Raw genomic sequence first — 144,179 nt, 5'->3', positions numbered from 1 at the left:
CCTCAGCTCCATCCACCAAGTCCTGGACCTCCTCACACCCTTATCCTACCTCCATACTCATTTCTCCACCTTTCTCTCTCCATCCACCCTCCAAAATCCCATTTCTGAACATCCTGTAGAAAATACAGAACATCCTGTAGAACCCCTGCAGACTTCCTGTAGAAGCTCACAAACACAGTTTCTTGATAGCCAAACTTTGTGAAACTCTCTGGAAGGGTGCTAGGGACCCCTTAGGCCCTCTTTGAACCTTCCCAACCATCTGCAAGCATTTCCTCTCGCCAATCCACCTCTACACAGTCAAAACAGTCAAAGCACATGCATGATAATTCTGACAACTTATTCAAAATACAAAAAGATGTTTCTTTTCAGATGTTATTGTAGAAGTAGCTTAGACACATGCATTTTACCTTCCTAGAAGTCAATGGCATCTCTTTCAGTAGCTTGCATCCTCTTTCTTGCATCAGTAGGGCTAGCTGGTAAAATTAGGGTTTTCTAGGGTTTGCGTTTCCTTTCAGCTTTCCAGTTTCTTTCTACAAGTAGATTAGGCTTCTTTGAGTTAGCTTTCATCCATCATTTAAAAAGCTTCTTCTAAGAGCTCATAGAAGTTGGCTTAAGCTCCTAGCGGACTTGTGCCAGCTGACCAAGTGACAGTCACGGCAAGAGCTAGTACTTGTGCATACAGCACCGTCGCCTCCAAGTTTGTTACAAACTACTTGGTTGATAAAAGTAAAGAAGGGAGTCCTAGGAGTTGCAGCATTATTGCTGCAATACTAGAGCCCACCATCTTTTTGGCGCCGTTGCCGGGGAAGCGTCAGAGTATTTGTGATTGCTGCTTTTCTTCTATTTTTTCTACTCCAACCTTCTGCTAAGTAGTTTATTTCAGTTCCATTCTGCAATTTCATTTCTACAAAAATAAATTAGACATTTCCTGCTTTCATAAATTAGCCTTTCAATTCCGCAATTTCAATTCTACAAGCGTAGAATAACATTTCAATTCTGCAAGTGTAGTCTAGCATTTCATTCTTGTAATTTGATTTCAGCAAAATAGATTAGTCCTTTCCTGCTTTCATTTCAATCCCACATTTTCATTTCCGCAAGATAGATTTTAGTTAGTTGCAATTCCATCTGTTTCAGTTTTGTAGGTACGAGTAGAAAAAAGCAAAAGCAACCAAAAAACTTTTCATGCCTCATAGGAACAGAGATAATACCGGAAAATTCCTACCCAACACCCCCACTACTTCACTGAGTCACCCTTCTCTATTCTTTGGTGGCAGTGACCCAGAAGAACCTATAGGTGAACCTCCTGAGATATACAAAGATCCTATAACAGAAGAAGAGCAAGAAAACATTCCTTTTGAGACCATGGCTGAAAACAGAAACGATAGAGAAGACGATGAGAGAATAGAAGGTACCTTCCCCATCTGAGAGACCAATGAGGACATGAAAATGAAAAACATAAGTCCCTCAGCCTTACCTCATTTCCATGTATTGACCACTGAAGACCCTGATACCTTCATGTTTGAGTTTGTTGTCCTTTGTCGAACTTATGACTATGCAGAAAACAAGCAAAAGTTGAAACTCTTTCCCTCTACCCTCAAGGATGCATCATTACGCTGGTTCATGGGGTTACCTGGAAACAGTATCACCACTTGGGCTCAGATGCAACAAGCCTTTAACAACAAATAACAGGACTACTGTAGGTCAAAGGAAACAAAGGGAGAAATCTTTCGGATGACCATGGGAAATGATGAGTCTTTAGAAGACTACGAGGAAAGGTTCCAACTCAGCTATAAACGGGCCAGGTGCACACTTGACCCTGAATCTCTGAAGCTGGTTCTGCTCCGAGGAGTTCCTGAAGACCTTCTAGATACCCTTCACATGCTAGCTGGAGGAGACATCTACCAACTACCTTATGAAGACATAAAGACTATGTTTAGAAACCATTCTAGGGCAGCTCGGAAAAGAGGTAGGGGGAATCCACTTTCAGCTAGTACCACCTTCTCCAAGCATGAGTTTGCTAATCAGATGGAAGATCTCAAAAGTGAGATCAGACAGACCATTGCCATGCAACTTGATACTTTTCGGATCCAACAAAAGAAAGAGGAAGCTGAGAGGGCTTTGGCCATTTTTTGTCCTAGATGTACGAGGAAGCACCCTAAGAATGAGTGTCCATTGCACTCAGTAGAGGTATGTTTCGTTTGTCAGGAAAACCACCCCACAAACTAATGCCCAACTTTGCCCGAATTTAAAGCCATGTACCAAGGGACTAAGGCAACCATTGAACCTCTCTACTTCCTCAACCAAAGGAGGCCGCCTGGCCCCGACCTTACCAGCAGGGGATGCAAGGGACATCCCAAGCTTATTATAGCCCCAACCAATCTGCTCACATAACTTCTTGGGGTCCCCCTGCTCATCCTTCCTGGTCCGCACCTCCTCTGTGGTCTTATCCATCTCAATACCATACTCAACCCACTGTTCATTCGTTTCACTCACATCTCCAGCCACAACCTCAGTGGAATGCACCTCAACCAGGGTGGAGGCCCCAATACAACTCTCCTCCTACCATTCTACCTCCACCACCAGCTCAGCCACAACCATTACCTCCTGCTCCTCCAAGACAACCCCAGATGCCTGCTTAACCGAACCCGAACCCCAACAACCGACAGGCCCAGCAGGTATACACTGGAGAGACAACATGCCCTACCTATGCTGTGGAGATCCAGGAGATCAACCTGTGATCTGGGAAGACCCTTCCAGATCACCAACCTCCTCCCCTGGAGGACGAGGAAGAGAAACAGGAAAGTGAACCCAAAGCCATTCCACCCTTTCCTGAGCGACTAACAGTAACCATGCAACCAAACCCAGAGGAGACTGAACTTCTGGGAGAACTTAAACAGTTGTGTGTGAAAATACCACTTCTCCAGGCCATAAAAGATGTACCAATATACAACAATTGATTAAGGAGAAGTGTTTCAGGAACCCAGGCAGGCGAAAGCGAGATGCCCCAACTATCAATGTCGTAGGACAACTGTCTGATCTAATGTTGGGGCAGGTAATTTGTCCAAAGTATTTGGACCCTGGGAATCCTGTAGTTGATGTCCACATCAATGGCACCATTATCCCCCATACCTTGATTGATATATGGGCTGCCATTAATGTGATGACCAGGGATACCATGCTTAAACTCAACCTTCAGAGTTCCTTAAGGAAGACCTCGACAGTCCTGTAGTTAGCAGATCGCTCCACTGTGACTCCCGAAGGGATTGTGGAAGATGTCTTGGTCTCTGTTGACTCTTTGGAGTACCCTGTGGACTTCTTGGTCCTTCAGCCAAAGGCAAAGCTCACCAGATACCCCCTCATTTTGGGAAGGCCTTGGTTAGCCACTGCGGATGCTTACATCAGTTGTCGAGCTGGAAGCATGACCATCAAGAATGGGCCTATGTCCAAGCAACTAGTCCTATACCCTCCTGCCCAACCTCTACTAGAACATGACTTACCACTCTGGTTGGAAGAGGGAGATGAGGATGAGGTCTACTCTACACCATTGTGCACAGTAGAAACCACCATGGGAGGGCCTCAAACCAAGGATGACTTGATTGAGCATTTGATTCGAAATCCACCTCCCAGTGCCTTGTCCTTAGAAGAGTTGGTGAAGGGTACCCAAGCCAGCACTTTAGTGGACGTTTGTGTGACTGATCCGACCTCTCCCAAAGTTAAGAATGTGGAGTTTGGCCCCGAAAGAACTTTAAAGATCAGCTCCTCCCTATCTCCCTCCCAGGAGGAGCTGTGTAGCTTACTGAAAAATCACCTGGATGCTTTCGCTTGGAGCTATAAGGAGATGAAAGGAGTCCACCCGTCGGTCTATACCCATCACATTTACATTAAAGAAGATTGTAAACCAATTAGGCAGCCTCAGAGGAGAATGAACCCAGCCCTTAAAGACATTGTCAAAGAAGAATTGCAAAAATTGTTGGATGCAGGATTCATCTACCCCATCTCCGATAGTGAGTGGGTCTCACCTTTAGTGCTTATGCCCAAGAAGAACGGGAAGTGGAGAATCTGCATAGATTACCGAGAACTTAACAAAGCCACCAAGAAAGACCATTTCCCTTTGCCTTTCATAGATCAAGTGTTGGATGGACTGGCAGGGAAGAAGTTCTTCTCTTTCCTAGATGGGTTCAGCGGGTATAATCAGATCCAAATCAGCCCGGAGGACCAAGATAAGACCACCTTCACTTGTCCATGGGGTACCTTTGCCTACCGAGTCCTTCCCTTTGGGCTATGCAACGCTCTTGCCACTTTCCAGAGAGCAGTATTGAGCATATTTTCTGAGTTGGTCCATGATTCGGTAGAAATCTATATGGATGACTTTACTCCTTATGGGTCCAACTTCCAAGAAGCATTGACTAACCTGGGAAAAGTTCTAACCAAGTGCATTGAGATGAACCTGTCCCTCAGTCCCGAAAAATGTGAATTCCTGATGACTGAAGGGACCATGCTAGGTCATACCATTTCTCGGCAAGGATTACAGGTGGATCCTAACAAGATTGCTATCATCCAAAAGGTCCCACCTCCTCAAAAGGTGAGAGATGTTCGAAGTTTCCTAGGCTTAGCAAGATATTATAGACGATTCATTAAAGATTTCAGTAAGCTAGCCTCGCCATTGTTTGGCCTCTTAGGGAAAGATGTTGAGTTTAAATGGACTGACGACTGTCAAGGGGCTTTGGATGAGTTGAAAGATAAGCTGGTGTCCGCCCCAATCTTAAGAGGTCCAAACTGGGCCCTACCTTTCCACATCCACACTGATGCCTCGAACAGAGCCATAGGGGCAGCTTTAGGACAAGTTGAGGAGAAATTACCATATGCCATATACTTTGTCAGCAAAAACTTGTCCAAGGCAGAAATGAACTATACTGTAACTGAGAAAGAATTCCTGGCTGTAGTCCATTCTCTAAACAAGTTCAGACACTACATCACTGGTTATCAAACATTTGTACACACTGATCATGCTGCGATTAGATATTTAATGAATAATCCTGATGTAAATGCTCATATCATTAGATGGTTACTTTTGTTGCAGCAATTTGATTTGACGATTGTCGACAAGCCAGGTAAAGAAAATGTTGTTGCTGACTTCTTGTCTAGATTGGATTTGCCTGCAGGTGAAGAAGGGACAATGGATGACCAGATGCCAGATGAACACCTGTTTGCTATCTCAGTACTCTCTCCATGGTTTGCTGATATAGCAAATTAATTGGTCTTAGCACAATTCCCTCCGCATCTATCCTCAAAGGAGAAGAGCAAAATTGTAAGGAAGAGTGCCCCATTCACTTGGATCGGGGGCAACCTGTTTAAACTTGGCCCAAATCAAATCTTGAGGCGTTGTGTTAGGGAGGAGGAAGTCTTTGACATCCTCCTAACCTGTCATGACGGACCTTGTGGAGGCCACTTTGTAGCAAAAAGGACTGCTTTCAAAATTCTACAGGCAGGCTACTATTGGCCTACTCTTCACCAAGATGTCAAAAGATACATCAGCCAGTGTGACCGATGTCAGAGGATGGGGAAACCGACTCCAAGGGATGAAATGCCTCTCCAACCTCAAGTGACCTTCGAGCCATTTGAGAAGTGGGGCATGGATTTTGTGGGTCCTATCAACCCTCCTTCAAAGCAAAGGTCTTACATCATTGTGTGCACTGACTATCTGACAAAGTGGGCAGAAACAAAGGCAATCAAAGCAGCGACAGAAGAAAAGGTGGCTGAGTTTTTAAGGGAAAATATCTTCTACAAGTTTGGCTACCCAAGAGAGTTAGTCACCGATCAAGGAAGCCAGTTCACCTCTAACCTAATTGAAGACTTGCTCGCTCATCACAAGATCAAGCACAAGACTTCCACCCCATATCATCCACAAGCAAATGGGCAGGTGGAAGTCACTAATAGAGCATTGGAAGGGATTTTGACTAAGGTGGTGAGCAGCAGCAGAAAGGATTGGGCAGATCGCCTGGTTGAGGCCACCTGGGCCTACAACACCACTTGGAAGACTACAACAGGTTTCACACCTTATGAGCTGGTCTACGGGAAGAAAGCCTTGTTGTCCATAGAGTTCGAGTACAATACATTGAGGGTGGCAGCTCAGCTGGACTTAGATCTCAGCCATGCTCAACGTGAAAGATTACTGCAGCTGAATGGATTAGATGAACAGCGAATGCAAGCCCTCCTCCACTTAGAAGTAGTTCAGCTTCAGAGGAAGATATGGCATGACCGGCACCTTAACGAAAAGAAATTCCAGCCGGGAGATTGGGCGTTGTTGTATGACTCAAGATACAAGGATTTCAAAGGGAAGCTGAGGACAAGATGGTTAGGACCATATATAGTGGAGAAATGCAATGACAATGGTTTAGTCCTCATCAGGACCATTGATGAAGAAGCCATCCCCATGCTTGTCAATGGGCATCGATTGAAAATCTACAAGAAACCCCTTTCGAGGCAGGAGTTCATTGAAACTTTGAAAAAATCAGTGCTGGTAGCGGAGCAGGGCTCTGCCTCTATTCCGCCCACACCTTGATCATAAAAAAAAAAAGGAATAAAAAGATCCCTGGGTGAAAACCTCTCTGAGGCGCCCAGGGCAGATAGTGGGGGTGAAAACCTCATGGAGGCGCCCCTGCTATCCCTTAGAAAATAAAGAAATGGAATAAAAAAGATCCATGGGTGAAAACCTCTCTGAGGCGCCCAGGGTAGATAGTGGGGGTGAAAACATCATGGAGGCGCCCCTGCTGTCTCTCTCAAAAAAAAAAAAAGCAGGTCTAATCTCTGTAAAATTATTGCAGGTTGCAGGGAATACATTGTGGATAAAGAAGGTCACACAAAACAAGGATAGGGGTCCATACCACGCTACAGGACATCCTTACAGACACTCCCTCCATAGCCACTCACTTTTCCCAGGATTTGAACACATTCGGGTCGAGATTCCACCTCCTATAGGAAGTTCTGGGCTTTCTACAAGAAGTTTTGTATTTCTATAGGAAACATCCTGTAGATCCTTCGGGCAGGCCAAACTCGATTTTGGAAGGGGATTCGAAGCTTGGAGTTTGTTGATTAGGCTTGCAGCCACCCCTCTCTTCCATCCATCACCTATTTCATCTCTTTCCACCACCATTGCAACCATCTGGTTATGTCTTCCTGCACGGTCATATAAAGAGCCATGTTTTCCGCATATTGAAATTTTTTCCAAGTGAAAAATCAAGCACACAAAGGCTCGCACACTCTACCTGTCAAAGCTCCATCAAGACTCTTCATCAGCGAATAAAACCCTGCTCATTTAAGCCTGCATCCCAGGAGGAGAAGCAGCTACAGGATATCCTACAGGAATCTTGTAGCAGCTGATCCGTCTGGAGCACATACTCTGGAGTCAGTAGCAGCTGAAATCGACACAGGGGACATGTAAAAAGCTCCGCTTGGACGTGAACACATCCTCGACAGCTGAAACAAGACAGAACCTGTGCATGCAGCATTTACAACCAAAGGATCAGGTCCCAAAGCCGTGCATACAACATCAACCAATGAAAGAAGGAGTTCCAGCACCTGTGCATGAAGCAGCAGCGAGCGAAGCCGTCGTTCCAAGTCCCAAAGCCTGCAGAACACATCCACGGCCACACAGGTAAGTGTCTAACCTTATTCGTCAAATTGCATAGACTATATTCCGAAAACTGCATGTCTGTGAAATGGTTAGGATTGAACGAATTCGGTGGCCAGTCAACTGGCCACCCACAGTCAGTCGAATGGCTTCGTGGGATCTGAACGAGCTCGGTTACATTTGAATTCGCCAAAGAGATGTGCAGCCGACATGTGGGAAGTGTCCAGTCGGGGAGAATCGGCGGGATTGGCAGTGGTGGCGGCGGTTAATGGCAGAGGAAAGGTAATGGCAGTCAGAGACACGCAGAGGAATGATGGCCGTGACGTTGGCTAACAGATCGGCCTGGCCACCTCACCCCCTCGCCATGAATTGCACCATAATTCAAAAATGCTCGGCCGAAGAACTCACGTTAACCACTGTCATTTACACTTGCAACCGTTCTCAGCGAAGTACGCGTCCTCCTCCTCCGCAGTCTGTTAGCCCGAGCTTCTCGGCCTGTTTCAAAATTCTCCCACGTCCCAGGCTCATTCAGAAGCGCCGTAACATCCTCCAGAAGCTGGCAAAGTGTTCTATAGGAAGGAGCTCTACAGGAAACATGGCATAGCCTCCCGGAGCAGAGAAACCTAGACTTTCTGCATCGAAATTGGAGTTTTGAAGAGAGGTAGGCTCGAAAACACCCTTCCAATGCATGGTATATGTCGAAAACATGGTGAATTGAGTTGTCTTGAATTGGAGGGTTAGAGACAAGTCTGCCTGTGAGTCAAAATAGCAGCTTACTTGTGGTTGCATGAAATTTCTTCGTTGGTTTTGCGTCCAAGTTTTTCTCCACGGTTCCTGAAAAAAATTCCTCCTGTAGAAAAGTTAAAGCACTGTCAGGGCTAACCTGTGTAAGAAAAATGTGAATTTTACATGGTTATATGTATGTTGGGGGGTGGAAATTGAGCTCTGCACTCTGTCTGGGGAAACCAAAGTCTTCCTTTTGTACACGGACAATCGAGTTTTTTAAAAACCAGGGAACTGGTGCAAGGTTAAAACATAAACACCTGAGGGATACTGTCTTCAAGTTCAAGGGAGGAAACCATAAACAAAATTTCCCTTTCTAATCAGAGCACAAACCAAAACAGAGCACTCTCACCATGCCAGGAGGGTTTATCAGAAAGGAACCCTCGGATTCCAGAAAATTGCGTGAAACTCCCGAGGTGGTGAACCTCTTCACCCGTGCCAATTGGATGACCTTTTGTGACAGAATTCAAGGTCATGACAATGAGGTAACAAAAGAGTTCTTAGTGTCCCTGCAGCCTAAATCAAAGACACTGGCCACTGTAAATTTCAGAGGGTTGACCCTAAAGCTTACCCCACAACTCATTAGTCGGGTTACTGATCTGCCATTAGGGATACCCTGGAGCAAAGAGGAGAGGGCATTGGGCCAAAAAGCCAAGAAAGAATTCTTCCTACCAGAGGAATAGTTTTCAGAAGATAAGAATGGGGTCCGGAGAGCCAGCCTACATCCTTTTTGGAGCGAAGTCAGTTTTCAAATTATGAAATACATTACCTGTGAGGGGCGGTTCAGTATTGTTTACGGCTATCACTTCCGGTTGCTGAGCGAACTCAGACATGGGATAGATTTACCTCCAAAACAAAAGTTAAGCATCCCCTATTTCCTCCTACAATCATTAATTGAGTGTGGCACAAAATTGAAGGAAGGGACACCGAATCAGCTAGCCCATCATGGGCTTATCAAGCTTCTAGTGTAAGATGCCCTCCATACCTACACTGTCCCTCTCTCCTAGGAAATTTTCCGCAACATGTCCAAGGATGATGATATTCGAATTCTGGCCGAGGAACTCACTTCATCCAGCAGTGAAGAAAGGGAACACATTGAGGCAGAAGAGAAATCCAGGGGTAAGGAAACACAGGACAGACCACCACAGAAAGAACAAGAAGAGAAACGAGGGAAAGGCCAAGCTGCTGAGCCCAAAACTGTGGGTGGAACAAAGGCACAAACACCAAGGGAGAAACGATTGTAGAGCAGGGCAGAGAGGACTGAAAAAGTCCAAGCAAGTGAGGACACAACCAAGGCAACCACACCAAAATTAAAAGGGAAGGCACCCCCAGCCAAGCAGACCAAAACAGTGAAAACAATTTCTACAGGAAGCCAGAAAACAGTTTCTACAGGAAGCCAGAAAATAGTCGACACAGGACTTTCTACAGGAAGTCTGGAAACAGGGCAACAAAAGGAAAAATCGCCTGAGATTTTAGCCAGGGAGGCAGCAGCTGTGCTGGCTACCCTGAGCACATCTCCAAAGCAAAAAGGGAAGCGAAAGAGGGAGCCTTCCATGTATTTTAAGGCAAGAAGGAGCATGCGGATAAAAACTGGCAGACCCCAGCCACCGTCAAAAGAGCCAATCACGATTTTAGACACCCCAGCTACACAAAAGGAGAGGTCTCCCTCAAAGGCATCCATCACCTATGAACAAGGGAGCCCGAAGACATCCACCTGGATAGAAAGAATGAAAATGTTGGACACAAAGGCCTCTCTATAGGATGCTAAGACTGTTCTACAGGAAACACTGGCTAGGCTAAAGGAGACCGAAGAAATGGAAGGAGAGGCATCTAAATCACCACAGGCGGAAGAAGAGGTGGAGAATATTGTGGAACCTAGCCCCCAGCCCAGCTTGGGCTCCTACTATAACTTCTTAGAGGCCGGGAAGATCACTCCCCAAAAATTAACAGTGCCACTTTTCCTTGCACTAGAAGAAGAGAGAGTGAGGACCCACACTTGGATGAAGATCGCTAAGTCCAAGGGTGTGGCAGATATAAGTCCCATGGAGGAACAACTCAAAGAGGCAAGAAAGGAATTGGATATGGTACGGCATGTGGAGAGTAGCTAGCGGGCCAAGCTACAGGAAGAAAACGATCTGCTTAAACAGCAGCTAAAGCTACAGGGATAGAGGAAGGAAGATAGGCCTCACATCCTGGGAGAACAACAGCAACAGGAAGAGCCCACAACAGAAAAAGAAACCCCTGATGAACAGCAGAGAAGAGAAAGGTTGCAGGCTGAAATTGAGACACTAAATAGACAGCTACAGGAGAAGGAATTGCAAGCAGGCCAGGAGATACAGTCTTTGAAACAACAGGTACAAGAAAAGGAGGCCCAATTGGCCTGCATGGCCAGCTGGGTGATGGAAGCTCTATAGTGTAGGCATCCTGCCAAATCATATGCCCTATACCTTAAGGATCAGTGGTTACAGTTTCAGATTAACACCTTGGCCCAAAGTGGCATCACTCCATTTCAAAATTATCATCAATTTGTAGCTTTATGTGGCAATAGTTCATCAGAGGACAGGGCCAAATTATCAGAGTTTTATTTGCACAACTTATCCCTTCCAAACATGAATGCATGGGATCCCAACAAAGTGATAGGAGATGTCCAACTTATGGCCATGGCCTCTTGGATGAATCATGAGGAAAAAAGAGCAGCAGAGGTCCGCAGTATCAGAGATAGAGAACTCAGTGAGCCTCTAATGATCAGAGCAGAGCTGGATCACCCCTCAGCAGTGATAACCGCCCACCAGCACTTGGCCAACAGCCCTCAGGATTTACCAGAATACATTGAGCAACAGGCTCAAGCTATTGCCCACTTTGAGGACATGGAGAGACTGTTGGGGGATAACTACCTTCATGCCTGCACAAGGCGGTGGAACACACTACCTCACAGCTTGAAGATAAGGGAATACCACTCTCCCACCAGGATGAGGGAGGCCTTGGCAAGGGTACCTCTCTACAAACAGTTGATGCAAAATCTGCAGGCCAATTGGATCGGCCTGAAGTTCAGTCCTCCCTTGCTTTTGGGATTGCTAGAAGGAGTTAAGGAAGAGGAGGAAAATAGACAGTGGGAGGAAGTGGAAAGGAAAGCAGGATTTCACGACCGGGAAGAAGATATCACCGCGGAGGCCTGGGATGTGAGAGAGGCGATCAAGGCAATCAAGGATGAGGAGCTGGACTAGTTGCTCAGAGGATGAGCAACCCATTTAGCAGGGGGGTGATGATGAGCCCCGAATTGGGTAACTTATTGGGCTCATTTTGCCTAATTGTTCTTGATCAATCCACCATTTTTCATAGATTATGCATGTTTTTTTAGTATGTTTATGTTATTTGAACGAATAAGGGTGGTCACTTTACCAAGGAGGCTAACACGTGGTTATTTCAAGTTTTTTGGACAAATTTTGGAGCAAAGCCAAGCAATTATGAGCCAGGTGACAGCCAAGCATGAGGGAGCAAAGGGTGAGGATTCGTAGGAAGGTTGTCTCTTGCATTAAATGGCCCTTCCTCAAAATCTCCACCCTCAACTCGGAGCTCAACAGGCCACCAAAATGAATCCTAAAGGCAGCCGAGCAGCTTTGTGAAGAGTGACTGTTTACTGGCAGTTTGAACAGCCGAGTGCCTTGAGTTAAGGAGGGCTACTAGGACCCTCGTAGTGCATAAATAGGAAGGCCTCAGCCTTCGTAGTTTAGTTTTGGAACTGTTGGGTTTTGCACTATAGTGCTATCTTTGTTTCAGCTCATTTTTGTAGCTACTGCTGTATAACTTTCTTGTGACATGATTATTTTTTAGGAATGAAGAGCAGTTTTACTTGGCACCAGTTCTGAGTTTTCTTTAGGAGCCTATAGCTCTTGGGGTTGGGCCCAACCCAAGTGCCAAGGCTTCCTTTATGTATTGTTATTTGCCTTTTATGTCTTTGCAAAATAATTTCTGTTAAGTAGATTAAAATCTTGCTGGTTATCTAGGTCATTGTTAATGTTTAGAAAGGCTTTTTATGTTTAGATTGAGTTGATAAGTTATTAATAGGGAAGATATCCAGAAAAAGACCATCAAGGACCTCTGATCTCACCTCTCCCTCAGTGGGATCATGAGCTGGGACAAAGGTGACCTTGCTGCCAACAAAAGCATTGTCTTTGCTTTGCCATGCAATCATTAGTGAATTTGGTTACATGTTCAGATTCTTGATTGCTTCGTTGCATAGTTAGTATACATGGTCTCATTGCAAATAAACTTCTGTTCATTCTCTTTACTGTTAGCTAGATCAGATTAGGTTAACGTAACGAGGTCTCTGATTGTCCAATTCTTCGTTGGTTCAGTTGAAGAAATAACTTGCAGAGCACCTGTACCACTTCTCTATCTGCCCATACTCCATCAATCCCATCTGCTCCATCCCCTAACGCGGATTCTTGCCTCACGTTTGCCATTTGCTCACATAACCCTAATTTTTGTGCAACATTGCTTCACTTCTCCTTGAACAAATCTAGCCATCTTCATCTCTCCTCAGCTCCATCCACCAAGTCCTGGACCTCCTCACACCCTTATCCTACCTCCATACTCACTTCTCCACCTTTCTCTCTCCATCCACCCTCCAAAATCCCATTTCTGAACATCCTGTAGAAAATACAGAACATCCTGTAGAACCCCTGCAGACTTCCTGTAGAAGCTCACGAACGCGGTTTCTTGATAGCCAAACTTTGTGAAACTCTCTGGAAGGGTGCTAGGGACCCCTTAGGCCCTCTTTGAACCTTCCCAACCGTCTGCAAGAATTTCCTCTCGCCAATCCACCTCTGCATAGTCAAAACAGTCAAAGCACATGCATGATAATTCTGACAACTTATTCAAAAATACAAAAAGATGTTTCTTTTCAGATGTTACTGTAGAAGTAGCTTAGACACATGCATTTTACCTTCCTAGAAGTCAATGGCATCTCTTTCAGTAGCTTGCATCCTCTTTCTTGCATCAGTAGGGCTAGCTGGTAAAATTAGGGTTTGCTAGGGTTTGCGTTTCCTTTCAGCTTTCCAGTTTCTTTCTGCAAGTAGATTAGCCTTCTTTGAGTTAGCTTTCATCCATCAGTTAAAAAGCTTCTTCTAAGAGCTCATAGAATTTGGCTTAAGCTCCTAGCAGACTTGTGCCAACTGACCAAGTGACAGCCGCGGCAAGAGCTAGTACTTGTGCATATAGCACCGTCGCTTCCAAGTTTGTTACGAACTACCGGGTTGATAAAAGTAAAGAAGGGAGTCCCAGGAGTTGCAGCATTATTGTTGCAATACTGGAGCCCACCAGTTGAACACCACGCAAAACCTTCCGGTCGAAGGCCATTGATGTCAACCTGTCGCCGGAAGAGAGAAACTTGCCATTGATGTAAACAAGCTTCAAAGCACTGGAAGGGTGTTTCTAAGTCAACTTCTTGGATAATGAGCTGATGTCGACAAGAAGTGACTCGTCGTAGGAGGGCCTTGATGTATCCCACATCTACGACATGAAACGAAGCAAATGATTTGTGGAGGTGAAAACGAACTGGCGACATGAGGTTCAGGAATGTTGGCCATGAAAAATGCAGGTTAAAAGTATTGCAGTGTATGAGCCTTTTGACTGGATGACTTCTCTTGAACATATCAGCGACACTGAGATGAATTGGTAGCGTTATCCCAAAAATATGGATGGTATGATAGACCAATGGTATGATGACCGATGAACGGAATAACCCAACCCAACTCAATCATGGAGATGAAGTGAAAGTGTCATGTTCAAGAGCGACTTGGTACCATAAATTCTTCAAGATTTTTTTTCCTTTTTCCCCAGTGATTGTTGACCAGTACCTCTTTATTTTTGTCAAGCTTGAGGAGGATAACATATGCTTGTTCTATAATTTGCCCTTCGGGCAAACCCGTCGCTATTTGATGTTTTAACGAGTCTAGCGACAGTGAAACTCGATCTCGTCTAGATAGACAAATTTGTCGCTATTATTTTAACGAGTTTAACGACAAGGATAACTCGGTCCTTTTCATGTTTAGAGAATTTGAAAAGAAACGAAAAGAAAACTCCATAAGTTCTTTTTCGTAAAGTAATTCGTCAGGTCCGAAAAAGGATAAAATAATACAGGAGGGATGTCTTTTCTAGTACTTTAACGAGCTGGAATGGACAAGCGCTCGACTATATTTTCATGTTTAGAGAGTCTAAAAAGAGTTTAAAGACGACTCCATTTTGAGGAACGAGTGGTGTCTAGGGTAGAAACTGGTTCCGGTGATGTTGGAACTTCTCAAAACATGTTGATTTATGTGAAGAGGTTGGCTAATAAGACCACTCATTGCAACTGTTCCTCAAAAAGGGTAAAACAACCAAGTGAAAGCGTATGATTGGCCAAAGGGATGGTGGTGATGGGATGAACACAACCAAGGCTCAAAAGGCTGATAGAATGACAATCACAAGGGTTAAAAATTGAAAATGGGTTCATTTTTAGACAAGCTTGAACCATAGGGAACTATGCTTGGATTCAGTTTCATGTTTACACAAGCTTGAAACGAAAAATTATGCTTGAGTTGGTTTGCATGCCCTCAACTTGATGAAAGGGAGAGTCTCCTGTAACCAGATGGAAGTCACTGCAATGAAGCAGGACGGTTATCCAATACCTCTTTGGCTTCGTCCAGATAGAGAAAGGTGAATGGTGTGATAGACCAATCACATAACCTACAGGGAAACTTATATTTACCATTAGGTGCATGCCCCCCAAGCTTCATTACATTCACCTAAGTAGACTACTCATGGCTATCAGGTGGATGGAATGAAGGTTCTTTTACGAGATCAAGTGAAAGACTCGACTTGGAACTTTGCTCCAGGGGACCTTGTTTCATTTTTAAATGAGCTTGACACAAGACAAGGAACTCTACTCAGATTCCTTGTTTCATTTTTTAACGAGCTTGACACAAGACAAGGAACTATGCTCATTGGCCTGTTTCATTTTTAAACGAGGTTGACACAGTAAAAGAACTGTCCTCAAGGACCTGTTTCATTTTTTAACGAGGTTGACCCAGTAAAAGAACTATCCTCAGACCTTTGTTTCATTTTTTAACGAGGTTGACACAAGACAAAGAACTATCCTCATAACTCCTTGGTTTCATTTTTTTAACGAGTTTAACACAAGACAAGGAACTATCCTCGAAGACTCTTGTTTAATTTTTTTAAATGAGGTTGACACAAGACAACGAACCATCCTCGAAGACTCTTGTTTCATTTTTTAACGAGGTTGACTGAAGACAACAAACCATCCTCGGAGACTCTTGTTTCATTTTTTAACGAGGTTGACACAAGACAATGAACTATCCTCGGAGACCCTTGGTTTCATTTTTTAACGAGGTTGACACAAGACAACGAACTATCCTCAGACTTCTTTGTTTCATTTTTTAACAAGGTTGACACAAGACAACTAACTATCCTCGGACTCCTTGTTTCTTTTTTAAACGAGGTTGACACAAGACAATGAACTATCCTCGAAGACCCTTGGTTTCATTTTTTAACGAGGTTGACACAAGACAACGAACTATCCTCGGAGACCCTTGGTTTCATTTTTTAACGAGGTTGACAAAAGACAACGAACCATCGTCGAAGACTCTTGTTTCATTTTTTAACGAGGTTGTCACAAGACAACGAACCATCCTTGGAGACTCTTGTTACATTTTTTAACGAGGTTGACACAGGAAAATGAACTATCCTCGGAGACCCTTGGTTTCATTTTTTAACGAGGTTGACACAAGACAACGAACTATCCTCGGACTCCTTGTTCAGAACTCATAAGTGGTCATGAAGGAGAGATCTGGTTCCAATTCCCCCAGTACATAATGTACAACATCATTGAATTGATCGTCAGTCGATGTAGGTATGGAACAGGTTGCCACATAATTAACCCGTGGCGGGGATGATACCATTGGTATAAAAGGACCATTTAGGGAAGATGGTTGACTAGGAGCCATATTTGGACCGGGAAATGAAAGCTGGTCAACAGTGACAATCCTGCCTTCATGCGGGAAACAAATCACTCGAAAGAGTGTTGAAACAATAGCTCCCATGTGATAAACATAGTCATGCCCAAGAAGTAAATTGTAATCTAAAGGTCCTGGGACTACCATAACGTTCAGATAAACAATTTTTCCTCCCAAAGTGATAGGTAACTGAGGAAGGATTCCTAACGGTCGACTGGTTCCTTTATTAAAGCCCAACAGATTCTGTGTAACAGGCACAAGTGGCGGTGAACCGAGCGCTTGCCAAGCAGTTGAGGAAAGGATACTCACTGATGCACCTTCATCTATAATAGTGCCAGATACAATCATTTTACAAACTTGTACTATGATCTGGAAAGGCACATAAGAAGGAAGGCGGGATCCTGCCAGTCAATTCCAATCAAAGGAAGTGACTAGACTACTTGGAGGGGGTACCGTAGAAACAGGAGAATTAACCCCTTGAGTTACGAGAACTGGAGGATTTTCCTCCTATCTTGATGGAACAGGCAGATTGCCCCCAAGCTCATTAGAATCCGAAGTAACAAAAAGAACTTGAGCGGTATCATTTTCACTCTCTTCAGAAAAGGTACGATTTGCTGAAGGTGAAATCAGGTCAACTTTTGCCTCAACCTGTTGATTTGGGTCAGGTATAGACTCATTGGATTCACTTTCAGAGAGAGTGGTTTTGACCAATGGTTGATTTTGGTTAGTCGGTTTATCAACTAGTGAAGGATTTAGGGAGAGTTTCCTGTAACCAGATGGAAGTCGCTGCGGTGAAGCAGGACGGTTATCCAACACTTTCTTGGCTTCATCCAGATAGGGGCAAAGGTGAATGGGGTGATTCCCTTCACATGGCCTACATGGAAACTTGACCTTTCCTTTCTTTCCATGAACTTTACTATCACTAGTTGATGGTGTGTCACCAACATGATCTCCATAGGTTGATGACACGGAATGATGTGAATGTGAAGACCATTCTTCTAAGATCTGAGGAATATCAGGACAATTTCGAAGAAGATGGTCTCCTGCACAAAGTTTGCATGGATATTTGACTTTGTGAGGCTTAACGGACAGATTTTCATCAGATGTTGCATTCAAAGCAATGGTTGCTTGGTTGCCCCCTTGCTGAATTGGCTTCTTCTTCTTCTTCTTCCCTTTCTTCTTCTTCTTAGCCACCTGGTTACTAGTACCAATACTTTCACCAAGTGAAGAGGAAGAGGGGGAGGGAGAAACAAACAAGGAAGAAGGAAAAGGGTCAACTTTAGGATCAACTGGAGGTTGATTTTGTCCAGTTGGAGGTGTACTCGATTGCGGAGAAATCATGACATTTTGAACCAAGGAGGTTGAAAACAACCATAATGGCAAGCCAATGGTAAATCCCGGAAGGGACAATGTAGCCATATAAGGAGCACCAATATTTTCGAAAGAAGGAAAAAGACTAGGATTCCCATCAAAAGGGATTCCTTGATCGGTGAACTCCGAATTTGTCACCATATGTTTCAACCTAAGATCAACTAAGGAATAGGGATGTTATTTGCGATCAATTAATTTTAACAACACTTTAGACGCAACTTTTCTTTTTCAGTTTTAAAGAGTCGAGAAAAAGCTAAAGATGACTCTAGTTGCCTTCGATTTTTAATGAGCTTGAAAGGACAAGTGCTCAGATGGACCTTTTCTTTTAAGGAGTCGAAAAGGAATGAAAGTGACTACTCTAGAGAATCTAGACAAAGGGTTTACCAAACCAATCGCAAAACTGCAATATACACCTTGGTGGTAAATTAAAGAGAAATTACCAAGGAATTATGTACAACAATCAATCTTCCCGAATGCTGTGTTCAGTGCATTGCGATCAATAAGGTGGTAGACTCGGTTTCCTATGGATAAAGGGTTCAAGCCTATTGTGGTCTCCCAATATATATGTGACGGTACAGGGAGCACAAGTCATGCTAGCACTTATCGTATCAAGGAGGAGGAATCACCCAACCTTCAATGAAAACGACAGCCACTAGTTTTAACGACGTTGGAACACGTCACTAGCCTAGACCTCTAGATATGTTGCGTTAAGTTCCAAAGCGTTATTAGGTTCATTGAAATTCATTTTAAAGTTGATCTTGTTTAGAGTTTGCCTTTCAATGGTTCACCGCATGATGATGATCTGAAATTCATAAGATGCAATCTACAATGATAAACAATCTTTGTTTATTTGAGCAATGAAAATCCTAGCTACTAGGGAAAGAAGATAACAATGCTTTTAAGCAAAGAGCAAAGAGCACACACTAGTGCATTTCCCTAAATCATCTTTTCGCACACAAATCATAAAATGCTAAATGCAAATGCATGTATTTGTTTTCATTTTCCGTAATGTGAAAGATGCAAAAAAGAAAACTAAATGCGGCAAAGATCTGAAATATTTCACTCAAAATGACATTTTCGATAATTTCTTCTTCAAAAGGGAAAGGAAGACTGAAAACGACACTTTCAATTTTGAATAAAAATGCGTTCGACACTTTCAATATAAACAAATCAAATCAAATACATGAAGAAAAGTTTAATTGATTATCAAGGGAAGGAAGAATTTACGACACTTCTCTTTTCGACACAAAACGACAATTACGACACTTTTTGTATCAAAGCGACAAATCGATTAAAACAACTTTTCGACAAAGGATTGTAAATGAGGAACAAATACACAAAAACATTCACTAATCCTAATGTAATTGAGGCTAATCTAAGTGATGCAAGTAAGCTTTAGTAAAGAGGCATTGTTCATATGTAGCAAAACAACCAAACAAAATTGAAAACAGGTCAAAAACCCTCAATTTCTAGATGGAAAAGAGTTCAGTCAATCATCGCACCTAGGCTTCACAGAAATTGAGATGCATCACACTTACTACACTCGGGAGGTGCTATGCATACTGAGTCACAGTGGAAGACAGTGTGATGGTCCAGGGAACGCAACTGAAATGGGTTTTGGCTCAAATGTGGAGCTGTTTTCAATGAATTAAGTTGGGTTTTGATGAACAATGATAAGCAAAGTATGATGGAAAGTCTTGATAGGTTACTGAGCTACCAAAAGGGCATCTAGATGTGCTTGCAAGTCAAATGTTTAATTCATAACTAAACCAGATATTGACTGAAGCAGCATTCATCTACTACGTAATTGTAAAGCAAGAGCAGTTCGAAAGCTACTTGGCTGGCTTCAGACTTTATCTATAGTTTATCAAATTGAACATAAAACAAACAATAACAACAAACAAACATCTGTTCATTCCCCAGTGGAGTCGCCAATTTGTTTCTGGGAAAATTAGTGTCTTGTCGAACGACTAACCCTCTAGGTTTGGCAGCTACCCTAGAAACAATAGTTTAAAGCAATTCAATGATTTTTCCTATGTATAACAGATAAGAGAAAGATAGTGGAACCAACCTGGAACTTCTGCTTAATCCCTTACTTGATCTCTCTCTCCTTTGGCAAATCCTGCAACTCCTCCCCATGCTTAACACGCTTGGAGAGTACCTGCACAAGTACAACAACAAAGAATCGTAAAGTATCATGATCTATTACAACATAAACATTACAGAATCAGATATATAATGAACAAAATGATAACATTCACAATTGCACAATCATATGGGAGAAAACTTGAAGAGATTTATTAATAGAAAGGAGAATTACAACCCAGTTGTCTGATCCAGCGCCATCCTCCCAGCTTCAATCCTTCTTCACCTCATGAAATAGCAAGATCACACCAACAAGAATACAATGCTCTCTCCTCAATTACAAACTATCAACACTTACTTGCAATTCACAAAATTCCATCCTCCTGATCTCTTGGATTGGAGATCCATTTATAGATATTTGCAAGGGTGTGAGTCATCCATGGGGTTTGATTAGTGTCATTCCACTTGTTACAGTTGGTTCCACAAGAGAGGGGAATTGAAGATGGTTTCCTAATTCCTTTGGTCATCCTTGGGCGAATTCAGAGAGGCAATTGGCACAAGAGAAGTTTCTAGAAGATTTCATGAGCAACCAACTAACAAACTGTCCCGAAAATTGGTCCATCCTTTCCCATCGCACCCTATAGAAGGCCTAAACAGTATGCATCACACCCTGACAGGGTACCAGTCAGTATGTATCACACTTTGCCAGTGGAGTAGTCAATGTGGTTCATTTTAGATAGTTTCTAGATGATTTCTGAGATGGAACTTTTGGGGAATGATGCACTCAGATGACTAAGTTCCTTTAGGTTATGAAACAACTCTTTTAGGGGTTGATGAGCCCTAATACATCGACATATAAGTTTGGGGTTGATGTGCCCAAATATGTCTATAACAATCAGTTGACCCAAACGTCAATTCTGGCCTCCACTTTCTTAACTATCCATGTCTAGACAACAGGCTTATATGCATTTGGTTTCTTATAGAATCCTAAATATTTCAAACCATCTTGCAAATCATTTTGTTGAAAAAGATGGTTTATTGTCAGTTTATTTTTCATTGTCATACTAATATTCCAATATGATACTATGGATTTCTCCTCATTGATTTGCATACAAGTCACGATCTTGAATATTTCTAATATGCAACCAACAGAGGAAATTTTCCCTACTATTCCTGAAAGGGAATGTCATCAACAAACAAGAGATGGGATATAAGAATATGCTTGAAAATATTAACACCATATAACCCGCCCTTCGATATTGTATCTTTCACCAACTTTCTTATGACATCCGAGATGATAAAAGATTAAAGGTGATAGTGGGCATCCTTGTCAAAGGCCTCTGGATGATTTAAAGAGAGGCCATGGCAAACCATTGCTAAAGATAGTGAAATTTGTGTTTGATATACACACTAAAATTTTAATTTAATAATTAAATTTATAGTTAACTTTACAATTTTCTAGGGTAGTGTCGACTCTTCATCTCTGGCATCTATTTATTGAAATATGTGGTAGACTAGTCTTTCATATATCTTTCTCATCCTGATGATGAACCATTGTTGTTGGTTCGAAACGTCGATTACAACAACAACAAAATGTGATATGAATCCAAAAATTGATTTACACAACCATAATCTAACTTATGAAACTAAGAGGGAATCCCATTTTGATCAGACATAGGCGAACGAAGATCCACCTAACTTGAACATAGGCCTTAAAATAGGTATATTTTTATGGCTATGACATGAATGTTTTTTTTTGTCTCACTCGAATGTACAATCTCTTGGGCCAACACAACAACGTTGTGTATATGCATGTCTTGCAAAAATCCAAATTATTTATCTAATATATATGAGTTGGGAACAAGTTTTGTTCTCGTAGCAATAACCTTTGATCACTTTATAGATTACATTACAACAAGAAATCAGATGGAAATCACTAAAATAATGTGGGTCTTGTTTCTTAGGGTTTAAACATTTTAAATTGGAGTTTAACACACCATGGACGCAATCACATATCTATGATTCTTTGATGACCTTAACAATGTCTTGTTTCATAAGGTCATAAAAACCTATAAAGAAATCAATAGTGAAGCCATTCGACCTCGGGCACTTGCCTTTCTGCATAGTAAATAAAGCGCATATGACTTCTACTTCCATATCTAATCATAACTAGTTTGAAATCATATTTTGAAAAAGGGTTAATACTTCCAAGGCTTTCATAATCAGATAGCCGAGGGGTTCACTAAATAAATCCTTAAAGAAACCTATGTCATCTTGAGCTGTATCTTGAAAATATGACACCATGTTCCCCTTTAGATTTTCAATCTCCCATGTAGCATTCTAATTCTTCCTCATATTTGCAAATTGATGAGAAATTTTCATATTCTCGTCGCCTTCCTTTATCCAAATGTCCCTACTCTTCATCCTCCAAAGCTCCTCTTGTCGAGCAAGTAACACCCTTTTATTATCTTCAAGAGTCTTTAGTGTGTAAAGAACCTCTTGGAAGAAAATGTCTGAGTCATTCAAACTAAAAATGTTAGCGATTTGAGATTAAACGTCTTTAAGAGAAGCTTCTTTTTATTCAATAAAAACTTTGCTCCATTCTTTAATTTTTTATTTAAGATGTTTTAGATTATTTGAGAATTGGTGCATTGAGGGTAATTCAGGATATTCTTGATGTGCTTTCAGTTTGTTTCCACTAATTTGACAAACTTTTTTTCTTTATCTATGAGGCATTAAAGTGAAAGGGAGCGATAGGCTTTTCTTTATCGACCTCATTCCTCAGGATAATCGGGCAATGATCAAATATGCCTTTGGGCTCTACTGAGGACACAAGCTCATATTTTGATTCATGATGGATTCAAATACCATGAAACGATCTAGATGCTTCAACACCACTTCATAAGAAGCTTTGAGATTGCACTAGGTAGGGGATATTTTATTAAGACATATGTCAATCATCTTGTGAAAATCCTAAAAAGGGGAAAATAAACCTTCTAGAGGGCCTGCTTAAGGACATGAAAACCAGACTTCCCAAATAGATGAAATTAAATTCATATCTCCACCTACAATTATTTTTGGGAAATCAATCCAATCTAAATTTCCAATTGCCAAAAAAGGCTTCCTATCGAAATAAGGTCCATAAATATTAATCATCGCCAAACCGATCCAAACTCTTCAAGATTGATTGACATTGAATTTCTTAAAGATGAAGTGGATAACACAGAGAAGAACAAGCTCCAAGATTTTAATAAACCGCCTAAAAGTCCTTTAACATCCAAAGTATTGAAGAACCAGTCCTTCAACCATGGTTCAATGACATGGTTGGCCTTATCGCCTGAAACTGTCATCTTCTACAATAAAATGATATCTAGATTCTATCATTTTGGGACATTTTTGAGGAATTTTTTTGGGGCGACCCTAAAACCCCAAACATTCAAGGATAGGATTTTCATTTTGAAGCCCCAAACAAGGCTTTTCTAGCTCCAAGGACCCTAATTATTGTCGATTGTTTTTCTTTTGAGATATCTTCCTTATCATGAGACCGTGCCTTAGATAAATGTGATTTTTGTCCAACCTAACCCTTAATAGGGGGGCCCTCATCTAGCCTACCCAAGGATGCCACACATAGTGATACCCTATTTCTAAACTTGAGTGCATAGTCCCTACAACTAGTCCCTTTACTACCTTTTCTAGTTGTGGGATAGGTATCCTTACTATCTTCCAAGGAGTAGGAAGATACCAAAGTATATGAAGATGTCATCGAGTATTAAAAAAATCCATAAATAGCTTGAATGGGAATAGTATTGGGAGGGATTGACCCAGGGGGATGAGGAGCATCATCAAGGACAGGTGTAGGAGAAAGAGCACTAGTCGATGACTATGGATTTTCTAAACAACAAGAAGAAGGATTAAACACAATGGAAGGAACAATGGGGAGGTCATCAATGGTTGTACCAATTGATATGCACTCCTGACATTTGGTCTTCTAGAAAAGCACTGCATCTAGTCCTTGGTCATGAGCTTCAACCACCTCAGGCTTTGTAGAAGTAGGCTTACGAATCCACACCTTTTCTTATGGCTTGTAGCCCTTAGCCCTTTCACTCATAGAAGTTGGCGATGTGTCCGACTTCTTTGCAGATGAAACACCTAAAAGGGATCCTCCAGTAATCAACTGGTTGTGTCCATAGTTTTCATCCCAAAGACACATAAACTTATGCAACCAAACCTTTCCTAAGATCCACTCCAACCATCAACCATGCACATTTACAGTCTTGTTTCGACAAACAACCCAACTCCATACTGATAAAACGCCCCAATTTATTTCCAGTTGCTTGGATTAGATCTGCGTTCCAGAAAGACATTAGAAGGACCAACAGGATGGCCTAAACCTTTTGGGTGCATATGGGCTTTGTGGATAGGTTAAAGTTGATTCTCCATTTTTGCAGTAACAATTTGGATCTACCCCATATTCAATCTTTAGATATTATCTTATCAATGTCTTCAACTTGGTTCAAAATTGTGCAAAACTAGGCCTATGGAAGAATGTGATAAGTCAAGATTTATGAAATGGTTAGCACCCAATTCTATGTGAACCAGACCTTTAAGAAGAATCATTCAACAACTTGCCTACAAAGTGTCCTACTAATGGTTTTTCCATAAACAACGAGATCTTAGAGAGCTTACTCTTATCCCCAACCATCCTTCCTTAAACAATTCGAGCCTTCAAGGGTTTTCACTTCGGCTTCCTATGTGAAACTTGTTTTAGGGGAGACGAGGCTTGAACCTCCATCGATTATTGGAACGGATGGTTGTCTAAAAAACCATAATCATCTAGAAAGAGAGGGGAATTAACCCCTTTGGAACCTATGCTCGCTCAAGTTTTGGTTGCGTCATTGTCATATGCACCTACCTTACTATGCCTAAATTGTTCATCTGACAAGAAAATGTCAGATGGATATGGGTTGTTAGGATTGTAATCCATGACAACAATTTTCATTATGGCAATATTTGGAAATATGTCAATCCAAGGTAGATTGAGCTTTAAAAATGATATGCGAGGTAAAATCTGGGAAGAGATACATTTGAAATTAGAAAACGAGAAACAAAAAACCCAAGACACCATGGTGAAAAATGTCATAGGGATTGGGACGTCGAGAAACCACTCCTGTACCCTTATGCCTCCCATCTTCCAATCTTAAAAAAAAAAATTACAAAATTTAAATATTTTTTTATAAATAAAAAAATTATCTATTTTAAAACTTCATTTTTATATTGTATTTTTTTAATGTCGAGAGGTACTCTCTGACCCATTATGAAGGAGATATTGTCCCATAACATTACATTTAAAAATAATAAAATGATACTTACATTAACAAATTAAAAAATAGTATTAACAAAAAAAAATCGATGTAAGCCATAAACAAAATACTTCAATTTCCACCTTAATTTTACATCAACTTTGTATAAAAAACAAAGGAATTAAAAGTAGAAAAAAATTGAATTACTTTTAGCAAGAGGGAGATATGTAGTTCCTTCACTACTTAATATTGAGGTGATAGATGACATGTAAAATTACTAATGATGATGATTAACATCCACTAAGACCAATTTGGTCTATTGAACCTTAAGAAAGTAAGTGATTAATTGATATTCTTTAATATTTTGTTTTTGAGATCGAAAATAAGGGAGAGAAGTGTTCCTAGATCACCATAGTTTTGCTTACTTAAATGTTGGGTTGTGTTATATTATTTCCACGACTAACCCACGTAGTGAACCGGGGGGTTAGAGGAGGGGCGGAGCCCTCCCTTCGTTGCGCCGATTGCGCAGTGGGGGGGTCACAGGGGGGGTGGTATCCCCCCTTGTCTGGGGGGATTGAGGGGGGCGGGTAGCCCCCCTCTACGGGGTTTGGGGCAGCGCCCCGGGAATTTTTTTTTTGGACCCTATATTAGGTTGGGCGAACCTACCTATGGTTTTTCAGTCCATGGTTTTGGATGCGATGGTTTTCGGTCCATGGTATTGGATGCTTCGGCATGTATAAATATGTATTGTAACATTGAAAGGAAAATAATGAAAAATCAAGCTGGTAGTCGCGGTTTTGGGATCCAGGAGAAAATCTCTGTGTATATGTGTTTTATGTGTTATGATCTCGCATTGTTTATTTTTCTGTGATTTAGAATTCGTATGTAGGTAATTTCTGTACGGGGTTAAAACCTACATTTGGTATTAGATTTGTTTTGGCTTCAAGGGGATGCCTTTGTTGTTGAGGGCTTTTGCTCGAGCCTGCGGTACCCTGTTCAGTGGGAGATCTGTGAGATCGATTCTGGTGGTGAAAGAAGATGGCGAGCAACAGAAAGATAGAGATCGAGAAGTTCAATGGTCAGAGTTTTGAGTTATGGAAACTCAAGATGGAGGATCTATTGGTGGATAAAGATCAGTGGATCGCGGTAGATCCAGGTACTAAACCAACGGGAGTGACCGATGAAGAATGGAAGAAGTTGGATTGGAAGGCGAAGAACACAATATGATTGTGTGTCTCAGATTCAGTATTGCTAAATGTATCAGGGGAAGCTACAGCGAAGGCATTGTGGGACAAGTTAGGGACTTTGTACCAATCTAAGTCTCTGGTATATAAACTGTTCCTGCGGAAAAAGCTGTATAACCTGAGGATGAAAGATGGAGACTCGGTGACAGAGCATCTGAACGCATTTAATACTGTGGTAAGTCAGTTAGCGTCTGTTGATATTAAAATTTCAGATGAAGATAAGTGCATCAGTTTGTTGTGTTCTCTACCAGATTCGTGGGATAGTCTGGTTATTGCAATAGGTAGCAATGCAACTGCTTTGCAGTTTGATGAAATAGTCTCACCCTTGCTGACAGAGGAGATGAGACGGGAAAATATGGAGAGCCAGAATGGTGATGCCTTGTATGTACGAGGACGGTCCCAGAATAGAAACAAAAATAAGTCATCGAGTGGGAGATCTAAATCTCCAGGAAAACCTGTAAAGGTGGTGTGCTGGAAATGCGGAAAGGAAGGGCACTTCAAAAGGGACTGTAAATCTAAAGCTCCTGATAAAGGAAAGGGATCTGATGATGCTCCTTCTGCAGAGGCGAAAACCACCTCAAATGAAGGTGGGGATGTGTACTTGGCTTCTTCAAGTACACAGGTAGATCATGAGGCATGGTTGATTGACTCAGGTGCATCCTTTCACTTCACTCCCCATAGAGAGTGGTTCTGCGAGTATGAGAAATACGGTGGTGGTGATGTCTTCTTAGGAGATGATAGGAAGGCTAGAATCATTGGTCGCGGAAAATTAAAGTTGAAGTTGCAAGGTGGAAGGGTTAGAACACTTCCGGGTGTTCTGCATATTCCTGCATTGGCTAGAAATTCGATTTCTGTAAGCAAGTTGGATGATGCAGGTGTAAAAACAGTGTTCGAGAAGGATACCTGCAAGATGGTTCGTGGAGCACTGGTATTGATGCGAGGAGTTCGGACTGGAACTCTGTACAAGCTGCAAGGTAGCACTGTTGTTGATGGGTGCAACAGTTCTGTGGTTCTTGAAAGTGGAGCTGAAAATCTAGTGGTCTCTGGAGAGAAGACCATGCTATGGCATCAAAGGCTTGGACATATTGGAGAGAAGGGCCTTCGAATACTTCATGGTAAAGGTATGGTAGAAGGTATGAGTAATAGCTCTCTAGATTTTGATTTCTGTGAAATTGTGTATATGGGAAGCAGAATCGGGTGAGTTTCCCCTCTGGTGCTAAGAGGGCGAAACAGATATTAGAGCTTGTGCACATTGATGTGTTTGGACCTGTGAGAGTTCCATCACTGGGTAAGTCTGTGTACTACGTATCATTTATATATGACTTCTCAAGGAATACATGGATATATTTCCTTAAGAAGAAATCTGAAGTCTTTGATAGGTTTAAAGAATTTAAGGCTCTGGTGGAAAATCAGACAGAGAAGAAGATAAAGGTGCTGAGGACAGATAATGGTGGAGAGTTTTGCAGCAAGGAATTTGAAGAATTCTGTAAGAAGTGTGGTATAGCACGGCAGAAGACTACTCCATATACACCTCAGCAAAATGGAGTCGCAGAAAGAATGAACAAGACGTTGATGGAAAGGGCAAGAAGGATGCTCAGTTGTGCTGGGTTAGGACAGGAATTCTGAGCAGAGGCGGTGGATACTGCATGTTACTTGGTCAACAGGTCACCTTCATCAGCGTTGGAGGATAAGACTCCACAAGAAGTATGGACTGGTAAGAAACCCTCTCTTTCACATCTGAGGGTATTTGGATGTGATGCATATGTACATGTTCCAAAGGAGAAACAAACCAAGTTGGATAGTAAATCTGAAAAGTGCATCTTTATTGGGTATAAGGATGGTTTAAAGGGTTATAAGCTTTGGAACCCAATAACAAGGAAGGTTGTGTACAGTCGAGATGTGGTGTTCAGAGAGGTGAAAGATGTTATTAAACATGAAGTCCAACCAAAGGAACATGAGAAGATAGAGTTTGAGCTAAATGAGGAAGAATCAGACTCTGCAGCAGAGGAGGAATCAAAAGATGAAGAGCCACAAACTCTGGCTGTGAGAAGATCAGTTCGAGAAAGAAGGCAACCAGAAAGGTATAGTCCTTCTGCTTTCTGTTCAAATTTTGCTTTGTCTATTACTGATGATGATCCCAGAACTGTGAAGGAAGCAGTAGATTCAGAGGATGGAAAACTCTGGAAAGAGGCCATGGTTGATGAAATGGCATCTTTGCACAAAAATGAGGCTTGGGATCTAGTGGAGTTTCCGACTGGAAGGAAACCCATTGGCAGCAAATGGGTGTTCAAAAAGAAGACAAATGCAGAAGGGAAGGTGGAGAAATACAAAGCTCGGTTGGTAGCAAAAGGATATTCCCAAGTGCCGGGAATTGATTTTGGTGATATTTTTTCTCCTATTGCCAAGGTAACTTCTATTAGATTACTTTTATATGTTGCTGCTGCTTTTGATTTTGAGGTAGAACAAATGGATGTGAAGACAAAATTTCTTCACGGGGATTTGGAAGAGGAAATCTACATGAAGCAACCTGAAGGCTTTGCGGTGAAGAGTAAGAAATAACTGGTATGCAAGTTAAAGAAGTCTCTGTATGGGTTAAAACAGTCACCAAGGATGTGGTATCAGAAATTTGATACATTTATACGGGGACTTGGCTTCACCAGAAGCAAAGCAGATCACTGTGTGTATTTTAAATTGATTGGTGACCATGTTATTTATCTCGTCTTGTATGTGGATGATATGTTGTTGGTTGGAAATGACAAAGAAATTATCCAGGATTTGAAGACCCAATTGTCCTCCAAATTCGACATGAAAGATCTTGGTGCTGCAAACTATATTTGGGCATGGAAATTAAAAGAGATTGGGCAAAGAGGAAGCTTTGGTTAAACTAGAGGAAGTATGTCGAGACAATACTGCAGAGGTTTAATATGCAGGATAGTAAACCGGTGAAGGTTCCTATTCCTGTAGGTGTGAGGTTATCTGCTGAACAGTGTCCCAAGACACAAGAAGAGGAAGAGGACATGTCCCGTGTTCCATATGCGAGTGCAGTCAGTAGCCTGATGTATGCAATGGTCTGTACTAGACTAGACATTGCACATGCAGTGGAAGTATTGAGCAGGTTTATGTCAAAACCAGGGAAGGAGCACTGGACAGCAGTGAAGAGGGTTTTCAGGTATTTGCGTGGCACTAGTGATTATGGTTTGTGCTACCAAGGAAGACCAAGATTGGACAGAGTGTGGATATTCGTGGCTTTGTTGATGCAGACTGGGCTGGAGATCTGGATCAAAGAAGATCTACAAGTGGGTATGTGTTTAACCTATTTGGAGGTGCAGTCAGTTGGATGATTAAGAAACAATCCGTAGTGGCACTATCAACTACAGAGGCAGAATACATGGCAGCCACTCATGCAAGCAAGGAAGCAATTTTGTTGCAAAGATTGTGTTCAAGTATGGGGTTAGTACAGGGAGCTATAAGAATAGACTGTGACAGCCAAAGTGCAATTTTCTTGGCAAAGAACCCTGCTTATCATTCAAAGACAAAGCACATTGATGTTCAGTATCACTTTGTGAGGGATATGATAGAAGACAAAAAGGTGTTGTTGGTAAAGGTGGACACTTTGAAGAATACTGCAGATGCATTGACAAAATCTGTGAGCTCTGAGAAGTTCTCTTGGTGTAGAGAAACAATGGGCATTTTCAGGGCTGGAAAAATGACTAAGCTCTCCTGTGGAAAGAAAACAACAAGTGGGGGATTGTTGGGTTGTGTTATGTTCTTTCCACGACTAACCCACGTAGTGAATCGGGGGGTTAGAGGGGGGGCGGAGCCCCCCCTTCGTTGCGCCGATTGCGCAGCGGGCCCCTGTCCGGGGGGTTTGAGCGGGGCGGGTAGCCCCCCTCTACGGGGTCCGAGGCAGCGCCCCGGGAATTTTTTTTTTGGACCCTATATTAGGTTGGGCGAACCTACCTATGGTTTTTCGGTCCATGGTTTTGGATGCAATGGTTTTCGGTCCATGGTATTGGATGCTTCGGCATGTATAAATATGTATTGTAACATTGAAAGGAAAATAATGAAAAATCAAGCTGGTAGTCCCGGTTTTGGGATCCAGGAGAAAATCTCTGTGTATATGTGTTTTATGTGTTATGCTCTCGCATTGTTTATTTTTCTGTGATTTAGAATTCGTATGCAGGTAATTTCTGTACGGGGTTAAAACCTACATTAACAAGTCAAGAAGGTTGGTAGTGTGGTAAATATTTTGGAAATGAGAACAGATGTGAGTAATAGCTCAATAATCCCAGAGAGTGTTTTTCATATTCAACCCTCTTAGTATCACAAAGGTGACAGACTATTTCGTCCCAAGGTGTTTTGGGAATTGACCAATGCCCAATTTCACTTTGAAGCTCATGAGAATTAGTTATTATCTTAGGAATGCTAATTTTCTTCTTAGCACTAGTCAAGGCAAAAAGATAATTATGGTTAGCAAGATTGGGGTTGATCTCCTCCTTAAAATACCTTAGTTTCCTTTTTCTTTCTAACACCTCATCATCCCACAACTTATCTTAAATTTGGAAGTAATAATATTTTTAATATTATCCTTATTCTCCAAGATCATCTCCTCCTTTTCCCCCCAATGGTCTAGCCAAGACTGGGCATCCTTATGTTGCCCTCACTTGAGACAAAGGTGGGGGTTTCAACTAGAGTTAGAAGCAATTTTGGGGAACCTCCTGCCTTCCATGTTGTCAAGTTTTTTCTTTACATGAGACACCTAATCATAACCATGATTTCAATGGGGGGAAATGCTAGCTTCAATCAAGACGATAGGGTAAGGAGTATCTCCTTTAATCATGGGGTTGTAGGTTATAAATTGTTTTTGCATAAGCTCAATCTTCCTCTATGATTATCTAGATATACTGCAACTCCAAACCTCACATCCATATAAAAATAACAGGGGTGACGATAATCTCAAAGAGAAACTTTTTTTTTACTCCATACCCAAAGATCTGTCAACTTAGAATTGTTTTCAAGGCCATAATAATCTTTTCAACCTCATATTATCCTTTTCTCAATGCTATAATTCTAGTTGAGCTGATGATGAATATCAATACCCAAATATTTGTATGAAGGTACTTTTGACAAGCAGTGGTTATCGTAAATGAAATTATCATAGTTGATCTTTTTGGATTTAATTATCATGACTTTAGTCTTGTCGATATTAAAAATCATACCCATTTTGAAGCAGCGAGCATGGAAGATTCTAAGCTGCTTGTTGAGATCATCATGGCTTTTGGCTAGAAGAAAGATGTTGTCAGCATAAAGGAGAAGATTAGTGGCAATACCAGTGAACTTGGGGCCATCGCATCCTACAACTTTCAAACACTCTTTTAGCTTATCAATGTACATGCCAAAAATGGTAGGAGATAGGGGACACCCTTGCTTAAATTTGATATTGCATTTAATTTCTTTAGACCAATCCTCAATGGTCCTAAACTTGGAAATAACATTCTTGTATAGCCTAGTCACAACAATGCTCAACTTGAGAGGAGCCATTATCTCTTCAAGTCTCTGCCATAACTTATACCAAGGAACTGTGCCAAAAGCTTTTCTAAAGTCAACAAAACAAAAGAAGGGATCAATTTTAATGTTTGTGACATTCCTTTGCAATGATATTAGAAGTAACAAGATGAACTATAGTTAAGTGATGTCTTCTAAAACCAATTTTCCTTTTAGTTCTTTTACCATGGCTTTCAAGCCAAAGGCTAATCTTCTTTTCCAAAATGAGCCCAAACAATTTTGGCTAAAATGTGGCTAATCATAATGGTCTTGTAGTTAGAGGGGATGCTTTTATTGTTGATTTTTCTACAAGTTGCATAGTAGAAACCAATCTTATGATCTGATAATTACTACCTAATGATCTTCAACCAATTCATCTCACGTTGCTAATATCATTGAGCAATTATACACAAAAATCTCAAAAGTAAATGCAAAAAAATAAATAAAGATCATAAAGAGACAACCATGCACAATAGAGACAAAAAATTTACCCTCAGAAACCCAACCTTGGAAGAAAACCCAACGACCTTTATTCTATAAATATTTATTCTTCAACAAGGTTTACAAATCAATATTTTGTCTAGAACTCTATGCCAATACCCAAGTTAAAATACCAAAATATCTAGTCAAACTCCAACAAGTCAAGGCTGGTCAAACTGCCCAAAATAATAAAAAATTGACGTTGGTCAAACAACCCAAAAGTTGTGGTTAAACCAACTTGGTCAAACTCGGACCCGCAGTCAACTATGTAGTCAAATTCGGCTCTGCAGCTCCTACGATCAACTGCAATCAACTGCGACTCTTGCAGGTCAGTCAACTGCGATCAAATTCGACTCCTGTAGTTTGGTCAAATGTGGTCAACCTTCCCTCCTTCAACTTGGTTAAAGTTAATTCAATTTGGTGTCCTTTTGTCACACATGTTGCTACTCTATAATAGAGACGATGTGATGATGAATGATCAAAATGAAGTGTCACATCTTGTATATATACATGTCGAACGAGTTGAGTTTTGACCAAGGGACACACCCTTTCATAGTGGGCCTGACTTGTCCTTTTCAAGCCTACATGATGCCAAAAAAAAATCAGTTTATTTTAATTTTCACAATTATTCTAGGCTGACTTAGGTGACCTCCTGGCATGCAGAACCGATCCTACACAAAAATCAACACTCCTTCTTAGCGAAGGAGGTATTCTCCTTAGCTGCAACAGATTTCCACCTAGTTTAAATTTCTCCTTCATAAGAAAAGTTTATGAGCTTGTTATGTTGATGCATGTCTATAGATAACTCCATCCTAGAGTAAGAAATGTAAGTATCATGGGCCATTCACCCTTGGGAAAATTAGCATGGCCCAACCGAGTCCTTCTAGCTTCTCAAGTGAATTTCATTTATCTCCTCTGGTCAAATCAACATGACCCAACTAGGTCCTTATGACTTCCCAAGAGAAGATCATCTATCTCCTTTGGTTAAATCATCATGACCCAACCAAGTCCTGGCTTCTTAAGAGAAGATCTACCCTTGGATCATTCACCCCTGGCCAAATGGCCCGACCAAGGTCCTTTATGGCTTTTCAAGTGAATTTCATCCATCTCCTCTGGTCAAATCAACATGGCAGAGCCAAATCCTTTTGGATTTTTAGGAGAAGATTTGTCCAATCTACTATTTCCCTGGGTTATTCACCTTTGGTCAAATCAACATGATCCAACCAAGTCCTTCTGGCTTCTCAAGTGAATGTATCCATCTCCTCTAATCAAATTAGCATGACCTAGTCAAGTCATTTTAGCATCTTAGGAGATGGTATGCCCGATCTTGCAAAGACATCAACACTTCCTCTCAATGAGGGAGACATTCTACATTACGCCAAGCTTGTCTCTTAAGTATACAAATTTCACTTTAGACAAAGGCTTTGTGAAAATGCCCGTAAGTCACTCATCTATGGATATGAACTAGAGCTCCACTACTCCTCTCTATGCCATGTCTTAGATCAAGTGATATTTGATATTAATATGCTTCAACCTGTCATGAAAAAATGGATTCTTAGAAATCTTGCCATAACTTTAATTATCACAAATTATCAAGGTCGATCAAGCTCTTGATCAATTAGCCTTGCAAGTAGCTTTTTAAGCCACACTACTTCCTGACTTGCAATGCTAGTTGTGATATACCTTGCATCTGTTGTATTGAGTGCGACAAAAGTTTGCTTCTTTCTAAATTAGGAAATCATAGTTGATCCCAAGCTGAAGCAACACCCCAAGGTGCTCTTTTTGTCCTTTGCACTCTTTACCCACTGAATTCATATATCCCTGCAACCTCACCTCACCACCTAAGACATATCTCAAACCATATCCAATTGTACCACATAGGTACCTCAACACATGCTTTGCTGCAACCCAATGTATTTGCGTTGACTCGACCATATACTCACTCAGGGTGTTCACTGCAAAGAAAATATTCGACCTAGTGTTAACCAAGTACATCAAGGATATGATCAATGACCTGTACATTATGGGATACACCTAATATGAATCTAAAGCATAATCACTCAACTTCTTTAGATTGGTCTTCATAGGTGTAGTCATGGACTTGCAGTCCATCATTTCAAATCTAACCTGAACAATATACTTCCCTTGTTCATGGAAGATCTCATAAGGTCTTTGCCACACCTCCAATCCTAAGAAAAATAGTACATCAGGCCAATATCCTTCATCTCAAACTCTGAGGCCAACTCTCTGTGACATTGAATTTGGTCTTCCTATGGTAATATGGCCTTATACCTCTATCACAGAAGCAAATCCTCTTGCCATTGCTACTCCCTTTGTCTTGTAAGCAAGTCCTTTTACCACTGCTACTTCCTCCATCACATAGGCAAGTCCTTCTATCATTGTTGCTTCCTCCGTCATAGAAGCATACTTCGTTGTCTAACATGGTCCCTTCATAAAAGCCATACTTCTCCTAGAGACCTCCTGTCTTTAAGTCTCTAGTCTAACAATCTCAATTCATGACATCTTCTTGGAAGGATGCCCCTTCCGCTTTTCTTGACTATCTGCTGGAAACTCTTCGATCATTTGGTGCGGTCCTAGATGTCCTTACAATTTGTTCAATCCCAAGAAACTGACCATCTACCAACTGGAGCAAAAATATTCTTATAGTCCCCTCCCTCTTTCTGGGAGAACCCTCTTGTCACAAACCTTGCTTGGTAATTCTCGATGTTGCCATGTACTACATGAATCATTACATTGGCAGTCCCTAAAATTCTCCCTTTCTACAAAAAACTCCACTCAGGAGGCCATAGAAGAAAAAAAATATAACCAAGCAAAAAATACAAAGAAAAGAGGCTAAACTAAAAAAAACACAATAGTAATAATCAAGGAAAAAATATGAAGTACTTATGTCTTGATTAAGGGAGAATTTGTTGAGGATTGTAGGGAATTGTCAATTCTCTCTTGATCCTAGCAGAAATCAATGAAGTCCATCTTCAATCTCATCAAGCTTGGATTCCTTTGTCTCCTTCCGCGGTGGATACTCATTGTTATCATCATCAACATTGACCATTTGTGCATGATGCTTTCTCTCCCTTTTCTTCTCGGCACACTAGGAGGCATAGTGTCCAAAATCATGACAAATGAAGCACTTGAACTTTGTCATATCCTTCTTCTTCTCCTCCTTGGGAACCAATGGTTAGGTTGGTTGTCCTAATACTTTGTTTAGTCCTCCCTCTCGAACACCAATCGCTCCTACTGAGTCTATGCCCGAGCCTTTAGGCCATACAAGAACCTACCCATCTACAAATGCAAATCTATAGCCTTTATTCTCTAGCTTTGAATTAGAGATTAGATTCTTCTTCAAACCTGGTACAAACAATACATCACTCATATGTATAAAATCTCCGAACTCCAACTAAAGTGGGGCTGTCCCAACTCCTTTCGCAACATACTTGACATTGTCTCCTAGTTCCACTTCCCACGCTGAATCCATCTCTGTCAAATCTAAGAGAGAATTTTGAAAACCAATCATGTGCCTAGAAGCACAATTGTCTACCAACTAGACATTATTTATGTTGGTAATAGTGTTTGAAATAGTGGAAAAAAAAACTTTTCCTCAACTCCCTATGGTTGTATAATAGCTCCCTTCTAAATATTTGTAACATTCTCTTCCATTCCGATACTTGGCACCAATTGGTAAGAGATCTAACAACCCATTCAAGCTATTGAACACATGTCTCCTGGGTTGAATTCAATGGCTTCTCTTTCAATAAGGCTTTGAAACCATGTTGAATTTTCTATAATATGCATAGTAAAAACTAATCTTCTAAAATGATAATTACTATCTAACGATCTTCAACCAATTTATCTCATGTCACTCATATCATTGAGCAATTATACACAGAAAAACCTCAATAGTAAATGCAATGGAAACGATAAACATCATAAAGAGATAACCATCCACAATAGAGGCAACAAATTTACCCTAAGAAACCCTACCTTGGAGAAAACCCAACAACTTTTCTTCTAGCACAAATTATTCTTCAAAAAGGTTTACAAATCAATAATTTGTTTGGAAATTTATGCAAATACCCAAGTAAAAATACTAGACAAATCTGGTCAAACTTTAGCAAGTCAAGGTTGGTCAAACTGCCTAAAATAATCAGAAGTCAACACTAGTCAAACTACCCAAAATCTGTAGTCAAATAAGTGTGGTCAAACTTGGACTTGCAGTCAGCTTTGTGATCAAATTCGACCCTGCAACTCTTGCGGTTAACTTCAATTCTTGCAGCTTGGTCAACTACGATCAAACTCAACTTCTACAGTTTGGTCAACTACAGTCAAACTCGACTATTGTAGTTCAGTCAATTGTGGTCAACCTTCCCTCCTTCAACTCGGTCAAAGTCAAGTCAATTTGTCCTCCTTTTGTCACACATGCTACTGCTCTAGAATAGAGACAATGTGATGATGAATGATCAAAATGAAGAGTCACATTATGTATATATACAAGTTGAATGGGTTGATTTTTGACCAAAGGACACACCCTTTCATGGTGGGGCCAACTTGTCCTTTTTGAGCCTACATGATACCCAAGTAATATAAAAATTTTATTCTAATTTTCACAATTCTTCTAGGTCAACTCGGGTGACCTCTTGGCATGTGGGAATACCTCCCAATGCTAGACTAAAATCAACACTTATCCCCACTTTTAAAGATAGGCACAATAAGGCTTTGCATCCGAGGCTTAGGGAAGTCATATTTCACTACCAAATTGAGGAGTTTGTGTATATGAGGGATGAGGATAAACCATTCCATTTTAAAAATTTTAGCTTGGTAGCCTACAATATCTTAGCTTTTCCATTAGCGTGTTGCTTAATCCCGAACTCCACGTCTTCCAAAGAAAAGATATCCTTTTGTACAAGAGTGTTTAAGATGTTTCTAGTGGTGTCTAGGGAATCATAAGATCCTTAAGATAGATATCCCAATTCTTTAAGGGGATCAAATTATTTTCTTTCGTTTCACAAAAAAGAATTTTCCTCTAAAACTTTCCATGCTCAACTTTATAAATACGAAGAAGATGCTCTTGCCTCCTCTTTATATAGGACCTTTTCTTCCTTTTGATAAGAGCTTTGTACATAATTATTTTTTCAGGCTTTAATGGTTTCGTTAGGAGCATCTCTAATCACTTTCCTAGCAATTTTACACTCATTATCATACCAAGGGTTAGAAGTTATATTTTCTTTTTATAAGATGCCCCAGTTAAGAACTTGTTAGTGGAAAGGGTTGTAGTAAAATTGTGGTAGATGTGATCAATGTTATCATTATACGTCAATAAAATTAAATCCTTTAAGAATAGATCCATTTCACTTATGTCAAAACGAACGTGCCTTTCACTCTCACAATTATTTTGCATGTAGTTGGTGTGCATGTCAAGGTTTAGAGTTAAGGTTAGAGGTTTGTGGTAAGAATCTGACTCGTGGATATTTAGGAGGTCAAAATTTATAATACGGTTGAGAACATGGGTATCAAATATCACATAATCCACAACACTTTTGCCAAGCCCATGAATACAAGTCATCTGGCTAGATGTTGGCCACTTATTAATTCCATTACAAATTATCATGTCTTGGGAACTACAAAGCTTGATTAGCTCGGTACCACATAAGTTCTCGATTATGTCTTTAGAATTTCTTTCGAATCTACTAGCTAGGTTAAATTCCTCATCTAACCAGAGGGGATTAAGGTGAGAGTTATTACTTAGAAGAGTATCTTGGTTGGTAATAGTTCTAGCATTGAAGTCCCTTAACAAAAGGATATTACCTTCATTCCTTGGACTATGAATATCATATTCTAAGGTATTGAAGGGGCAGTTCTTATCGAGGTTATTTTCTTATAGGAGGTAGAGTTCATAAGAGTAAAATAACAAATTGCGAGGTAAATTCTATTGGTGTTAAGAGTGAAAAAATTCGATCCAAATGTACCGATTTAGGGGGTCAATCTTATGGAGCTGAATGTGAGAAGAAATATTATTTTTTATATAACAAGCTATTCCACCAAAACCTTTACGGGAGGATTTCTTGTTCCAAGCTAACCATAGAATGAGTCCATCTATGTGGGGGAACCTAGATTCATTATGCTCCCAAGTTTCAACTAACAAAATAATATCAATATCTTTAGATTTAGTTACCGGAGAATCCATAGTAAAAACCATTTTTCGTCAACATTTCAAATCCCAACCGGGATCCATCATCAGTTCCTTTTGAATGTTGATAGTAGAAGAGCTTAAATAAGGTATTTAAATAGTTATGAGGAGAGAAGGATGAGATGAATGTCGGCCTTTTCAAATAATATTAATTTTGATTAATATTAATGCAATAGTAATAATATTATTAATTATAAATTAGGGTGTGAAATATTTATTATATATTTTTAATATATATTAGTATTTAATGAATACAATATTTAATATTAAATTTTAAATTATATTAGTATAGATTAATAATTAATATATTAGAATTAATTAATAAAAAATCAATATTATAATTAATTAATTAATAATTAATAATTAATATTGATAATTAAAATCAAAACATAATAATCGATATTAATAATTAAAATGGTAATCATAATAATTAGTAATATTGATTAATTATTAATATTAATTAATTAATATTAATATTAATTTCTAATTAGTAATATTGATTATGAATATTGATCAATTATTAATATTAATCAATATTAATTAATTAATTATTAATATTAATCCATATTAATTAATTAATTATTAATATTAATCAATATTAATTAATTAATTATTAATATTAATCAATATTAATTAATTAATTATTAATATAAATGATTAATTATTAATTAATAATTGATAATTAATAATTGATAATTAATAATTAATAATTAATATTGATAATTGATAATTAATATCAAGAACAAATAATTAATATTATAATCATTATTGTAAATGTTGTAATTAAATACCTAATAATTATTATTATTATCATACTTAAATTATTATAGTAATGCTACTAACTCCTAACAATTTTAGATTAGGAGAGGGATATCTACCCCTAGATTGCTATACCTGAGATGTATTGGTGATCTTAATTTCTCTGATTAAGGGAAGCCAGCTTCCACTAATCTCAATACCATTGTCTCTGTTGAGATTATGTGGATGTTTGATAATTTCAAGAGCTTCTCTAATCTTTCGCCTATGATGTTGTTCTTCCCTTGCGACAATTGAGGCGTTTTCCAAGCAGACATGGTGCTTAGTTTTTGAGGAATGTTCTACCAAGGCCGAAGTACGAGACCTTTCATTCCTAATATTAGCGCCATGTTCCTTGAGTCTTGTCTGCAAGGAGCGACCTATTTCACCAATATAACTTTTCCCACAAGAACAATTTATTTTATAGACTCCCTTAAGTTGATTTCTATCAATATTATCTTTGACAGACCTCATACCTTGCCTAATAGTTCCAAGTGCTGAGAATTGCGTGATTATGTTTTTCTTCCTTAGGATTTTAGCAATCTTATTAGTTACTCCTTGAATATAAGGTAGAAATACCCTACCATACTGAGGTTGGTCTAGAGCCTTAGGTTCATGAGATAACACCCTTCTTTCAACTTTCTCTATTGCTATTTTAATTTCTTTTTCTTTGTAGCCTATACTCTTAAAGGTTGAAACTAAATGCTCCTTTTCTTCATTCTGATGCTTAGGGTCAGAATCCAACTTAACATAGGAACTTTACACCATAGAAAACCACAACAATTCCAAAAGAGGATATGGAGTGTTCCTAATTGCCATTTACCACTCTTATTTTGGTCTCTATCTCCAATAATAATTTTCCTATTTCTAATGATTGCCCATTTGCTTTCTTTTCTTGCTTCCTTTACGTTTTAAACATCTTTCCTTAGTTCAGCTTGGTCTTTTGGAATAAGATCCCCATTTATAAAGATTCCTGACCTTTTTAGGCCTGGAGATTTATTAAGTATATACAATTTATGGTCATTATAACTTCCCTTAATGCGGATCAATTTATGTTTATGCTCAAGTATCTCTCCCACCCTTTTCGCTTCTATTAGATAAGTTGTTTGAATTTGTGACTTAGTTTTTAGTTGTTCTTTCACTATTTCTAATGTGTCCTTGTCGTTTTGCTTTTTTATACTAGCAATTATAAGCTTCAAGGCTCTTTTGTGGTGCTTATCATCTAATTCAATTAGTTTATTCATTTCCTCTTTTATGGGTTTGATATCTAGTTTATTCTTTGTGCTACTTAGGGCCGAATTATTATTTAGTTTTTCTTTTAATTCTTTAATCTCGTCTCTCAAGGTGCAATTTTCTTCAACCATTGATTGTTTTTTGTGTTCTATTTCTTGCATCCTATCTTTCATTCCTTGGAGTTCAATCTCGAGTGCTATCATTTTATTTTCTAATGATTTGTAGCTATTGTCAAGCCTTGTGGATATTTCTAGCTTATGTTCCATAAGCCTTGTAGATAATTCGAATGTATGCTCTATAAGCATTGTAGATAATTCTAGTTTATGTTCCCTTTCTCTTTCTTCTCTTCGCTTTTCTAAAGAGTCAATATGATCATAAAGACTCTCTAGGGTGATTTTGCTTAGCCTCCCTTTGCTAGATGGAGGCTTAGAAATATGGGAAGAAGTACTCATAATTTTAACAAATAGAACTTAGTAGAAAAAGAAAGAATAGGTAAAAAGAAATTATGCACTTGGGATATTTGTGGAAAAAAATTCACCCTAGCCCTGAGTATTAGCTGAGGAGCCACATATTAAATTCTCCAAGAAGCCGCAGAGATATAGAGAAGCCACAAAGCATTAAGGAGTATTCACCACTGAGTCGCAGAGACAAGGCTTGATACCATATACGAGGCACAATGATAATATCACTACACCACAAAGCCACATAGTTTATATCACGACACCATAAATAGGGTTCACCATTGACCCATAAAGACAAGGCTTGATGTCATATACAAGCCTAAGAGATTATTAGACCATATATCGACCCTCTCTAAGATCATTGTCTTTGCACCAATATAAAACATTTAAAGTATATGAGCCAAAGAGATGATCAAACCATATACCAACTCTCGCTAAAATTACTAACTCCACAACAATATAAAACATTTAAAGTATACCATCCACAAATCTTTACACAAAGTATACCAAAGCTTTGGAGATACAATTTATGTACAAAAGCTACATAAATATTATACTTTTAATAAAATAATGAAAATTATTTAAAAATTATTAAATAAAAATTAATAGTTAAAATGATATTTTCTTTATAAAATAAAATTGTTTTTAATTAATAAATTATATTTTTGAAGAATTCTTCGGCGAAAATCATATGGAGAAATTTTTGTCGAGTGGATATTCTGCCCTATCTATTTAAAGTGCATAGCCAGATCTACTCATTCAACTTGTTTTGATGATGAACCACACTGGTTGGTTCGAAACGTGTCGACAAAAATTTCTCCATGTGATTTTCGCCAAAGAATTCTTCAAAAATTTGATATAGATCACAAAAGTCTCAATTCAATAATAAATTGTAATTTAATTATTAAATATAACTTATATATTGAGATGATTTTCCCTTTGAATAAAACAAAGCAACTTTACTAATATATTTGTTATAATTTTTTTTTACTAAAATGTATATCTAATGAATGTTTACCAATATTTTTAACATACCAATATTTTTAACATAGTTTGTTTTGCAAAAAATTAAATGTAGACTAACCACAATAAACTGCAACAATCTACCTCTATACCACATCCTTACCAACCATGTAAATAACTTTTCTTAACAAACCTCATAAAACCACACCTAACCATGGATTGTGAGCCCGCACTAATTACTTCGGTTTGCCTGCTCAGGAATTTTAAGAACCACTTACAAATTCTCATGCAACCTCAGGATTTCAAAGTCGGTTATGGCAATGGAGATGAAGAGGCGCTTCTTTTTATAAGGAGCCCACCTGCCTCCTCCAGTGCAGTAAAGAAACGTTATATATACCACATCTCTTTCCACCTGCCAAAAGATATATACCACATCTCTTTCCACCTGCCAAAAGTCTTCTGAATAGCCACAAGCCATGATGGGAGGCCATGTGGAAAGAAACCCAAGTGTTCGTTTTTGCCGTTCAACCTTCGATAAAGAGGAAAAGGAGGAAGAAGAAGCGGCTCGTTCCTGTGCATTGCTCGCAGATTACATTGGGAGCAACTGTTAATCGTTGCTGTTAAAGGTAACGAATTACAATTTCATTAAATTTTGAAACTAGTTAAAAAAGCTTGTAAAAATCTGTTACTAGTTACTGTTGTACGATGGACTACAGTCTTATCATTACACTACTTTGATTATCCGATCCTCTATTGAAGTTGCAGTTGCACTCTCCCTACAAGTTGGATTCCATTTTATAAATCTGTGCGAACTGGTGCCATCTTCCTTTTGTGCTTTGCATTCTTATCTGTCATCTCGACTTCACTTCTTTAACAACTCTAATTCACGATTCACCTCGCTCAGTGGTTGGATCAAGGGCGGTGGGAGCGAGTGGAGTATGCGAAGCGAGCACTAAGGTTGGTTTATAGATCTCCCGGGAAGAGGTGTTCTTGTCCTTAACTATGCTTTGAATATGTATCTGGAACTTGCTATAAGCTATAGGTCTCCCCCCTGCCACAACAAAAGGCTTTTGGCTCTCTCATGTGTATGTCCTCTTATACTTGAAATTTGGATTAGGTTTTGAATTATAAGCAAGTGTTTTAAAACGAAGTAACAACGAGAGCGCAAATTGCTGTAATTGCTTCGGGTGCAAAACATTGGGTTATTGTTTCAGAATCCCAAGGAATGGCATAAAGTTCTAGTTCTAGTATTCGATTAGCTGCACAAGCATGGGTTGACCTTTATAGTACTGTTTGATAGCGTTGTCAAAACTCAGGGTTGAGAGGTAACTTCATGCTTATTAAGCACCCACAGCCATTGTGAGGTTTGGGAGGAATCAACCAGCAACTTGCGAATTTGGATCATTTTGGTCTTTTGATCGGGATACCTCTAACGCACCTGTCCAAAGGGAGCTTACAAAGTTGTTTAAGGGAGTGGTGAATCGTTAAAAGTTAAAACCTATTATTTTGCCTCTTCCTTGAAGAAAAGGCATGCCTACCTATGCAGACATGAGATATGATGATCTGGGAATATGACAATGTAATTGCATCAATCCTCAACTGTGGGTGTATTCATTATTATTACTTTGCTGTATATTCAGTTGTCATCTAATGTCATAACTGTTGTGAAGAGTTCACATTCATTTATTCTTAGAAGCTTCAAAAAACTTCCGATCAAATGGCCCAACTCTCTCTATGTTACTGGTTTCACTTAACACTTTTCATAACTCAGAATTCGATCTTTTCTGCCAGTATAAATCTTCTAATACAAACAATATGGACAATAATACGAGAGGTGCCCGGACTCTATGGATTTCTGAATGTTTATCAATGACCACAAAAAGAGGGATGTTCAGAAATGTTATTTGAGTGGCCAAATACAAAAATTTAAGAACTGTAACTTAGATGAGCTGGACCGAAACAAGGAAGGATAAATCCTCAGGTAAAGTTGTAGCTTGTCCTTGAAATGACCTCCCCAATCTTCAAATATTGCAGGTCCTTTGAGTTTATTATGTTTATGGTTGCAATGCCTGCCTATGGTTGCTGGAGCTTGCCACAGCCGAAATGGAGCCCCTGCATCATTCTTACTATCTACGTAGAGCAAGTTTCTCAACATGTCCTAGATAGATTTCGAAATATAGATCGGATTTTCTCAAATTTTCTAATAGTTTTTGAAGTTCATCTATTGTTTCTTTGGCCAAGATGTGAACATACATCCTGCTCAATATAAAGTCAGGTCTTTCATTGTTTTTAGGATGTTGACTAAGATAAGATTATAATTATTAAGGTAAGAAGCAGCCAAGATTTTATTCTTTAGGTCGTTGCACTGTTGAAGCCATCTATTTTAGAATGATAGATCTGTCTACTTATCATTATTGCCATTAAACAGCAGGCTTTAACCTCATATGACCAAGGCAAATTACTTCCCATAACTATTCAATCACTGTTATTGTTGAAACATGACCATATGGTTGGTTGGTCAATCCAGAAAAACTTTGAATTTGAATTTGTTGAATTTTATATCATCATCAGAGCCCAGCTTAATATAATGTTGTAAAACAGACTCACTGAAATAGACCAACAATAATTCTTTCTTTGTTGAATATAAATCTGCCTAACTAGAAAATAGCATCGCAACATGAAATTAAAGTATGGCAGACCATTCAAGAGGCTTAAGCTCCACTAATTGTCCACTGGGAGGACTGATCTAGGATACACTAGTTTATGCCTATGGAAAATATACTTATTTTATCGATCTGCCTATAAATTTATATAAGAATTTAATCCAGATTTCTAAAAGGGTGCTTAGCTGGTTATATCAGCCCTTTACACTCGTTACAAGGAGCTGCATGCCAAATGAATCATGATCTCAATAACATGCATGCAAGGCTCAACTGCATGCTAAGTTAATTGTCACGTGACACGCATAAATATCTCAATCTCATTTGTGCAAGACTCCTCATGTAACTTAATTTTATTAGTTTACATTTTGCTCAGAAATCTTTCTAAATCACCGTCAGCTATAGCATGTCGAGCAGCTCCATTCAGATACTGTGATTTGTGCAGCAAATTGTTTGGCTTGTTGGAGAATAATTATTATGGTCGTCTTTCTATTTTTGTCAAAGGGAGTTACATGTGGTGTGTGCATTAGTGCAGGCAATTACACCTTGTGGAGTGGGGGCAGTGTGGAAAAAGTCTGGAAAAAATCCCGATTTAATCCTAAAAACGCGATTTTTTGAACTAAACGATTTAATACCCCGACTTTTTCGCGACTTTTTCACAATGGAAAAAATCCCGATTTTTTCCTTATACTCCCGATTTAATCGGGAGTCGACCCAAAAAGTCTGCCTCCCTTCCCAGGCTGCGGATAAAGAGGTCGCAAAGGTGAAAACACTGTAAATTGAAGCTTCCATCCATGCATTTTAAAGTTATTGCATTGTATTGTTTGTCATACTTCTTGCGAGCATAGCAGTCTCATTTGTCATCTGTTAGTTTTGAGGTTAAGATATGTTTTTGTTTTCCAAGGAAAAACAAATCTTTATACTTCATATTTCTAGTTAGAAAGCAAAGTATACATTGGCTAAGCCTCCAGGCTTTCAGTGATCTAGACTCTAACAGCCACTGCCCCTTCAAAAGATTACAAAAGTACCAAAATGACATGCATACAACAGTCTTCCGTAGAAAGAACCCCACACCATCAAAAACATTGTTACAGTTGTTGAATGCTTCCAAAAGAAACAACGAAGAGGAGGTCATGAAGATCAAATAGCAACAACCTGTCCAAAAAAACAAAACCAGTGCCTCAAAAAAGAACCCATTTTTCAGACAGGAGCAAAGTACCTGTGAAATCTTGTGACAACAAAGATCCTTCCTGCAATGAGAGCACGTTTTGAAAGAGAATCTTCTTTAGTGGTGAACTCCCTGAAAATGTGGGCAAAGGTTATGTATCAGAAGTGGATTTTACCTCCAAGAGTTTTTGAATAATAGATGCCAAGGCTAGGTTAGTAATCTGACATCTACTGTTTTCTCAGAAAATAACCAGCTTGGAGTCACCAAGCGTTAATTTTCACATCTACTGTGATACTCACTGTAAATTTTCATTGGACCTACCACCTAACACCTTATTACCCAAGCAGAGTACAATTTACTGAATAAATGCATGACTTATTTCTTAATACAATTAGCGGAAACAAAAATTAAAAGGGGAAGAGGATCTCAGTGACTGATTACTTTATGACTTTTAGATGACTCATGATATACATTTATTATATTTTTTGTTGATATTTTGACTCTTGAGAGTTGAGACTCAGACAGGACCCAAAATTCAGGAGTTGATTCACTATTTTGATATGTGATGTAGCATTAGACTTCATATACATATTATATATTATCTTTCTTTACATGTTTATGTGGAAATGCATTTATTTGATGTTGTGGATACTCTAGATGTTTAAAAAAAAATTAAAAATGAATAATTTTGTGTTTTTTTAATTTTGCCGACTTTTTGCCGACTTTTTCAAAAAACTCCCGACTTTGACGAGTTTTTCAACTTTTGGACCCTTGCCGAATTAATCCCAACTTCGACTTTTTCCACATTGAGTGGGGGTGCATTCATATCCTTGGGAGTTACACATGCTAAAGAGGGAGAACTATTCTAGGAGGGACTCTTTACATGGGTGGCAAGATTAACACTAGGAGTTACACTCCAAGTGTGCCACTCTTCTCTAAGGGGCGCATCATTGATCGGAGTTACACTAGTAAATGGAGAGATTCCTCCTGAGGGCGCATTGAACTGGGGGATCACTTTTCAGTTTGTAACTTCTTTCTTCCCTTAGTGTATAGTAGCAAAAGGAATTTTTTGTTTTGTTTTGGGTTAGAGGGTTGTGTGTGATACCAAGCCACTGTAGCTGATTATTTTCTGAGTAACAGTGAGAAATGTGGTTGCTGTTACACATTTAGAGTATGTTGATTTTTTTGTGTGCAAAAGACATCTTATATACATAGAAAGAATATTTAGAAACAATAGAAGAAAAAGTGGAAGGGTATATACAATGGACATCATAACCTATTTTGTAATGCTACTAAATTTGTAGTGATTTCCGGACTAACACTGTAATGAGCGTGTTCTGTCCATAATACTGAGATAAAACCAGAATAAGCTATGGGATCTAGAGATTGGGGATTTTTGATCAATAGAGTGCCATTGGCCTGGAGCTATACTGTAGCTCATCCTACCACATGGTACAAAATACAGATAGTGAGCTAACCTGATAAAAAACAGAGTTGCACCTGAATCTTTCAAAGAGTGAATAAAGCCAGAACCTGCAAGCACTGCCATATTCTAGAAAAGGTAGTACAAACTAGAGAACAACAATCTCCAAGCAATGTAGCACACCAGTAAACCCTGCCTTTGTTAAAATTGGCAACTAGGGCCAAACTCCATGTGGGTTGTTTTATTTATGGCAGCTGATATTTTTCCTAGATTCCTATTGTAGAGAGATGTAGGATTGATCTAACGATCATCCGATTCCAACAAGTATTTATGGAGATATGAATTTATTTGTATTTATTCGACAAATTGTCAAGGTCGGCCAGCAGCTAAATCTGTGACACACATGCCCAGCACATCATATAAGTACAAGTGAGGTTGAGTCATTATCCACTCATCTCATCTCAACTCATCTTCTCTCTCCTCATCTCATTGGGCCAGCGAAGGAGCAGCTTCTCTCACACGTGCAAGAAGAAGGACACATTTTTTGTTTAGGGCAGCGTTGACTTTTCTAGGGCTGCATTGACCAAGCGAAGGACTATTTTGTGAAGCGTTGACCAAGGGCTGTTTGGGTGCTGCGTTGACCAGCGTTGACCAAAGCGTTGACTGGTTAGGGCTGACTGCAGACTACTGATCTTCTGATCTTTGACTGCTGTTTTGACCATTGACCAAGGGCTGTTTTGGGCTGCCGAAGTTCGCTGTTGAAGACTGAGTTCTTCAAGGTTGACTAGGGGTCAATCTGGGGCTGTTTGACTAAGTTTGACTTTGCTGATTTAGGGTTTGCTGCTGTTGTTATAAAATTACAGATTTCTGAATTGTACTATTTCTCTCTGCTGAACTATTGAAGATTAAAGAAGAATTGATCAAAGGGTTTCCCCGCATTGGGATTTGTCCATGCTGAAGACAAGCTTCATGAGAAGTTTGACTATCACGGATGGAAAATGTCTCTCGATTTGACATTAGAAGAGCAGGAAGTGTTGGACCATGTGAGGGGTAGAATCGTTGACCCTCCATCAAATGCATCAGCTGCTGCTAGGAACAAGTGGACCAAGGGAGAAGTCAAAGCAAAGAAGATCATTCGGGACTCTATCGACAAGTGCCTGGTGGCCTATGTTTTTGAGCTGACCACCTCCAAGGAAATCTACGATAGACTGATACGCTTATTTAAAGTTAATGATGCAAATCAAGTTTTGTTCCTTAGAAATAAGCTGAAGGAAATTAAGAAGGGCAAAGATGAGAGTATGCAAGCATACTTCTTAAGGATCACCGAGATCAAGAATGATCTCCTATCAATTGGGGAAGTCGTTCTTGACAGGGAAATGACTATCACAACTCTCGGAGGGCTCCCATCTGAATGGTATATATTCAAAACCACTTTTTTCAACAGTAATGTAATCCTAGGATTTGAGGAACTGATGGCGAGATGTATTCAAGAAGAAACAAGGATGGAAGAGCAGGAAATGCCTGCACTTAGAGGCAATCCCGTTGCATTCTCCCCTCATGCTAAAAGGAGAAACAATTCCGGGGCTAAATCTAAAGGAAAGGCTAGATCGATGGGTGGAAGAGAAGGAAGATGTTACAATTTTAACAAAATGGGCCACTATGCAAGGGAGTGCCCTAATAAAAAGGACTCATGTCATGACGATGATCAAAATCACTCCCGAGGCAATCAAAGGAATGGCATGTTCAATGGTAAAAGGAATGCTGGAAATCAAGGAAGTGGTCAACCCTCCAAGAAGGCAAGAAACTCCAAATATGAATCTACCGCAGCCTCCTTGCAGCGGCCAGTTGCCCTAGAATTTCGGCCCCTATAGTTGCCCAAAATTTTGCCCCCTGCAACAAAATGCCCAGAAAAATTGTGAACTAGAAGAAAGAGACTGTGTCCACATGTGCGAGTTTATGAGAGAGAGAAAGAGAACCAATTTGTCTTCTTCTTCGTCCTATTTGTCCTTCTTGTCCTTTACTTGCTTGCCTATAAATTGTCTTGTGAGAGAGATGCGAATTGCCTAAGTGGAGGAGGTTGAACTGTCTTTATATAGTGATCTGTCTTGGCCGAATGGATGTGTCTTTTGCCAGGGCCGACTTGACTTGGAGGGAGATTGACTTGACAACTTTTGGAGCCAAAAATTACAATTCAAAAATTTCAATTTTTCTTCTTTTAAAAGTCACAATGGGACTTTGACTCAAAATATTTTTTTCTTTTGACTCTAGCATTTAAAATATGCTTTATAATAATAAATACAAGTACATCAAGTGACCAAATATACATTATGAAGTCCAGTGCTGCTGGGAAGTGCCACCCTCCCTCGAATTTGTTCCAAAGCGCGCTCTGCTTGGGAGTGACCTCAGGAGTGCACTCCCTAAAAAAATTTGCACTCTCTGTTTTTTAGGGAGCAAATGAGGGAGTGGTCGGGAGCGTTTGCTCCCTAACCGCTCCCTTTCACTCTCGGAGCGAAATTTTTAAGGAGGGAGCGGTTGGGGAGCGAACGCTCCTAACCGCTCCCTCCTTAAAAATTTCGGTCTTGTCGGCGAAAAAGGAGCGCGATACACAGACAAGGAAGGGGAGGGAAAAACAAGATAAGAGGCCTTCCTCCCGTCCCATTATTCACCATTTGCACAGTGAGAGAGCAAGAGAGGGCTTTTGGAATTAGAGCTTGAGTTAAGGAGGGGGACTGAGAGAGTTTGAGAGGGTTGATTGGGAGCTTGAGGAGCTTGCAAGGGGAGATTGGAGCTTGGGATTGAAGGCCAAAGAGGTAGGATGTATACTCTAATCTAGCATTTGTGTTTTTTATATGTTCGTTGCTAAATGAAAATGTTCTCTCCTCTCTTTCCCATTCCCATTCCTCCATTTTATTGCAGGCTCAAAACTTCAAACATCATGGCTATATGGCTTGGCATTCTCTTGTTGTTGGTTCCGTTTTTTGTTATTATTGTGTTGGAGAGTAGAAGAAGGAGGGTTGATCATGATGAAGAGGACGAAGAAGTGGGTTTTAGTGGATTTGATGAAAACCTTGGAGAGGAGTACCTTGGTGAGGAGGAAGAGGAGAGTGGAGATGATGAGGGCACAAAAATGAAACCAGACCAAACCCCATTGTGGAAATATGTTTCTAGGCTTGAAGGAGGGAAAGGGGGTGGAACCACTAAATTTACATGCCTCCATTGCAAAAACACTTACACAGGTTCATACACCCGTGCTAGAAGGCACCTCTGTGGGAAAAGGCCATGGGATGGAGATAAACAAATAAGAATCAGAACTTGTTTAAGTGTGTCAGCACCACAAAGAGCCAAATACATAAGGGAAGAGGAGGAAGCCCAATACAGATCTAAAAGATCAAAGGGTGTCTTTGAACATGATAGCCCACAATCACATGCACAAAGAACTCCATCAGCATCCTCCCATGGCAGTGGATATGGAGGCACAAGAACAAACATCCCTTTAAGGCGTAGAACCATATCATATTTCCTTGACAAAGGGTGCAACAATGATGTGGATTCAAAAATTTACTGGTTTCTCTATGCATGTGGAATACCATTCAATGTTCTTTGCTCACCTTATTGGAATGAAATGGTTTCTGCCATTAATGATGCCCTCAAAGGATATAAGAGCCCTGGGTATGACAAGGCTAGAACTGTGGGACTTGATCATGAAAAAGCAAAAATAACACATTCTTTGGGTAAAATGACAAATTCTTGGAGTGAGCATGGGGTATCCATTGTATTTGATAGATGGACAAATGTAAAAGGCAAGCCATTGATAAGTGTTCTTGCTGTGCCTAATAATGGTGCAATCTTCCTTTCAACATATGATTACTTAGAAAAGTTCAAGACTGCCATCAACATTGTAGAACCATTACTTGAAACAATTGAACGTATTGGGCCATACAATGTCATCCTAGTCATCACTGATAATGCTTCTAATTGTAAAGTAGCGGGAGCAATTATTGAGGATAGATACCCCAACCTATTTTGGTCTGGGTGTTTGGTTCACACAATGAACCTTTTGATGCATGATTTTATTTAAAAACGAATAACCTCAATATAGATGGATTGGTGATTTGTACAAGAGAGGCAAGAGTGATAAAATTTATTGCCAATCATAACAATACCCATGGGCTTTTCCGCAAGCCCTCAAGTTTGGAGCTGTTGAAGATTGTGAAGACTAGATTTGCTAGTTATTACCTCACCTCTAGGCGCCTCTTGAAGGCAAGAGAGTCATTGGCTAGCATGGTATCAAGTCAACACTGGCAGGTATTAAGGGAAAGGGCTCCAACTGTAGTTGACAAGCAAGGTTTTGAACAGGTGGAGGACACCGCTCTTGATGGTATGTTTTGGGCACGTGTGAGGGAAGTTTTGCAATTCACCAAGCCCATTTATATCATGATTCATTTTGCAGATACAAATAAAGCAATGATTGGGGAGGTGTATGAGCAGATGGATAACATGTTGGGGAAAATAAAAGATATTGTTTAGGAAAAAGATCCCAACTTGTATACAATGATTCACAATTGTTTGTGTGCACAGTGGAATAAACTTAATGTTCCACTACAGGCCTTGACATATATCCTTATGCCAAAATACTACTCTACATCTTGGTTGGGCCAACCTGCACCTAAAGGATATATGAAAGCATTAGACAAGTTGGTCCCTGATAAGGAGTGTGTTAATCTGCGTCTAGAATTAGGCAAATACTTTAGTTGCTCTGGTTCTTTTGGTTCTTTGCATGCAATGGAAGATAGAGACATATTTGATGCTATCACATGGTGGGAAGCATATGGTGGCCAGGGACTTTTGCCAAAATTGGCAAAAAAAGTGCTTTCACAGGTTGTAAATAGGTGTTGGAGCACCTACAGCTTCATCCATAACGTGAGAAGAAAGTTGAAACATACTCAATAAAAATCGGGCAGAAAGCTTGGTTTATGTGCACTACAACTTGAGGTTGTTGAGTCAATATTATGATCAACTTTTTGAGGATACATCATATAAGACTTGGGACAACAACCCAAAGGACAATAATTTGGAGGATGGCACTATACATCTAGAAGAATTGGAAGCAAACTTTTGAAAGATGACGATGAAGCAACAACAACCATGCTACCCCCACCATCCAGTAACAGTGCTCGAGTTCCAACAATTGTTCCTTTGTTGCCACCACCTCCATCTACATCCTCACGTGGAGGGCACAAGGGCATGTGCCGTTTGGTTCTCGTTGTGCGACTATGCGGGAGGAGACTCCTAGAAGACCACCATGACCTGATCAGAAATTAGACATTTCTCGTGGCAAGAGGCCCAAACATTAGCAATAGATAATATATTTACTTGTCTTTTCTAGTTTCTAGTAGTTTTTATAACTGTTGACTCTTTCATATTTATTATGATATTTATTGTTAACAATATATGACAATTTAAGTTTGAAGTTGGCAATTATAACTCATTGGTAATGAATTATGAATATGATGCTTCGTGAAAGTTGAAACTTTTCATTTCATGTTAGATATTTTTTGTTATACTTTGGTTACTTGGTAGTGGTAATGGTTACAAGTACAACTTTAGTGATCAATGATGATAAATGCTATATATTGAATTTTGAAAGCTTGAAACTTTAAGATTGATGAATCATGAGACTCGATATGTTGTATGTTTTTTTTTTATCGGTAAAAAACTAAACTATTAAATTATGTACAGAGGTTGAAAATACATCATGGTGAAACCAGTGAGAAACAGGCTCTGGGTATGACACCCGAGAGCCGATGATGCACCAAACACAAAAGCAAGAGCACGCCCACGCAGGGGCACCAGACTAAAACCGCAACTGACCACAGGAGCAAGCCCATGCATGGGCACCAGACTAAAAACCGAGACTGAACAAAGGAGCAAGCCCACGCATGGGCATCAGACAAAAAGGAGATTGACCACCAGAGCAAGCCCACGCAGGGGCATCCGCCATTTCATCCCTTGCAGGGGAGACTGTCCTTACCCGATCCATTAACAAAAATTCCAATACAGAGATGACAAAACAGAAAGCAAAAGAGACCATAAGCTTTGAGGTTAAAACTGAACCAAAGACAAACAGCAAATAAGACCAGTAGACCAGGCGAGAAGCCAAAAGAACCTTGTGTGTGGGCATCTTCATTCGTCCATTTGCTCTTCCTCAATCCGGCACCAGCCATAGGCTTCTCTTTTAGCATCGGTGGGAAAAGTCGCTACCTCTTCCCCAGTTTCCGTCCTTTGAACGTTCTGAGTTTGCTTAGCATTTTCCGGGTCTGAAGCCGGTCCCTTTACCTCCTGCTCCTTCTCAGCTTCAGGAGCCTGCGCTGCTTGCCCCGGGTTGACATTCGTCCGCTGCCTTTGTTCATCCAAGGAGTCATCATCGTCTTGGGCATTTTCGATGAACAGGATAGAGACGTGCGCACTGATCCGTGGATTATTTGTGGAGCTGGTGAAATTGAAGATGGCGGAGCCGAAGGCTGGCAAGGTAGCTGAGCTCAAAGCCCCTGCATCCAAGAATTGACTGGAATGGAGGGGGTTAGCTCCAGTAGAGCGAGCAATATTGCAGTGGCAGCAATGGCCAACATTGTCCCCGTCATGCTTGCGAGAGACTCCCCCTCTGGAAGTGCCTCGACGGCTAAGCATACGCTGTCGAGGTCTCACCATTGAGGGAAAAGAATTCCAACAAACCGCGGGATAAACCAGACTCTCTGCTACCAGAGTCGAACGAGTGATGAGCCCGTCAGACAGAGAATATATCCCTACGAAGACAGAGAGGCCAGTTGTCTGCATAACCACCAACATTCCCTGTTCATACCCTGTTTTATCCCTATCGTCCTCACCTACCCTGCTCGGGATCACATCCGCCATAACTGTTGCCATCATCTGGGCCGAATTACCTCTCTAGGCATTTACTGTCCCATGCCTCTTTACCTTAAACCGCCTGCGTCCTTTCCTGGTGTTTATCGCGGGTGCCACGTGATGGCCGAAGGTCGGCATGTGTCCAGCCACCCACGCCTGTCCCATCTCATATATCACCCGCATCCGAGGCGATATGTTGTATGCTACTAACTTGTGGACGTGGTTGATGAAGATTATAACTTCTAGATGATTGATGTTATATGGTTCAATCCCCATGTTTTACACTTTTTATATCTAATTCATCATTCTACATGTTTTTGTTTGTTGAAGGAAATGTAACTAGGTTCGGTCTTCATAAATGTACTTTTGATATTTGTATTTATTCAAGAGAAGAAATATTATTTTTATAATATATGTCGATGAGTTTCTTGCTCATTGAAGTAGGCCTAGCACATGTTAAAGTGCTATAGGTGAGTCAAAGAGTCAAGAATTATGTTGAAGACCTTAAGGGTATGTTACATTATGTATATTTATGTATAAAAGTCAAAGAAGACACCTCCAAGAAAAGTCAAGTCTCCTCCTAGCAAAGACACCATCAAAAGAAGAAATGGCACCATTAAAAGCACCCATCGAAGCAAAGGAAGTCAAGTCGACCTCAAGGCAGCAAGTCGGCCTAAAGGAGGGACAATCCTCTATATATAGAGGCTGTCCACTCCCTCAAACGACAAGCAACTCACTTTGAAATCAGCGAAGATAGAGGACCGAAAAAGAAGCCGAGAAAGGGACAAAGAAGGAGCCTCTAGTGCAACAAAGAAGCAAGAAGGAAGAGCGAAGGTTTTGGGACTGTTTTAGGGCCAATACCAACCACACGTGCAAAGAAAAGGAAGGGCTATCTATGGTTAGGACAGCAGCAAGTCACCTCCCAACATACCTCATCGTTTGGGCTACAAACTAGGCCTCCTATCCAAGTGAAGAAGGAAGGACCTCAAGCGAAGGAAAGAGGAGCCATATAACATCAACAAGACCTCTCACACGTGCGAGAATTAGGGCTGCAGTGCTGTCACACAAAGCCTACAACTATACATCAAGAAGGAACTCTGTTGGTCAAGAGAAGGAAGGAGTATCCTTAGGTGAAGGATCTCACTAAGTACAAAAGATAAGTGTCTCTTCTAGAAGGACTACTAACAATGGAAAGAAGAACGAAGTGTCAGAAGGAGGACGAAGTGCCGGAAGAAGGTGGACAAAGTGCCGGGGAAGCATAGTGTGGAGAAAAAGGAAGGACTTGACTTGTGCTTGGAGGATCTTCTAGTCAAGGGTCTAGGGTTTGGCATTGATCAAGAAAGAAGCTTCAATAAGAGAAAACTTATCGAAGGGTTTTCCTCTCAAGAGAAGAGAGGTTTTGGCCCTGGCAGAGAGCCAATATCTTGTGTTCTTGTTTTATGTTTTTAACAGCAGTTTGATGATGTACACATGCATGCCTTAATAAGAGAAGAAGAAGATTAAGCTAACAAAGACAAATTGTAAAAAGACTTCACAAGTTGTTATCTAGTCCCGAAGAATCACTCTACATCTCATTGCCCTAGATTCTTCAACATGGTATCAGAGCTAAGGTGACACATCAAGGAAAGGGCATCTCAAGAACACTCATTAAGGAAGGACATCTACAAAAGTTGAAGCATCAAGCCAAGAAGTCTCTATCACATCAAGTGAAGAATTTCAACCCCCACTCCGGTTATCAATTTTTCCTTATCAATCCATGCATTTAGTTTTAAATCCAAGCATGATAAAAATTCTAAAATTTGGAGATGATAATATTTTCTAAAAACACAAATTCAAAGATTTCACAACTACGGAAATTGCAGAAATAAAACACAGCAAAATTATGACAGCCACACACAGAAAATAACATAGTAATTTTTGGTCAATGTGACCTTGGAAAAACCCCCTACAACTCCTGGGGAAAACTAGTTTGAGAGCTCTTCTTTATTTCTGAAAATGCTTTTACAGAGAAACTAAAATACACAGTAAGAATTCCAGCAACCACAAATTACAACTTATCTCGATTTCCATGCTTGAACTTCTCCTCGAAAATCATGCCCGGAACCTGATGTACGAATTGTACAGACCATACGGATTTTAGCATTACGATTACCTCGAAATTCGTGCCCTTGCTGTTGTCCCTCTTTCTCGATTTCCGTTCTTTTCTCCCACTGTACGGTTTTGCCTTGGGATGTGTGCCAATAAATGTTGTTGCCCAGATTTGCTGAAATGTCTTCTCGCTGCTCTCCTTCACTTCCTCACTGCTCAGAAATTTTCCCCTTGCTCTCTCTTCTCTTTCTCTCAAATGCTCATGAAAGAATGAATTGATCTTTTTCTTTTCTCTTCTCCTTTTACTCTCTAAATGACCTTTTGGGTTACCCTAAGATCTAATGGCTGAGATTCATTTAGATCTAGGGATGAGAATAAATGTGCATTTAATTCTCACTTTCTATTTTTTTTTTTGTAAGTAAAGGTATTACCATCTTTTTTCTTTTCAATTATATCAAACAGGGCAACCATATACATTGTTCTGGTGGCCTCACCCTGCCCCTAAGGGAAACCAGGTCTGTTGGCCACCTTAGATTGTTATAGGCATTCCAAAAACAAAATTTTGCTAGTCTGTCCATATTGGCTACATACACCAAACAGCTGAAACTACTTATCAAACTACTTATACGCATCTCACTTTCTATTTTTAACTCACCCACTTAGGTTTTTATTTCCATAGTCACTTTTTCACTTTCTAATTCTTCATTGACTTTAATAAAGTCACCTTTAAATTAGAATGTGACTTTACCACTTATAAAGTCACTTTTAAATTAAATTGACTTTATCACTTATAAAGTCACTTTAGGAGAAAAGTACAAATAAATTTGGACACTTTCCCTAGGCCAAAGATCAAACCCTTAGGGAACCACTTGTCTTCTAGTACCCAAATTTAAACATCAAGGACAAGAAGGTCTATCATTTGTCATTCATCAGGGGAGACTACAAAGCTAGAAGAAGAGCCTTATATAAAGGCACCTACAAAGAAGAGCAGATCAAAGAGGGACCTACATCAAGCCACAAATCATCAACCAATCCCACTTGGAGAAAACATCTTGAGGAACATCAAGATTCATGGAAAGCAAGCCATCAAGACTTCAAGGAGAAAAGAAGTTAACTACATTTCAAAATCTATCAAGTATATGTCCCTTTCTGAATATACATCAATGTGTTTTTGCAAGGAAAGCAACAAATTGGTAGGTACCAATAACTTCCTTGCATGGAAGAAGAGGACTGATCTACTTCTCAAGGAGAATGAACTTCTAGAACATATCAAAGGGAATATCATTATCCCTGCTAAGGAACAAACTCAAGCCTTAGCCAAGTATAATAAGGATGAGACAAGAGCTCAAAGGATTCTAATAGAATCTATCAAGGATTCTCTCATTCCTTATGTCTCCAAATTTGAGACATCAAAAGAAATTTATGATAAGCTAGTAGAGCTATTCTCGGTATCCATAGTCAGAGAAGTGATATCTCTAAGAAATGAATTGTATAAGATGAAGATAACAAAGGAAGGAATAGCTCCCTACTTCATGAAAATCTCTGAGATGAGGGATCAACTTCAAGAGCTAGGGGAAGTCATGTTCGACAAAGAAATGACAACCGTAGTACTCAATGCTCTACCTGAGGACTGGGGTAACTTCACATCAAGCATATATGCCAAGAAGGAAGCTACCACACTAAGTGAAATGTGGTCTCTATGCAAGACAGAGGAATCCAGACTCAAAGCTAAGGAAGATGTGGGATCAAAGGAGCAAGCATTTGCTACCATGGCCAAGAGAAAGGGAAAATTTGGCAAATTTGGTCCACGAAGAACAAACAACAAAGACATGTCCAAAATCCAATGTTTTGGATGCCAAGAATATGGACACTACAAAAGGAATTGTCCTAAACTTAAGAAGGACAACAACAACAAGAGAAAAAGGGAAGAAGCTCATATGACTCAAGAAATAAAAGAAGACAAGAAGCAAAAGAAGGAAGATCCTTCGGATCTCTACTATGACTAAGTCTACTTCTTTACTTAAAGTCTTCTTTCAAAGTTTTGAGTAGTATAGGAGCATGTAGGAATAGAATAAAATTGCATGGCTAGAAACATCTTCTAGAATCTAGAAGCATGATGTACATAGAGTTCGAAATACTCATGTAAAAGGAGCATTTATAAATAGAACTAAATGCTAGGTTAGAAATATCTTCTAGAATATAGGAGCATGGTAGATATAGCTCAAGATATTCATGTAGAAGGAGCATAACTAGAATAGGACCTCATCCACAATGAAAGAAAATTGATCATGATTAAGAATCTTAGGAGACCTCCATCATCAAAAGGAAAGAAACATTTGCAGGGTAAGGGTCTTCAAGATCCTATGATGGAATCTTCAAAAGAAGATTCATAAACAAAAGCAGATGTCTCATTGGGAATCCCAATCATGGGATTCAAGAAAAAGATGATATGAAGGCAAGCTAAGATGAAGCAAGAAGGGCCTCACCAAGGACAACGAAATGAATCTAAGATGATTAAAGGAGAATCAAGATGAGGTATGTATGCATCAACGTTTAGTCATGTTATTATATGTATATTATTGAGTCATGGGAATAGTTCTATAACATGATCAAGTAGGGAAGAATCTCTTTCACCAATGACATGCTCAAAGGCATGTACTACAATACAATGAAGGTCAACAAAAGGAAATACTCACATAAGGAGTATAAAATTGTTGACTAAGAAGCATGTGAAGAAGAAATGCTGACCAATCTTAGAAGCAAACAATGAAGAAATGATCCCACGAGGAGTGCAAAGTGGTTGACCAATCTCTCCATGAAGAAGCAAATGAAGAAAGAGATCAAGCATGTGAAGAACACCATGATCACAAAGAATCACTATTTGACAAGATACATTGAAGACATCTCCCGAAAGAAGGCATGACAACTTTGACAAAGGAAGAAAAATATCAAAGGACCCTTGACACCTATGAAGGCCTTGGAGATATGAAAGATGCAGATAACTAATTCTACTCTACGAAGATGTCATGATGAAAAAGCCATCCAACAAAAGCACCATTTAATGTTGAAGCAATATCAGGATGAAGTCATGAAGGGCTACTAGATCAAAGCATGGGAACAAGCAAGTACAAAGAAACATCCATGTGAAGAGTAGTCCGAAGCATAGACAAGATGACAAAGAATGACCAGATGACAAGAGAACCTGATATATGACAAGAAGGCCACTTTCCACGAAGGAAGCAATGACATGAATAACCAGGAAGGAAAGTGATCGATGGATGGTGCCCTACCAAAAAGGAAGTTCGAACAAAGACTTCATGACATCGAAGGAAAGAAGAAAATCGAGTAGCTGAAGGACCCACGAAGAAGAAGTTGCTGATGTATGGACAAGTCCCTAGCTAAGAGGGAGTTCTGACAAGTTCTCAAAGGAACTTGGGTGTTGGAAATAACACTGAGAGGGGGGGGGTGAATCAGTATTATCAGATCAGATAAAACTTTTCAATTTCATACTCAGAAACATATACGCGACTTCAGATAAGTGAACCCGCGTGTACACGCGACTGTGTCTAATGCAACTAGCGTATACCCAGAGATCTTATAATTCAGTTAGCTTAATCTTCGGTAAATGCATCAGAACATTATTAAGCAATTTAACAGTAAACAGGCGCAGTATAACAGAGCAGAACATCACACAAGAGCCATACACATGAACACCATGATATAAGGTGGAAACCCAATGTGGGTGAAAACCACCTGCTGCAATTCGTCTCTTTCTTCTTTAATGAGAAACTTCTTTTACAATGTACTGGTGCAGTCCTTTACCAGTACGCAGGCTACAACCTGCAGAGGGCTACAACCCTCTCTCGTTTTCCAACTACTTCTGGAAGGGAGTTACAACCCCCTCAGCTCTTGTACTAGCTGATCCATTTACTAGTACGTAGGTGCTGACCCTACAACCGTATCACTGAAACCCTGTCATCAAGAACACAGAACCCAAACCAGAATCCAGAACTCTGCAACAACCACCAGAATCAGCAGCAACCTGAAATATTAACCTTTATCATGCATACGCTACTTCACTGTACCAAAACCGCGTGTATACGCGCTTTCTCCAAAGGCAACCCGCGTGCAGATCTAGAAATGATTACTTCTGCCTTTGCTGTCAGATCCGACCCTTACCAAGCGTCCCGAACAGATAACCAGCAATACCAGATCCTCTCACTGCGTCAGACACTCATAATCCATACTCCTTTGCCTAGTGATCTTCTCCTTATATAGCCTTAGGCCTTGTTCAATACCAAGAGCCAAAACCATAGAAACACAATACCATCAACCTCGAAACTAGGGATCAACACGTCCGTCGAGACATTATGGTCCAAAACCATAGGCACAACTTCCAAGGTCTAACTACTACGGACCAAAGGTACTTTTCACATGTACGCGCTTTTACTGAAGCCATCCTGCGTGTACACGCGGATTCTCCTTGCTGAACCTGCGTATATCTCTTTCTTGTCCTGCTGTACTGAGATCTGTCCTCTGATCAAGTTGCCATCACCTGTACCAACCTCTGAGCACCTGTACCAACCTCTGAGTGAGTTGCCATCAAGGACAACACTTGAAACATAATGCCAACATTGGGCAAGTTACCTGTCAAAGGAAACTTGGGCATGTCTTCCTCATTCTGGAGGAAGGAATAGACACAACATTCTTGTCTTCACTTGTGAAGAAAGAATGGGAGGATTGGGTAATCATCTGGCATCCGATACTCTTTGAGGATGTGTAGGGCATCCAAGACAAGAGTAGGCAAGAGGACCGATATTCTTTGAGGGCTGGGAACCCAAGATAAGAATAGTCCTAGAAGGTCATACTCAGTGAACACCCAAGTGGGTATGTACCTTGAGAGACAATGACTATGGTGTCTATATGTCATTGGTCTCGCCAACATTGTGCTCTGATCTATTGAGAGATAGAGCTGTCAGTCAAGGCCTTGTTGTGGATACAATGTTGGTTACTATGATGCTATAACAGATGGATTGCCAATCTGATTTCTCTTATGTGAATTCTTCAAGATTGATAATAGCCAAACACCTTGTAATGTTGTATGAATACCTCCCTAGTTAAGAGGGAGTGTTGAAGGAAATGTAACTAGGTTTGGTCTTCAAAAATGTACTTTTGATATTTATATTTATTCAAGAAAAGAAATACTATTTTTATAATATATGTCAATGAGTTTCTTGCTCATTCAAGTAGGTCTAGCACATGTTAAAGTGCTATAAGTGAGTCAAAGAGTCAAAAGAATTATGTTGAAGACCTTAAGGGTATGTTACATTATATATATTTATGTATAAGAGTCAAAGAAGACACCTCCAAGCAAAGTCAAGTCTCCTCCTAGCAAAGACACTATCAAAAGAAGCAATGGCACCATTAAAATCACCCATCGAAGCAAAGGAAGTCAAGTCGGCCTCAAGGCAGCAAGTCGGCCTACAAGTCAGCCTAAAGGAGGGACAGTCCTCTATATATAGAGGCTGTCCACTCCCTCAAATGACAAGCAACTCACTCTAAAATCAGCGAAGATAGAGGACCGAAAAAGAAGCCGAGAAAGGGACGAAGAAGGAGCCTCTAGTGTAGCGAAGAAGCAAGAAGGAAGAGCGAAGGTTTTGGGACTGTTTTAGGGCCAATACCAACCACACGTGCGAAGAAAAGGAAGGGCTATTTGTAGTTAGGACAACAACAAGTCACCTCCCAACATACCTCATCGTTTGGGCTACAAACTAGGCCTACTAGGCCTCCTATCCAAGCAAAGAAGGAAGGACCTCAAGCGAAGGAAAGAGGAGCCATATAACATCAACAAGACCTCTCATGCATGTGAGAATTAGGGCTGCAGTGCTGTCACACAAAGCCTACAACTATACACTAAGAAGGAACTCTATTGGTCGAGAGAAGGAAGGAGTATCCTTAGGTGAAGGATCTCACTAAGTACAAAAGATAAGTGTCTCTTCTAGAAGGACTACTAACAGTGGAAGGAAGAACGAAGTGTCGGAAGGAGGACGAAGTGCCGGAAGAAGGTGGACAAAGTGTCGGGGAAACATAGTGCAGAGAAAAAGGAAGGACTTGACTTGTGCTTGGAGGATCTTCTAGTCAAGGGTCTAGGGTTTGGCATTGATCAAGAAAGAAGCTTCAATAAGAGAAAACTTATCGAAGGGTTTTCCTCTCAAGAGAAGAGAGGTTTTGGCCCTGGCAGAGAGCCAATATCTTGTGTTCTTGTTTTATGTTTTTGATAGCAGTTTGATGAAGTACACACACATGCATTAATAAGAGAAGAAGAAGATTAAGCTAACAAAGACAAATTGTAAAAAGACTTCACAAATTGTTATCTAGTCCTGAAGAATCACTCTACATCTCATTGCCCTAGATTCTTCAACATTGTTGACATATATGCATCAAAAAATATAAAAATATATATTATATAAAAGTTCACTCCTGAACCGGGAGCTTTTGAAAATGTCGCTCCCTGCTCCCGCTCCCAAGTAACCTTGATGAAGACCGACCATAGTTACAAATTCAACAAACCTTGGAATGTATCCAACATAATTGATGACATTGTCTTCTCCCTCAAGGACCTCAAATGCTACACATTTGAGCCAAGATGTTTCTTAGAGAGTTGATGTACCCTAGAGATGACAAGATGCCCCTAGGTTGGCAGTGCACCTTCCTGATGTTCATTCCATTGTTTTTGGAATGTTTTGATGGTGATGATGACTTGAGACCCCTTTGGAGGGGATTGTAAATTGCTTTGCATGATGGTGTCATGCCCTAGCTCCATGACGTCTCCATGTGGCTTGGAGTGATGACGCGAGCCAATTTTGATGATGATGTCTTTTTGAGGGAGCCTTTGCTTTATGATTGGACACCTCTTGATGAGGAGATATGGGTTTTGTAATGAGGAGCACCTTATTGTGTCATCCATGGCATATTTTGATGAGAGATGCACCTTTTAGAGGATGATGTCATCCCCAAAGGCCTTTCATCTCACACATGTGGTTTAAAAGAGGCTTATTATTTTGTTTAGTCATTGAGTTAGCTATCTTTGGGGGTCGACTTGTGACCTACCTAACTTGTAATAACATTTTATATTATTTTTAGGGCTTTTAGTGTAGTTTTGGATTAAATCGACTTGGTTTCACTCATATATGTAGAGGGAAGTCAATTTAGCTTGGAATCATTGTGACTCTCACACTTGAGAAGATGCACACTAGCTTATCTATTTTCTCTTGGCCACTATGGAGCATTAAATTAACAAATTTGTCCTCGGGAGGATATTGTGATTGGATGGATCTCTTAGGATGATGAATGGTGATTTAATGGTGATTTTGTGCAAATTTATTGTAAGTTTCTTCTTCCATCTTGTATTTGTTGTATAATTAGGGTTTCATTGAAATTTTCACCAAAGAGTTGAATCTTTTATGGCTCTAACATCTCCTTAACAATATTATCATCAAGTTTCTATTAAAGGATATAATTAAAGTCTCCATTTATCTCCAATTTGATTGAAAGTTGCTAGGGTTTGTGGAGGAGAGAAACCTCATTGTAGCTTTCTTTCTCTTTCATAATCACTCCCATCGGTCCTCTTCCATAGAATTTGCCGTAGAATCCATTAGCGCCTTGGTTGTGAAATTCACTGGTCCACTATTGTGTCAATCTCTTTAAATAACAAAAATCAAAACTTCAAATTTTTTTTTTTTTGGTTTTTTTTTTTATGTTTTCTTAAGGTAAATTAGGGATAGTTTATGGCAAAATCTGCGTTTTACAACATTTTTTTGCCTTGGACTTTATAGTCCTAGGGTTAGGCATTGCATGTATTAAATTGGAAAAGTATAAATATAATTTTTATATTTATAGAGCAATAGTTAAAATGATTTCTCTTTCTATGATAACTGCTTGTAATGTCTTTTTACTTTTGCTTACTTTATTAGCTTCTTCACTTATTATTATGTTCGAATATCATCAAACAACTATCAAAACAAGAAGAACAATAGTACATAAGAACACAAAATGTAGGCTGCAAGCCAGGGCCAAAACCTCTCCCCTCGAGAGGAAAACCTACAAAATCTCCTCTTCTTATAGATTCTTCAATTGACGTATTCCAAGACCTCTAGACCAAGACCAATACCCTCCAAGACCAAGTCTAACATTTTTGAATGATGTGCTTCCCTTGTCCAAGTCAAACCCAGTCAAATCTCTTCCCGCAACACAACTTCGACCCCCAGCTTCAGAATTTCGGCCTCTACTGCAGGTCAAAAATTTTCGCCCCCCTGTAATTGCTACTGCATCGACACGTGTGAGCGAAATTGGCCTTCCAAGGCCTCCCAACAATTTTGCTTGCCTTGCTTCCTTATCTAGGGCTAGTAGGTAACCTAGTAGACCCTTCTAGCAAATTTGATCCTCTTCCAGTAGATAGAGAATTTCGTCCTTGAAGCAACAAATCCTAACTTCTCTTCTTTGCATGTGTGAGAGAGAATTATCCCAAGAACATTCTTTCTTCATCCTCTTCCTTCTTCGCTTGCCTTCTTGCTCTTCTCTTTTGCTTGAATGAGTGAATTATGAATGTGTCTCAAGGAGGTCGAGTTCCCTCCTTTATATAGGCTTCTCAAGGTGGACATGGCTGCTCAAAATAGGTCGACTTCCCAACTGCTAGGTTGACTTGGCCTTCAAGGGTATTTTGACACTTTTAATGACAAATGATTTTCTTTACAAGTTACAATGTGCTCAATGGGGCCTTCAACTTATGACAATGACTCTTTTGATTTCTTGACCTAGGACAAACCCTAGAAACACTCAATGGGTGCTTGACCTATAAAATAAAAGACCTTGAGCATGAAACCTATGCTCCAAAAATAATAATAATAATTTTCTTTCATTTACAATATACAAGAATCAAAACTACATTTCATATTTATGAAGACCGAACCTAGTTACACATTTTTTAGCACTCCCTCTTAACTAGGGAGGTATTCATAAATGGTACATGGACATTCTTAACCTAAAGAGATCTCATAAAAGGAGTTAGATTGGTAACCCATCTGTTTAGCATCATATCAACCAACATTGTCATAAGTAAGGCCTTGACTAACAACTCTCTCTCCACAAGATCAGAGCACAATGCTGGCGAGACCGATGATTTATAGACACCATCATCATTGTCTCTCAAGGTACATACCCCACCCGGGTGTTCACAGAGTATGACTTTCCTTGAACTATTCTTATATTGGATAACTAGTCCTCAAAGAATATTGGTCCACAACTATTGTTTTCTTGGATGCCCTACCTCATCCTCAAAGATTATCAGATGCCAGAAAAGCAACACAGGCAAAGGTTGCAGTCCCACCCGTTGGAGAGTCGGCTTCCCCCTCCTTGAGCCTTGAGCCTTGATGCGGCCCCACTACTTTAGGATGCATCTTCGATCCTCTCGCTATCAGATCCCTACACACGAGATTCACTAGATCTTCGGCTAAACTGTCGGCCTAAGCTGGAGTTCGCTCGCTAAATTGCTTGCCTTCGAACCTTTATAACTGGCTGGCTGGTGGTAGGAGGAACTCTAGAAATAGATTCCCCTCCTATTTTTAGTCTGGCTTATCCAATCCTCCATTCTGCCTTCCCAAGTGAAGACAAGAATGATATGCCTATCTCTCCCTCTCAACCAGGGAGGATACATCAACCAAACCAAGCTTGTCTCTCAAATACACAAGTTTTTTATTAGGGAGAGATTTTGTCAATATGTCAGCTACCTTGCTCATTGGTGGAGATGTATTGTAGCTGCAACACATCATCTTGTACTAGCTTCCAAATGTAGTGATACTTATTGATATGCTTTGTCTTTCCATGGAATATTGGGTCTTCAAACAATCGTACACAACAGGTGTTATCACAATGTATCACTGTAGGGTCCATTGATCCTTCAAATAGGTCAGATAGAAACTTCCTTAACCAGACAACTTCTCTGCTTACTTCATACGCTGCAATATACTCAGCCTCAGCACTACTCAAAGCAGCTATTTCTTGCTTTTTGCTCATCCATGAGATCATGGAGGATCCCAAACTAAAGCATTCTCTTGTAGTGCTCCTTCCATCTTGCTCACTGCCTCCCCAGTCGTAATTTGTATATCCAATCAAGTGGACATCATTCCTTCTATCATATTTTAGGTAGTAGTGGATGGTTCCTTGCAGATATCTCAGTATATGTTTTGCTGCTATCCAATGATCATGCCTTGGCTCCACTTGGAATTGACTGAGAACATTTACTGCAAAACATATGTCTGGTCGAGTATTCACCAAGTACATCAGTGAGCCAATCAATTGTCTATACTTGGAAAGATCCACATGGCTCGATTCATAACTCGGTCTTTTTAAGTTTGTGATCATTGGGGTTGTCATTGGTTTGCGATCCATCATGCCAAACCTCTTCAACATCTTGATCACATACTTTCCCTGACGTAGATAGATCTCATTAGGTCCTTGCCAAACTTTCCTTGACCTAGATAAATCTCATGAGGTCCTTGCCAGACTTCCAGTCCCAAATAGTAGTGCATCAGCCCTAGATCCTTCATGTCAAATTCTGCTGCTTGTTGCTTCTTACACTCTTCAACCTATCAAGAGAAGATCATCGACATACAGAAGAATGATTACCAACTCTCCCTTCATAGCCTTAATACAAATGTTTGGATCAACAAAACTTTTTGTGAAGCCTAATCTCTGTAGGTATGCATCCATCCTAGCATACCATGCCCTTGGTGCTTGCTTGAGGCCATATAATGCCTTCAATTTTCAGACACATGCCTTTTTGTCTTTAACTTCAAATCCCAAGGGTTGTTATATAGACTTCCTCATCAATTGTGCCATTTAGGAATGCAGTCTTGACATCCATTTGGTGGATGTTCCATCCCATCGATGCTGCCAAAGAGACCAATGAATGAATAGTTGTATACCTTGCTGTTGGAGCAAATGTCTCTTCATAGTCAATGCCTTCCTGTTGAGAGAAGCCCCTAGCCACAAATCTTGCCTTATATTTATCAATACTTCCATCTGCTGCATGTTTGATCTTGTAGAGCCATTTGGAAGTTACCATAGATTTGTCTTCAGGCCTAGGTATAATCTCCCAAACTCCATTCTTCATTATAGATTGATATTCTTCATTCATGGCATCCTTCCATTCTTGGTGATTGACAACTTCTTCAAAAGTGGATGGCTTTGCTTCTATTAGTTTTGTCATGTAGGCTGCATACCCAGAATATTGTTTGGGCTTCTTGCCACCCAATGCAAGCCATTGCAATGCCATATATATATGATCATAGCGGTATAATGATATAGCTCCTTTCCCTGAATGTACCTTGAGCTGCTCCATGGCCTTCTGCATCTAGAAGTGTAAACTTCAACCAGATAGGTCTTTTTCTAGTTTCGGGGATTATCGTAGGTTATATAGGTTCATAGGGACCTTCATCTTCATGGTTTGCTTCTTCTTCCCTAGTAACTTCTTCTTCAAATACCGGAAGTTCTTCATCATTAGAGTCCATAGGGAGATCCTTTGATTTCTTGAATGCGATACTTTCGTCAAATATCACATATCCTTCCTTTATGCAGATCCTATAGGCCTTAGAAGAGTTACTGTAGCCCATAAACATTCCCTTCATGCCAGACGGATCCAACTTCTTCCTTTTGTCCTTAGGTATATGAATATAGATAGAACAAACAAAAATTAAGAGATGATCTATGGTTGGTTTCTTCCTAGTGAACACTTCTTCGGGAGTCTTGTTATCTAGTGACCTGTGGGAACTTCAATTTTATATGTATACAACTGTCTTGGTAGCTTCACCCCATAGAAATATCGGTAATCTTGATCATGTAACATTGCTTTTACACTTTCTTCAATGGATCAATTCTTTCGTTCTGCAACTCCATTTTGTTCGCGATTATATGGGACTATTAGCTCCCTCTTATTCCTAGAATCCTTACAGAAAGCTATGATTTCCTTAGATGTGTATTCTCCTCCATTATTGGATCTTAATATCTTGATTCTTCTTTCTGTAAGGTTCTCTACTTCAGCTTTGAATTCTTGAAATTTGGTAAATACTTCCTTGGATTTCATTAGGTAAACCCAAGTTTTCCTTGAATGGTCATTTATAAATGTGACATAATATAGATGATGTCCAAGTGATTTAGGAGACATAGGACCACTGACATTGGAATGGATAAGGTCCAAGATTTCTTTTGGCTGTGAAGCACTGCTTCCAAATGGTGTCTTGATGTTCTTACCCAATGCACATCCCTTGCATACTCCTTCGTGGTCTTCTTTCAGTTCAGGGATTCCATCTACTATTGAATTTAGAGATGGAAGGATTTTGAAATGGAGATGACCGAATCTTCTCTGCCAAAGTTCACATGGGATGATTTCAATGTGAACTAAAGCTTGAGCAAGAGGAGATAACAACTTGTAAAGTCTTCCTTCACGAATCCCAATTACTCTAGCATTTTCTATGCTTGAGTTTTTACCCCATACTACAACTTTTCCATCAATGAAACCTACTCTATCACCTTTATCTTCTAGGCTTGAAATGGAGAGTAAGTTCTTATGCAGACCTGGAACAAATAGGATGTTGTTGAGATGAATATTGGCTCCATTCTCCAACTCTATTGAGGTTGATCCAATTCCTCTCACAAGATAGCTCTTATTATCACCAAGATCTACGAAGTAAGAAGACTTTCCTTTTGACAATGTTTTTAGTTGCTTGTTATTACTGGTCATGTGTCTTGATGCTCCACTATCGATCACCCAAATGCTCTCATCTTGAAATGTGCCAGTGAGTGCCTTCATCCTTTGTCTTGGTCAGTTCCTTCTTTGGAGTAAATAGGAGATTCCATACTTCTTTGATGCCTTTCTTGAGATGACTTGCCACCTTTGAACACTTCTTTAGAAACTTCTTTAATGTAGTAGAGATCTTCATAATTCCCTCTGCCAACCTTAGCTCTGATACCATATTGAGAAATCTATAGGGAAATAGTTAAGATGATTTCTCTTTCTATGATAACTTCTTGTGATGTCTTTTTACTTTTTCTTACTTTATTAACTTCTTCACTTATTATTATGTTCGAATATCATCAAACAACTACCAAAACAAGAAGAACAATAGTACACAAGAACACATAATGTAGGCTGCAAGCCAGGGCCAAAACCTCTCCACTTGAGAGGAAAACCTGCAAAATCTCCTCTTCTTATAGATTCTTCAATTGACAAATTCCAATACCTCTAGACCAAGACCAATACCCTCCAAGACCAAGTCCAACCTTTCTGAATGATGTGCTTCCCTTGTCCAAGTCAAACCCAGTCAAATCTCTTCCAACAACACAACTTCGACCCCCAACTTCAAAATTTCGGCCTCTACTGCAGGTCTGAAATTTTCGCCCCCCTGCAATTGCTACTGCATCCATACGTGAGCGAAATTAGCCTTCCAAGGCCTCCCAACAACTTCACTTTCCTTGCTTCCTTGTCTAGGGCTAGTAGATGACCTAGTAGACCCTTCTTCTAGCAGATAGAGAATTTCGACTTTGAAGCAACAAACCCTAGCTTCTCTTGTTCGCACGTGTGAGAGAGAATTAGCTCAAAAACAATCTTTCTTCGTCCTCTTCCTTCTTCGCTTGCCTCCTTGCTCTTCTCCTTTTGCTTGAAGAGTGAGTGATGAATATGTGTCAAGGAGGTCGAGTTCCCTCCTTTATATAGGCTTCTCAAGGTGGACATGGCTTTCTCAAAATATGCCGACTTCCTAACTGCCAGGCCAACTTGGTCTTGAAGGGTATTTTGACACTTTTAAAAATAATTTTCTTTACAAGTTACAATGTACAATGTGCTTGATGGGGTCTTCAACTTATGACAATGACTCTTTTGACTTCTTGACCTAGGACAAACCCTAGAAGCACTCGATGGGTGCTTGACCTATAAAATAAAAGACCTTGAGCATGAAACCCATGCTCCAAAAATAATAATAATTATTTTCTTTCTTTTTACAATATCAATGAATCGAAAGTACATTTCATATTTATGAAGACTGAACCTAGTTACACATTTTTCAACATTTTTCAGCTATAAATCAGGGCTGACATCTAGGGTTTTTCATGCCGTTTTATGTATTTTCAGTTATTGAAAAATTGCTGTAACCTATTTCCTAGTTTATTTATCAAACAACCTTTGTTTCTCATTTGTCTATTTTCAATTTTAGGGTATTTTATTATTGCTGTTATAATATTTGCATGTTGTAACTGTGTTAATTATATGCCCTAGTTTATAACAACAATTTGTAGTTTAAAGATAACATGTGTTTGGGAACCTATTTGAGCCTCTCTAGGACTTGTTAAGCCCTCTAGATTTAGCTGTAAAGGTCCTTTTAACTTGTTGCCTTGGAATTACATCTTATCTCACCTAGAACCCTAATTATTCAACATTCATCTTTGGGTGTAGTCTATAGTAAAACTGTTAGGGGTTATTTAGCTTGGGAACACTCAGTTATCTAATCCCTAAGATCTGTTGGGGGAACCCTCCCTTGTGTGGATAGTATTTGACCATAGAATAGCAGGGGAATAATCGCTAAGGTGATAGTGGTGACTATCCCATTGTTGCTCTTAATGTAGAGTGCTTAGTTAGGCTTTGCACTAAAGTGCTAGATTTTGCAGTAGCTGATCCCATAAAATTGTAGGCATAAGAATAGATTTCAATTGAGGTTGCCTTGTCTCATGAGATTCTTTACATGTGTTTGTGTTTGAAAGTGGATATGAGATTCTTTATGTGTGCTTGTGTTTGAAAGTGGATATGAGATTCTTTATGTGTGCTTGTGTTTGAAAGTGGATATGAGATTCTTTATGTGTGCTTGTGTTTGAAAGTGGATAGTTAGATGAAACAAAAAATGTTGGAGCATGATGACAAGCGTGGAGAGGTGTGGACATTGTTATCAAAGGGGTGAAAACCTTTTAAGTGTAGACTGGTGGTTGTTCAAGAGCTTGTTAAAGGGTTAGGAGGGTTTCTTTGAAGAGTTCGTTACCTAACTGCTGATTTGCTAGAAATTGAGCAATATTTGGAGCCTAAGAGTAGGTGAATCTTGAGCAGAGTTGCAGGGAGCCATCACATTGGGCAAAATGACATCATAAGTTGATCCAAAACCAAAATCGAAGATTTGCACATTATGGTGAAGACTGAAGTACAAAAGACCATGTCACTTATGAATTATTTACAATGATACAGTTGAAAATTTGAATACTGAAGTACAAAAGATAAAACATACAAGTGCAAAATAAAAGTATAATGCATAGTCGAACTATTGCATTTGCAATAAGGTTAGTTTGCCAAGGTGCAAGACTAAATTTAAACGTGACTGAGTTTCATTTTGCATGGCCAGGTCACAATGCGAGATTCCGTGACCAAGCCACAGTGGTGGCCTGTATGACCTAAATTTTATCTCATCCACGACACAACATTGTTTTCTACTCTGAACTGTGCAAAGGGTTGCTCCTTGAATGTTTGACCTGCACTGATCCACACTCATAAAGCATTGACTGATTATGTGCATCCATAGTTAAATAGATACTGGTCAAACTTCTCTTAAGCATGACTCCAATTTCCATAGGCTTAGTTGAAAATGTTTTCCAAGGTATGATTTAGATAGAAAGAGGTAATTCTAGGAGAAAAATGGATGTTCCAACTTATGGCAGAGGACTTTGGGTTACCATCTGTCTCACTGGCCTTCTATTTTGTGGAGGTGGAGATGCAAGACAAATGCTCATGGACACTCCAACCGACTGATTTGGGAGAACTATCAGGCTTTGAGGCTTATTTAGCAGCTCAGTTCAGAGCTGGAATTGATGTGTTAGGAAAGATATAGGCTATCTCGAACTTGGAGCTAAAGCCAATACGCTGGCTCTCGTTGCTTATAATGGGCGAGTAGGCCACTGTAATTTGTCTTCGGTCCTATCATGTTGTACTTAAATATGATTATTATTAGTGTAATAAAAGATGCATTGCTGTGCACCCTGTCCCTGTTACCCCTTCGAAAAACAGAATGAGTGTATCCCATAAATCCAGTCATAAATGTAGCACAGCCTTAAACATGGTCACTTTCCTTGATGATGTCCCAAATCTCAAATAAGAGTGTTCTAAATGCCCTTACATGATGTAGAGAATGTGAAAGATAATTAAAATAAGAAAATGCCGCTGCCTGATAGGATCCACCCTGCCAGATCGATCTTTGAATCTTTGGTTAATTGCAATTTATGGTTTTTGTGATTAACTCAAGTGGGTTGCTTTTTGGTCCTTGTTTTGGCCAATATTTTTTTGGGATGTGATAGAACATAGCAGAGATGCATAATCTACTATATATTACATGAATTGTTTCTTTTTAATATCTGTTAGGCTTTTACTGATAACCATTGATATGTCATGGACTCATGGTGTATTGATCCATCAAGTATAATGGAAAAACCTGTCCAAAAATTGTGTATTTAGAATGCAACAATGTATTTGCAATGCTATGGGTAAACTGAATGTGTCTTTGCTGGCTGTTTAGTTTCTCGATATTATGGGCATACAACTTTGATGTACTTTTCACTGAATACTGGCTCTCTATTTTCTGTACCACAGATATCTTCCAAAATTTTGAATTCAAAATTCTGAGCTTTGTTTTGAACCTTTTTCTTATCAGAAAACTTTTTGCAGAAAGGATTAGTTTACTAGTGGTTGCAGCTGAAGCAGGCAGTTATATTTAAGGTGATAGGGTAAAGTTGGAAAATATATGTGCTTGTTACATAGGCCATACTTAAAAATTGAAAAACAAATACTTGCCCAGGACACGACTTGAAAAATTGAAATGGAGACTGTTGAAGGGTCAGAAATCACACAGATTGGCGCAAATGAGGCATATGGAAATTCCATGGACACTGATAAGTTTTCTGAAGATACTTCAGAGTCAATTTCTGAGGTAATTTTACCGTGTTATTATGAAGTTGATATAGTGTTATCTTTGCAAAATGTGTTTCAATTTGGCTACAGAGTAGAATGACCCCTTTGCAAATATTTGAAATTTGGTGATTGTTTTATAAGCAATGCATTTTGAGAACTAAAAAACAAAACTGGAATTCTCTGAATGAGCTAGGTCTGGCTTACTTATATTCAATTAATTCCATGTCATAGAATTTCTATTATTAAACATGTTTTAAAATCTGGATATGATACTATTTTCACTGTTTCCAATAAATCTTGAAGTTTACTAGATTTTAATGTAGATCTTCATTTTTGATTTCAGGCTAACAAAGAGTGTGGTGAAGCAGAACCCATAGTAAATGGAATTTCAAATTTATCTGATAAGGCTGCTGATTTTGAGAATCTTGATCTTCCTAAACAAATTACTGTGGAGCCAGAAACAGAATCAATGCATGGAAGAGAAAAGGAAGAGAAAAATGCTTTTCCTGAGGAAATGTCGAATACGACTTTGAAGGAAAGAGATGATACTCTTAAGGACCACGAAAGACTCAAGGCCTTTGAATTAGAATGCACGAGATTGACAATGGAGCTCAGTGAGTCTGCACCTGAGGTCTTCCAGTTCAAGGAGGATGCCAACTTACCAGAGAAGCTGGGGGATATAACACAATACACTTTGGCCTTGAGACAAAAGGAAATGACCTTGCAAGAGCAGTTAGCAGATGCTGAGCTCAGGAGAAAAGAAGTGGAAGATAAATTGAACATGCAATCAGAACTACTACAGCAAGAAATTAAAATCAGGTCTCTGAAAGAAGATGAGTTGAATGGTGCACAGTCTATGTTAAGTAAACTTGAAATAAATTTACAAGTATTAAAAGAGAAGGTTCTCGACTTAGAGGGACAGATGAAGTTATCACTTGTCAAATGTGAAGAATATAAAGAACTTGCAAGACAGAATGAGGAAGACTGTGTTGAGTCTTTCAGAAGGGTTGTGGAATTAGATAACTTGTTGGTAATATCTGAGTCAAGGACAAAAGAAATAGAGCAAATTGTAACTTTACTCCAAAATGAAATTTCAGCCTCCCCCCAAAATTTGAAACATGCAGAAATGCCAGATGACTACTTGTTGAGAATCAAGGACCTTGAGACTGAACTACAGGCTTCAAGGCAGAAGGAACAAGAACTGCAAAAGGTCTTGCTTGTTGCACAAGATAAGATATCCAGCCCTGAAGAGATGGAAATGAACTTAACTAATAGAATTTTCGAGGTTGAGAATTTAGCTGAGGTTTTCCGAGGTATTTCAAAAGATGCACAAGAAAAAATAGATACTCTTGAACAAGATCTGAAGGTTGCTTCACAGAGGGAAATTCAGCTAGGAACTAGGTTGAAAGAGCTTGAGGAAAAATTGTCGATGCAGGATAAAACTATACAACTTGCAACAACAAGAGGCAAGGAACTTGAACAATTGCTTGAGTCACAAGCAAATGATGCAGAAATTAACTTGCAAGCAGCAAAAGAGAACTATGCACGCACAGACTCTGAAGCTAAAAGATTAAGTGAGAAGTTGAATTTACTCGTAGCTTGTGTCAAAGAATCTGATTATCAAGCATCACAGGCATCTGTATCATCTCTGGCAGTGGGGGTTGAATTGCAGGTACTGTATGGCAAGTTGTCTGAGATGAAAACTGTACTGCAAGACCTTCAAGGCAAACTTGTGGCTGAAAAAAGCAGAGCTGATATTGCTGAAGCAGGATCAGTGGCTTTAGCTAAGCAGAATTCGAAGTTGAATGATGACCTTGCACGTCTCCAGGTCCACATGGATACAATACAGAAACGTTTAGATGAGGTTGAGACTGAGAAACAGTCAACTGCTGACTTGGTTAGCTCTACAACTAAAAACATAATTTCCTTGACTGAACAGCTGGCAAATGAAAGACAAAGACTTCATAAAAAGGTCTGTTTCCTCACTTTTGAAGTTGCATATTATTTCATTGTAGTTTCTTTAATTAAGTTGCTTATCTTCAGATTTAGCCTTCAATTCTATTTTATGTTATCCAGAAGTAATCAGAGAAATTACACATCTTCTGTGGATGTGCATGTTTAAACTTTAAAGTGATCTACTTTCTTGTTATTTTTAAATACCACCAACCTGAACCTGTGGTGGGTTGGCACTAGGACATTCACTGTTCTAACACGATCTCTGGTTTATTAACCCATTTTAGGGCACTCTTACTGAGAAATAGGTTTTCACTTACCCTTTTATTTTCTTGAAAGCTTTGATCTAAATATTTTATTCCCAATGGGGGATGGAAATTTTCATATATATATATATATAATATCACCCTCAAAAGGGTTGAAAGATTAAAAATACACCTACCTGGAACTCTTTTGTAATGGAGATACTAATCTCTTGTCAGGAAAAATTACCATGTGTTCACTGTTATTAGCTCGGAACATGTAGTGTCCTTATTTTAATCTGGTCACTTCTAGTTCTCAGTATATTAATATTCTTAAAATTGCATGGATGATTTATTTAGTTCCATTTTTGATGAACAGGGTCATCTTAAAAGGACTTCCGGCCTTTTGGGAGGATATCTCATGAGTCTTGTCATTTTCCTTCTCTTGCAGATCTCCAGCTTGGTTAAAGAAAATCACGATTTAACTATAGAGTGCTCGGAGTCAAAAAATAAACTACCGGATCTTTCTTCTAAGCATGGAAGTGACCCAATGAAAGCAAATAAAAGGGAGGAAATTCTGAAAGGAAACTTGGAGGATCTCAAGATCAGATTGGATGAACCTACCAGTGTAGATGTGCATTCAACAGATAAGCTGCATCCGGGTGAAAAGAAGTTGCAGGAGGAGGTCTTGATTTCTCTTTAGATCTAATGTCTTCTTTAGTTTGAAATGCATATTACTATATGTCTGACAACAGGGTAAATCTTTAGAGCTCCCTCACCCAATATAAGTGAGTATGGCTAACATGCTGGCTTTACCCCCAAACTCTAATGTATTAATATCTGAACGAAAAATAGCTGATCTAGATGATACCTTTTTGGCTAAGTTGGCTTCAAACACATGAATTTCTCTGTGATTTAATTTGGGTGCATCACTACAAAAGGTAGCTTTGCCTCTCCATAAACATAGACTTATCAAGTGAATGGTAATCCACAAATCCTTGCCATCATTCCTACTCATCCAACAATCTTCTAGAATTGCAGCCTTCCACCTCAAAGGATCCTCAAAGAGGAATTGTGCCTCAATCCACCTTAAAATGCCCAGGCCACATTATTATTCCAGAATCTACAATTCAAAGTCTCCTCTTTATATCAAATTACATAGAAACCATTTGCAAGCTCTGATATATTAAACCTAACTTTAGTTGCCACAACAATGTTGCTAATCTGATAAAATATAGATGTTACATCACTATGATTAAGATCCCTCAGGGAAGATGAAAGATAAATGAGATCCATTTGATGCAAGATCTAGACATCTTGCATTTTTTCTAGAGTTTCTAGTACTGGCCTTCACTAAGATAGCTAATTGTGACAGGAATGATTTTGACAAGTCACAAGATGGTGACCCATTAAAAACCAATGTACACTTAGCTTTCTAAAGAACAAAAAGGTTTGACTTCCAGATGCATTGTCATATTCTAGAAAAGTGGCTTTTGACTAGAGGTGAAGTCACCCCATAATGCAACTTTCCAATGGATATTGCCTATGCTTATTATCAGCAACCCAACAAGGCACTGGCCAGTTCCAAAAATCTGTGGCTGCTCTACAGCCCCTCTTCTGACAGTGGGGACATTAAGGGATCGGATATTGTGTCTTTATCTGAATTTAGGACGATTTTTCCCCTTGCTAAAATACACCAATGCTTCCATGCTTGATGACTAGGTTCCCAAAGCTCCCTCCGCATGACCACTCTTTTTCCGCTCACTCTCTTGGATAGGTGTCTTGGATCATGAACAATTGTCATGCCCAAAATTTTCTAAGACCAAATTGACCTGTATGAAAGGTCACATCCATGTCTGACCCCTGAAAGGTTTCATTATAACAAAGTAGAGACTTCCTTCCAAGATTCCCATATTCTCTTCAAAACAAGGGACTTCTGAATTACAAAACCTTGTGGTGAATCGATGATATTACAGAAGCTAAAATGGGCTCTTGTGTTACTCAAATATGTGCTGCTATTCATGATACTGCAAATAATCAATTGTTTCTAAGGGCTCTCACGTTGCAGACATCTTATGATCATTTTGCAACCAAAATGTTACCCTTAGTAGCAATATCCGTTGGGGCTAGCTCATCTTCTTCCTTTGGAAGAATGCAAAAATTCCGTGGGAGCATAAGAAGCCTTCTGTTACTCTTAAGCCTAGGCCACAACTACTGCATTAACAGTTTATGTAGCTTCCTGAATGTGTTAATAAGGGAAACCAGCAGGAGCTGTAATAGACATGACTAGCTTGAAGAATCTTAGCTACCACTGTAATATTCCCTGCAAACAACAAGTCTTTTAAATACCACTTCTGAAGCTTCTTATGTGGCCTTTGAAGACATGAATCACACATCTCTGAAGGAGAAATACCATTTCAAAAAGGAATACCCATGTAGAAATTTTGAACTTCATGACTTATATTGCAAATTCAGAAATTTCACCGGACAAGGAAATTTTCCTGGATCTATTCCTTGTGAAATTTGGCCTTACAGCTGATCTTAAATATTAATTTACAGCAGCAAACAGTGGACAATATTTCATCCCACTTCAACCCAACAGACTAACCTGAGAGAAAACATACCAAATATATTCCAACAAGTTTCAGCCCTTAGGGCACATTTTTCCAAGCATAAATCAGATCTGAAATCACTTCAATTACAATAGATTTACAGCACTAGGTTTGCTATATTATTATCAAGATGTATGTTGAATCACTTAACCCTTTCAGCCATATGTTATTGCAAATCAGCGTGAACAACAAGTGCTGGAAATTACCCATCAAGAAGACAATTTGAGCCGAAAATCAACTCTGCAATTTCACAATTTTGGACTGATGAAAACTTCATACATATATAATAGAAATGAATTACATATACATACTCACAGCTTATCAGAAGCTGGTACAATTCGTCAAGCTCTTCAAAACCCTAGCTAGGGAAAACCAAGAAAACCTTTTCTACCACCAAAAATTTCCAACAAGCAAGCATCAACACAAGCAAGTCCTCTTTGGGCTTCAACGCTTGACTCTTACAGGTGTCCAAGATGTCTCCTCTCCTCTTCCTGAATCTCCTTTAGGGTAAACCCTATCTTCTTTACCTCCTTAGGGTGAAACCATAACCATAGAACAACCTTGAAATTCTCCAAGAACCTTGGTGCTCAAGCCAAGGAGAGATGATACAAAGAAGAGAGAGAGAGAGAGATTAGCCGCTACTCTCCTCACATTTCTAACACAAGATGATGATTTATATGAGAGTTTGGGAAGACCAGTAGTATAAAGCGGGCATAAACCCTTACAAGCAACCTATCTCTAACAAGTAGGTCCACACATGTGCATTACACTCCAAAAGGACATGTGTCAACTTGAAGGTAATGACATTGACAAGCAAGGCTCCAAGGCATGGATGTTTCTTCATGCGTTCCTCAAGATCCCAAAAGGGGGATGTAGGGAAACGTTTCCCTAGGCGCTTCTCGTCCTTGGAGTGTGGGAAATTTGGAGGGCGCTTCTCCCACCTCGGGGGATGTGTCCCTATGGAACACTGTATAGTACAAAGCATGATACGGAGAAAAGGCAACAAAAGGGGAATTAAGTCGAAATCCCATTATAGAGTCTAGTCAATCTAAGCATGAGGATTTGGATGATTGTACCTAGTTTTTCATTAGTACTATCACACTATGCTTATTTTTGGACTCTAGAGGTCATTTAGAGCCTCTTTGTTGATGTATTTTGGTTCACAAATGTCTTGCATTCAATGCTATTCTGGTTATATGCACTCTTGCTACTATATAAATGAGTTTGCATTATAAATGGTTTGGATTCATATGGATACATGTGAATGTTTTATGTATATTTTGGTAGATCGGTTTTCTGGTCTTGTTTTTCCTTAGTTCTGATCCTGTTCACATTTTTGTTGTCGACTGTTTCGATTATCGGTCCAGTTCTAATAACGCTTGTGTCCACATGGAATGCACCCTCTAGCAATGTTCATGCGTGCAGTCACTCCACATTTGTGAATTCCATAGTGACCAACTCCAGTGACCAACTCCATGGATGAATGGAGCAAGATGCCTAGTGGATGGAGTGCTCCATAAGAAAGAATGGAGCAATATGCCAAGTGGATGGAGTGCTCCACAAGAAATAGCATGTGGACCATCTCCACAAAGCAAATCCAAGGAGATAAGAGTGAATTAGGGTTTTGACCGTGCTGAAAGTCCATAACATATATCTCCAAGAATAGCAAGAAATGTCTCCACAAGTGTCCTCCAAGAATAACCAAAAATATCAAGAAGAAACCTTCCACATGTGTCCTTTAAGAATAACCTCCAAAAATAGAAAGGAGAAGTACAAGAGCATGCTGTGTCACATTTGTGATCCTCGTTCATATGCCTTGTAATAATAACTTCCATAACCACCCCAAATAAAATAGTATGTACTTGCCAAGTCAAAGAGGGGAGGGCACTTTCCAATGATGGTCCAAAAAACGACAATGTGTAGCTGAAACATCCATGCAATAATGATGATAGAGGTGTGCCCTAGAAATCTATGTCATGTAACTTCCTCAACCACCCAACAAAACATATTATTCTCTAAGTGAAGTGCACCCTAGGGTAATGTGCGAAGGTGGTTATAACTCACTAATAGAATATTTCTTAATATCCCATGTCATAAAAGTATCCAACCAACCTATGAGAGTGCGCCTTAGAGAAGTGTTCCAACCTCTAAGTTACTAATAAAATATTGTGTGCCTTGAAAGATGTGCCCGAGATGCGGGGCACACCAATATAAAGCTTCAACTAATACAATCCTAAATAGCAGCTCCATGCGTGAAAAAGAAGCATATAAAATAGGGTGCCCAAGTTATTAACCTGAATTTGAATAAATTAGATTAATTTAGCCATTAAATAGTTAAATCAACCTCAACATGTGTGCACAAAGGTTAATGCTCAACTATAACCAATCATCCTCCTAATTAGTCATCAACAAATTAAATTACCAAGAACATGTCTTCTATGAAGAGGTGCATTTTAATAAAGTGTTGTACCATGTAAATAAAAACAATGCTACAAGCTATGGGGCCATTGGCCTACTACAAGACTACAAGTCTACATGTACATATCACTAATCAACATGATCATTCCTCATAATGATCAAACTCATCACCACTACTAGACACAAGATCATCAACGGGAGCTACATAAACATCATCTGGATCAGAGTTTGAGGATGCCTCAACCTCATCTGTAACCTCAGTAGTAGCACCATTAACAATAGAACTAGACCTAATGGAAGCACAAGTTGGTCGAGCTGCATGACTAGTGCCTTCCATTGGTTGTTTGCCTTTGCTTGATCCGACTACTAATTATGGTTCCGATGGCGCTACCAGATCTGCATTGGGATCAACCCCCCTAACTCCATGTCAATATCAAAACTAGGATCAAACTCAGCTTCATCCAACACAATGGGATCTAGATCAAGTCTTCTGTTCATCAATTGGTTGCGCCTTAGTCAAAGGTTGTCTTGCACGAAGATAAGATCATTTAATCATTTTTGTTCCAAATGGTTTCTCTTCTTCATGTGTATGCACTCAAAAATAGACTAATTGTGCTCGCAACTTGAAGCACTGCAAGTTTGGCTGAGGACTCTAACTGCAAACTTTTGCAATTGAGGACATTGGTCGCCAAATGAATCCCACCAATGTGTTGCAAAGAAAAATACATTAATTAGTAACTTAGTTCATTTCATTACTTATTTACAAGTATTTACAGATAGTTTGAATTGTAAATTTGTAAACAATTAAACTTTAAAAGAAAAACAAATTGGAATTGCTTACTTGGTTGATCCACATCTCTTGCCATCTTTGCCAAGTTTTTGCCAAAGGTATTTGTTGCCATACTGAAAAGAGTAAGTTGTTTATGTATTTCCAATTGGTTGGAATGGTTAGGGACCATGCGCTCCAAGTAATCATACAATCCATCTCTGACCTCCCCAACCTGCACATCTCCTAGCTGAGCTTTATAATGATACTTTGGGTTCAAAAAATACCCAACTACATGTATAGGATGATGGAGTTGATTGTTCCATCTGTTATCAATGATCTCCCAAATAAGCCTATATTTAGCTAATTTATCCTTGTAAGCTGTCTGTATCTACTCCTTTGCATGATCCATAGCCTCATAGATGTAGCCCACGGCCAATTTTTCCCCATCCACCATCCTTAGCCCTTAATAAAGGGGTTTCATAATTTTCACAATCTCTGCGAACTTTTTCCAAAAATAATTGTCAAAAACTTTCGTTTTGGTGTCTTTGCCATCTTGTCTATGAGCCCACCGAGATGAAGTCCAAAACATTTTTTGCAAGTGTTTTTGTTGAGAATTGAGACATTGCAACATAAGGAAGTGAGTTGAAAATCTCGCAGTTGCAAGCCTAACAAGCTCTTTTCCCCCAATGTTTTCCCTCATTAGGCTCAATACCCACGAGTGGTTCTAGATGTATTTTGTGATGCACTTGGCATGCTCTACAATGTTTTTTACCCACTCCACTTTGCCTATGTCCTCAAGCATGAGGTCTATGCAATGTGTAGTACGTGGAGTCCAAATATGGTTTTATATTTGGACTCTAGCATCCTTCCAGCAAGAACATAGTTTGAGGCATTATCTGTGATGACTTGTGCAACATTCTCTTGCCCCACTCCCTGAATATTCTCATCCAAAAGCTCAAATCAAAGGTTTGCATCCTTCACCTTATCAGATGCATCAAATGATCTCAAAAACATGGTTCCTTGAGGGCAAGAAACAAGGAAATTAATGATAATGCGGTTCTTTCCATCGATCCATCCATCTGACATGATGGAACAACCTATTTTGACCCATGACTCTCTATACTCAGCCAAATACTCATCAATGGAACAAATCTCTTTTTGCAAAAGAGCTCCCCTCAAGTCATGCACACTAGGGCCTTTGAAGCCCTTTCTTGCAACTATAACAGAGTCCCACATAGCTTGGTAATAAGGTGAGCGGGCAACATTAAATGGGATATCTGCATCATACCACCATCTAGCAATGTATTGAAAAGAAGATTCTTTGCATTGCTTTTTCCAATGGTCATCCAAAGTGGGTTGATGTTGAGTTAGACTTGGTTGGGAGGAAGTGGGATTAGCAAAGGCAGTGGTGGCAAAGGTTGAGAAATAACTCTGGATGTTCATCCTCTTTTTTCCTTTAGATTGTTGGCCTTGATGATAAGACCCAAGAGCAGGAGGAACATAGTGAAAGGGGTCATTGGTGGAAGGGATAGAAGAGGAGTCTTGAGTCTCAAGTCATCATACCCACCATCTTTCATACCCACAATGAGCCCATGCAGTGTCCTTGGCTTTTGGAGGCATGATGGTTAGAAATATTTGAAATTTCCAAATGAAAGAAGTCCGCAAATTAAAAAAAAATTGCGGCTAAATAAAATGGAAAAGCTAAGATAGGGAAAAAAATGAGGCATATTTAGCCTACTAAATTTAAGACTTGAAAACTAATAGTTGAACTTGAAGTTTGATAGCATAGAACACAAAAAAATTAAATACATGGACAACAATGAAATATGAATTTTTTCAAATGAAAATCCTTATCTGGAAATGCAAACTAGCTCCCTTAGCCTCCTCTTGAAGATGCCAACTCCACCAACTCCTCCAAACTAGCTCCAAAATAGCTTCTAGTCCAACTCCAAGCCTCTAAGATGACTACTCCAACAAAAACTCAACACTCTCCAAGATCCCAATGAAGCTCACAAAAACTCCAAATGAGATGTGTGAGGCAATTGAGAGGGGAGACCTCCTTTTATTGGCTTTGGAGGGGCTGTTTTTGGAGGGAAACAACCCTTAGTTTTTGTCAAAACCACCTCACAAGGCCAAAAAACGTGTTCGGTGGGTCTGCGGCTGGCTTGGCAGTGAACCAACCAGTTTATGACAGAACCGAACGGTTTATGGGAAAACTGGTCGGTTCCGTCATAAATCAGCCAGTTTATGCCCGGTTTGACCAAACAATTGGCAAGGAGAGCGGTCTAACTGGGTTTTTCTACCAATCCGATGGAGTTTGCTAGTGATTTGGCCAGTTTGACCAGTTTTCGGTTCAAACTGGCCGGTTTTGAATACTATGAGCTTGAGCAGGTACTTCTACATAGACCAATGTGTGTAGGCGTGCAAAAGTTGCCCACAATGACCTTAGTTACTTGCTCTAGTGTGAGCAAGTTGCTAATGTAACTTAGCCTATGTCTTAGGAAAAAACACATATTATTATGTTGGCTTATTGAGTTAAAGAAATTTAGGAAAAGTAAAGTAAATTACTTAAGTGAATATGTTTTAATCTCAACCGTTGATCTCAAGTGAAAGAAGATCTAATCTTGGTTGTTAATCACTTTGGAGATTAGAGTTAGGGATTTAGCTCAATGTAAAGTTATAAAAGCAAGGCTAAGGTGTTAAAATTGGCAACTAGGGCCAAATTTCACTTTGGACGTCTCATTTGATGGAGATGATTATTGCATTGAATTCTTGTTTTCGAGAGGACCAAAATTGACTTAAAGATCATCAAATTTGGACAAGGGGAAATATGTTTTTGAGGTCAAACCCACACATGTGCAAATTGTCAAGGTCGACCACATCATCATGTAGGTTCTTGAAGCCCAACAAACATGTCTTTTGACCCTCAACGACTTGTATAAATAAGAGAGGCCTCCACCCTCATTTGGCACTTCATTAACTCAACATATTCTTCTCTCTCTTCATCTGATTGGTTCGTACGACTCATTGGGAATCTTTTTTCCTCACATGCATGGCAACAAAGAAGGACAAATTTCAGGACCAAATTTCAGGAATCCATTTCATGTTTGACCAACGTTGACCATGGGTTGCATGGACCAAGTTTGACTGCGATTTTTGTGTCAAACTTTCGGTTTTGGAGCGCTGCATCTATTGGCACAGAAACCCAGGTATTTTGGCATGTTGACGTTGACCACAAACTTTAAGTGCATACTTTGACCAAGTTTGGCTGTTGATTTATGGACTGTTTTGCACTGACTTTGACCAACAAAAGAGGTAGAGTTTGATTGTGGTTGACTGAATGGTTTTGGAGAAGTTTGATTGCTGTTGACTTTTTGGTTAGAGTTGATTTGATTGCTGTTGACCAAGGTCAAAATTTCAGAATTTTACAGAGTTGTTTTGACAGTGATTTGACAAATCAACTTTGACTTATTCTTGTACTCTCTCTCTCCCTCTCTGTTGAACATTTGATATAATAATAAGTAAATTGATCAAAGGGTTTTCCCCATCTTGGGGTTTTTCCCTGGCATTCGCCAAATTTGGTGTTCTCTTGTCTTGGCTTGGCTTCTACATTTTATTGTTCATGTTCTATCTACAGTTACTGTCAATGTGATTTATGGTTAATGTGATTGCTATTGGAAACTTATTTGGAAATTGTCATTGGGCTGCTAAAAGGACATTGAAGTAATTATGCTAAGCATATAGAACATACCATTGTTAACTAAATTTAACATGGTATTAGAGCCCAGGTGAAGACAAAGCCCAAGCAAGAGAGAGAAAAGCAATCACAAATTATGCTAAGCATACAGAACATACCATTGTTAACTAAAGTTAACATGGTATTAGAGCCCAGGTGAAGACAAAGCCCAAGCAAGAGAGAGAAAAGCAATCATTAAGAAAGATCTGGTGGACAAGGACAAGTCTCAATGGCTTCTATATCTTACTTCAACACTGAGGATAAGCTCAATGACAAATTTGACTATCATGCATGGAAGATGACTTTGGATCTGACTTTGGAGGAGCATGAAGTATTAGACTATGTGCAGGGAAAAGTGGTGGAGCTTCCTTCAAATGCACCAGCTGCTGCTAAGACGAAGTATAGAAAAGGTGAGGTCAAAGCAAAAAAGAAATTTTTGATTTACTCCATTCAAAAGCATTTGGTTGCCTATATTTCTGATTTGGGAACCTCTAAGGAAATATATGATAAGTTGGTTGGGATGTTCAAAGTGAACAATGCAAATCAAATCCTCTTTCTCAAAAACAAGTTGAAGGATATTGAAATGAATAAAGGGGAGTCTATCCAATCTTACTTCATGAGAATATCTCAAATCAAGATTGACTTGCTATCTATTAGAGAAGTTATTTCTGACAGGGATCTCACTCTCATTGCTCTTGGAGGTCTTCTAAGACCATGGGATGTATTTGTCACCACCATTCTCAACAATGACAGGATACCTGGTTTCAATGAGTTATTGGCTAGATGCACTCAAGAGGAGACTAGGATGACGAAGAGAGATAAGCCCTCCTTCTGCACTCATGCAAAAAGGAAGAATAATGCTGGTCTAAGGAGACAGGGTCAAGGATTCAAGGAAAGAAGAAAGGGAAGGTGCTACAATTGCAACAGGTTCGGCTACAATGCTAGAGAATGTCCTCACAAGAAGAATACTCCAAGGTATGATGAAAGTAATGTTATAGAAAAACAAGATGAGTTTGATCTTATTTCTGCTCTATCTACTGCCTCTCCTCCAGATACGTTGGATCATTGGTGGCTTGATAGTGGATCCTCAAGGCACTTCACTGGATACAAAGAGGCCCTCTCAAATTTGGTTGAAAAAAAGACTAATTTGAAGATCATACTTGGAGATAATGCCACCTACCCCATGAAAGGGATAGGCACTATCACTCTTCACTTGAATAAAGGTCAAACCATTCATTTACAAGAAGTATTGTATGTGCCCGATTTGAAGAAGAACTTGGCGTTTATTTCAGTGATTTAAAGGCGTCAAGGTAGCATTCCTTGATGGAAAGGTACATATTTGGCAAAGAAACCCTAAAGATGCATTTACTTCTGGATTTAGGGTTGATGGTCTCTATCAAGTTGGAGGAAGTCCTTTAGGAGCTTTGACGAGTGATACTTCTCTACAATGTGAATTATGGCATCGATGATTTTACCACTTACATTACAAAGCCTTACCTGGGGTAAGGAAGATGGTCACAGGTATGCCCGATTTTAACTTGAACCATGAAGGTGTTTGTCAGGGTTGTGCAGTTGGGAAACATACAAAGGGACCATTCCCTTCTATTGAGTGCAACACAACCGATATTCTTCAATTGGTCCATTTTGACTTGTTTGGTATGTTACCTGTAACATTATTGGGAGGATACTCATATTATGCAATCTTTGTGGATGACTACTCTCACAAAACATGGACCTATTTCTTGAAGAGGAAGGATGAAGTGTTCAAATGGTTTCGTTTTTTCAAAGCATTGGTGGAAAATAAAACAGGGAGGAAGATCAAGATATTGAGGACCGACAATGGAACCATATATGAATAAAATGAATTCAATGACTTTTGCAACGAGGCTAGCATCAAGAGGGAGATGACTGTCCTATACACACCTAAGAAGAATGGCGTTGCTGAAAGGAAGAATCAAACAATCATGGAAGCCACCCGTGCCATGCTCCATGATTAAGGTCTACCAAAGTTCTTATAGGGAGAAGCTGCCAACACTGCCGTGTATGTTCAAAATCGGAGCCCGCATCAAGCCTTGGATTTCAAGACACCCCCGAGGAAAAGAATAAGTTGGAAGCTTATGGGAAGAAAGGAATATTTGTCAGCTACAGTGAAAATTCAAAGGCATATAGAATCTATGTGCCTGGTTAAAGAGATGTGGAAGTAAGCCGTGATATTACCTTTGATAAAGACACTACCCTTGGGAAAGCCAAAGATCTCCCTACCCCAAGGAAGGACAATGATGATGCTGTCGAAAAACATGATGAACCTATGACAGATGAGCCTATGCCCAATGTTGAAGGCCCAATGGATCCTATTGATCCACCCCCTGGTGATCCCTCTACCTCAAGAAAACGACCTCTATGGCTCAAAGATACTCTCGAAGATGTTGAAAGACATTTCTCCAAGAGGGACATTTTGCGAAAGTAAGAAACCAAACAAGTATCAAGGGTACTTGGTTGCTATGAGTACTATCGTTTAAGCTGAACCATGCACATTCAAAGGAGCTGAAAACACCAAGTCTGGAAGGTTGCGATGAATGAGGAATATGAATCGATCATGAAGAATGATGTCTAGGATGTGTGGTGCCTAGACGCAAGGACAAGTCTATGGTCACTTCTAAATGACTTTACAAAATCAAACATGGAGTTGATGGGAGTGTCTGAAAAATATCAGGCCAGGTTTGTTGCTCGTGGCTTCTCTCAAAAGGAAGGAGTGGACTATGATGAGATATTTGCACCACTAGCCTGATATACCACTATCCAATCTATTATTGCTCTCACTGCCAATCATGGATGGAGCCTACATCAAATGGACGTCAAAATTGCTTTCTTGCATGGCTCGCTTAAGGAGGAAGTCTACTTGGAGCAACCTCGAGGGTTTGAAGTACAAGATTGAAGGGCACATGTATGCAGGTTGAAGAAAGCTCGCTATGGGTTGAAGCAAGCCCCAAGGGCTTGGTATGAGAGGATTGACAATTATCTCGTGAAGCTTGGATTTATGAGGAACTATGTTGATCCTAACCTATATTTCAAGGTTGAAAAGGACATGCCTCTTATTTTGGTCCTTTATGTTGATGATCTCTTTCTAACAGGTGCAAACCCTCTCATTTATTAATGTAAGAGAGAGTTGACTTTCGAGTTCGAGATGAAGGACCTAAGACTAATGCATTTCTTCGCAGGACTCGAGGTCTGGCAAAAGCCAGACGAGATTTTCCTTTCTCAAGGAAAATACATTGTGAAGCTACTAGAGAGATGTGGGACGGTGTATGGCAAGTCTGTGTCTACTTCGATGGAACTCAATTTCAAGAAGCTATGTGGAAGTGCTGCTGGGCTCGAATTGGCAAACCCTTTTGAGTATAGACAACTTGTGGGGGCCCTGCTATTCTTGGTAAACTCCCGTCCGGACATATGATTCGCTGTAAATACTGAGTCAATTTATGGTTGAGCCTCCGCACATTCATTGGATTGCTGCTAAGAATCTCTTGAGATATCTCCATGGCACAATCAACTATGCGCTGAGATACAATGCCGGAAATTTGAGGCTACATGGATATTCTGATGCTGATTGGGCTGGCAAGGTGGTAGATAGAAAGAGTACGTCAAGATGCTATTTCTCATTGGGGTCTGCTTCAATTTCATGGATTGGCATGAAGTAGAAATCGATTGCTTTAAGCACCGCCGAGGCCGAATATATTGTTGTTAGTATGGCCTGTTGTGAAGCTATCTAGTTAAGGAAGCTCTTCAATAAGCTATTTGAGCATGTGCTGGATACCATCGTGATCTATTGCGACAACCAGAGTGGGATTTGTCTTTTAGAGAATCCCATGTTCCACGGCTGCTCCAAGCATATTGATAACATGTACTACTTTATCCAACATATGGTACAACGGGGAGCAATAAGGGTCCAACACATCAAAACTGAGCAGATTGATGACATCCTCATGAAGCCCTTGGGGAAGGTCAAATTCTTAGCTTTTCGAGAGAGACTTGGAGTTGTGGAAGGACCCTCCAATGAGGGTCCTGTTGTCACCCGAATTGTACAGACACCGCGACAACTGCTCAGGGAGGGGATGAGAATGACAACCCTCGCCTTGAGCAGTTGTCGTAGTGCCTGCGACAACAACTCATGGTGGGGGCTGTCAATTTGATCCCCACCCCGAGCTGTTGTCGTAGTGCTCGTACAATCTGGGTGACAAAAGGTCCTGCTTGAGATTGACACTGAGCTCTGGGATCTCCTGGGGGCCTGTGGTACTTCTTGGAGCTATGAGTGACCATAGGCTGAGTAGTTAGCCTTCCCCTATAGGTGCACAATGTACAGGGTGAGTGGTTCACCTTCCCTTGTGATACCCCATGATGGTTGACATGCGTGTAGGGTGAGTTGTTCACCTTCCCCTACGATTGATGACACATGTGTTGAGAAATCTATTGCATTAGGATTAAGTGATTTCTCTTGTAATGGTAATTGCTTGTGAATGTTTTTTACTTCTTTAGATTAGGTTCTTCTCTTGACTTAGATTATTATAGTGTTCATTTTCATCAAACAACTACCAAATCATAAACAATAAGGAGACAAGAGACACAAAATGTAGGCGATCAACCAGGGCCAAAACCTCTCCAACTTGAGAGGAAAACCTAAATGAATTCTTCTTCTTATAGAAACTTCAATTGAAAAAGACCAAGACCAAGACCCTTGACACAACAACCTCTCCAAGACCAAGTCACAAGGCCCTTCTTCACTGCTTCTTCTTCTTGCCCAAGTCAACATTAGTCAAATTGACTTTTATCACTGCAAATTTTGGCTACATTGGTATTTCGGCCTTCCTCCACAAATCTGCAATTCTCGGCTGCTGAAACTTCTGCAAAATCACACGTGTGCGCTGAATTATGGATCTCGATGATGTTTTCCTTCTTCGCTTGGCTTGAGGGCTTCTCCTTGTAACCTCGACTAACAAGATTGATGGTTTATTGACCTTTTACTTGGCTTCTATAAGGGTTGGTGTAACCCTACTGCAAAAAACCTAGTTTCTGTCACACATGTGAGGAAGATGACCCAAAAACAGTCCCAAATTCCTTCGTTCTTCTTCCTCTGCTTCTCATTGGTTATGAGGCTATTCTCCTTGTGATTCTCGCACTTATTCTTATTTCAGTTGCTTGGTCGAATTGTGACGTAAGTGAGGCCGAGCTTACTCTATATACAGTGATCTGTTCCTTGAAATAGGTCGACTTGTGCCAAGGGGTAGGCAAACTTGACATTCTAGAAACATCTTCATCTCTTTTGAAGGCCGACATGAGGGAGTGCTCGTGACAAGGTCTTGGAGGGTTTGTGACTCAACTAACTTCTCTTTTTTACAATGTGTAACATGCCCAAAATGGGTCTTTAATACATGACATTGACTCAATAGACTTTATGACTTGATTGTTGAAGAAAATGTGTAACTAGGTTTGGTCTTCATGACATTGCATTATGATTCTTGTAAAACAAGAAAATGAATTTACTCTGCCATGTTGCATGGGTTTCATGAGCAAGAGGTTTATTTTATAGATGGCTCCCATTGAGAGCCTTAGGATTTATATTTAAGGTCAAAAAGTCAATGTCATGAATAAGGAGCTCTTCTTGGGCCTATGTAAATGTATACAAGTCTAGAACAACCCTCCAAGACAAGCACCAGAAGAAGTCTGCTTGCAAAACGATGAAGAGAATAGTTAAGTCGACCTCAAAATGAATATTAATGACAAGTCGGCTCAAAAATAAAGACACATCGGTTCACCCTAACATGTCGGCTAATTATGGAGACGTGACAACTATATATACCCTGCTGAGGTCACCACAAGAAACAAGAAATCTCGGACAAGTCTGCAATCTCGGATGGGTACAGGATCTCGGTGATAAGGTACAGGATCTCAGTGATGAAGTATTGTGTCTCAGTGCAAGTAATAAAGTGTGTCTCGACCTCCTTATAATCACAGTCTCAATACTGAAACACAGTCATACAAGAATGCAGTCACTATCTCAGAGAATTTCAGATATACCTCTGCAACTTCGGATAAGTGCAGGAAGCTCAGACAAAAGTATAGTGGACAATATTCAGATGGATAAGGTGTTACAGGTATCTCGGAGAAGGAGCAGTATAATGTTTCAGTTGGGAGAAGGGTCATGTCTCGGCATACTTATGAAGAGAAGAGTCAAGGAGAGACATTCTTTATCTCGGCCTACTCTCTCAATACAATCACAGTCTCGGCATAATCATAAGGAGAAAGATTACAATGATCTCACAATAGTAAACTTTGTCTCATGAACACAGTCATGACCTCAGCATAATTACAATCATGATCCTAATGAAGACAAAGTCAAGACAGTGATGAAGAAGGTGCAGTAATGGTGCAACATTGATCTCGCTGAAGAAACAATCATGGTACAACAATGATGATGATGATCTTAGCAGTGACAAAGAAGAGGATTGGTGTCTTGGTCTTGGAGTGGCATAGTAGGTCAAGGGTCATGGTGGTCTTGGAGTGGCATAGTAGGTCAAGGGTCATGGTCTTGGTATTCGTCAATTGGAATCTTTATAAGAAGAATTTTGTGCAGGTTTTCCTCTCCAAGAGGGAGAGGTTTTAGCCCTGGCAGAAAGCCAACATCGTGTGTTCTTGTCTCTTTGTTTTTGGTAGCTATTTGATGAACTAAGAAGACACACTCTAATAATAACAAGTGAAGACTATGCTAAGAAGAAAAGTTAAAAACACCTCACAAATAGTTATCAAGCTAAGAAGAATCACATTAAACTCTAAAGGCCCTAGATTCTTCAACATTGATGACCAAACCTAATAGCTCACCATGGGAGCTTTAACTAAAATAAAATTCCTTAGCATGAAACCCATGACTCAAGCATAACAAAATAATTTTATTTTTCTTCTTTACATCAATTACATAAAATCATGATTACACATGTCATTATGAAGACTGAACCTAATTACGTTTTTCAACACTCCCTCTTAACTAGGGAGGTATTCTTAATCTACACAAGGTACTTGGACATTCTCAATCTGAAGAATTCTCATAAGAAGAGTCGGATTGGTAACCCATTTGTTTAGCATAATATCCTCCAACATTGTCACATAGCAAGGCTTTGGCTAACAACTCTATCTCTCCACAAGATCAGAGCACAATGCCAGCGAGAGCAATGATTTATAGACACCCTCATCATTGTCTCTCTTGGAACATACCCTACCCGGGTTCTCTCAGAGTATGTTCCACCAGGACTATTCTTATCTTAGATTCCCAGTCCTTAAAGAATATCGATCCTCTACGACTACTCTTATCTTCGATGCCCTACCACATCCTCAAAGAGTATCAGATGCCAGATGCTTACCCAATCCTCCATTCTATCTTCCCAAGTGAAGACAAGAATGATGTGTCTATCTCTCCCTCACAACTTAGGGAGGACATACTCATTCCACTAAAGGAATGTACCCATTCATGTAGAAGGAATGTACCCAAGGTCCCTCTTAACTAGGGACTTGACCAGGCTCCCTCTTGCCCAGGGACTTGCTTCCAGCAGCTCTCTAGGTGGAGATCATGGGATAAACAACTGCTTGTAGAACTCCTTTCCCTGATGTCATGAATTTCTTCTTTGTCATAGAGTTTACATCTTTTGGGACCTCTTCGTAGGGCATAGACCATCCATCACTTTCATCCATGAGTCATGTCATCATTTCTTTCATTGGAAAGTGATCCATTGGTCCATATATGGCCTTCCTTCATGCCATGTTGCCTTCTTCATATCATGTTTCCTTAAGGACCTTTCATCTTGCCACACGATTGTTGGTTGTAGAAGACTTTCATAGTTCTTCCCATAGCATCCTTGCATAAGTCCATCCAGATATGTGTTCAAAAATAAGAAATGAACATTAGATCAAAATTACCTTTGTGATGGTCTTTCATTAGGACTTATTTTTGTTTGCATCAACATCTTGCATGCATATTGACACATCTCCAAAAGATATATATTGTCAAGGGTCTCTTTCTTTTTCAGACTTCATCAAGGTCTTTATATCTTTCAAGGAGATATCATAGTCAAATCTTCTAGTCTTTGGATGTTGATTGCCTTCTTCATAGTTGCAAATTTCATGATCTCTTCCTTTCTTTTTTCACATATTTCTTTTCCCAAGAACTTCTAATCAAAGATCCTATTTATTGTCAATCACCTCATATTTCATATGAGGACATATTAGGTTGATTTCATCTAGTCAATGTGTGACCCATGCCTTCCTGTATCCTTTCAAAGGAGGAGATCTTTTTTGATCATGCGCTCGAGATAGAGCATTTATCCATGTTACCTGCAACCATATGACATGACCCTATTTGATCAAATACAAGCATATATACCTCATTTTTTCCTTTAGGTCATCTAGACTTCCTTAAACAACTTCCTTGATTGAAAGAATTCCTTCATTTGCTTCACTTCTTTTGACATCATTCCATCATCCCATAAATTCTCACAAGCTGGAATTCTTGATGAAACACTTGCTTCTTTTTAATTGGCGAACCTTCCAATGAAGATTCCAACAAAGGATCTTGAGTATCCTCATTCAGTGAATATTTCCTTTTGACTGATGTATGATGTACTTTGTACTAGAAGACTTTTCCTTTTTCTCATAAGTACCACTTATGCTTCTAATGAGCTATATCCTTTCATAGGTGATTTCCATAGACTTTTATTTCAGCTATCTTTCATGCTTCTCTATGATGATGTCACGAGCTTTTGCTTTCAATGTTTCTATGATGCCATGATGCATCCTATGATGCTCCTTAGTGACTCATGATGGTCATATGTTACAACAGAAAACTTGAAAACCAAAAACTTGAAAAGAACTAGGTGAGGAAGACTATCTCAATCATAGTAGAGATCTTTTACTTCCTCTTTTCAGCTTCCTCCACTTCTTCGGTGATATGGGCTTCTTCTCTTCCTCTTTTGTTATTGTCCTTCTTGAGCTTAGGACAATTGTAAAGTTTTGTAGATGTTCTATGCTAAGAGCAATTTCACTTTTCTCACAACAATCATACAAGTAGATAAGCAAAATGCAGATAGAACATATAAGCAGATCTTACAGAAGACAAATCAGAAAGAAGAAAAATGTATGTGTTCGTTTCGGCGGTCAACAGGATGCTTCAACCAGCAAAGTCTCCTTTGGTCAGCCAGCCCAACATGTGTCACAACAACCCTCCAACCAGTAGAACTTCTGCGAAACCCTAGCAGCAGAAACCCTAGCAGAGAAATCCTCTTCGTCCTTCCCACGTGTGGCTGAAATTCGTTCTCCAGATAGCTCGTACTTTTAGGATGAGAGAGGAAGATGTGAGTTGTGTTCTCCTCAAATTCTCTCCAACTTTTCCTGTATATATATCCATCAATGAGGGTGTGTGACACATCTGTTGGGCATGTGAGCCTACATTACAAAACTGGCTGACCTTGCACATATAATTTATTAAGAATAATAAATTCAAAATATAAGTTCTGCTCATCGGATTAAGACTATTTTTATATGGATTTTACACCTTTCAGAAAGAGGAATCCAACAAAAATATTAGCCTCTTAATTTGAGCATCAGAACATGGAGTTTGGACCTAGTTGTCCAAATTTAACACTCCCTCTCAACTAGGGAGAACTCCATCTATTAGTGCAATTAACATCGTGAGTCATCCCGCCGAAACTTGCTTTGCTGGCTTCTTTATTTCAGAACAGAAGTGGGTCAGTCACAAAGACATCATTCCCCGACTGACATAATCAGTCCAGAGGTCCCAGACCTCACAAATCTTGATCCCAGATCAAGTGGTTGGACCATGTCATCCTAGATAGAGAGTACGGCAATCTCTGATGCGTCCATCAGTCTTTGCTAATAGTCTATAGCTTTTCCACACCTCATTGGCCAAATGAGAGGTACTTCCCATGAGCCCTGAACTCAATGGGTAGGATGCATACAGGGCACCGATTAAATGAGTGGCGAACCAGCTCAATAATCACAAGGGTGGGGCAGAAGCATTTTGAGTGCTTATAGCTCCGAGAAGCTATCCCCAAAGCCCCCCAGAGCTCCCAGAGCTCATCGTCCAACAGGACCCACATCATAGGGTCTTTCCACGACACCAAGACTCTCACGGAAGGTTAGGAACTTGACCTTCCCCAGGGGCTTAGTGAGAATATCCGCGACCTGCTCATCAGTTCCTATATGATCGAGCCTTACGGCGCCTTGCTGTACCATATCCCGGATAAAGTGGTACCTGATATCAATATGCTTGGATCGGACGTGGAACACAGGATTCTCAGTCATACGAATCCCACTCTGATTATCACAGAGTATTACAGTGGTATCTAGCACATGTTGGAACAACTCACTAAAGAGCTTCCTCAACCAAACTGCTTCACAACAGGCCATACTAGCAGCAATGTATTCGGCCTCCGCGGTGCTCAAAGCCACCGACTTCTGCTTCCTGCTCATCCATGAGATCGAAGCAGAACCAAGATTGAAACAACATCCAGATGTGCTCTTACGATCCACCACACTGCCAGCCCAATCGGCATCAGTATATCCCCGGAGTATCACACTCCCGGCAGTGTATCTCAGCCCATGGTTTATCGTGCCCCGAAGATATCTCAAAAGATTCTTGGCACCAACCTAGTGAAAATGATGAGGCTCAACCATCTGTTGACTCAAAGTATTCACTGCAAAACATATGTTCGGACGGGTGTTCACTAAGAACATCAAAGCTCCTATGAGTTGACGATACTCAGTAGGATTGGCCAAGATAGGCCCTGCAGCGCTGCCACTCAACTTCTTAAAGTTGAGTTCCATTGGTGTCGACACGGACTTACAGTCCACCATCCCAAATTTTTCCAGAAGCTTCACAATATACTTTCCTTGAGAAAGGAAAATCTCTCCAGGTCTCTACCAGACCTCCAGGCCTAGGAAATAGTGCATCAGTCCTAGGTCTTTCATCTCGAACTCAGCAGCAAGCTCCCTCTTACATTGATGAATGAGAGGGTCATCACCTGTCAGGAAGAGGTCGTCTACATACAGCACTAGAATGAGAGGCTTTCCTTCCACAACCTTAAAGTAAAGGTTTGGATCAGCATTGCTTCGAGTGAAGCCCAACTTCATCAAGTAACTATCCATCCTCTCATACCAAGCTCTGGGTGCTTGCTTTAACCCATAGAGGGCTTTCTTCAACCTGCAGACATAAATGTCTCGATCTTGAACTTCAAATCCCAGAGGTTGTTCTACATACACCTCTTCCTTTATTGCACCATGCAGAAAAACGGTCTTGACATCCATCTGATGAAGACTCCATCCTTGCGTAGCAGCAAGGGCTATGATGGATCGGATGGTGGTATATCGAGCCACAGGTGCAAATATATCGTCATAGTCAATTCCTTCCTTTTGAGAGAAGCCACGGGCAACAAATCTTGCCTTAAACTTTTCAGCACTCCCATCAGATCCATGTTTAATCTTGTAGAGCCATTTAGCGGTGACCACAGATTTGTCCTTCGGTCTCGGGACCACATCCCAGACATCATTCTTCATAATAGCCTCATATTCTTCATGCATAGCATCCTTCCAGACTTGATGCTTGATGGCTTCCTCAAAAGATCCAGGTTCAGATTGTATAATATTACTCATGGCAGCTAGATACCCTTGGTATCTACACGGCTTTTTGCTTTCTCGGAATGTTCCCCTTTGTCTTGGATAACTTCTTCCTTTCCTTTAATATCCAATGAGATTCCCAAGAGCTATGTTCTTCATGATTCCAATACGAGCTCTTGTTTTCATGATGCTATGATGCATCTTCTTACCATGATCATATCTGCAAGGACTTCTGATAGGATCTTATCGAAAGGGATACCATCTCATTCATATTGGAGATTTATTACTCGCTCTTTCCTTAAGATTCCTCTATCCTTCAGATGATATGAATTCTTCTTCATAACCTTCCCATAGCATTGAGTCTTAGCTATACTAAATTGTCTTGTTTGAGTACCAAACCTTTATAACAATGAGGTCTTTATGATAGCTACACCTAGATAGGGATCAGGACCTTACCTTCATCATAGCCAGGATCATGCTCAGGACCTTGTCTTCATAACAGAATAAGATCATGACTGCTTGTTTTACTGTAACATTCTCACTGAGAACTTTACTGTTCTTTTACTGAGATAATCTCTGTGCTTTTACCGAAACCATAGCTATAACACTGAGATCTCAAGATCTTCTCATAATCAATACTAGACCGAGATCATGATACAGACTTATTCTGCCACTCCAAGACCAAGATCATCAATCCCTTTCTCAGACACTGCTGAGACCATCATCATTATTGCTACTACACTGAGGTCCCTGTTATTGCATCACTGATATCATCACTGCCTGTATCATCGATGTTATCACTACTAAACTGCTGCACATTCATCCAAATCAGCACTGCTTCTTCGCATAACATTTTCTGCCTCAAAATTTCAGAGATTTATACAGAGATTTTCATCAAGAATCTGACCAAGATCATGATTACCATCGACCATACTATATATAACAAGACAGAGTATCATTATAAAAACTCCACATATGCTTACTGCATTTATATGTCGAGACTAGGTGAGTCACTTTGTGAGATCTTTATATCACGCGAATATACCTGAGACCTTAGTCATTATATGTATTGCGTCTATCTGGAATCATCATAACTGTGACTGCGAGTATGCCGTGTTGTGATTGTGACTGTAGGATCATTGTGATCTTTCTTAAACCGAGACAGTGAGACTATGCAAAAGCAGTGAGGGATCCGAAGATCTTTCCATCACATATATATATAGTGACTGTACAAACCATGTTTCGGTTCACAGGAAAACTCCACGACAAGAGTGCGCAATCCCTGCGCTGTCGTGTATCTCCCTCCCGTGAACCAATCATTCCACGAACTCAATAACCGGCTGTATGCGTATATTATTACGCTGTTTATTAAAACACCCCAGCGCTCCTTACAAACAGCGTAATGATATACTCTGTCCACGTCCACGTGACAGTCCTGCAACCGTCCACCCGTATCGATATGTCAATCGATAGCTCGATGTCCACATGTCAATAACCAGATATGCCTGCGCAACCCATGCTACGCCATGTATCTGCCACGTGACAGTTTTTCTTCCGCGCTATTGACTAAGTGCTCCAGCGCTTATACAATCCTGCGCAATAGTGCTATGGTCTTCTGCCCACGTTGATCGTCGGAAGGCCTGCACGCAACTTCCGTGACTCTCCGCCACGTGTCAGCCCTCTGCTGTGTCAACTTCCACCTGGTTTATCCAATGCACCAGCGTATATGCGTATACATATACCTGCGCATATGATTACCGGTCCACGCGTCGTCTCAGCAGAAATATATCAACATATATATATAAACCCGTATATATATATTGCAGTCACGCGATCGTCTGCCAACGATCCTGTAACTATCTGTAGATCCTTATCCACGTGTTGATCCACGGTTTCAACCTGGAGACAGTCTTTTATCCCACCGCTAGCCCAAGATAACTATTCTGACAATCCCGCATACGTGTAGACCTCCAAGTGGTTTATACGCCTTCTATAAACCTGTGCGTTACACGTCCGGCAGTCTGAATGTTATCTACCAACAGTTTATAACCAGACCACCAATAAATACTTTGATCGTTCTATCCGACCAGTCCGCTAGATATATATGACATGCTTTGCGCAATGGTATAATCAAGCTGCTGTCCGTATTCGAGGCTATAGAACAGTCCTTGCCCGCAACAGTCAGACTATTCTCGCTCCCCCGTCGTATTATTCTCTTCTTGTTCACAAGTCTAGGTCACGGATAACCTGCGCTTATACCGTAAGCCTGCGCTTATGAACAACGTCCCAACGACCGCGTCAGTTCGTTGTTTGGATATAACCTCTGCGCTGTTTACTCCAAATAAACCTGCTTGTTTATATGCTCCAACAACTGCCCGCGTCTTTAACCTTCATCAGATCTTCGACCCTCCACTGCAACTATAAAACCAAGTCCGAATCTTTACGAAATTACCTTGGCTTCATGCGCATAAGATAGTGCGTATTCTCCAGCCTTATTCGTAAGTTTCCTTGCCTTTTATCCGAGATCAGAGAGTGAAGTCCATCCTTCGATGATGATTGCTATAGATAGAGTTTGTCTTCACCTCAGCTCTGATACCATGTAAAGTTTTGTAGATGTTCTATGCTAAGAGCAATTTCACTTTTCTCACAGCAATCATACAAGTAGATAAGCAAAATGCAGATAGAACATATAAGCAGATCTTACAGAAGACAAATCAGAAAGAAGAAAAATGTATGTGTTCGTTTCGGCGGTCAACAGGATGCTTCAACCAGCAAAGTCTCCTTTGGTCAGCCAGCCCAGCATGTGTCACAACAACCCTCCAACCAGTAGAACTTTTGCGAAACCCTAGCAGCAGAAACCCTAGCAGAGAAATCCTCTTCGTCCTTCCCACGTGTGGCTGAAATTCGTTCTCCAGATAGCTCGTACTTTTAGGATGAGAGAGGAAGATGTGAGTTGTGTTCTCCTCAAATTCTCTCCAACTTTTCCTGTATATATATCCATCAATGAGGGTGTGTGACACATCTGTTGGGCATGTGAGCCTACATTACAAAACTGGCTGACCTTGCACATATAATTTATTAAGAATAATAAATTCAAAATATAAGTTCTGCTCATCGGATTAAGACTATTTTTATATGGATTTTACACCTCTCAGAAAGAGGAATCCAACAAAAATATTAGCCTCTTAATCTGAGCATCAGAACATGGAGTTTGGACCTAGTTGTCCAAATTTAACAACAATCTCCCTTGTAATGCCCATATTCTTGACATCCATAGCATTGAACCTTGGCCATATTCTTCTTCTTTTTTTGAGGACCAAACTTTCCAAATTTTCCTTTTCTTTTTGTCATTGTAGCATATGCTTGATTTTGTTCACTTGATCCTACATCAGTTTTTGCCTTCAGCCTGGTTTCTTCAATCTTGCATAGTGACCATAGATCCTTGAATGGAGTAGCTTCCTTCTTCCCATAAATGCTTGATGTGAAGTTACCCCATTCCTTTGGTAGTGCATTTAGTACTACGGTGGTCATCTCTTTGTCAGACATTATTTCTCCCAGATCTTGAAGTTGATCCCTTATTTCAGATATCCTCATAAAGTATGAGGCTATTCCTTCTTCTTTTGATATCCTTAGCTTGTAGAGTTCTTGCCTTAATGAGATAACTTCTCCTGTAGTGCTTACAGAAAACAACTCTACCAGTTTGTCATATATTTCTTTTGAAGTTTCGAGTTTAGATACATATGGAATGAGGGGATCCTTGATGGATTCTATGAGAATCCTTTGAGCCCTTACTTCCCCTTTCATGAACCTTGCAAGTGCTTGAGCATCTTCTTTTGGAGGTTTGGAGATTGAGCCCTTAACATGTTCCATGACCTCATTTTCAATGAGATTCAGATCTGTCCTCTTCTTCCATGCAAGAAAGTTTGAAGCCCCAACCAACTTGTTGCTTTCCTTGCAAAAAGACATTTTGACAGATTCAGATGTAGACATAAATATACTTGTGAAGATGCTTCTTCCACTTGCTGCTTCCTTGAATTTGATGATGATATAGATAATAGAAAACTTCTCCTTGATGAAGATAGTTTTCTTCAAGAGTGATCCTTGGCTCCAAAGAGAGGGAGATCACCTTAGAACTTTTGATGATGATGACAACGTCCTTGATCTTGCTTCTCTTGGATGAGTAGACTTAAAGTTACTTTGCTTTGTAGATCTTTTCAACTTGAGTAGAGGTAGGGTCTTTTGTGGTCCTTTTATTTTGATGATGACTTGAGCGAGGTTCCCAATACTTCTTTTGGTGTAGACTTCTTCTTCGATTTAGGGTTTTGACACTTGACTTCAAGATGCTTTTAGGATGAGATGATCTTTTAGATCTGCTTTGATGCCCTTCTAGAGTTTCAATCCTTGAATGCTTGAGTGTCTCTTGATGAGCTGCCCTTCCTTGATTTGTTACCTTAGCTCTGATACCATGTTGAGAAATCTAGGGCATTAGGATTAAGTGATTTCTCTTGTAATGATAACTGCTTGTGAATGCTTTTTACTTATTTAGATTAGGTTCTTCTCTTGACTTAGATTATTATAGTGTTCCTTTTCATCAAATAACTACCAAATTATAAACAATAAGGAGACAAGAGACATAAAATGTAGGCGATCAGCCAGGGCCAAAACCTCTCCAACTTGAGAGGAAAACCCAAACGAATTCTTCTTCTTATAGAAACTTCAATTGACGAATACCAAGACCAAGACCAAGACCCTTGACACAATAACCTCTCCAAGACCAAGTCACAAGACCCTTCTTCACAGCTTCTTCTTCTTCCCCAACTCAACACTGTCAAATTGACTTTTATCACTGTAAATTTTGGCTACACTAGTATTTCGACCTTCTTCTACAGATTTGCAATTCACCGCTCCCTGAAACTTCTGCAAAATCACACGTGTGGGCTGAATTATGGATCTTGATGATGTTTTTCTTCTTTGCTTGGCTTGAGGGCTTCTCCTTGTAACCTCGAATAGCAAGATTGATGGTTTAGTGACCTTTTACTTGGCTTCTATAAGGGCTAGTGTAACCCTACTGCAGAAACCCTAGTTTCTATCACACGTGTGAGGAAGATGACCCAAAAACAGTCCCAAATTCCTTCGCTCTTCTTCCTTTGCTTCTTGCTGGTTATGAGGCTATTCTCCTTGTGATTCTCGCACTTCTTCTTATTTTAGTTGCTTGACCGAATTGTGTCCTAAGTGAGGCCGAGCTCACTTTATATATAGTGATTTGTTCCTTGAAATAGGTCGACTTGTGCCAAGGGGTAGGCCGACTTGTCATTCTAGAAACATCTTCATCTCTTTTGAAGGTTGACATGAGGGAGTGCTTGTGACAAGGTCTTGGAAGGTTTGTGACTCAATTAAATTCTCTTTTTTACAATGTGTAACATGTCCAAAATGGGTCTTCAATACATGACATTGACTCAATAGACTTTATGACTTGATGACCAAATCTAATAGATCATAATGGGAGTTTTTACTAATATAAAAATCCTTGAGCATGAAACCATGACTCGAGCATAACAACATAATTTTATTCTTCTTTACATCAATTACACAAAATCATTATGAAGACCGAACCTAGTTACATTTTTCAACGTGTGTAGGGTGAGTGGTTCACCTTCCCCTATGATTGATGACATATGCATAGGATGAGTGGTTCACCTTCTGTTGCGGATGCCCCAGCATACATCCTACCCATGTAGTCCGAGACTCATGGGTAGTATCTCTCATCTGGCCAATGAGTTGGGAAAAGTGGATAAGGACCATAGCACTACAATGGACGCATCGTGTACTGCCATACTTCCTATGTCTAGGATGCATGCTGTTCAACAACTTGATCTAGGATCAAGTCTGATTGTGGTTTTACCTCTGGACCGACTTCGGTCAATGGAGAGTGGCAAGGTCTTGTGACTCCCTCTCAATTGATTCTTCTTCATTATTACATCAACGTTCTACAGAGTTGAGATGAGATGCATGGATGGTACATGATGACAGGATGGCATGTTGATGGATGGATTGGCAGGTGGAATTCTCCCTAGTTGAGAGGGAGTGTTAAAATTGGCAACTAGGGCCAAATTCCACTTTAGACAGCTCATATGATGGATATGATTATTGCATTGAATTCCTCTTTTCGAGAGGACCAAAATTGACCTAAAGATCATCAAATTTGGACAAGGGAAATATGTTTTTGAGGTCAAGTCCACACGTGCAAATTGTCAAGGTTGGCCACATCATCATGTAGGCTCATGAAGCCCAACAGACATGTCTTTTGACTCTCAACGACTTGTATAAATAAGAGAGACCTCCACCCTCATTTGGCACTTCATCAACTCAACATATTCTTCTCTCTCCTCCTCTGATTGGTTCGTACAACTCATTGGGCATCTCTTTTCCTCACACGTATGGTAGCAAAGAAGGACGAATTTCAGGACAAATTACAGGAATCTGTTGCAGGTTTGACCAATGTTGACGAGGGGTGCATTGACCAGGTGTGCCTGCGATTTTTGGGTCAAAATTTCGGTTTTGGAGAGCTACATCTATTGGCACAGAAACCGAGGTATTCTGGGCATGATGACCAGAGCTGACTGCAGGGTTGGGCTGACTTTGGTTGATCAAACTGTTTTGGAGAAGTTTGACTGCTGTTGAATTTCTAGTTAGGGCTGATTTGACTGCTGTTGACCAAGGTCAGAATTGCAGAATTTATCAGGTCAGAATTGCAGAATTTTACAGGGGCTGTTTTGACAGTGGTTTGACAAGTCAATTTTGACTTATTTTTGTACCCCCTCTCTCTCTGCTGAACATACGATATAATAATAAGAATAATTGGTCAGAGAGTTTTCCTCATCTTGCCCTTTTTCCCTGCCATTCGCCAAATCTGGTGTTCTCTTGTCGTGGCTTGTCTTCTGCATTTTATTATTTATGTTCTATCTACAGTCACTGTCAATGTGATTTATGGTTAATGTGATTGCTATTGGAAACTAATTTGGAAATTGTCATTGGGCTGCTAAAAGAACATTGAAGTAATTGTCTAAGTATAGAACATACCATTGTTAACTAAAATTAACACAAGGAGATGAGAAAGACGCATTACAACAACACAAGATTGAAAGAGACATCTTAGTGAGTGGTGCCCTGGGTTTAAGGGAGTGCAGAGAGACTGGAGATCCAGATCTGCAGAGAAGATCGAGCACTAATCTATAGCAGATCTGCAGAGAAGATCGAGCACTAATCTATAGCAGATCTGCTGGATCAGATCCATGTTCATTTTATATCCTGTATTTTCTCAGTGGAAGTAAGTTCTAAGGTTTTATTAATGAAGAGCTGTGATTGGGTAGGATCTGTTGTGTCATTGTGTTTGAGATTGGTATATTTTGCTTCCACTAAAATTTATTGTGTTAGCGAACCTAGTAGCGAATTAAGTTCTGGGTGCTAGCTTTGCAAAAAATTAACACTATTGAATAAACTCAGGATCAATACATAAAAAAGTAGTTTCATTAATTTCACATCAAGTAGTTCTCATTAATTTCACATCTTTTTCTAGATGCAACATACGTTCAAATAAATTTCAGTGGTACGATTTCATGCTTTTTCTGGACACCAGGAAAATGCTTTATTAATTCGATCGATATTCACTGAATAGGAATAAAGTATGATTTAGATGTGATCGATATTCACTGAATAGGAATAAAGTATGATTTAGATGTGGTCTTATCTATTGCTTTTAAGTTTTATGACTTATGGAAGGTTTAATTGTGTATGGCAAATGTTATTGAAACTGCAGGATATGGTCTCTGAGAATCTGCTTTTGAGGGGAGGGCCTAGAAGTTTGGGAGACTTTGAGGAGAGCTTTTCATCTTCGTACTTGAAGGATATGAAGGCAAAAAGTGTGTCAGAATGCCAATCAGTGCCTGTTTCTGGTCTTGGAACCGTTGTAGATGTCAAATTATCTAGGCCTATCATCCCTGACATCAAAATCATGTTAGTAGTGGTTGCAGTCTCAGTAGTCATTGGTTTGGTCATTGGAAGAAATTCTTAGATTACCTTCTGAAAATTGGGCCTTCTAGATTTATGTACAATAGCCTATATTTAAAGAAAACCCATATTTCCATTACGTTACTTGAGAGCTTGAAGCAGAGAGAAGGTTTACTCCACTACTGGTTGTAAAATGATGTTAAGATAAATGAGAGAGGATTGATTTAAATTGTTGCTGGTAAACCTTCATTAGTATCAGACATATTTCCCAGAATGTGGAGCGAATATTACAATATCTAACTTGCAATAGAGAAAATGGTATAATGTCCCATCTCTGAAATTTTGGAGACGTACTAGGCCTGTTTGCAGGTATTTGTCCTGATGTCCCATGAGCAGCAGTGTAAGTAACTTTTCTACAATACTGTCGTAAAAGCTTTGTTGTATTTTTGGGACTTTAAGTAATGTCCTTGATACATCACTGCAGTGTCTGAATTTGACATCTATGCCTTACCATGACGTATGTGGTACGCTTTAACACAATTGAACAATACATGAATTTTTGATAATCCATAACCAGCTAATCCAAACGGTAATCTTCCTGATGTAGGCACTAAGAGTGAAATTTGGTCTGACAGCAGGCCCTTCGAAGAACTTGCTTTGTTGTATTTTTGGAACTTAAGGTAATGTCCTCGATATATCACTGCAGTGTCTGAATTTGACATCTATCACTTACCATGACGTGTGGTGTGCTTAACACAATTGAACTATACATGAACTCGTGATAATCCATGGCAGCTAGTCCAAAAGGAAAACCTGCCTGGTGTAATAAGCAGTAAGAGTGAAATTTGGGGAGGCAGCAGGCCATTCGAAAAACTTTGCCATTTGACTGCATGCCTTTTCCAGTGATATGGTATATATCTTATATCAAAATAAACATGAATTACTTACATAAAGCAAGAGATGCAAAGATCAATGTTATTTCATGAAAACTTGATAACTACAAGGGGATATAAATATATTTACCGTGCTTTCTTGAGTAATCATTTCATGAGAATGTACAAACAAGTAGCATCCATTTATATTTTCGACTTTGATTTTCATTTATACTATACGTTAGTTTTTATTATTTTATTATATTTAAATTAAAACAAATAAATTAACACCATAGTATTGTGACATCCTGCTGCAATCTAATGATTTAGCATGAGATTGTATTATATATTTTTGAATTCTTTATTTTGTTCATCATTCTATGCCCTAAGAATGAGTATTCTTTTAAGTTTGTAGTTAAATAGGGTGGACTTTATATTAATTTAATGTTACAAAATCAATTTTGCAAAAAAATTTAAACAACATATTTTAGAAGAAATATAAAGTATGCTGTAAATTATTAAAACTTTATTGATTTTCTCTTTTAACTAGTCTAAAATTATGTGGACAAAGACAAAACTTCGTTATCCAAGAGAATGAAATAAAAGTAAAACTAATGTATGTGGGCAACATGGGCATTGGTATGTATGTGGCATACTAGTATCACACTAGTATCCAACTATGATACTATCATAGTGTGATACTAGCATACTAGTATCACACTAGCGTCAGGTGCACTGTGATCCAACTATGAAGGTCTGAGGAATTCTAATAATTTTTTAATATCACGATTGCTAAAATTACAATTCAAACGCCAGTAGGTAGCGTTGATCGGTTTCTCCAAACATTGTCACACCTGTTTTTTAAATCCTTTCCTATTTTTCTTTGGCAAGGGCTTATTGCGAATATGTTTGATATGCGTTAACAAAGCAATTATAGCCTAAGACAAGCGAGGGTAGAAAGCTCTTTCAGGGGAGAGAGCCGAGATGATTTGGAGCTGATTGAGCATCAATGGATAATCAATGGAGGTTCTTGCAAGTGAACAGCATGAAATGCCATGGTGCATGGTCATCCATTGCTTTTGATTTAGAGGCCACATTGTGTATGGTCATCCATTGCTTTTGATTTAGAGGCCACATTGTGTTTATTGACGCATGATAGGAAAAGTAGCAATTACTGATTCATTATTCCATGAAAGTGTTGGGAAATGCATTTTTATTTTTATTGTTCTCCCGCTATATGAAATAATGTTGCATTGGTTTGGCACTGGTTTTGCATAGTTTGAAGCGTCTTTATGCAAACATCAAAGCATATTTAAATTGTGATTGACCATGGCACTATGCCAATATTTACTATGCCAGACCAGGGCACTATGCCAATATTTGTATACTTGCTAAGCTCGATGATGTTTGCAAACAAATTAGAAAAATGTTTTCTACTTTGATGTAGATATTGGTTCACATAGTTTAATTTCGTACTGAAGCATTTTTATTGCCCCCTCTTATTTGTTGTTTAGTTATCTTAATAGATTGTTTGGGCATTGGGGAATGCAATTGGTGACTCACCTAAATGCAAAGTTCAGATTCCCAATGAAAGATAGAAAAAATAAATTACTTTTAATGTCCACGAGGTTAAAGATAACTTATGGGACAGATCATTTCGCCATCTGATTCCTGTATTTAGTTCTTTTCTTGTGAAACCTCACAATAAATGCTCCCAATTTCTTGACAAACCCTTCACTAAATAAATTATCCCAAGAGTTAACTGCCAAAATATCTGCATAACGTTCCCTGCGGTCTTTGAAGACCTCACATTCTAAAATGAAATGCTTTTTTGTTTCCACTTTTCCAGAAGAGCAAAAAATACGCTCTTTCTTCACACTTCTTTTGTCTTTTTCTAGAGTCTTGTTTCACAATGGAGTTGATGAGAATTAGTTGTTAACTGAGTAATAAGAATTTTGGCTCTCCAAGAAGAATTGACCAAGTGAGATTAAACTCTTTATATAGTACTTTTTCTTTCTCACTAGCTCCGTATCCCAAGTATGTTTTTGGAATTTATCCATAACAAAAGCTTTTACCTCTTTGTTGTTTATGCGACACATGTTCAAACAAATACACCACTTATTAAACCATTTGTTATTTTGTCACATCCAAGTCTTCTTTCTTTTGCACAATAAGTCATTAAAGACAACCTTAGGCCATCTGCCTTCTTTGCTCATTTTTAAAAAATATTTGCTCATTTTTAAAAAATATGTTATGACTCGCACCATAGCAATTGCTTCAATAGGAGCAACTTCCATTTCACTTAATAAGATATCACAAGGCACTGCGCTTTTAATTTTGAACTTGTTTGTAATCAATTGCTTTTTAATTTTCTCAATTTGTTTCCACTGCAGTCAAATGTACTGCTGACCCACTATTCACAATTGTAGAGAATCACCAGAGTCACTAAAAGCCCAAACTTTGCCTCCCTACTCCTATTTTGAAAAGCCTAAACACTTTCTAGCCCCTCAAAGTTCTTTTCTTTCTACAACTGTCCCAACTTAGATTTCTATTAAAGTCAATTCTGAGGTATTTGTAATCCACAACTTCTTCTAGAGTGCTGCCTTCGAAGCAAAACCTATGCTGGTTATGTTTTATTTTGTTAGAGAAAATCACTACTTTCGTTTTGCTACCACTGACTTGCATCCCCACCGTTCTACATAAATGTTCAACCAAGAGCAGATTTAGCAATTAGGATAAGGTCATCCCATACAAAAGAAGCCTTATAACAAACTCGCCCAAATGGACACCATCACCTCCTTGCGAATTTAGTCACTCTTCAAGTTAGTCAATATATAAACCAAAAAGGGTGGGAGACAATGTGCAACCTATCACTTCTAAAACTTTCAGAGATGTTTGCTGAAGTTCTAATTTTGACTTTAACCTCTTCATACAATCTATGCACTAACTGCTCTAAGATATGGAGGAACCTTAAGTTCCTCCCTTTTGTGCCAAAGCTTTATCCTTAGGGACCGTGTCAAAGACTTTCTGAAATCAACAGAACAACAAAAGACTTCTTTTTGTTCTCCCAAATTTTTTCAATGATGTGTTTTAAAGCTATACCATGGTCAACTGTGGAATGTTTAGATCTAAAACTTGCTTGCCCTTTAACACGTTTATCTCTTTCTTCCGCACACTTGTTGATTTTATTTTCTAGCATGTTTCCAAATAAGTTTGCAAACAAGGGGTTTATCATTATGATCCTATAATTGGAAACATTATTGACGTCACCATTCTTGAAAAGAGGTATTGCCAAACTAGTTGTCCAATTTGTGGGGAACCCCTATTGTATGATGATGTTGAATTTTTTGTAATGTGAGGTGCAATAATTTTTAACCCCCACTTGGAGTTCAACTAAGTCTTTTGTTTTTCCAACACCCAACTTCTTGATACCCATCTCTACCTCTTGCACTATGAAGAACTTAGTATTATTGTTGACCATGAAAGGAGGGTCAACCTTGGGATCCCGCTCACAAATCTGTCTTGCATAGTCGAACCATTTAGAAGTTTTTATACTATTTTCAGTTTGTGTCTTTCTCGGTTGGAGCTCATTCCAAAATAATTTGTGGTTATTCTTCCCAAGGAAGATTAGTTCTCTCTCCTTGCAACCATGAAAGCAACCTTTTTCTTTCTTAATATTTGCTTGTAAGCTTCGAGGTTTATGTTATCCTTATTTGAGTCTTTCAACATTCTCCTTGATTTTTGGTTTCATCATCAAACCAAACATTAATTAGAAATCAATTTGTTGTTTAAGACTTTTGATATTTTGCTCTTTTGCACTATGCAAGTGCGTTTTGAGTTAAGTGTGTTACTTCATGACTATGAAGACAATGGATCAAATTTTTCTCCTTCTCAAAAGACTCTCTAGTGTTATTTTGAAGGTATTCTAATTTTCTGGAGTCAAAATAATTCCGCCTTTTGGGAGATTTTGTTGATCTTACAATTGGAAGCATTATTGACGTCACCATTCTTGAAAAGAGGTATTGCCAAACTAGTTGTCCAATCTCTGGGGAACTCCTATTGTATGATGATGAATTTTTTGTAATGTGAGATGCAATAATTTTTAACCCCCACTTGGAGTTCAATTAAGTCTTTTGTGTTTTCAACACCCAACTTCTTGATACCCATCTCTACCTCTTGCACTATGAAGAACTCAGTATCAGTGTTGACCATGAAAGGAGGGCCAACCTTAGGATCCTGCTCACAAATCTGTGTTGCATAGTCGAACCATTTAGAAGCTTTTATACTATTTCCAGTTTGTGTCTTTCTCGGTTGGAGCTCATTCCAAAATAATTTGAGGTTATTCTTCCCAAGGAAGATTAGTTCTTCTCTCTTTGCAACCATGAAAGCAACCTTTTTCTTTCTTAATATTTTCTGGTAAGCTTCAAGGTTTATGTTATCCTTGTTTGAATATTTCAACATTCTCCTTGATTTTTGGTTTCATCATCAAATCAAACATTAATCAGAAATCAATTTGTTTAATACTTCTGATTTTTTGCTCTTTTGCACTATGCAAGTGCGTTTTGAGTTAAGCATGTTAATTTATGACTATGAAGACAATGGATCAAATTTTTCTCCTTCTCAAAGAGACTCTCTAGTGTTATTTTGAAGGTATTTTGATTTTCTGGAGTCAAAAGAATTCCGCCTTTTGGGAGATTTTGTTGAACACACCGAGTTTTTGACCCTAACTGCGTCTTTTGAGTCCAAGAGAAACTTAAATAAATTGTTTTGTGATCTGATTTTAAATCCCAAGTTATTCACCAACCAAAATTTCCTGCAGTTCTCACACAAACCATGCAAACAGATTACATAATCTACTGCGCTTGCTCCATTGTAAGTAGTGCAAGGGAAATTACCAAATTTTGCCCATTTAGTCAAACCATTACAGATGACTAAATCGAAAGCCCCACAAGCAATTGTTCACCAAAGAGATTGCAGCACTTGTCATCTGAAATTCTTCCCATTGATGATTACTCTCTTATGTAAGCCAGATAGAGTTGCAATCTTCTTTACAACAAAGAATGCTAGCTTGCTCACTTGCGGTCTTAGCGTTGAAATCACCCACTATAAGGACTTACCTCGCTGAGAATATGTTGCAATATCTTTGCTTTCAAGGCTGCAAAGGGTTCTTTGTGGTCAAGTCCTCTACTTTTGTAAGTGTGAAACTTGCAACACAAAATAGTATGCTGTAATTCTAAAGTGATTTCCATTTTCTAATATTTTAAACCAAATGAATTGTTTATTTAAGTCTTTTTTTTTTCAAACTTTATGAAACAACCTTTTCCCTTCTCCACTTAAATCATAATACCCCTATTCTTTACGCCTCCTCATACCACCTTGAATGTGCATGCTAAGCTTGCCCTTCACACCACACCTTGCTAAATTCAATGTGAATCCTAAACTTTCAATATTAAGAAACTCCACTTCTTAGTTTTCTCAAGGTAAACCACATCCAACATTCTTGCTAAATTCAATGTGCATCCTAAGCTTTCAATATGAAGAAACTCAAGTTCTTAATTTTCTCAAGGTAAACCACATCCAACATTCAAACAAGTAGGCAATTTACATCGATGGTTTGTTATTAAGAATTTGGCCTTGTTCCATGACTTAATGTTCCTCTTCCGTATAAAAATATCTGGTAGGGTTGAAATTTTCTTCAACCATTGTTCCATGACTTAATGGTTCTCTTCCGTATAAAAATATCTCGTAGGGTTGAAATTTTCTTCAACCATTTCTTGTAGATGAAGGCAATTATTTCAACCATGGAATGCCTTATTTATTCTAATGAGGGTGGCTTAATGGATGCTTCCTAGGCTGTGTTATCTATATGATCGAACAAATGGTAAAATTCTGTGATTGTGAAACATTTATTGAGCTTCAATTGCAAGTATAAATATTAAATAGTTAATTTATATAAATTAATGTGATGCTCTTTTAATGTGGTCGATAGTCGATCAAATTGGTTTTTTTGGTTTAAGTTTATTGAGTTGAGAGGTTTATTTTACCAGAGGGGATGTGTGAGTATGTATTATAAGATAAAAATAAAAGACATTTTAAATAAAAAAATATCAATTATAATAATAAAAAAAATTGAATATATTATGCATGTAAAATAATTTTATCTAAAATAATTAGAAGTAAAAAATTGTTAGTAAAATGTTTAAACTTCATACTTTTCAAAAATATTTCAACACTGAATTTAAATAAATTATTTGAATAAATTATTTGAAGATCTATGATAACTAATTTATGCTAATGTCAAAATCATATATATTTATATATAGAAAAAAAAATTGTTGAAAAAAATATTTTAATGTTGTATATAATAAAATATTCAATATGGGTTATTAATAAAATATTTTAATACGGGTTATGTATATTTACAAATATATTAATAATAAAAAATAATTTTAATTTGTTTTGATAAAATGTCTCGATGTACATGTTATGTAAAATATTTTAATGTCAACTATGTATATATTATATATTGTTTAAAAAATTTATGTATATATCATAAAAGAAAAGGGTCTCTATATTTTATAGTTTGGTCCTCTATATACTCTATATAACATTAAAAAATAAACAATGAAAAATTATACATTGTATATTTCACTCTAAAGAATTTTGCATGTGAAGAAATTTGATCTCTCTCACCTCATGTTAGATCCGTGCTTAAGATGGATCTATACTTGTTTCCCATGGGATCACCATTTATTCCAGAGCATAAGATATTACATGCGGGGTTTGAGGTATTTATTGTTGATGCTTAGTAATAAATCAAGACATCTCCTCTATTCCTTTCTAAAAGGCTATAATTTTGGTTTATATTTCATCGATAGGACAATATTGTGATCGATAAATTTTTTGTTAATATTTAAAGAAATTTGTTCTTGTTTATTCTTTTATATACTTAATTTGAGTAATTTGAATTATGTCCCTTTTACTTACATAGTTGTACAAATTTAACTTACTTAAATCTATGGTAAATATTAGAAAAGAAATGAGTTATATTTAACCAAATAGGTATATTCAACTTAACTCTATAGTCAAATTTAGAAGCTAAAGCATTTTAACACAATGGACAATCAATAAATTAAAAAAAAAAATGAATAATTGGACTTTCAAATTTATATTATCTTATCATTTTAAAAGATACACATTATTTTCAAATTTATGTTATCTTAACATTTTAAAAAATAAGATCATTTTTGAAATAAATTAACATTATTTCAATTAAAATACTCATTTATAACATCATAAATTAACTACAATAACTCTCTCTTTGAAAATAATAACTATATTAACATCATAAATTAACAACAATAACTATTTAAAAATAATAATCATAATGAAAAACACTCCTAATGCAATTTTTAAAATGTCATAAATACAACCCATATATTAATGTAACTTTACAAATATCTATAAGATGGTGCACTTTAAATATAAGTACTTATATAAATTCAATTCAAAATATTTTAAATAATAACCTACTATATTTATGAGGAGATATGTTCAATTTGTATATAAACATATTATATTTATGAGGGACCAGTTTATTTGGTATATAAACATACCAAATATGAGGTAACAAGTTCAATGTGTATTTATGATGTGAAAAGTGGACATGAGTGGACTATTATTAATTATTATTGAATTAAGTATATATATAAGAGATAAAATTAATATGTCATCTGAATAAAGTATATATATAAAATATAAAATTAATTATTATTTATTAGATATTTATAGTTAATTATATATTATTTTATAAATTTAATTAAAAATAAATGATTTAAATGTTAATTAATAATATATTATATAATTTAAAATTTATTATTATTATTGAATTAAGTATATATAATATAAAATTAATATGTTATCTAATATATATTTTTTTTATAGTTAATTATATATTATTCTATGAATTTAATTAAAAAATAAATGATTTAAATGTCAATAAATAATATATTATATAATTTTAAAAATTGTAAATTTATATTGATATATTATTTTAAGCTCTAAATTGGACAGAATTGAATCACACTGATTTGTTTTTGAAAATTTCATCATTTTTTTTTGAAAGTTTCACTGTTTCTTATTTTAGTTACATTAATACATTTTTTTTTATTAATTTTATTTTTAATAATTTTCTAATTTAAATTAATTATAATTATATGAGTTGTGCATAAATTGAATTGTAAATATATTTCTATTAAGACACTTGTAATATTTTATTATATTTTTAGGAGGTTCATTAATTTTTTGTAATAAGTTTATTTAAAATGACTGACTAAGTTGCTTTGCATAAATACGCACAAACACAAATACACAATTGCTAGTTAATGACATCGATTTTCATAATAATTGATGTAACTTCCAACCTTAAGTAAAGTAAACAAAGGTGTTAAAAGTTTGACACTCACTAGGTTAATAAAACATGGAAATCCTCATCATCAAGATTGCGTCACAATTGCTTGTTCTACATATAAATCCCATAATAACAAGTTTGATCTAGAACAACTTAAAGAAAATATTATAATTTTCATCTTCTCAATGATTGATCAATTGTAATGTATGTTCATGTGCCATGGATGTTATGATTATGTGCATCATGGAGGAAAATAATTATATAAAATAATTTAAGTGTTATTTATTTTAAGTTAAGCTTTTGTTTCCAATTTACAAAGTAAAACTATTACAAATTTGCACTATAAATAATTGTGGAGGTAGCAGTTGTGATTATACAATGTATGTGACTTATAGTTACACGTGAGTGTAATCTCATTTCAGTGCCATAAATGATAGATTGGGACTTACATTTTTTAACAAATAATATATTGACATGCAATGTTAATTTGTGGCTTGTCTTTATCTTGGCCATCTGTATGTGATGAAAATATCTTACAATTATTTAATGACTTTTGTACTTGCATAAATTTGATTATATGCAATTTCATTCTATAGACTCCATAGTTTGTCAAAAGTGTGATCCTCCAAGATCACCTATTTGTTTTCATAACAGATAAACAATCCACTAATATGAAAACCTAGTTTAGAAATATCCAAATCAAGGGCCATATATTATGACATCCCTTAAGCTTCCCACAAATCCACATGCAGTACTGTATTACATTGATCTAACATGGAAGGCTCATGGAGCTTGAGAATCTCAACATTCACTACTAAGTAAATGCACATGTATAGGGGTAGATTGAATCTATAGGCTTTATCTTCCACCTTTTCCATTATCTTGAAAGGACCATACTGTAGAGCCTCGTTCCTTTTACTAGGAGCATGTAGTCTTTCCATGTTCAACTATAACTAAACTTTGTCTCCTAGCCTGTAGTCTTTCCTTGTTTAACTATAACTAAAATTTGTCTCATGCACTGGTGTGTGTGTGTGTGTATATATATATATATACTGGTGTGTGTGTGTGTGTGTGTATATATATATATATTACGGGGTAAAATCTCTGTGTACGTGCGTGTATGTGTGTGTGTGTGCACCATTGCAACTTTTCTGCATTATTAAGAATCTATTTGTACCAAGTAGCAGTATAGGGTTAAAGCCTATAGTCCATTCTCACTACTCCTCACTGTCCATATACAACATCCAAGGGTGAAGGTTCCAAATACCCAAAGCAAGTTTCAAAAGGTGACTTACTAGTAGAAGTGTGGATTGCCCTATTAGAAAAGAGTTGAATATAGATCATATTTTCATCCTAGGTCTTTGGATGGTTCCAATTATAATCCCTCAAAAGTTGCACGAAAGTACTGTTAAGTACCTCTTTCTGCCTACCTGTCTATGTATTGAATGTTGCAAACCTCTTCAACTTCGTGTCCATCTTCTCCCACAATGTAGTCCAAAATGCATTGAGGAATATAGGACCCCTTTTTGAGATAATGTTGTTGGTAACATTGGCATTGATGTCATTAACCACATTGGTGATAATTCATGCTGAATGCTGAATTGGTGATAATTTATGCTTGAATGAAAAAGGTTGAAAGTGATGTGAAGCTCAAAGGCCGAAAATTAAATGTGAAGTGCAAAGGCTATGCTATTAAATGTGAAGGATGAACATTGTTAAAATGGGACATTACAAAAGTTGAAATACATATATGGTTCCTTGAATAGAAAATGTAGATAATAAAAATCTGATTTGTCTCTTGTAATCATTAATGATTGAAATTTATTTAATTCAACTCTATTTTATATTACAAATTGTTTTTAGAACTGAAAATGAAGAGACAAGTTTGTAAGAAGGTTTTTGGAAGTCGAAGAGACAATGCTTCATTTCAAATTCCTGCAAAGAATACAAATGACCAACATGGGTTGCTTATAAAAGATACAATGTGGAATGGGAACATGAATTTTTGGAAGTGAAACAATCTGCATAAGAAAGTTGATGAGCAACACGAGAAGAGATACAAAGTGGAAAAGGAGAAGCAGTGAAACCGTAGACTTGACAACATAACTGTAAATGAGGTAACCAATATTTGTGACTTGATGTTGTGATTGAGAGATTTCTGTCGCTTTCTATGTTGTAGCTTGAAAAGGAACAAGTTGTAGCATGTTGAGGTAGGAGCCTCCTGTGGGTTGTATCCTACAGAAAATTTGTGGGAGTTGGAGCTTCCTTTGAGGTAGGAGCCTACAAAAATATGATGTAATAAGGAGTAGAAACTTTCCTTCACATCACTTTCAGCCTAAAATTCGTGGTTTTCTCCCTTTAGGGTTTCCACTTATATCTGATGTCTTCATGTGTTGGTTTTTGAATGCTACATGAATGTTTTTGAATTCTTGATAAATAAATCTACAAATTTTCTCTCTTTGACACATGAAAAAGGAATTCAATAATAATATAGCATGAACATAAACCATTAGCTGCATAAGAAGAAAATTAAGTTGAGAAAAAATAAATAATTTGAATTACTGGTTCACCCCCCCCGCTCAGTAATTCCTAATCATAAATATCAAATGCTCATTTGTATCCCAAACTGCACAAACATATTCATAGAACAAGTTTATTTATTATTATCCTTTGATAGTCTTTTTACAAGGCATGAGAACACACATCTTGTTGAACCTATCAACCACCACAAACAAGTAGTCATGTCCCTTCCTAGTTGTTGGTAACCCTCCCACAAAATCCATGGAAATTATTTTCCAAGGACAAGTAGATATATGTAAGAGATGGTATATACCTTGCTTCCTGTTATTGGGCTTGTTGGTACAACAGAGCATGCATCATCTAATGTAACATGCTACATATTCTTACATTATGGACTGATACACAAATCTCTGAAAGTTGACAATTGTCTTCCCAACACCAAAATGTCCTACAGCCTTAGAGGCGTGAGCCTATTTGATAATCTTGAGTCGTTCATCTTTAGGAACATGAAGCTTGTCATGATCTTCGGTGTATGCCTCTCTATATGCATCATGGGTGAAGGGATCTATGTGCATCAGAGTTCCCAAAGTTTTTAAATTTGGGCGGCCTTGAAAGCATGTCTTATAATCGGTTTGTGCTACCATTCTTATTCTGGATAAATAGATGAAACTACTATAAAAACCCCATCCACTTGTAATGTATAGTATAATGTACCTTAATTTGGGCCTACATATATTTTAATGATTAGTGCTTTATGTGAATGATGGTATCCTTTCCCATTAGATAATGCTTCCACTTTTTAACAGCTTGTACCAATGCATAGAGCTACTTGCCGTATGTAGGGTAGTTGAGAACTACCCTACGAAATATTTCAAAATGATAACATACATGATGTCCTTCTTGCATTAAAACCTCTCCCATGACACACCCTCTTGTACTCATCTCTATTTCAAAACGCTTCTACAAGTTTGGTAAGGTGTTGAAAATTGTAGTGAGTGAAGGTCTTCAAGCTTGTGCCTTAGCCATAAGGATCACGAGTTTGTCCTTCTCCAGACATGGATGAATTTTCATGGGATAGAATTCAGTCGTGGTGAGTTAAATTCCAATTTATGGAATAATCATCATGGGTTCGTGTGTAGTGTTGGAGGGTTAGTTACATGGAGCCTTCTTCAGTTTAATTACAGGATTAGGTGGTAGTTGTGAGTTTTGATAGAACGAGTTGGAATTTCAGTCATTGATTAAAGGAAGGAAAAGTTGTGACTCCAGCGTTAATGGGAGAGAGAAAGAGTTCACTCTCAGTTAACTTGTCAATCAACCACTCGAGTTCTAAATTTGAACTAACCTAATTTAGCATGGATCGAATCTATAAAGGAAGGATGAAGGCACAAGGATTATTCATTATTGTGTGCACAAGTTTTGTGAGAACAATTATTTGTTGTGGTGTGTGTGTCCTTGAGCAAGAGCGCATGGGTTTTGGGAGCAAATTTGTGTTACAAAATACGATGCTAAGTGCCATGAAGTGCACAAAGGATTATGAGTAAGGATCAAGGGTTTGCAGGGTGAGTCCAAGCTGTTGGAAAACTAACGCAAATATATTAGGGTTTGATTCTCCTTTCATGATAATTACTTGTGAGTTATGTTGGATTATTTTACTTATTTATTATCTTATCTTTCATCAATAAATTACCATATTATGCGTGTATGAAGATCACAAGACAAGAGACACAAGATGTAGGAACTATTCCAGGGTAAAACCCCCTTCGAGCGGAAAACCCAGTCAAAATTTCTCTTCCTTTCAATAGTATTCTTTGAGACTCTTCACCTTAGGCAAATACCAAACATTCCCTCTACACCAAGTTAGCCTCCCATATCTTCGACCTCTTTCCCAACAACTTCGACTATGTAGCAGCTTTCGACATCAGGCAACAATGAAACTTGGAAGACTTTGATCTCCCAAACTAGGGCACGAAATAGAGAGAGATTCCAAAAGTTTGATTTTCTTCTTCTCCTTAGACTTCACCCAACTCACACTTCCTTTAGCTTCCTTAGACCCACTTCACACTTCTCTAGCTTCCTTAGAGATATCGAACTAGCTTGAGATGAGATGCTCCAAACAAATTCGACTTGCTTCTATTTATAGACTTCAAGGGAGGTCGAATTGGTGTCCTTAGGCCGAATTGATCTCTTCTAGGTCGACTTGGTGTGGAGGATACATAAATTATATTTGACTCAATACTGAACCTTTTTACATGATTTAAAAGCCCAAGAAGGGTCTCTTTGAATATACAATGACTCTATAAACTCAACATTAATCCTAGGAGTCCACAATGGGGACTTTGACTAATATAATGATGACCCAAGCATGAAACCCATGCTTTAATAAGTCATTGTTACAATTTATTTATTTATTTTATTTTATTTTTTATTTATTTTTATTTTTTTGGAGAAAAATCGAACTCTTTATTAAGGAAATAAAAAGTTACATAGTGGATGCAATAAAGCATTCATATCAAAGATTGTGTGTTCACCCTGATTAGAAAGTGTTGCACAACGTATTGAGGAAAAGAGATAAAACAACTCTTTGCTCAATACAAATTTTCACAAACTGCAAGAGAATATCAATTGTCATAGTAAAACCTGGGTCTCTCCATACATACAGAGAAAACAACCTGAAAATCCAAAAAACTTGTTCAAAAATGTAAAGTCTGATAACAACAATGAAGGAAATATCAATACTAAAACTGTATGATTACAGTCCCATAACCCACTATATCACCAGAACAAAAATAACAAAAAAAGACAAGAACTTTTAGAGGAACGGAGGCTGATCTGTCTCAAGAACCCGCCCGTTGACCCTTGAGATTATATGCCAAGTGTCTGGAGCTTGTTGAATACCTTTTTTAGAAAAATTGTCGGCATCCATGTTTCTTTCCCTGTAAATGTGACAGAAAGAAATGTCATGAAAAACTGATTTGATGTAAAGGATATCATCTAAAATAGGAATCAAAATTAGATTTTGACATCTCTGCTCATTGTTTGTCCATTTTATCACATTCATGGAGTCGCCAAATATCTGGGCTGAATCAATGTCCAACTGCCTTAACCAGCACAAAAGAAGCTTCAAAGATTTTAGTTCAACATAATTATTAGTCCCAGTACCAAGTCCCACTGATGCTTTAAAGGAAGTTTGATCACTTAAATGGATGATGATCCCAGCCCCACAACAACCCTGTGCATCTGAAGCCCCATCGAAATAAGCCCAAGGGATATCAGGCCTGATGAATTCAGCCTGGACAGGCTGAGATGGCAAGACAAGAACGATATAAGGAATCAATGCAAAAATAGAAGTAGCTTGTGTTGCAGTAAGAAATGGATCAGAAGCCCTGTCCTGAAAAATACTAGAGTTCCAGGCCAACCAGACCCCCCAAAAAACAATTGGAGGAATGTTTCTATAGTGAGGATCCGAAACACCAAACCACCACTGATGCCAAGCATCCTCCAAAGAGACCCCAGCCCATTGAGAAACCAAACCCACATTTTTTAAAAAGAAACCCCAAATACTTTTTGTAACTGGACATAATAGAAACATATGAGTAGAGGATTCATCACTGGTTTTGCAGAGAGGACATCTTCTCGGCCCATGCTTGTTCCTTTTTTGAAGATTATCCCAAGAGGGAATTTTGTTCCTGAGAATGCACCAGAAGAAAAGCCTGGATTTTGTCGGGCAACTGAGTTTCCACAAGGACTTAAACCACCATTTACTTGGGTCTCCAATCCTCCTATTCATTTGTAAACCATAGCCAAATTTCGGAGCATAAAAACCACTTGGAGAGATTCAATACCCAATGCATCTCGTTAGGATTTTATTTTAGGCGAACATTTGTGCGCTAGAGTTCTAGCTAATAGGTCTTCCATATAACCACCCACCTGGTCTCAAGAGCTAAATCCTCAGCACTCTGCCTTCCCTGAAACCATAAGGATGTAGTGCCCTCGTTTGTAATTTGATTTAAAGTGAAAATTTCCCTTACCGTGAGAGAATCCCTTAACACTCTTGGAAGAATGAATGACTCATTGCAGCCAACCCACGGATCCACACCCACTCGGACACTAGAACCATTACCAACTAGCCAGGAAAGACTGTCCCTGATAATGTTAAAAGAATCCATTATTGCCTTCCAGATGACCAATGAGTTCCTAGTATTCCTTTCCCGAGACCTCATCCAGTCCATCAAATCCAGTGGATCAATATATTTCCTCTTTATCACCGAAGTCCATAAGTTATCCTTGGTTAGGAGGTTCCAACCAGATTTTGCTACCAGGGATCAAGAAAAACAAGGGAGATCCTTAATGCCCCAATCCCCTTTGTCTTTTGGGCAAGCAATTTCTCCCATGCTACCCATGGAAGAACCTCTTCATCCTTTGCACCCGCCCAAAGAAAATGACCACACATCTTTCTAATTTGTGAAAGGATGCCTTTTAGAACCCATGATAGAGCAATCCAGTAAACATCAATGACCTATAAAACTGATTTGATTAGAACCAAATGACCAACACAAGATAACCATTTAAAGCTCCAATGCTTAACCCGCTTCTCGATTTTTGAGACCAACCATTTCCAGTCCGAGGATTTATAGGAATCCAACTTCAAATGAAATCCTAGGTAATTGAGGCTCTCCATAATAGTTTTGACTTTGAAGGGAAAGATAACAAGAGCTCTATTTAGCTCTGCCCTAGAGAGACCATGATGGGAAATGGAAGATTTGTGAATGTTTATACTCATCCCAGTTGCTTTTTGGAAAATATTCAGAATGGAATGCAACTTTTCAAGATCACCCCTTGATCCATCACAGAAGAGTAAAATGTCATCCACAAAGAGAAGATGTGTGATGTAGAGATTTATAGAAATTTCGATACCTTTGTATTCACCCCTTCTGATGGCATAATGTATCAATTTTCTCAAACCCTCAACTGCAAAAAGAAACAGAAGAGGAGAAAGTCGCAAGCCTTTGAGAGGTCAATCTTCACAATCATACCTATTTATTTATTTATTTTATGTTGTGCAAAGTTTCCTGAGCCACCCCAATAGCTTCATGAATTTGTCTCCCTTCAAGAAACCCAAACTACTCTTGTGATATGTTGTTTGAAAGAATTGGTTTGAGACGCCTAGCAATGGTTTTAGCAATTATTTTATATATACAATTGCATAGGGATATAGGTCTAAAATCATCAAAACATTTGGGACAATCAATATTTGGAATTAGATCAATGAAAGTAGAATTTAGAGGATCATGAAAAAAAACCCTTGCTCCTAGATTCTTCCACCAGTCCAGCCAGGTCATCCCCCAATAACTCAAAAAAATGTTGAAAGAATTCCATCGTCCAACCGTTAGGACCCAGACTTTTTTCTTTTTTCATGGAAAGGAGAACTCCTTCCACTTCCCCCTTTGTAACCAGAGCCATTAGGAATTCATTTTCATCCTCCTCAACGAACCTCAGGAACACTTGAGCCACCTGGATGACTTCAACAATTGAGGCCTCCTAGGGAGCTTTGAAAAGTGATTTAAAATGGTTAACCCCCATTTTAGCCAAATCACTGGAGGAGGACACCGAAATGCCATCTTCGTTTTTCAACTCCCAGATAGTGTTTGAAATTTTCCTACCCTTGGCATAATTCTGAAAGAACTTGGAGTTTTCATCACTTGCCTTTAGCCAGATCGCTTTGTTTTTTAGAATCCTATGCCTTTCCCCTTCTAAAACCAATTTTTTTCCTTTTTTTCTTCCGTTTCATAACCATCACTATCAAAGATTTCAAGGTCCTCTAGATCCCTTTTAATAAGATTTAGAGATTCTTCGTCCCTGATCAATTTTTCCTTTGCCCAAAGAATCGAAGATTGTTTTAGTCTTTTAAGTTTTTCCATGAAGATTTGGGCAAGTGAAAGACCCACATTTTCCGTCTCAGAGTTCCAACTTTCTTGAACTAATTTGTTATATGATAAATCATTTAGCTAGGAGGAGTTAAACTTAAAGGGAGCACCAGGCTTCCTACTGGCCCCTTTTAATTCCAAGAAGAAAATGGCCTGATTCACCTCCATTGCCAATCCATTGGCGAAAAAAAGGAGTATGAGTTGCCAAATCTTCTTTGATCAGAAATTAGTCTAGTCGTTTAGCGACTCTAGCCTCCCCCACCCTCCTATTTCTCCAGGAAGGTTTTAATTTTAGTGGGTCCACATCAATGAACCCCCCCATATGAATGTTGTCTAAAAAGTAACCTGCCAATGGGTCCGCTATAACATTTGGCCCCCAAGATTCAGATACTCCAAGGGAAACATTTATATCTCCACCCATCAGAAGATTCAAACACTTAATCAATGATTTAGAGAAAAAATTATTTCCAAAAAGGAATGAGACCATGACAGGGTCCATATATGTTTACAAAGGTTAAGTTTGAACAGAATTCAGAAGAATAGACCTCCACTCCAAGCATCAGCTCAGAACCCCAAGAATTTAAAAGTTTCAAGCTGCTTTCTTTTATTCCCACCACCAGACCACCAGAATGCCCACAAGCATCCAAAGCCACAAAATACCATCTAGGCATCATGTGCCCTAGAATATTTATAGCAGAAACCCCTGAACACAAGGTCTCATGGAGCATAATAAAATCGCAAACCACATTCATAAAGAGGTGTTTAAGAGCCAAATTTTTCAGGGAACTGGCAAGCCCTCTGCAATTGAAAGACAAGTAAATAATTTGGAAACATGCAAAGGGTTCAACGCTACTCTAAGCGACCCTTTTAGGGAAAGTTGTTTTCCATCAACAATGTCAAGTTTTTCCTTTAACTGAGCCTTTGAGAGGTTTGATTTCCTACCCCTAGTCTTTGGAGGACCCACAAAATCATTCAAAAAGCTGAGACCACCCATAGGATCATCTGGATGGTCTCTTTTCTCCTGGGGGTGGAGATTGTAATAGGGTTTGTAAGGGCAGGGGACATTTGAGGCTAATGCCATAGGATCCACCAAGGAGGTGCTAGAGAGGTTTAAAACTGGAATAGAGGTGATAATGCTATCAAGTGCCACAAAGATATCACTTTGAGCAGAGAAAACATCATTGGGAGGCCTGGAGGGACCAGGCCCCAAATAAGGATTCACAAGAGGCATACAAAGAAACAAAAGAGAGGGAGGAAGGGAAGAGACAATACCCACATGAAGAGATAAACGCTCATCCATCTCGACCTGCTCGGGTACAAAAGCATAGCTGACAAATTTCATAGGAGCAGATATTTGTTCATCCACGACCCCTTCCTAAAATTGAGCCCTCGACTGATTGACCCTTGGGTCAACATTCTGTTCCATTTCGACATCATCATTTTGTTCTTGAAAATCTTGAACTGGTTCCACTTGATTTTTCCTCCTGCATCTGAAACCCAAAGGGAAATCCCTAGTCATATGGCCATGTTGGTGGCAACGACGGTAGCGATAAGACAACTGTTCATAGTCCAAATCCTGAGTAACAGAATATCCATCCACCTGAATCTGAATCTTTTCCACCAAAACCTCCCTCGGGTCCAACTTAACCAGAATGTGAACCACCTTTCATTCCATGGAAGCTTGGAAGGACATGTCCGCTTCCAGGAAGGTACCCAGGATGTTCCCGATAGCCTGGAAGACATCCATAGACCACAACTGTGGTGCAAAAGATGGGAGGCACACCCATACTGGAATCTCCCCTAGCCTTTCCCTTTGCGCATCAAAAAGAGGAGTCCACCTTTTGAAGAAAATCAGTGCTTTAACGAAACCCCAATTGTGAGAAAGTGTCCAATCAACGACCTCCATATTTGAAAACCGAACCATAAACAAACCACGAGTCTGTGTTTCAGGCCCTGACACCCATTCCTTATTTATCCATTCCTTTATGAAATTAGCAAAGTATTGACAGTCCTTTACCTGCCCTACGATTATGCATTCAAAGGCTACCATGGCTTCATCCATTGTGATATCCACTCCAAGGATTAGCTTGGGAGTCTCTGCCTTCTTCTTAATGACCTTACCCTTCTTCCTTTTAACTCCCGAGGGTAAGACATTCATAGAGGGAGCAATTAAAGAAACCTCTTCACCGACATGGCTACTCAGTCCCTGAGACCCATCCTCAACAGCCAGTGGAACCAAAAATATTTCTTAAGGGCCTTCAAATAGCCCCTCTTTCCCCTTAGCACCAAGAGGAAATAAGACACCAACCTCCTTTGACCACAGGGAGCCTACCTCTATCTGTTCATCCCCAGGCAAAAAAAACCAACATTTTCCTCTCACAAAAACCCTGAGGAAGATAAACCCACTAGGAAACCCGTAACAACTTTCTTTGGGCAACCCACTGCCTTGGCAGCATGGCGAAAATACTTTGAAAGATTGAGAGAAAAGATAGTCTTGGTAGCTTATAGTGTGAGGTTTTAGACAAACTCAAACCCCCAATCGGCTTATCCTCCACCAATAGTTCGTTTAAGCAAGTCTGTAACTCTTCCAACCTCTTAAGACCAGTATTCCTCATAATGTCCTCCAAGCCTCCCATTAAAACCATCGAACTAGACACATCGAAAGGGGATTTTGGACTTACTTGTAAGTCCATTGACGTTCCGTCAGAGTACCCTACCAAAACTGTATCAACCTAACCCTCATGCACCTCAGAAACCATAAACCATCTCTCCGCTAGAATGCACAGGGATTTTGACTCCTCCAGCGAAGTGAGACCACTGCCATGTTGCCAGGCCATCTCCAGGTCGATTCTTTTTCCAGGTGTAGTCTGAGCTGGCAGTATCTCCCTTTCCAGGTTCTACTCCATCAGTTCCAGCCCCCAAAGCGACAGTATATCCTCTGGAACTGTCTCCAGATCCACATAGTCCGACAGATAAACCATTTTTAAAATAGGAAGGGAAATAATAACAACGATTTGAAGACGCTTAATACCGGTAATCACCCACTGAATATAGGAATGATGACAACCCCTTACAACATTAAACAACCAGATAGTCACCCCCTGCAACCATAGGAACCTGACAGACGCCAGAATGAGAGGGGAACCACAAAGCGCTGAACGTTAACAATGAAGAACAATGAGAACGTTGAAACCGAGCACCCAAGCTCGTGCCGGTCACTGAGACAACTGTGAAACAAGATGGTGCTCAAGCAAAACACAAGGATAAAGGAAAACCTTCCTCGTAAAACCAAAAACCCCTCCTCGACACCCTAACCAAATAACCCTAGGGTAGACACATGAGCTCCATGATAATGACCACCTGTCACTTCCTTCATCCCATGGATGCCAGCTAGGTCAAACCAGGTCTTCTGTCCTCCTCCAAATCCCACTCAATCAGGCATTGGACTTCATAAGTCATTGTTACAATAATAAATATTATTTTCTTTATTCTTTTGACAAGTACATTTCATTTAAGCAAAGTCTTTTGGTAGAAATAACATAAGAGAATTTTTTGGCCGATGCATTTTGAATGAACCAAACTTGTTGGTTCGAAACATGTCGGCCAAAAAATTATCGTATGTGATTTCTACCGAAAGACGCTGCTTAATTCATTATGGATCACAAAATCCTAAACACAGAAAGTACATTTCATGATGACTCAAATACATTAATGAAGACCGAACCTAGTTACATTTTCCAACACACCCTCTTAACTAGGGAGGTATTCATGATATACAAATACAATGGAAGAGATCAAACTATATGAACAATGAATAAGTTTAGGCAATGCAATGCCATGTAATAGATTCTTGACCAGGAAAATCTATCCATTGGTCTCTCATCAATTTAGGCACTGCAATGCCACAGACTAGATTCTTGACTAGGGAAATCCATCCAAGTATGAATAAGGTGGACTCAAGCTTTCAGCTTCTCTAGGTACCATCAGGCTTACTTCCTAACCACCAACCCAGGGACCGAGGTATGTATCCATGGTCAGAGCTCTATGATCCACGCCACCTTCTGTATTTTGTGACCTAGACACCAACACAAAGTGCCGACCATATGTCTTCCCAGGCAATGCTTCACTCGCAAAGCCTCAACAAATACCTTTCACATTCTTATCATCAACACAATCAGAAATATCTACCAAACCAAGCAGGTTACTTAGATATTCAAGCTTATTATTAGGAAGAGCCTTTGTTATTATGTCTGCTGCCTGTTCATCTGTTGAGACATACTCCAATTTCACGATCCCATATTGCACCAAGTTCCTAATAAAGTGGAATTTATTGTTGATATGTTTCGTTCTAGCATGGAACATGGGATCTCCAGACATCTTGATACAACTTTAATTGTCACAATTAATCCCAGTAGGACCTAGAGACTTCTCGAACAAATCTGTCAGAAGATTTCGTAAGCAAACAAACTCCGTTCATACATCACATGCAACCACATATTTTTCCTCAAAACTACTATAAGAAACAAGATATTGCTTCCTACTCATCCATGAGGTCATAGCAGCTCCCAGAGTAAAACATCCTCTGGTAGTGCTCCTTCCATCGGTCTCATTGCCACCCCAATTATAGTCCATGAAGCAAATTAGCTTGAATTCCATACTATCATACTTTAGGCAGTGATGTATAGTGCCATGAAGATACCTCAATATATGTTTGGCAGCTATCCAATGATCATGACAAGGCTCCAACTGAAACTGACTAAGAATGTTTATTGCAAAACATATATCTGGCCTAGTATTTACCAGATACATTAGGGAACCCACCAATTGTCGATAGGAGGTAGGATCCATAGGACTAGAGTCGGAGCCCCTCAACTTCTTGAAATTTGTGATCACAGGAGTAGTCATTAGCTTCGAATCCATCATCCTGAATTTCTGCAATAACTTGATGATATACTTTCCTTGCCCCAAATATATCTCCCCAGGTCTCTGCCATACTTCTAGATCCAGGTAATAGTGCATTAGTCCTCGATCCTTCATTTCAAATTCAGCTGCCAACATATTGCATTCTTGAATTTGCCGCTCTACACCTATGATGAATATTTCATCCAAATATAGTAGAATTATGACATGCTCATTATTCATGACCTTGATGTAGAGATTCAGATCAACATAACTATTCACAAACCCAATTCTAAGTAGATATGCATCCATCCTTGCATACGATGCCCTAGGTGCTTGCTTCAAACCATATAGGGCCTTCTTGAGTCTGCAAACATGAGAGTCCCTGCTATTAACTTCAAAGCATCCAGGTTGTTCGATATACACTTCCTCATCAATGGTCCCATTCATAAATGCGGTCTTCACTTCCATTTGATGGATATTACAACCCATTGTAGTAGCCAATGAAACCAGAGATCTAATGTTAGTGTACCTTGCTGTGGGTGCAACGGTTTCTGCATAATTAATGCCTTCCTTTTGAGAAAAGCCCCTTGCAACGAATCTTGCGTTGTACTTGTATATACTCTAATCAACAACATGTTTGATCTTATAGATCCATTTTGATGTGACAATCGATTTGTCACTAGGTCTAGGAATGATTTCCCAAACCCAATTCTTCATGATGGATTGATATTCTTCCTGCATTGCTTTCTTCCAAACCTCTTGATGCACAACTTCCTTGAATGTAGATGGTCCAATTTCAATCAAATTCGTCATATATGCAACATAACCAGAATATTTCTTCGATCTCTTACTTTCCCTGAAGGTTTCTTTTGCAACTTCGTGTCCTTCAACATAGTCTAATGTGGCTTTTAACCAATTTTGCCTTTTCCTTGTGGTTAGGATGACCACCGATTGAATAGGCTCACTTGGTCCTTCTTCTTCTTCTTCATTTGTAGTATCATTTTCATGATGAAATTATTTTTCTTCAAATATGGGAACTTCTTTGTCATCAGAATCAATAGGAATATCCTTTGATTTCTTGTATGCTTGATTTTCATCGAATATGACTCCCCTGATTTCTTGTAGATTCTATATGCTTTTGAGGAGAGACTATTTCCAATGAATATTCCCTTGATACTTGTAGAGTTCAACTTCTTCCACTTGTCCTTTGGAACATGGATATATGATAGAATTCCAAAGATTCATAGGTGATCCACACTCGAATTCTTTCCTGTGAATACTTCTTCGAGTGTTGTATTATCAAGACTCTTATGAGGAATTATATTTTGAATGTACACGGCTATCATTGCTACTTATCCCCATAAGAATTTTGGTAGGTATTGATCAAGGAGAATTGTTCAAATGCCTTATGCAATTGACCTATTATTTCTTTCGGCCAATCCATTTTAGTCAGGATAATAGTGAACAATGAAATTCCTCTTAATGCCTGCTTCCTTACAATATGCAATCAATTTCTTAGAAGTGTATTCCCCACCATTGTCATACCTTAGAGTTTTTATCTTTCTTTCGGTTAGGGTTTCCACTTCAGACCTAAACTCCTTGAACTTATCAAATACTTCATCTTTTGTTTTGAGAAGGTATAGCCATGTATTTATAGAATGGTCATCAATGTCACATAGAAAAGATTACCTCCAAGTGATTTGTCACACATGGGCCCACACACATTAGAATGGATGAGGTTTAATATTTCTTTAGACCTAGTTTCACTATTCAAAAATGGATTTCTTGTATGATTTCCCAAAGAGAATCCTTTACACACTTTCATGGTCTAACTTCATATTGGGAATACCATGAACCAATTGAATAAGAGTAGGGATGACCTTATAATGTAGATGACCACACCTCCTATTCCATAGCTCAATGGAACTGATTTCCATATGAACCAAAGCTTGAGGAGGTGGTGTAATGACTCTATAAAGGCTTCCTTCACGAACTCCAATAATCCTAGCTTTATCAATGCTAGAGTATTTTCCCCAAACCAATAATTTTCCATCAATAAAATAAAATATCTCCCCTTTATCCTCTAAACAAGAAATATAAAGCAAATTATTTTTCAAACAAGGAACATATAGAATGTTGTTGAGGCACAACTTCAATCCATTTTCCAGCTTCAACGATGTTGGTCCCAGGCCTCTAACAACATAGCTTTTGTTGTCACCCAATTACACGGCATGAGAAGATGGCTCCTTTGATAGTGTATGAATTTATTTACTTTCTCTTGTCACGTGTCTTGATGTTCCATGATCAATGATCCATGCATTGTCATCATTAGGAGAACCTGTAAGAGCACCATAAAATCCTTGACTTTTGACCTTGTTGAATAAGTAATGGATGACCTTACTGATCCAACTTCTAACAATGTTGATACCCATTCTTATATAGTTCATAAAAGAGGGAGAATCCATGCCAACAAAGTGATCTTCAACTTTTCCTGACCTTAGCTCTGATACCATGTTAGAAAAGCAATGCAAATATATTAGAGTTTGATTCTCCTTTCATGATAATTACTTGTGAGTTATGTTGGATTCTTTTAATTATTTATTATATTATCTTTCATCAAGAAATTACCATATTATGTGTGTATGAAGATCACAAAACAAGAGGGACAATATGTACGCACTATGCCAGGGCAAAAACTCTCTCGAGGGGAAAACCCATTCAAAAATTCTCTTCCTTTCATATTATTCTTTGAGACTCTTCACCCTAGACAAATATCAAACCTTCCCTCCACACCAAGTTAGCCCCCCATATCTTCGACATCTTTCCCATCAAATTCGAGTATGTAGCAGCTTCTGGCATCAGGTAGCAACTTCCAACATCAAACAACAATGAAAATTGGAAGACTTTGATCTCCCAAACTAGGGCACGAAACAGAGAGAGAGAAAGAGCCACCAAAAGTTTGATTTTCTTCTTCTCCTTAGAATTCACCCAACTCGCACTTCCTTTAGCTTCCTTAAACCCACTTCGCACTTCTCCAACTTCCTTATAGATATTGAACTAGCTTGAGATGAGATGCTCCAAATGAATTTAACTTGCTTCTATTTATAGGCTTCAAGGGAAGTCGAATTTGTGTCCTTAGGCCGACTTGATCTCTTCTAGGCCGACTTGGTGTGGAGGATACATAAATTATATTTGACTCAATACTAAATCTTTTTACATGATTCAAAAGCCCATGAAGGGTCTCTTTGAATATACAATGACTTTATAAACTCAACATTAATCCTAGGAGTCTACAATGGGGAATTTGACTAATATAATGATGACCCAAGCATGAAACCCATGCTTTAATAAGCCGTTGTTACAATAATACAAATTATTTTCTTTATTCTTTTGACAAGTACATTTAATGATGACTCGAATACATTAATGAAGAACGAACCAAGTTACATTTTCCAACACAAACTAGTTTAGCAGGAGAACAAGTGTGTTCTCAAAGAGACAAAGTGCCTTGTAAGACATTCAATTGATCAAGCTCAATCAATAAAATACTACAACAAAGAAAGCGATTTTTCCCATTCAGGTTTCCTGGGTAAACAAACATGTCAATTTGTGTGATGTGTTTTTATCTCTGTGCTTTTATTCTGCTGCGTATATGTTTTTAAGAAATTATGTATGTTGGTGAAAGTAAACTAGGTTTCAATTTTTAGTTATTCATTTAAGTAGTTGCATAATTTCATGGAAAATTAACATGGTATCAGAGTATAAATCAATATAAATACCAACACCAAGTTGATCAATTAGCAAAGAACACGGATTAGGTTTTTGAAAAGAAGTTCTTTGGATAGAAGAATGACGTTCCAAGGATTGAGAGAAAATCACTGTTTAGAGGGGGCCTTACATTTCTGTGCATGGAAGGAGCAATTATATGTGGCGTTGGAAGATAATGGGGTGCTAGAGTTTGTGAAACAACAAATAGTGCCACTTAAAAATGTCTAACAACTAGCCCAACATAAAAATAATGACACCAAAGTGAGGAGAATCATTCTTGAGGGGATCATAGACCATATTATCCCTCATCTCCATGAGAAGAAGACAACATATGAGATGTTTAAAGCTATATTATTCTTGGAAATACTGAGAGGGGGGGTGAATCAATATTTCTTTTTCAATTATTAATTTTATCAGTTAAAAACATTTATATTTGGAACACAGAAATAGATAACAGCAATAGATGCTTTTATTAATGTGATCTTTGCAATAAATCAAGTACATATATATATATATGATTTCAATCAATTGCCAAGCACCAACTTGGACTCTTTGTGAGGCTCCAACCTCTAGAGCACCAACTCTGTCTTGTCAAGGCACCAACCTTGAATTTAGGAGCACCAACTCCCAGGACACCAATCCTTTCAGTTCTGAGGCACCAACCTCAAGGGCTCCAACCCTCTGCTATAAACTGTCTGGATCTGTTTGGTTGTAATTCTCTGCTCCCAACCCTGCTGGGCCTATGACTTACTTCTGTCCTCCTGTTCCTTCCATTTCTGCCAGAGCTTCGGCTTCCTTTATTTTCTTACAGTTTTCCAGTAACCCTAAACTTTCCTTGTTCTCTGTTTTATATTCTTGATACCCCTGACCTTTGGCTTCCTTTCTTCGCTGGCTCTTCGGCTTCCTCAATGCTCGCTTGATCTTTCAGCTTCCTCTATGCTCACTCTTCGGCTTCCTCTATCTCTTCAAATCCATCAATACACACAGGACACGTTAATGTGGAAGAGAGGCCAAATTACAATAGTGTTGCATATTAAAAAATATCAGAGAGGCCCTTTTTAATATTCATAAAATATACATTAATTATTATGGAAACCATATAAGAGAGACTATATCCATATAGAGGTCCCACATGCCACGTCATCTTTTTATCGCAATCGCCGCTTCCAGAGGTTCGCACATAACATAGCCGATTCCCAACTATCGACAGAGCGGATGCGATATGGTATTAAACAGTTATTAATAAGTCCATTGGGTCCATACCCTTATCGCAATCCCCGGATTGACATTCCTTTGTACATTGCGATTACTACAGATGCGACGTTTGATTAAGCCATGCTATAATGGTGTAGTCGGGTCCGCAATTATATCGCAATCAGAGGATTTCAATGTGGCAAAACTTTAACAAGGCTTGCGATATTGCGATGGACGCGATATTACAATAGGGCATGTTATAACGTAGCAGCAGGTCCGCATACGTATCGCAATTGACATTTTAATGTGGCAAGGCTTTAAAGAGGCTTGCGATATGGCGGATGCGATGTAACTTTAAAGTGTATTACAATGGAATCCTCGGGCCCATTGTATCACATTTATATATATATATATATATATATATATATATATATATATATATATATATATAGATATATACTCCTCCGTTTTTAACTTTGGTTAATGCAGACTTAACCCATAACCCTTTATCCCCTTTAATTCTATTATAACCCTCGTAATGGGAATATACACAAACACACGGGAACTTGCATTTTTCCACTTTTCATAGCCTTGGCACGTTTATTGATGCTTACCTTTATCAGGCTCATTCTCCACCATAGATTAACTTGCGCTAGGTCTAATGGCTATCAGAGATTTCGGGTAGACGAATAGCACAGAGAATACCCGCCCGATAAAGCGATTTTCTCTCTCCACCCTCGTGCTACGTGTCGCTCGGTTAATGGAATCGGGCACTCTCCTCTAAATACCACTTACCGCCTAGCATCCGCCTGAAAACCACTGCCACTATTACAAACCCGCCTTTTGGAATATAACCACGTGCATTCACTCTTCATCCGTCTTCTTGATTTCTACCGATATTATATACTCCTCCGCTCTTTTGGCTCCTCTGTTAACTTCTTTGGCATATATTACATGCGATACTCTCGATATGGCTCCTCCTCAATCTCCCGCTCTTACACTTACTTGGCTTTCCTGTGGCTTCCGATACCGCTCCAATACCTCTTCTCTACTTTGATAGCTCCTATGACTTCCGATATTCTCTCCAATGGCTTGACTGTCTTGGCTTTCCTCTGGTTTCTCCTCATGGCTTCTTGCTCCTATTTCTTCACGGATCTGCTCTACTTCTCCTTGGCCTCACATCATTGTTTACTCATCCATAATATTGCCATATTGACATCAATGATAATCTAGGTCAACAATTATATTTGTATCAGGGTTCTAGTGATGCTAGGAAGCTTGCTCTGAAAGATAAGCTAAGAAGTATATGAATGAGCAAAGGAGAGCCCATCATCACATATCTTTCAAAGTTCACTCATGTTCAGGATGAGCTAGGTGGCGTGGGAGAGATAGTAGCAAAAAATACCTTTGGAGTCTTGCGTTTCTGGGACTTCATAAGTCTTGGTATAGTTTCCAGGATGTAATAAGTGGAAAATAGAATATTCCTAGTTGGGAAAGGTTATGGAGTGATTGCGTTCAAGAAGATATTTGGAGAGGCAAGAGAACTGGTAGAGAAGCTCCAATAGAGAACAAGGAAAAATTTTCCTTGGAAGGAAAAGTTAGTAGAGCCAGGGAGGATTTGAGCAAGATTAAGTGCTTCCATTTCCACAAGTTCAGGTACTATGCTACTAAGTGTCATAACAAGAAGAAGGTGTCCAATAGGGATCATGTGGCTACATCAACTGAGGTAGATGGGTTTTCTTCTCAATTCGAGAAATATTTCTCATTGATAGCTTGCATGGAAAGCTCAGTAGGAAGAAACACATGGTATATTGATTCTAGATCATCCTTCCAGATGATTAAGAGCAAGGAGTATTTCATCTGATTGGAGGAGAAGGACATGCAAGTTCATATTGAGCTAGGAGATAATGATAAGTACACAACTAGGGGAGTTGGTGCTGTCAACTTTGAGAGGGAGTTTGGGATATCTCTCCATCTCAAAGATGTTATTTATGTTCAAGGCCTGAAGAAGAACCTTGTTTTAGTGGAAACCCTAGAGGAAAAGGGTTATGATGTCATCTTCAGTAGAGGTAAGGCTTACCTCAAGGACTTAGCTTCTCCATCAGTGAAGCAGATAGGTACAAGGATGAAGAATATCTATAGGTTTTAGGTTGAGACATGCAAAATCTTGAGCAACAAGGCATGAGGTGAGTAGGGTAGAGATGTGGGAGAAATTTGGCACAAGTGCATGGGACACTTGCATCATGGGGTGCTGAAGATCCTTCAGTAGATAACCATAGGGCTACCATAGTACAATATTGATAAGATGGAGTGTGCTAGGTGTGCTGCCATGTCCATATTTTTATTTTCCTCTATAGTGTAGCCAGGATGGGCTTCCAGGGTATGTGATGGCAAGGTTGTAGGAGCAGGATTACATCACCAGGGGTTACGAAGGGGTTTTGAAGAGTTTTTACAGGATATGTTAGCATTCGCTTGGCATATTCCATCATCTGCACAACTTGCCTCCTATTCCGTTGCATTCCAACCACTTCCATAAAACAAGATTGTTACTGGGTTGACTTAATTAATTACACTTGAGATGGCATTCTAGGAGGAATATTTGATGGAATACCTCAGTGTAATAGCTTGTTGGAACTAGAATGAGAATATCTATAGGATGGGATGTCAATGAGAAGAGACTTCTAGTGGCCAGAGGAAGCATGGTGAGCAATTTACCATTTTTCCAGATTAAAAGTGACTTTAATTAGTCACTTAATTAAATAAAAGGAGGGAAAATAATTAATCGAAGGAAAGAGGACAAAAGTGGCTTAGTGAAATAAAATAAAATTAAAGTCGCTTATATGGAGAAAAAAGGGAGCTTCCAAAATAATAATAAAATAATAAAATAATAAAATAAGATGCTTCTAGAGGCTTGGAGATCTGTCTATAGAGTCTTTAAAACGAAGAGGAGGAGATCATTTGGGGATATCTTAGAGTTGAGAAATTTTCTTATTGGAGAGGTTTTGAGAACCGAGAGTTCCCGACTTCAATTGTAGCCCTAGGACATAAACCCTTGAGTGATTTAGTGAGAGTGGGCGAGAACCATTCTCTCCCCTTGGTGAATTCATTCAAAATTCACAGGTTGTGCTCATCAATTCAACTATTTTGGAGGCTTTCTATAGTTTGCAACTGATATTTTTGAGAGGCCACCCTTTTGTCCATTTCCAACATTATATGTACATTTCTTATATTAATAAAATAAGGCTACATTTTTATGCATGTTTGATCTTATCCATTCTTTAATTGCAGATTATATCCTTGTTTTTCTGTGAAATTGTGGTTCGATTTGTGCAAGTTGTTTATGGAGCCGATGTCTAAAATTTTTGAAGCAATTTTCTGCTAAATTTATATTTGGAACATAATTTACAGGTGCACACTTGGAAAATATGCCAAGTCATCGTTCTAGGGCTGAGACAACAGAGCCATAGGGATTTTGGAGCTAGTGGATTTAGATATATGCGGGCCCTTCTCTTCTCCATCACTTATGAGGCACAACTATTATGTTACCTTCATAGATGATTACTCCCAAAAGACATGCATCTTCTTCATGAGGAAGAAGGAGGAAATCTTCTCCAAGTTCATGGAGTTTAAGGCCTTGGTAGAAAACCAGAATGGGAAGAAGATCAAAGCATTGAGGAGTGAAAATGGCAGGGAATATGTCTCCAATGCCTTCAAGTATGAGTGTGCCAAGGAGGGAATTAGGAGAGAGATGACAACACCCCGTAACCCTCAAAAGAATGGGTAGCTAAGAGGAAAAAACACAACATAGTTGGAGCAACCAAGGCCATGTTTCATGATCAGGGACTGCTTATGTTCTTGTGGGAAAAGGCATGCAACATTGCAGTATTTTTGCAGAATAGGAGTCCACACAGGGTGCTTGGATGAGTTACACTAGAGGAGGATTTCACAAGCAAGAAGCCTGATTTTTCACACTTCCGCATCTTTGGCACAAAAATTTAGTGCCATGTGTTCAAAAATTGTAGGAAGAAGCTAGAGCCCACAATTGAAAATGGTATTTTTGTGGGTTACATTGAGACATTTCAGGCGCAGGAGGTGTATATTACATCACTCAAGAAGACAATTATCAGGCAAGACATGAGGTTTGAGGATGACAAAGCTTTGATGGAGATATTATAGTGAGAGAAGGTTGGAGTACCTGAGGAGGAGGTGATTGCTCCAAAGGAGGAGCCTTCACCAATATCACAAATTGAGTCTAATCTTGGTGGCAAGAGGGCTGCACAACATGATGACTAGCAGGATGATGAGGAGGAGAGATCGGGACAGGAGTAAACAACTACTCAGTCAGGGACTCCTAACACATTAAGGAAGAGAGCCAAGTGGGATGATAGGTTGATTCAGGAGGCCTAGAAGCACATTGAAGCTCTTAGATCTATGTTTAGGTAGAGAAAGAAGCCACAAAGGTACATTGAGTATATGGCACTGATGACAAAGTTGTTGGAAACATAGCCTTCTTGTTATGAGGATGTTGTTGAAAATGCAACAAGATGATGGAGCTTAGTGAAAAGAAGTCGCCTTCACTAAGTGAGCCCGCAGGCTATTTTTGGCGCAAAGTCTATTTTTAGACATATGGATCATGGTCTATGAGTTGCAGGAAGCTATTTATGGATGATTGTTCATGTTGGTAAAAATAGATGGACTTCTATTTTTAGACATATGGGTGGAGTCTATTTTTAGACTGCCAGTCAAAAAATAGAACAGTCGAATATTATTAACTCTTAATAATATTTGGACTATAAACATTATATTATCCTCTTGCAACACTTCAGTTCGAGCTACGGATGTGGCACATGCAACTTCCAGAAGGAAATACACTTTTCCAATGGGTTAGTTGAGCTATTGCATGATGGAATTCAGTTAGAACTCAAGTGATTGAGTTTGGTGGAGTTGATTGAGGAGTTGATGGAGTTGTGTTCAGTTTGACTTAGTTGAACTAGTTGTATTTAGTCTAACTGCCAAATAAACTAGTGATGACTGATGTGAATTAATTATTAATTAATTCACTAATTATTAACTCATAAATCAACTAAAGAATACATCAGTTAACTCAGTGCATGGACAGTTCAGTGGAGACAAGTGTTAGAGGTGGGTGAAAGGGTGAGACTACTATCAGTTGTGACTATAGCTGTGCATGAGATTTGCACAATCATTGATTGAGATTGCCAATGAGGATTGCGCAGTACAAACCAAGGGAATTCGAACTTGGATCAGATCCATTCTCAACTTGGATTGCGCAGTAGAGGCAGGCAAAACAGTGGAGGAGATTTGAACCTGTGACTTGTTCAGATCTGAGCTAGTTTTGTGTGTAGCATGTGGAGATAGTACTGAGTACTTGTGAGGAGTATTGTACTATGTATTGTTACATGTTCTCTATCATTATAATATACAGATAGTTGGGGGTTTTCAGTTGTATGCTTTCCCCATTACATACTGTGTTGATATGTGTGATTGATGTTTCAATGTGCGCATGCGATTGTTTCTTTATTCCGCAAATTGATGATCAATGGTAGAGGAGGTTATGTATTATGCATGCATTCTGCAAATAGTGTATAATCAGGATAATCTCTGTGAATAAGTGTCATATTATTCAAAATTTCTACATGGTATCAGAGCGAAGTTGATCATCAGATCTATTATTCAGAAAGTGATTACATTTTATTTCTTCAGGAAGAGTCTGTAATCGGGCCAGGTAGCCTCTGGATTCATCCTTCTTTTGGAAGGTGAGATATCCAGTAAATGCCCACACAGTCAATCTTTGTACGAGAAATACTTTGTTCTCACGAATTTTAGATCAGAAGCGGTTGAGTTTTGAGTTGGTGGAATTCGAATTTGCAACAATGTTTTCTTGGTGTCGAAGTTGAAATGTCTTTCAACGGATTGCGATTGGAGTATGCCCTTGAAGGCAACTCGAATTATATTGCATGGAAAGACAGGATGGAGGTGGTGTTAGATGAAAATAGGCTGAAGGAGTTCATAGATGCTGAGGTCCCAAAGCCTACTGATGTTGCTCAAGTTGAGGCTTGGCAAAAGAAGACAACAAAGTGTCGAAGGTTTCTGTTGGAGGGCGTGAAGGATCACATTGTATCCAGCCTGCATGGAAAGGCTTCTCCATACTTGATGTGGAAAGCGTTGACAGATTTATTCCAAAGCAAGAGCGACCAGAGGAAGTTGGCACTCAAGGAAAAACTCATAAACATTAAATGTGAGAAAGGAGACAGTATGCCCAAGTATCTCACAAAGTTCACCCAATGCCAGGATGAACTGGGAAGTGTGGGGGTGACTGTTGATGATGAGGACTTGGTGAGCTTGGCTCTCCTTGGTCTTCCGAAGAGTTGGCATTCCTATCAGGACTCTGTCAATGGTTGGGAGAAATTGCCAGGATGGGAGAGACTTTGGTCTGATCTTGTGCAAGAGGAGATCAGGCGGAATACCAGGGACAGATCTTCATCAAAGGCATCTGATGAAGAAAATTGCGCTTTGGCTGCCAAAGCAAAGAAGGGGAAGAACAAGAAAGCTTCTCGTTTCGGTGCGAAAGGAAAGAAGCAGGACATGTCCAAGGTGAAGTGCTTTCACTGTCACCAGCACGGACATTATGCCACAAATTGTCTGCAGAAGAAGAAAAATAAGCAAGCTGCTGGATCTGCAGCGGGAGAGGCCTTAGCCTCGCAGTTTGAGCTGGATTTTTCGCTGATCGCATGCTTGGTATCAAGTGTGATGGGATCGGTATGGTTCTTGGACAATGGTGCGTCTTTTCACATGACAGGAGATCGAGATTTGTTTTCTAATCTGGATGAGAAAGATCTTGGAGTGCACATCGAGATGGGCGATGATGGTAGATACAGTGCGACCGGTATCGGTACCATTTCCTTTGAGAGGGAGTCTGGTAAACCCTTCATATTGAAGGAAGTGATGCATGTTCCAGGATTGAAGAAGAATCTTATCTCTGTGGCGATGTTAGAAGACAAGGGATATGAAGTTGTTTTCAGCGAGGGAAAGGCTTTCCTGCGCGGTAAGACAATTGGAGAAACCCAGAAGATAGGGGTTCGAGTCAAGAACCTTTATCAATTGCATGTAGATGGCTGCGTAGCAATGGCATGCAAGGCAAAAGGATTGGTGAGCCGGGATGATGGCGAGCTGCGGCACCGGAGATTGGGCCACCTTCACCATGGAGCCTTGAAGATACTGTAGTAGATTTCTGCTAGGCTTCCTAAAGGCACTCTTGCGCAGTTAGATCAGTGCAAGGGGTGTACTTTGGGAAAATTTGTGAAAGCCACCTTTCACGAGAAGGATAGTCGCGCCACGACGATCCTTGAGAGAATTCACACAGACGTGTGTGGACCTTTTTCTCAGTAGCTTCGACAACAAAGCACAAGTACTATGTGATCTTTGTTGATGATTTCTCTCGAAAGTGCTGGATCTTCTTCATGCAGAAGAAGAGCGAGACATAATCAAAGTTCTGTGAGTTAAAAGCACTGGTCGAGAAGGAATCGGGGAAGAAGGTGAAGGCTCTTAGGAGCGACAATGGTGGTGAATTCATCTCTGGCGAGTTCAAGGACTTCTGCAGAGCAGAAGGGGTTCGAAGAGAGCTCATAGCTCCCCATAACCCACAACAGAACGGGGTTACTGAGCGGAAGAACAGAACGATCGTGGGTGCTGCATGAGCGATGTTGCATGATCAGGGCCTACCCCTTCACTTGTGGGCGGAGGCATGTAATATTGCAGTATATGTGCAGAACCGTTGTCCTCACAAGACACTTGGCATGAGTACACCCGAGGAGGATTATTTTGGTAAAAGGCCTGATATTTCCCATTTGAGGATTTTTGGTTCTCCTGTTTACATGCATGTGACGAAGGATGCCAGGAAGAAGCTGGAGCTGACCGCAGAGGTTGGGATAGTTGTGGGGTACACTGATACGCCCCACAACTATTGTGTGTATTTTCCAGACAGTAGCAAGACTGTTGTGCGATGGGATATCAAATTTCAGGAGGAGAAAGCCATGAAGTGTTCGTTTGAGAGGGAGCCACACTTGCATGCAGATGAGGAGCTATTAGTTCCTAAGGATGAGCTTCAGGATGTGGATCAGCCACAAGATGAAGTTCATGGAGTGGAAGAGACCACTCATGCAGCGCTAACCATCAGAGGGCGAAAGCGCACTACAGAAGCTAAGCGACTTGCTCAAGATGCAGAGAAGGTCGTAGGACCACCTACAACACAACGCAGACAAAGACAGTCACCTGATCGGTACACTAGATACATGGCTCTTGTGAAAAAATGTGTCGTGACTGAGACATCCTCTTTCGAGGAAGTTGTGGAGGATCCCGCATGGGTAGATTCCATGGTGGAAGAGTATGATTCGATTGTCAGAAACAATGCATGGGAGATTGTCCCAAGACCGGAAGGGAAATCAATGGTGGGTTCGAAATGGATCTACAAAGTCAAGCAGGCAGCTGATGGGAGTGTGGAGAAGTACAAGGCAAGATTTGTTTCCCGAGGCTTCTCACAGATAGAGGGGATATATTATGAGGAGACCTTTGCACATGTCGCAAGGTATTCTTCCATACAGACGATTCTTGCTCTCTTAGTGCAGATGGGGTGGCACATCCATCAGATGTATGTGAATACTGTGTTCCTCAACGGAGTCACTGAGGAGGAGGTGTACATAGAGCAGCCCGAAGGTTTCAAGATCTTCAGCAGCGAGTCGCATGTGTGCAGGTTCAAGAGAGCGCTGTATGGGTTGAAACAAGCACCTCATGCTTGGTACACACGAATAGACAGTTATTTCACCGGACTTGGATTCTCCAAGAGTGAGGCGGATCCTAACCTATACCAGATAGTGGTGGAGGGTAAGTTGCTGATCATTGTACTTTATGTAGATGATTTTATTTTGACGGGAGATGAGCTGTTGATGCTTTCATGCAAGGAGGATCTTGCTAGAGAGTTTGAGATGAAGGACTTGGGCCTCCTTCATTATTTCCTGGGATTGGAAATTTGGCACCGCAGTGATGGACTATTTGTTTCTCAGGGTAAGTATGCTCGGGAGATACTTGAGAAGTTCAACATGCATGGTTGCAAGCCTGTTGATACTCCTCTTCCTGGAGGTTGGAGGAAGGAGGATGCTACTTTAGCGGAGGTAGTGGATGCCACTGTTTATCGACAGTTGGTGGGGTCGCTTATGTATCTGGTCAATACAAAACCCAATATATGCTATGCTGTTAACCAACTTTCACAAGCTATGGTTAAGCCAACCAAGCTCTTCTGGACGACAGGCAAGCATGTATTGCGTTATCTCAGAGGCACATCGGGATATGGATTGTGGTACAGACAGGAGGATGAGGTGAAGCTATGTGGCTTCACGGATGCAGATTGGGTAGGGAGCCCAACGGACAGAAAGAGAACATCTGGAGAGATCTTCAGTATCGGGTCGACAACAGTTTCTTGGTACAGCAGGAAGCAGAGATCTGTGGCACTCAGTTCAACAGAGGCCGAGTATATGGCAACAAGTTTGGCTGCATGCGAGGCTATATGGATGAGGAAGATCCTGGTCAGGTTGTTCGGGTCACACTTGGAGCCTACTGTGATTTATTGTGATAACCAGAGTTGCATTAAACTCTCGGCTAATTCAGTATTTCATGATAGATCAAAGCACATCGACATCAAGTACCATCATATCAGAGATTGTGTGCAACGAAGAATCATGTTACTTTCATACATTCCCACGGAGGATCAAGATGCTGATATCTTGACGAAGGCGCTCACCAGGAGCAAATTCGAATACCACAGAGGCAGGATAGGGGTTGCAGATAATCCATATCTTGTTGAGAGGGAGTGTTGAAAATGCAACAAGATGATGGAGCTTAGCGAAAAGAAGTCGCCTTCACTAAGTGAGCCCGCAGGCTATTTTTGGCGCAAAGTCTATTTTTAGACTATGTCTATTTTTAGACATATGGATCATGGTCTATGAGTTGCAGGATGCTATTTATGGATGATTGGTCATGTTGGCAAAAATATATGGACTTCTATTTTTAGACATATGGGCGGAGTCTATTTTTAGACTGCCAGTCAAAAAATAGAACAATCGAATATTATTAGCTCTTAATAATATTTGGACTATAAACATTATCTTATCCTCTTGCAGCACTTTAGTTCGAGCTACGGATGTGGCACATGCAACTGCCAGAAGGAAATACGCTTTTCCTATGGGTTAGTTGAGCTATTGCATGATGGAATTCAGTTAGAACTCAAGTGATTGAGTTTGGTGGAGTTGATTGAGGAGTTGATGGAGTTGTGTTCAGTTTGACTTAGTTGAACTAGTTGTATTTAGTCTAACTACCAAATACACTAGTGATGAGTGATGTGAATTAATTATTAATTAATTCCCTAATTATTAACTCATAAATCAACTAAAGAATACATCAGTTAACTCAGTGCATGGACAGTTCGGTGGAGACAAGTGTTAGAGGTGGGTGAAAGGGTGAGACTACTATCAGTTGTGACTATAGTTGTGCATGAGATTTGCACAATCATTGATTGAGATTGCCAATGAGGATTGCGCAGTACAAACCAAGGGAATTCGAACTTGGATCAGATCCATTCTCAACTTGGATTGCGTAGTAGAGGCAGGCAAAATAGTGGAGGATATTTGAACCCGTGACTTGTTCAAATCTGAGCTAGTTTTGTGTGTAGCATGTGGAGATAGTACTGAGTACTTGTGAGGAGTATTGTACTATGTATTGTTACATGTTCTCTATCATTATAATATACAGATAGTTGGGGGTCTTCAACTGTATGCTTTCCCCATTACATACTGTGTTGATATGTGTGATTGATGTTTCAATGTGCGCATGCGATTGTTTCTTTATTCCGCAAATTGATGATCAATGGTAGAGGAGGTTATGTATTATGCATGCATTCCGCAAATAGTTTATAATCAGGATAATCTCTGTGAATAAGTGTTATATTATTCAAAATTTCTACAGATGCAACCTCTCAACAGGTTTGGTAGGATGTCATGGTGGTGTAATATTCCTCCATGAAGAATGATGTTTGGGAGATCATGCCATGAATAGAGGGAAAATTAGTATAGGCTCACGTTGGGTGTACAAGGTGAAGCATGGAGTAGATGGGAGTGTGGAGAAGTATAATGCTAGGTTTGTGGCCAAGGGCTTCTCACAAGTTGAGGGCATAAACTATGATGAGACGTTTTCCCCAGTAGCATGATATTCATCCATCACGACAATTTTGGAACTTGTAGTACAGAAGGGGTGGAATATCCTCCAGATGGATGTGAAGACAACATTCCTCAATGGAGTGGTTGAGGAGGATATCTATGTGGAGTAGCTAGAGGGGTTTGAGCAGTTTAGCATAGGCGCACATGTGTGCAGGATGAAGAGAGATCTTTGTGGGCTCAAGTAGGCTCCAAGAGCATGGTACACTTGTATTGACAACTACCTTTGAGGATTGGGCTTCACTAAGAGTGAGGTGGATCCCAACCTGTACTACATCATGGTTGTTTGTTCATTCTAGTGCTCTATGTTGACGATATTATACTAATTGGAGAAAATAACTTGATTTAGGATTGCAAGGTAGCCCTTGCAAGGGAGTTTGAGATGAAGGATATAGGGCTTATGCACTATTTCATGGGATTGGAGGTTTGGCAGGGTGATTGTGAGATCTTCTTAGGACATGGAAAGTACACACATGAGGTTTTATATGCTGGATTGCTGGCCCATGGCCACACATCTAGTTACAAACTCGAGGAAGGTGGATGCTAGTAGAGAAGAGAGATT

At 39.2% G+C, this 144,179-nt stretch overlaps 1 protein-coding gene across 7 annotated transcripts; it reads left to right on the top strand.

The window, feature by feature from the left end:
- The first annotated feature begins 42,368 nt into the window (after positions 1-42,368).
- On the top strand, positions 42,369-105,085 carry LOC149139322 (WPP domain-interacting tail-anchored protein 2-like). 7 transcript variants are annotated; one of them, XM_089449201.1, is made up of 6 exons: positions 42,376-42,732; positions 43,011-43,063; positions 73,226-73,357; positions 73,682-75,310; positions 75,985-76,218; positions 104,555-105,085. In XM_089449201.1, exons 3-6 carry the CDS (start codon positions 73,247-73,249, stop codon positions 104,807-104,809), a joined length of 2,229 nt encoding a protein of 742 aa, XP_089305327.1. In that variant the 5' UTR covers positions 42,376-42,732; positions 43,011-43,063; positions 73,226-73,246; the 3' UTR covers positions 104,810-105,085. The 7 variants fall into 7 exon arrangements, with proteins under 7 accessions (XP_089305328.1, XP_089305327.1, XP_089305326.1 ...); XM_089449198.1 differs by having other exon boundaries at positions 42,377-42,732; positions 73,082-73,357; XM_089449200.1 differs by lacking the exon at positions 43,011-43,063.
- The last annotated feature ends 39,094 nt before the right edge of the window (positions 105,086-144,179 follow it).

This window comes from Pinus tabuliformis, chromosome X (genome assembly GCF_031772625.1).
Source record: "Pinus tabuliformis cultivar Carrire ecotype Pingquan chromosome X, CPIR1, whole genome shotgun sequence".
NCBI classification, from domain to species: Eukaryota; Viridiplantae; Streptophyta; class Pinopsida; order Pinales; family Pinaceae; genus Pinus; species Pinus tabuliformis.
This window is presented reverse-complemented; position numbering and strand designations above follow the sequence as displayed.

Coding starts and splice junctions, on each gene's coding strand:
- LOC149139322 (XM_089449200.1), top strand. CDS start 73,247: ATGGAGACTGTTGAAGGGTCAGAAATCACACAGATTGGCGCAAATGAG. Junction 75,311..75,984: donor GACAAAGACTTCATAAAAAG/GTCTGTTTCCTC, acceptor CTTCTCTTGCAG/ATCTCCAGCTTGGTTAAAGA. Junction 76,219..104,554: donor AAAAGAAGTTGCAGGAGGAG/GTCTTGATTTCT, acceptor TTGAAACTGCAG/GATATGGTCTCTGAGAATCT.